Source organism: Lissotriton helveticus, chromosome 4_1 (assembly GCF_964261635.1).
Source record: "Lissotriton helveticus chromosome 4_1, aLisHel1.1, whole genome shotgun sequence".
In the NCBI taxonomy this organism is placed as follows: domain Eukaryota; kingdom Metazoa; phylum Chordata; class Amphibia; order Caudata; family Salamandridae; genus Lissotriton; species Lissotriton helveticus.
In genome coordinates, this window is record NC_136063.1 from 1009233065 (window position 1) to 1009377243 (window position 144179).

A 144179-nucleotide genomic window follows, 5' to 3' on the forward strand; every position below is an offset into this window, starting at 1 on the left:
TAACAGCTTCTAAAGCTTGTACCAGAGTTACACCAATTATGCGTTTCCCCAGAGCCAGTGCTCTTTCTTTTGCTAGAGCAGTCTGAACTGCTCTCCGAATTTTTTCTGTTGAAGTGAAACGCATTTCTGCATTTGTGTACAGGTGTGATTTGTAAGCGATTGGTACAATTTCTCCTCAATTGAAGGTTAATAAGTGTACCTGCATTGACCAGCGATTATTCGGATCGCTAATTGGCATACGTTTACGCTTGTTTGTAAATGTTTGGAGGTGATCATGTCTTCCTGGAGCAAACAAAGAATATTAGTATGTTCTTGTGTCCAATCTCTGGCTGAAAAGTCAGGTTTTATTAAGTCAAAGAAAGGTTTTACCCTTTGTGCGTAATCTAAAATGTATGTCCTGCTGAAATTTAGGAATCCTAGTATTGATTGCAAATTTTGTAAAGATTTTGGAGACTGGCACAGCGCACACTTTTCTAAAAAGTTAGCTGGCAAACTTTTGCCTTCACTTGACAACTCATATCCCAAAAATAGAACATTGAGGTGGGCTATTTTTGATTTATTTTGTAAAGTTTAATTTGTAGCCCTCTCTGGCAATTCCCATTATAATGGTGCTTACCCTAGTCAAGTCCCTCTCTAAGTCGTTGTCTATCAGATAAATATAATCCATATAGGACAACGCTTCTTCATCAAATTTTTGAAGTAACACTGTTACTCTTTCTGAAAATACACCCAGGCTGTTTTTAGACCCTTGTGCTAGGCAACAGAATTGTTGTTCGGACCCCAACACACTGAATGCGGTCAGATACCTGCTTTCAGGAGCAATATTTTGACAGAAAAATCCATTTGAGATATCAAGTGTGGTTTTGTATTTTTTGCGCAGTATGTTATTTATTAATGCTGCACTATGTGCATTTTGGAAAGCAGATACGTTTGTGCATGAGTTTAAATGTCTGTAATCTAGAAATAGATGATATGTATTGTCGGGTTAAGCGACAGGAAACAAAGGATTGTTTATTGGACAGGTACATTTTTCAATGACCCCCTGGTACTCAAGTTGAGCTAAGATCTCCCTGACCTGTTTTTTAGCTTCTTGCTTTATTGGATATTGCCTCTGAGCATTAGGCAAAACTTTTAAAGGGATCATGTGGTAGGTTGAGTTCTCATCCCACCCTCTGTGATTTTTGTACAATGCCGGAGCTTGGGCTACTACCCACTCCTGCATATATGTATGTTTAAGGTGAATGGGAATGTAGTTGGTAAATGCAGGAAAAATGATACTTTCTCCACTGGGGCACTCCATAATGAATGCAGGCAGCAAATCTTGCTCCGCTAACAGGATGCCTTAACCAGATGATAAGTTCTTCCAAAAAAGAGCTTTTACTTTCCTGGGCTTGTCCCCCTCCAACTGGAGTGTTATTTCATATAACTTATGTGGGACACTCAACCTGGTGACTGGTGTTTCCACGGTGATGTAATCTTTCAACTTCGGTGCCACCAGAAATTCCTTCAGGTTCAGGCGAGCTATTGTTACTTCTGATGCACTGTCTAGCATCGTCAGAACCCATTCCTTGTTCAAAAGTTGTGTGCCCAGAATTCTGGGCATGTTTGATTGTCAGACCAGCAACTTTCCTTTTCTTAAATTGAGTTTTTGGATTTTGTTTATCTTCTTTTTTAGAAGTAAAGTCTTGAGCGTGCTGCTTGTCTCTGGACTGTGTGCGCTCCTCTCTATTGTCTGACCGTCCTTCTCTTTCACAGTTTTTCTTCGAGCCCTGAAAGGAACGAGTGGAACGTGTATCAGTATCCTGATACCTGTCAGGTTTCCTAATACTATCCCTATTCCTAAGGTTATACCTCTTTTCAGAGGGCTCCTGTGGAGGAGACCTACCTCGGGATGGAGATCTCTTGTCTTTAGAGTTTTCTTTCTTATTATCCCACTTCTTTTTAGAAGAAGTAGGTGTTTGCTTAGAAGTGTCCTTTTCAGGACTGCCCTGTAGTTGAGGTTTTAAAACTCTTCCCCCAGGGTATCTCTGCCTAATTCTGCATATGCAGTTTCAATTATGTTGGGCAGTTCAGCCTCCTGAATTAACAGGCCGACGTCCCTTAGGCGTCGGCCGATTGCCACTGATGTTGCTTTCCCTTTAATATTAGCAGGTATTATGGCTGATACTTGGTCGTAGTTATTTAATAACTTCATCCCTAAGTTTAGGGCAGGTTCTGCTCCATAGTAATTTTGTATTTGTCTTAATACATCTGGTATTACTGCTAATGAAGGAATACCATGAGTTCTGGTATATATATATATATATATATCTCTTGGTATGTTTTTTCGGCTTAAACACAGAGTATCGTGTTCAGTCTAATCCCATACTATTTACTAGCTGATTTAAGGTCTTTTCTTATTTCCCCTCTTCATCCCCGCCCTGTGTGTTTTTTCTCAGATATACAACAGAAGTCCTTTCCACCTGGCTTTTATGAATATTTTGTCGGTTGAGCACAGTGCATTCACCTGAATATTTGTTGTGCCTCTAATTTCTGAAAACGGTATGGCCGAGCTTTCTGCATAATATCTTGTAGCATGCTGGTGTTTACCACTATAGGGTGTGGAACTATAATACATCCATTTTTGGGATTTCATCTTTTTGCTGGGTGCGCGTGAGCTTTTTCTTTTCTAAATCTTAAAACTCACCTTCCTTATTGAATGTGTTGGAGATTCGGATACTTCCTGATGACTTTATCTAAACATTTTCACACTGTATTATGTAGTGTTTTATTTCCTTTCTGTTGCAGTTTAACTATGCAGCTCATCTCCATTTGCCATGGTGAATACGTTTTGTCTGTGTTAAATATGAATCATGTGGTTTCTCCCCATTAAGTACTTAAGATTGTTATGTTGATCCCCCTGAACCTCACTTTTTCTTTGGATGGGTTAAAATGTTGTGCCTGTTTAAAGTATGTATATTTTCTTCACAGACATCCTGTCCCACTATGCCTCTGTATACTCCCGCCCTGATAAAGGTGAAGCCCCGGCTGGGCCTATACACCGAAACGCCCGTTGGAGTTTTCTACATCTGGGGACCATCTGAGCGATCTGGGGTTCCTCCCTAGTGGATTGTGTTCCATCTATTACTCCCAGATCAATCATTGGCTATAATATATCTGTGGAGTTATGCGTGTTTAGAGTTATATGTATGTTAATATGAAGGTGTTGGCTGGCATGTGGGATTGTTGTGATGATTTGATTGAGTTATTTTTATATTAAATGACTACAATTTTTATATGATGCAATAATATATGCAATAATCATGTACTGAGAAAGTTTGTTGTTCCATGCAATAAAACCTTTATATTTTTGTAACCATGTTGTAAGGTTTGTAGGTGTGGTTCAGGGGTGAATATAAGTATATAAGGACCTATCTCTAGGCCTATACTAGATCATTAAGGGCAGGTTATCTCTGTTCTCTTCCGTTTGGTATCCTGATAACTGTCAGGTTTCCTAATACTATCCCTATTCCTGAGGTTATACATCTTTTCAGAGGGCTCCTGTGGAGGAGACCTACCTCGGGATGGAGATCTCTTCTTTGTCCTTATTTGGAGTATGTCCTTATAAGGCTTGTTCATATGCAATGATGGTGAGACGATGTAGGGAAGTGTAAGATGCTCCCTAGACCTGTATCAGGGTACCGATATGAAATATAGCACCAGATAATGTCACAATTGGGTCCTCCTAGGAATGACACACCCTGTATATGACTAGAAACTAAGTCCCTTCATTGGTGTCACGTTCCCACCCCGACGCCTTACCTGTTTCTCTCACTTGGCATGGTGTCCTCTAATCCGGTCTTGGCATCAACAGCAGTGGCTTGGCGGGATGTGCACCAGTTGCTGGGCTTGCCTCTGCTCTTGCATGTAACATCCTCATTGTGGCACAATTTTGCATGACACATTAGAGGTGCACCGCTTTCCTGGGACTCCTGGCATTCAAGGTGACTACTCTGAGTGCATCAACTGTACAATGGTGTAGCTCCTAAGACCTTCCCAACTCTCAGCATGGACTTTGGCCTTCAGCCAGTGGACCTCTGGAGGTGCGGTTAGTGGACAAATTATTTGGGCTGGTACTACAGGCACTCTCCACCTCACTTATCCTGCAATACTTCTACACTCTGGGCCACTGCCTGGGCTGCTCCCTGTCCTTTACGGTGTACACCTGAAAACCTGGAAAATCCAAGCGGGTCAAGTTGCTTCCTCATGGCCGCGGCTGGAGGTATGATGCTAATTTCTGTAATTTTTTTCATATCCTCTGGATGTGTCCACTTCTTGCTGCCACTGGGCAAGTATAGGGTCTGAACTTTGCCATTACAGCCCCTTTCCAGTTGCCCCTCAAATCACCTTCACAATATTTTGGACCTCATCTCCTACAAGCATAGGTGGGTTGCCGCTGCCCTTGTGGTAGTGAAACTTTGCATCATCTCGCACTGGCTGCAGCAGGAGGTCCCCACTGCTGAAGAATGGCACATAGAACATCACCATATCACCATATCACTATCCATTTATGTATGACGTACAAACTCATCCACAATCTGGATGCCTTTGTGGCAATTTGGGGTCCTTTTCTTAATGCCTGTGACAGAGATCTGTTCCGAGGTGGTTGGTGGCCCCCTCCCCACAGCACCCCTCACATTTTGGCTGCACCTTGCCCTGCTTCCACAGAGCCTGGGTGATGTTTCTCTTGTTCCCAATCCTGCCCTCCAGTGGACATTGCCCCCCTCACTGCTCCCACCCCTCAAGTGTCTCAAAACCTTTTTCCTGTTTTTCTTGTCCCTCGAGACCCATGTGTCTTTCCCCTTCCCCCTTCCCACAAGCTTGTGACCCACTGACCAGTACCCCTCCCTAGCTCTGTGCCACTGGGTGCTGTGCAACTCCGGTCTACTGATTCTGGGGGGGTTCCTACACCTGGTACCAGGCCTAGCCCATTCTTCTGCCCCTTTGGGTGTCCTAAGTGGGCTGCATATCATCACCCCCAGGCTCTGTCTGTCCACAGCCGCTCCCCTCCCCCATGATTAGCTAACATTCTTGGTTTCTTTCCATAATGTTTGATTGCTGCATTACCAGTTTGTGTTTTGTTAAAAAAGAAAAGAAAACCCCAATAAAGAATTGCAATTATATTACTGAATTAGCACCATACCATAGTGTGATTAGGTGTTTGCACATTTTACATTTGGAACAACTTTAGACAGGAGTCTCAAATTGTCTCAAATAGGCATATTAATGTAATTTATAATGACCATACTCATATAAGACTACAACAACAAAAGCCGGTAGAGATGCTGAAAGCCATTTAAAAAGGACAGTGCCATGGTGCATCAGGTTTGAACAGCAGAACATTCGAACTGCTGCTACGCTGGTCATTGTAACTTAGCTCTGCATAAACTGATTAGTAGATAGGTGTGGTGCAACACTCTTTTTTAATGCGTGATTATTGTTTTTAAAAGAAGCTGCTGTACTATATTTTAGTTACCTGATTTGCATACTGCTTTCTCGAGTGCCCCGGCCCACCGCAGCCATGTGGCTGATTGTTGTGGAGGGCGAAGCGAGAGCGAGGACTGGAAACCCTCACTTCCGCTAGCGCGCAAAGAGACGCCATCTTGGATGGCGGTCTAGTTGTTTTGTGCTCCCAGCTCCCGGTACTTAATCGGGAGAGGCACCCCTTTTCACTGTTTGAACAGCAGAACTTTTGAACTGCTGCTACGCTGGTCATTGCAACGTAGCTCTGCATAAACTGATTAGTAGATAGGTGTGGTACAACACACTTTTTTAATGCGTGATTATTGTTTTTAAAAGAAGCTGCTGTACTATATTTTAGTTACCTGATTTGCTGACTGCTTTCTTGAGCGCCCTGGTCCACCGCAGCCTTGTGGCTGATTGTTGTGGAAGGCGAAGCGAGAGCGAGGACCGGAAACCCTCACTTCCAGTAGCGCGCTTTGAGACGCCATCTTGGATGGCGGTCTAGTTGTTTTGCGCACCCAGTACTTAATCGGGAGAGGCATTCCTTTTCACTGTTTGAACAGCAGAACTTTTGAACTGCTGCTACGCTGGTCATTGCAACTTAGCTCTGCATAAACTGATTAGTAGATAGGTGTGTTACAACACTCTTTTTTAATGCGTGATTATTGTTTTTAAAAGAAGCTGCTGTACTATATTTTAGTTACCTGATTTGCTGATTGCTTTCTCGAGCTCCCTGGCCCACCGCAGCCTTGTGGCTGATTGTTGTGGAGGGCGAAGCAAGAGCGAGGAGCGGAAACCCTCACTTCCGGTAGCGCGCATAGAGATGCCATCTTGGATGGCGGTCTAGTTGTTTTGCACTCCCTGTTTCCTACTTAAGTGCATTATGGCACGTGAGCGCAGCGGACGTGCGCAGTGGGCGTGCCGGCAGTGCGCCAAAGGCAAGCCCGTCAGCACCCGTCCGCGCCAGTACATCGCCTCTCGCCAGAAATACTGGCCGAAACTTTCCGGGACTTTGTACCTATTCTTGGGAAGATTTATTAGCTATTAATTCGCTAGTTAACCGGTGCAATAGCTCCCCATTTCACCCATTGAGTGGCCCTATCAGCTGCTCGTGTGGTACGTTTGCATTCCCTATGCCTCTGTCTCCCATCCCCCTCTGCCACTTCTCCCCAGCGTTGGGTAAAAATTCTGCAGCTTAATGTGAGATCATTGGTTAAGCATCATGCCGAGATTTACGACCTCATCATTGATGAAAAGCCGGATGTGTTCTTTCTGACGGAGACATGGCTGAATGAGGATATGGTAGCTGAGCCTAATCTCGCTCTACCTTCGGACTATTCTATCTGCATGATAAACAGAGAGACTAGGGGGGTGGCATTATAGTAGCAAGCCTCAGCCAGGCCTACTAGTGCAAGGGATTCGCCCTTCTCTGCTCAGAGTCCTTAGACCAATAGTAAGAAGTTGGCACAGAAACTGATATAGAAAAGACAGAGTTTATTAAACCTCATGAGGTGGAACTACATTCACACAACACCCTTCGGTATAGTATGAGGTAGCACACTGACTGGAAGGAGCTGGGTCCTTTTATACCCACACTACATCAAACAACTAAAGAGCAACAGAAATACAAAAGATACAGAAGAAACCCAAGCCCTTATAACCCACATCCAATAATCAAGGTGGGGAAACAAGGAAAAGGGGGAGAAATCAGGATGATAAAGTGCAGAACTGTGAGTTGGAAAATGAACCCTCATACAACAAACAAGTAGGCGATCAATATCATCATTGGGTTCTTTTTCTCAGAAAGGCCTATAAAATAGTGCCCAAAAGTAATAATGTGACTAAAAGAAGACACAGCAGTTCCCCAAACCAATTTTAATAGAGGGATAGTCGTCCTTCATTAAAAATTCAGTAAAAAGACGGACACCATATGGAAAAGTCCATTCGAACTATAGTGTCCTAAACACACAACCGTGGTCAACATGTTTCTGCTATCATGAGTATTGTCAACTCAGCATTCATCAGGACCAAAATCTACCCCACTCGGGTGTATGCTCACTAAGGCATACCCCTACTGTGGCAATAGACCAAAAATTATTTCTTTCACAAACTCACGGATCTCCCGTGTCTCGTCTCCTTAAATTTGTTAAGGGTCTTGTATATTCTTTAGAGGTGTATTAAGCTACATGGCTGGTGGCAGGGGCAATCTTCACGCTCGGCATTTTTGCAGCTGGACGACTCCCCGCAAAACAGACCTACGCGATCACTTCTACCACCCGAATACCCACACGGGTTCAAAAGAAGGCGGTAAAAGTACAAGCTGCTGTTCCTGGGCACATACAAGGTCATACAGAAAATGCACAGTCAACAAGTGGGAGGAGCTAACAGTTAGCTAGTTGGGGTAAACACATCCTGACAGGTACATGCTAGGGACAGCTGTATGCTCTTCTGAGCATGTGCAAAGTAGAGGAGACCAAACATATCTTGTCTCTAGGCAGTTTTCAAGAGCAGTTGACAGGAAGGTAGGACAGAGCACATGGCATACAAAATGGCCGACAGAAAGACAAAATGGATTCCGTAAAACGGGCAATATAGGTCGAAAAACTGGATGTCTTCCGCTAATGCTTAACTTAATGATTTGCTAAACTACCACAGACGACCCTTTCAGCATCTGCTGAAGACATCTGTATTTCTGGGGTAATCTGGATCTGCATCCTGTACATTGATATTCATCATATCAGAAATCTCTTTCCTTAACATTTGCTGTTCTTTTGTAACACTTCTCTTGGCAGGTGTGCAAGCAGTAATGCACATAGAGCAAATCATTGGACCACATTGTATACAAGTAGAGCATGTAAATAGTATCACCGGTAGTATACATAGAAAAGTCAGTAGTTTCCAGCACCAAGTAACAAAGAGTGTCCATATCCAGTTTGAAAATGTCCATGTACCAGTCTCTGGGTGAATGTCTTCAGCAATCTTAGGCAGTTTAGAGATTGCGTCATAAACGGAAGGCGAATGGTCAGGTATATAAACACAGCAGCTGCTTCCGATGATGCAGCATGCACCACCACGATCAGCCAAGATCACATCAAGCACCATCCGATTTTGGAGTGCTACAATTCATGCAATTTGCAGTTCTCCTGTAATGTTCCCAAGTGCCATAGCTGTCTGATTGGTGACAGCTTCCACTACACGAGTCAATCGTCTGATCTTTCTACTATTTAATGCAGCACCCACGAAGAAAAACAAACCCAAATTGAAATCAACATATTGTTGCAGGGCCGTGTCTGTCTGGTCAATCTCATCAGTACTTGCTGTCCATTTATATCTATTCCTTGAAATATCATTATACAGTTTCAGGTCAAGATGATATGATGCAGGTGCTAAAAACACAGGAGGTAACAAAAATGATATGTAACATACCCCTGACCATCGAATAGGTAATTGGTAATATCCATTATTACCACACACAAAATAGGTGTTGTGAGACAATGTAAAACTACTATTATTCATGCCCTCAATATTCAATACAGTAATACATTTGCTTCATCCTACTGGAATTCTCCCAACACTGCCAATATATAAATCTGCTTTAGCTCTGGTTACAGAAACCACAAAGGGTCCAATGTTCTTCATATTCCTCACATTTGTGAAGACATATGGTGTTGAAATATAGTCCGGATGGTATTCATCCCATTCCCATGTAGTCCCTTTGGCTTGAGGATAACCGTTTTCATCTTGGTAACATTCTTTATTCAACTGAAAAATTATTCCACCTACTGAAGGCTTTCCATAAGCAAACAAAAGGGCATACCAAGCTTGACGTGAACCATTATGAGAAAACGGTAGAGGAATAAAAGGCGTTCCTCCTTTCTTCTGGTGCGCAGGTATCATCCCACACACCCAAAAATTGGTAGTATTTGCAGCATTATGGGTATGATGCAACATCTGAATTAATGTGTTATTCAGATAGGACTGTCAATGTTTCTGCTCATGATAAGGAAGGGTATAATAGTAGTGCTCCAGTGGAGCTGGAGTAGTTCCAATAAAAAGCTGTCGAGCAGGAACTGCTTTCTCAATTAATCAAGTGGTGATTGCCAAAACCACCAGGGCAACAACAAACCCTACAGCACAAATCATTTTCTTATTCATTTTAATTGACAACGATGCTCGATCTTTCTAAGAACCTGTTAATAACAATCGTTGGAGCTCTTACCCCTTGGGTAGCCGCTGATTTCTTCACCACGGCCAAGACGGGTGTCACTACACTAATGCAGGGCTGATCCTCCCCTTGCCTCATTGGCTCTCAGTTCACAAACCCAGGGCAGTAGCTCAACCAGTCTCGTTCAAAACAGCAGATTCTTTCCTCGGTCTCAAATTATATCGCGGTGTTCCAGGAATCGTGTGGTCCGGGAAGGCTTCCGTAGGCTCGTCAGATGAGATAGCTTGACCCGTCTCCGTTTCCAGAATCTCTCGATGGTCGGTCAGAACAGCAGGTTCCACTAAGGCGGGCGATACATGCTTGCAGTGCGTGGTATGGAGCCAGTTCTTTTTCGTCACTCGAACCGCTGTCCTTGTAGCAAACAGCACCTGCTCCGGACCTCGCCACCTCGGCTCCAAGCTGTTCAATCTGTCAAAGACCTTGACCATCACCTGGTCACCGGGACAGAGATCATGGGCCTCACCTGTAGATCTATCAGGAAGAGCTTCCCGAGACTGTTGATGAATAGAAGTCAAACTGTCAGTTAACTGTGCCAAATATTCATTCAACAGAACACAAGGAACATCATGTATAGGGCGTGGCTTAGGAATTCCCAAAGGTTCATTGGTCTTCCAAATACCACCTCATCCGGTGTGAGACCTGATCGTGAGTGTGGTATTGATGTTATGGACAACAGTGCCAATGGCAATGCATCCGGCCACTTTAGGGACGTAGAAACCACTATTTTCGCGAGCTTCAATTTTAAGGTAGCATTATACCTTTCCACCAATCCTGCTGATTGTGGATGGAAGACTGCATGGAATTTCTGTTTGATTCCTAATCCTTTCATGACATAAGCAACAACTTGCCCAATAAAATGAGATCCGTTGTCAGTCAGTCAAACCACTTTATTCGATTAGATAAAATCATAAAAGTATGCTATACATATACAAAACGTTAAAAATATTTGTTAAAAGTATGTTATACAAAATAAAAACACAGTACATAAGGCATTTAAAAGTCGTTAACAATCAATTCCATGATCAAAACCATTGATCAGTATACCTAAACATTATATTAAGAGGATTGAATTTCTTGTGCAGTCCTCTTAATATAATGTTTAGGTATACTGATCAATGGTTTTGATCATGGAATTGATTGTTAACGACTTTTAAATGCCTTATGTACTGTTTTTTTATTTTGTATAACATACTTTTAACAAATATTTTTAACGTTTTGTATATGTATAGCATACTTTTATGATTTTAACTAATCGAATAAAGTGGTTTGACTGACTGAGATCCGTTGTCACTCCACAAAATTTTACAAACACCATACCTAGGGAAAAACTCTTTCAGAAGCACCTTTGCTGTGGTAAGAGCAGTATTATCCTTTGTAGGGTACGCCTCTATCCATTTACTGAAGGCACATCCAACCACTAGGACATATTTTAGATTATTACAGCGTTCAAGCTGGATGTAATCCATCTGCAGAACTTCAAAAGGTGTGGTTGGTGTAGCAAACCCTCCTATAGGGGTTCGTGTCCCTTTTCCAGGATTGTACTGCCAACAGATCAAACTGGACTGTACCACTCTTTTAGCTGTGCTGGCAATCTCAGGATGTTCAAAAACAATCAGAATCAAGAGGACTGTGTGGATGAATATAAAAATATATGCCTCATTGAACTATACTAGTTCACTCTCTATGAAATGTGAAAAAGTAAAGAAAAAGTCACCAAGAATTCGTGAAGCTCAGAATCGCCTCAGGATAACTGGTATCCCATCAATACACATTCATGTGCCCAGTGTCATCATCTGGGAATCCAAACAGTTCTCCTATTGTCTCTCTTATCAATCAGAGAGGACAAATAAGATGAACCGTATCCTTCTGTGCGATACTTTTCTCCATAAGGAACAACAATATGAATGTGTTTATCAAAGGCAAGGTCAACTCTGAGGTGCAGTACAAATTAATTATGTTGCGTGAAAATGATGTGAGTATTAAAAATAATGAACTAATGAGATTCTATATCTTTCGTGATACAGATATTGTGTCAATCTCTCATAGTTCTCCTCCTAAAAATAACGTGAAAGGTGCAAGGCAGAGTTATTATACCTGTAGCAGTCTACAATGAATTACTGCAAAAGCGGTCGACATGTTTCAGCCTAAGGGGACAACTATCCCCAGCTTTCTTCAGGACCAGAATATTTGTATTGTCATATTGTCACTTCTATCAAAAAGTATATATATACACAAAAAGATCATACATACAGTCTTGCTGTCATGATCGTCAAAACCATCCCATTATGAAAGTATGAAGGGAAGACTCCATCTATAGAAAATAAATAAATAACATATTCTAGTGTACTTTTTCTCATCAAAATATTTCACATTTCAGATAATCATTTATTTAAAAAATGAGTTACATTCTGCTTACCATTACTTATACATGGGTTAGCCTCACCTCACTCGTCACCAGCTCAAGTCAAGTTTCTATGAGGCCCCGCCCTGTAAGAGAGAAATCGCCAATTTTCATTGATTCTGTTTAGAAAAACATTGGTGCAACCAAATTGGTCACTCTTTCTAAATTTGTTTCATTTATATGTATTTAATGGTCCAGAAACCAAAATAAGCAAAGAAGTATCATCTACCCCCAACATCAACAGAACCTATAGACTGTTTAGCATCTGTGGATCGTGCTTGCAAAATTCAAAAGGGAGACACCTTTCCACACGTGTCATTCAAACACGCGTTTGATCATCTCGAAAAAGCGGGATCCAAACGGACACAAGCACTCACCTATCCGTCGGTACCCCGTTGCACAAAGTTGAGCAGGAGTGGAGGTATCGGGACGGACACAGCTCTGTTGTTTTATTCTGATTTACGGCACCATTTCCTATTACGCGCCCATCATGTGCGTCATTCCGTCGCCTTAGCGCTAATGATCATGGGAAATGGAGTTATTTAAGTTGTTATATGATTTTGTTTATCGTGCTTTTGGCGGCTGGGAGTGTGATCTGTTGTAAGCCACTATCTTTACAAAAAGTATTCTCGTATATAGAATGTTATTAATAAGCTTTGAAATTGAAGCAGTATCGAGATCACTCATATACCGACTTGTCCCTAAACCTTACTAAGTAAGTGATGGTGTCATTGATTAATACCTTAGGCAAAGAAGTATCCAGCTTGCTCATAATAAAGCTTGAGGATGCTTTTGAATCAAGTCATGTCTTATATTTGCCTATAGCGAATGAATCAAAAATTACAAAACTTTGTACTCAGCCATGCATACTGGAACTGAACTAGTCATCGCATGGTTCATATATTAGGATTCTATACTGGTCTCCATTACTGTTGATTTATGAGTCGAAATCAAAGACTAACATCAATAGTTTAAGAAAACCCTTTCTCAAGAGGTATTCCCAATAAGGATTGATGGACATATCTTATGGCTACTCCTTGTGACTCAGCAATCAGAATACTGAAGCACTCCCAGTTTTTTGTATTTGCTTTGTATGTACGTAGTGTCACCAATGATTCACTTTCACCAACGTTTTTCAACATTAATCCATGTTTTATTTTCATACTTTATCCAAGTTTCATTGTCACGCCAGGGCCAAGAAATTCATATGAACTTATGCGTATAATTACTTCATGATTGCCCATCTAGGCCTATACATGCGCAATGCTCTAAATCGCGAGTCCTCCACATTATACAAGAATTGCGTCACACCCAATGCATTTCGGTAAAACCTTCGTCAGGGGTATCTATAATGTTAAAATATACATGTATGAATCACTTCTTTTTAAAAAAAAACAAACATCATAATTCAAAAATGCAAATCATTAATGTGCCCAATGTGGCTTTGTGACTTTAACTAAACCCCTTTTATCCCAGCTCCTCGTAAATGTACCACGATGCCCGTGATAATCTTAATGTGACCCCAATAACATGACAAACCCTAATTAATAAAATCTTGTATAATGTGGAGGATCTATGCATTTGTGTTCAGGGTCCTCATCTGGCGTTCCACAGACTGGATGGCCTTCCCCTGCATCCTATGAATCTGGACCATGCTACCCTCCAGCCCACGGAAGACACTGGAACCCTCCACATGTGCTGCAACACTGCTATCTCTGGGCCTGTACGGGCACCCTCTGCACTGGACTGCTGTGTGGCAGTGCTTCCTTCCCCAGCCAAGGTTTGAGTGTCATCCCCCTCCATGTCACCTGGTGATGACTCCATTTGGACTAGTGGGGCAACTACATGCCTCTTTCTCTTTTGTGATGCAGGTGTTGTCAGAGGCAGTGACGCAGGCAGTTCAGGTGAGGACAGTGGCAGAGGGAATCCTGAACGGTCTGGGGACGCCTGCAGATGTGGAGACATTTCAAGGTCTTGGGATGGTGGCAGTGTTGTTGGTGCACCTGTGTCCTCTGTGACATTCTCTGCACTTGTGGCTGCCTCCTGGCTGTCATCCCTCTCTGGTGCCGTGCCTTCCTTCTCCCTGGTACGCCTGCGAGATGTCTCGCCTGTGGACATATAAGCGTACATTAGCTCTGTGCTCCTGCCTCACAGCATCTGCAATTAAATAATTCTCACTGAAACACTGTACCTGCGCTTGATTATGTCTGATATGAATAGCCTAACTTGTTGCTTGCTGTATGACATGGTGTTTCATTTAATGACTACATGTCCCATTAAGCATTGCTCCTGTATAGTGCTACCTCTACTGGACTGGGGTTAACTTTGCCACGTAGGGAAAAGGGAAGGTGATGGGGTGGGGGTGATTGCTGTGCATGCATCTTACCTTTTCTGGTGGCAGCTCTAGCTGAGCTGTCTGCATCTCCCAGTCCACAGACGCTCTCTGACTCAATGGTGGACCCCACCAGCTCCTCAAGCTCCGTCAGGTTGGGTACACGGTTCTTCCCTCCTCCAGTTTTGTTTGCCTCTTTGTGGAGCTCTGCAATGTTTTTCTCAGTTAGGCTCCTCAGGTCATACCACCTCTTTTTCAGGTCATCTATGTCCCTTGGAGTCACTCCTACAGCATTCACCTTTGCTTGTATTTCCAGCCAAATCTTCCTTTTGGCAGATTCAGCCACAGTCAGGGACAGCTTGCCAAACAATTTATGGTGTTCCTTCACCACCTCCTCCACGAGGACCTGCAGCTCCATGGTGCTAAATTTAATTGTCCGCTTCCTCTCTGGCTGTTCCTTTTCACTGGTGCTTGCCATTTTCAAAGTTTGAAAGCACAAACGTGTTCCTGTGGCTCAGGGACTCAGGGACTCAGCTCAGCTCTCACAGCCTCTCCAGAAGCTTCTAATTACTTGCAGCTGCCTGTGTAGCCACTTCTTGGTAGGGAGGGGGAGGGTGGTAGCTCCTGATTGGCTGCCTACTTAAGTTTCACTTTTATTTGCTTTCCGATTCGGCATGAATGGGAAATACCGTATCGGTAAATACCGATTCGGTAAATACCGAATGGCAGATTCCGAATTTTACCGAATCGGTAAAAAATACCTAATTTTTACCTACATTGCATTTACCGATTCTTAAATACCGAATCTGTAAAATTTTGTATTTTAGAGTTAGTAAATTGCAATTACCTACATCTAGCCCTGGGCCTCTTGGCACTTTGTCTCCATGTAAATTGTGTATGATTGGTTTTCCAACATTGGGATATTTGATTCTATTGGGACAAGATAGAGAAATTGAGTTTAGGCTTCCTGAACTCAAGTGAAGATGATTCTTATGTAGTTAGTTTGAAATGCTACTTTTAGAAAGTGGGCTTTTCTTGCTTAACCATCCTTTGTGCCTCTACCATTTGTCTATTCACCATCTGGGTTGGACGTGACAGGAGCTGGGGATGTGCATTCACAGAAGACAGACACAAAGGTGAGTTTGAGGTGTGTCCAGGATGACTCATAGCCAGGATGAATAGACCTGGCTGCATTTCGACTAGTGGAAGGATTTGTTTCTTGTACCTGAATGGACTGTGGTTGCCTTCCACAAAGCTGCCTCCACCTCCTCTAGTGAACTTGACCTGAGCCAAGCAAAACTGGTTAATGTGTACCTGAGGAATTTTGGTTTTACCAAATTCAAAGGAAAATGTGGTATAAATATTGGGCCTCTGACCCCAGAACTTTAGATTACTGATGCACAAAGGAAGCTGCCAGGAAGAAGAGCTGGAAGAACTGCCAGGAAGAGTACTGCCCCATTGCTGTTGTTGCTTTGTTGGGTTGGCCTGCAGTTGTTGCTTCTGTCTTGGGCTGGGAAAGGACTGGACTGTTCTCTCTGCATTCTAAGTATCTCCAAGGGCTTGATGTAGAGCTTGCCTCCTGTTGGAAGTCTCAGGGAAATCAAAGACTTCAACATCGTCTGGTACCAGCTTCTGGAACTGGAGGTTTTAGCTGCCACAGAGGAGAAAAGTAACCAGATGCTGTCAATGACACTGCTGCCAGCTCCATGATCTGAAAGCACCGCAGAAGGCACTGCCTCACTTTCACCGCATCCCTGGTCTCACCAACAATGCCGTCCGATGCTGCCCTTGAGCTGCTGCTTGCACCGTGACCTAGGGCAGCGCACTCCGTACCACCTCACTTCACACCACCGCCCTGGTATCCCCGACGACAGCTTAATGCCATCACCGACAACACTTCTTGCACCATGACATAAGGACACTGCATGTGGAGAACACGGAGCACTGTCCCACTTTGGGGCCCATCGTAAGTTACATGACACACCACCCCATCTGACACTGCAGGCTTGGCCCACCGACTCTAGCGACATCGACTCCAGTTTGTCAACTGACGCCATTGCCTGAACGGCGACCTGTGGGACCTGCACATTGTATGGCCCCATCTCGTACCATATCCTTGGGTCTACCAACAACAGCGGTTCAGCAACGACAATGCCGCTGCCTGTACTGTACTTTGTGAGCACCACATCAAGCACTGCCCGCTTCGCACCGTAGTACTGGTTTCACCAACGCCGACAGACAACCGTCACCAAGCCGCTGCCTGTACTGCGACCTTAAGGCACTGCACGTTGCACCGCACTGTAGCCAGACACCTGCCGACACTGGTGATCCTGACTTCTAAATCCCAGAGTTCAGCCTTCAAAGCTTGTGACTTGATGGGCCCGAGGACTCCTGCACCAACTTCCAGAACTGACGATTACCAAAGTGGCTCCTCCAGAGTTTACTGCAAGATCCGACCCCCTGTATCTCGAAAGGTACTGTTTTATGGGTCTCCCCGACACTGTAGTTTGCCCACGACCCCATAACAGTCGAGAACTAATGGATTTCTTCGTTCCCGATGCCGTGATACCCCCGAGTGGAGCTATCGACTTCAAAAAACTGTATATAAAGCCTATTTTGGCATCATTTATATTTTTGATAACTTTATGTTGGATTTTTACCGTTTTGGTCATATTTTACAAAGGTAAATATTGGATATTTTACTACAACTGGTGTGGTGTCCTTTTGCTGTGATTTCACTGTATTACCGTTTGTTATATGCAAATGATTTACACATTGCCTCTGAGATAAGCCTGACTGCTCGCTCCTGGCTACCAAGGGTATGAGCAGGGGTTATTTTAGTCGTGTAATCCCCTTTTGCTGACAAGATTGGTGAATTCTGCCTGGCTTAGGTGGATACCCCAGCAAACTAGAAAGCCTATTTCTAACATTGGACAAACCTGAGTCGAGGTACTGATTGATGTGGCACATTAGGCATGATAAGGACCTGATCCATATTGCTCCCCCACTTTCGTGGCCCTCGGTATGGAGAAGGGAATATTTAACGTTGACACATAAGATACTAAATGATTTATTAAACCATGGTGTCTTGTCTAAAGTTAAATGGTTGCAATATTTTAAGAATAGTTTTTAATCGGTTGGACAAGCCAATCTTTTTGATGACCCCCTTGCATGCAGAGCTATATTAAGAAGCAAGTTGAAGGGTCTTCTCTTGGCTAAAGAGAAGAATTTAAGGAATTACCTTAATGCTAAAAAAACAATTTATATCTTCTAGTACCTAGACCAAGCATGCAGGACTGCACGTACCTGAACTTTGTGACAAATCTTAAACATAGATTTCTATTAGTCAGGTTTCGTATGAACTTTATTCCACTAATGCTGGGCTATCCCCCTAATACATTTTCTATGGAGGCACTCTCACCTTGCCCTTATGACACTCGCTGATCCCAATGTGGCCTACATTTTTTATTCTTTTGTAGATTTTATCGGGAGGAAAGTAAGAGATATATATTGCCACTCTTGTGCAGAATGAATTTCAGACAGTGTCGCCCAGCTTTATACTTTTTTAAAAACCTATCAGCTCATTTAACGTGCTTTTGTCTGGTTTGCTTATACAATGTGCTCTAAAAAGGAGGAAAATGACGTTGTCATGAAGAAATATTTTGTGCCTGCTTTTAGAGTTTTTATCTGCTTTCTTTTAACTATTCATCTTTTTTATCATGATCTGTATTTTATATCATATCTATGGATATAATGATCAATGTAATGTATTTTATCTTGCATTTATGTAATATAATTGTTATGTCATCGCTCTATTCATTGGCAAAATAAAGTGAAATTGATTGATTGATTGATAAGATTTGGAAAGATCATTTGCAGTGTGCTCCAGTGTATGACGGGGCTAAGCTTCTCTTAACACAGTGAGACATTACAATTCAAACTAAGACTTTCTACCATAGATGAACTGTTTTGAAGAAGGAGTTCTACCAGTCCAATGTAAATCACTTAAACCACTCTGATTCTATGCTAAAAGGAGCAACTGTGTTGTGCATTGCAGATTTTCTGTCCTCTAAGGACAAATTTCAGATAGAGAAAAGAAAATAACTAATTCCTTCTTGAGAAAGCCATCAACCTGTATTAATGCCATTCTTCTCTGTAAGAGGCCCTTCAAATATCCCTGTTTAGGCTATCCTTGATAAAATAAAAAAGCATGCAGACAATTTTAGATTAGTTTTCCTGCATTTGAGGTACACTAAATATTGTGACTCTCCTAGTTATGATTACAGTTGTGCCTATGCCTATTCTGTATGGATATTGCAAGTATGCCCTTACTATAATGTAGAGCTTCAGCAGACACAAAAGTGTCCTCTGAGCCTTAATCATGATAACTCGGTTATTATCAGTATTGATATCACTTCCAAATTTACCACCTTAAACATCAATTCTTCCTCCTCTGAGATTGACAGGCAATATCACTCTCCTGGAAAGAGGCAACAATGCATTGTTCTTGTTATAGGTGCACAGGTGATGTGCTGTAACCAACCAGTATGTAGTATCTGTTAATTTTTGTGAACACCTGTTTATTTTGTCAGACAAGAAGCTTTCCAAACAAAGCCTCTCCTTTGTAAATCCATGTTTTTTTGAAAGAATGGCCCCACCATCTCCACAGTCATAAACCAGTCTTGTATTTTAATTCTGACTAATGCAAAAATCAGTAATCCTGCGATAATTGCTAAATGGATCTTTCTTCCCCTCTCCCACCTGACCGCACTAAGGGCCTCATTATGATTGCGGATAATCCGCATACTCCGGGCCGGCGGAAGCCACCGCCGGCCCGGAGTATGCGGATTATCCGCTGCAGTGACATGGAAGACCCACCGCCAGATCAGGATGGCGGTGGGACTGCGGTTGGACCAGCGGCGGACAGCAGGTCCGTCCGCCGCTGATCCGCGGTGTGAGGAGGGTAATTTGGTGACGGTGTCTGCAAGACACCGTCAGCCAAATTAGGATTTGCACAAACACATGCTTTTCCGCGGCGGCTTTTCCGCCGTGGAAAAGCATGTGGACTTTGGCTTTTGGGGGCCCGTTGCGGGCCCCCAGGGTGTCGGGGGGTGGGGGGTGCACATGGGGGGTACCTATGGTACCCCCCAACATTTACATGCTCAAAGCGGCAGGCACCGCGCGGTGCCTGCCGCTTTGTGCATGTAAATGTAACACATGCAGTTTTAACATTGCGGCGGGTGCTGCTTCAAGCAGCACCCGCCGCAATGTTAAAACATACAGGATGTGACCGCCAGGGTGGCGGTCACATCCTAATTTGCACGGAGGGACCGCCGCTGCCCCTGCGGACGATCCCTCCACCTCTGGGGTGGCGGACGGACGCAAGTCCGTCCGCCATCCTAATCGGCCCCTAAGTGCAAAACAGATTCTCCCAAAAGATACTGATTGCTGAATGTGCTCCTTAACAGATTTTGCATGTACTGTTTGTAATTGTAATCTTGCACTATATGGTAGTGGATTTTCTCACTAGAGAAATCAACTGTTTAGTTTTGTATGTGAAATAATACTTAGGTCTTGATTTATTTGGAATGTGCCACTCTTGTGGCAACAGACTTTTTCCCTGATGCATCAGCATCTTTTTTAATACAATCTAATATAACTCTCAGATTGGGTAGAAATCCATCCCACAGTTTAGAAGCACATCTGGGACCTTCATTGTTGCCAATATTGCAACTGTTAGCTCTGTCATCCACTCTTATATTCTGCTTTTTTATACACATGCAGGCACATGTGTGTACACACCCATCCACACACACATTAACATTTTATCTGTTTTATGATTGGAAATTCAGGATTAGTTTAAGGTGACCTGAAACAAATATTTGGTTCCACAATGTGCTAGCCTAAAGGACTATGTTGAAGCAGTGGCCTACAAAATCTATGATTTGCTGCCTTCTCCTAGCACTGTTGCCACAATTGCTAATTATGAGAACAATCTGTTTTCCTCCGCTGTGGCAACCATTTACTTTGCTTCCCTAGAGTTTTATTGCAATAGAAAAAGCCCTACACCCCACAGATCTTCGTTTAGTATCTGAATGTGTGGGCTTTGGGTCCTCTAACTGGATGAGTAGTGTGCAACAGTTCGCTATCATTGATAATGTTCCGGCAGATGCTACAATTCTTTCCCTAGGCGATTTGACGTAGGTGACCATAGTGGGATCCTTTGTGGAGCAATGCAGGATCACATCATGGAGCTTACTTGTGATGCTCACTGTGTGACAAATCCTACTCACCACACACCTCCACAAAACCGAATAAGAATATTTTCTAGGGTGGAAACATTTAATAGTCAGACCCTCAATTGCCAAAGGACATTGTGATGCACTCTCATGTGCACTGGGGCATGTGCACAAGAATTGCCACAAACTAATGCTAACGTTAGTTAGCAGCAATTTTCTTACCGCCTTGTAGCACTGAAAACTATCACCATGGTACCAATGTATTTACAATACGTCAGTACATGGCAATAGTTTCTCATTGCGGCAGGAATTGTCGACGTTAAGGCCTATGTTGAGGCGATAAAAATCTTGCCGCAAACATGCAAAAAGTGACAGCCAGCCAGTCAGTGGTCAGGAACTGCACACTAATCAGTGTGACTCCACTTTCTTCAGGTTTCACAGGAAAAATAAACTGCAAAACGCCTGCGAAGTTCCCAAAACACAAAAATAAAACATAGAAAAAAGTCCAGAAGACACATTGAGGAAGCTGGACCTAGTAATGCAGAAGAGAACATGCCCCTAATCCCGCAAACAGCGAGGAGGGCCAGCCAGAGACCCAGGGGAAGAGGAAGACCAGGTTCAGCTAGCAGGAAAATGAGATCCTGACTGAGGAGGTGACAGACAAAAACACCAGCTTTTTCTCAGCTCCACAGTATCATTGGCGACCAAAATTGCAATATGGTAGTCCATAGTAGCCAAGATGAATGCTGTAGCAGGGGTCAAGAGCACAGTGACCGACTGCAAGAAGTACTGGCATGATGCTAAGTGCAAGACCAAGCAGAAAGTGTCCAGGAATCGGCAGGCAACACTGCAGACCAGAGGTGGTAGTCCAGCGCCACTGGAGGAGCTGGATGCCTAGAGGAACAGGTGTCTGCGCTCATCTGCGAAGAATCGGTGGTTGGAGTCCAGGGACAGGATAGTGCTGAACATGACCAGCTACATCAGCAACAGGGTAAGTAACAACCAGAGACTGGCTTCACCAATGTCACTCATGTCCTACGAAATATCCCTCAGTGTACACCAACACTGTCTGCATATCTCTTTCCAGACACAATGGTCCCTGGGGGTATAGAGACACATGTCACCTCAGTCATTGAATATATTTAAATACACATAATGGTGGTGTCACTGACTTGGAATTCTGCACATACAAATAATCCAATATAGAGCAAACATAATTTACGTCAGACTACAAAATAAGGGCAATATGAACAAGCAAAGAGGTATATTGACTGGAGATGTGGCAGAGTGTCACATTGACCTCCTAGGGTCAACTCCACATTCCTCCTAATTGGCTACAAAGGGCTGCATCTCATTGACAACAATATGATGCACCCCCGTGAACCACCCTGCTCTGGGGCAAAAGTTAGCAGGCCACCACCAATGCTGGCCACATGCACCATTGTGCAGGGGTGCCTGTGTGGTGTGGATGAATGTGTAAGTGCTGTAAGGTCCCCCTTCACGCACATGTACAATCTTCAGCAGGAGTGGTGTACAAAGTTTGTATTGATGGGCTCCTATTTCAGTTGTGCAATATGTACCCTATTCAACAGAAAAATAATTCCATGCAAAGGGTACATAATTAACTTGTGTAGCTGTGGACATGCAACATGTCCAAAAGTTGGCCAGTACACATTACACCATGTCAAGGAGCCAGGATCATTGTGACTTTTTGATTAGATCATTCACAATACATCATATAAGTGTCTGACCATTGTACCTAAATTACATATTGAATTGAATGTGTCGTGAGTGGTTGTATGACGTTACAATGCATGCTTTTACCCCGCATGCCATTACAATGCAATTATTTACCTCGACTTGCTGAGGGGGTGCGCTGGAGTTTGGAATAGTATAATTTACTATTCCAACGCCAGTCTGTGCAACAGTAGGGAAGGTGTTGGTATTAAATCCAACACCTTACACCCCCTACAGCAAGCCATTTTTGTTGTACTGGCATGCGCGGTGAAAGCATGGGTTCTAATGCATGCGTTGTAATGGTTGTTTACCGGCGTGTGTGCACACAGACACAGCTTAAGTCAAATCACTGTTTTGTGGTGACACAGTTGATTCCATGGGGGCAAACATCATAGGGTGATGGTAGTACATTCTAGTTATTTTACAATAAGATTGTATGTGGGTTTTTATCAATAGTTCATGTCAGAATGCCACATCACTTTGCAAATGATAATCAACAGGTGTGAAATGTTCAGTGGAACAAACTTATCACCATATACAATAGTCTACAATTGAAATTGCCTGCAGCATATCTGGAACCCTTGCACAATCATGCCAGGGCACATGGATGTTTACGATGCTGCGTGATTGGCTCTATGACATGGCTATGACATCACCCACATCATGTCTCTATACTTGCACATAGATAGGATGTTGTGAATCTTATGAGGAGTTGCAACATCAAGTCCGGAAGGGCAAAGCTGTCACATGATGCTGCTGTGCATAACTCTTGACTTGATGCAGCATCATCACACCAGAGGTGAGGTTCATGTGATGCACATCCAAACTGTATACAACTACATACAGGGCCTGTGGAATTGCTTGAATATGTCAACACATACAATCCAAAGCTAGGAGCGACACACTCACCTGTGGCATATGGGTCCATGAATGCATCCACACTGCCTTGTATGATCAAGGGTCTTCCAGCTGCGGAAAGAATATCGAAAGTACAATTAATGTCATTGACATCACATTTTGCAAGACTCACATACATCATTGATGGCTTCATCATATAATTTCATTTACTGTAATAGTCAGGTGCGGTGCCACGTTAAATATATGTTGCAATCTGCTGAGCCTGTCTTACCCACAACACATGTCAATTTCACCCTGGTGGCCTAATGGACCTCCCTGCCACGGTCTAAGTGACATAACATACTAAGACCTTTCCCACAGCTTCATGAATGACGAATTTGTTCTCACACCTCACTAGATGTGACATTTGTAGGTCAAATCTGTTTTTCAACTACGCCCAGGTGTATCACAAGCTTTGACATTTTGGTGACCCACATTGTGTATCTCACAGAGATTGTCAGCCAGTTGATCATGTGAAGTGTACCAATATCAAAGCATGTAGGGGTGGCACAGTATATCATGACAGGTATGCATTTTTGCCATACGGCATTTCCATGATGGGTGCATATACGTTGTGCTCAACCTAATTAGTGTCTTGGGCATTCATCCTCTGATGTGATACGATGTTGGTCCTGTACTTACCACCTGCCTGCCGACGATGAGTCCAAGGTGTTCCATTAGGTCCCGCTCATGGCCAATATAGTCCTGCCACTCGTGCTTCCACTGCTGGAAACTCCTGTCCACACCAAACATGCTAAGCATCTTCTCCCAGATGTGCTCCCATCTCACTTTCTGGACTTTGAGATTGTATCCCTGAAGGATACATCCCCCAGCCTCTACCATCTTGGGCAGGTACAATTTAACAAGGCTGGGGAAGGCCCCTAAGGCCCCCTCCCTCATCCTACCCTCCCTACCCTGACCCAACATCCCCAAACGTAATGTTGACCCCAGGCAAACAAAAAAAAGCCACAATTAGCCCCTAATAATTATGGAAATTTACAAAGGTACCCTAGAGACGTACACCGGACAAAACAATCAGACACTCGCAAAAACACATATGGACAGAGACACAGGACTCAACAAGGACAGTATGGGCAGTACACCACACACAGAACTCACTCCAAAACACCAAGACCAGCAGACACCTTCCAATACCTCCACAACTCACAAAAGACAGTAACAGTGTGGCTGAAGGAGAAAGTAAAAGTGTACTGTACTCCTCCATGGGACAGGATGTAGACAGACATAATTTACTGCCAGTTGGCAGCCCGTTTTCATGGTTTGCAACAAAATTACACACGCCTAGGGGTGAGTGGGAAGATTACATGTGTATATATGGTGTTTTTAGAGTATTTTTCGTACCAGATATGAAAAATATTAGCGCAAATGTGGATTTGCGTTGTTTTTTTTTTAATGCTTATTGATACTTGATCAGGTTATGTACCATTTCATAAGATTTGTCTGGAATAACAGCACAGTATGTATTTGTCTCTTTGGTGTACTTTTGTGTAATTTATCTGTACTTTACGGGTATGAGTGGTCCTGATCTACATGGAGGCACTATTTACTCACATTGGTGTCTGTTCATGACTGGATATGTGTATACGTAGACACATGCCACAGTGTCACACATTAGGGTTGGCATTGGTGGTATGTGTCACTACATGTGAGCCTCTTACATCCTACATTGCTGTGATGTCTGTGCCAGTTCAATGGTCTTGCTACACAAATGTGCTTGACCAACGGGCAGTTACTACTTGACTATGATGTTTGCAAAGCAGCATGCAATGCACAGCTATGACTGCACATTCACATTGGGGTATATGAATAGCTGGAGACACAGAGGGGGAGATTGATGACAGTCTGTGCTACGGCACTCAGGGCTTCATTTTCATAACATATGTCTATGCATTTCATGCTGTGCTATGCATGACATGGTATATGGTCGGTGTGGAATGACCATCTCCATTGTCAACATTACCAAAAATGCTAGCCAAGACGTTACATGGTGTGAGTATGTTCTTGTGCACGCAACATCACAAGATAAGTCCAGTGTGTCAGCAATAAGTTAATATTAGCTGGAATGGTAAATTATGTTATGACTGGACAGATACCATTGTAAGTTAGTTTTGGTGTTGTGTCTGCACATATTAATAGTGCCCTATGGCTACAAGATCTTACAGGGACAGTTCAGATAATGCATAGTTAAATGTGTGTAACAGATAGCATAATGGAGCAGAAACCTCAAAAGAATGCATTGCTCTACATGACCCACTGAGCCATGTACAAGCATGTTGAAGACCCAGATTCACATGTGAACATGTCATTGTTACTTTGAAATGACAAGGCTGCACTTTTCATATCACAGTCTTTGCAACAGCAAAAGTAATGATGCCTGTAAGGACAAGCAGTCCACATGGCCAGAAGATCATGCTGTGCCTTTGTATGACACCCTGGTGTCTAGACACAGATACTGCTGAGTAACAGCAGACCGACAGGGATGAAAATGCCTGCATTGTGCGTGATATGGTGGTCCCATTTTCTTGCCATTCTTACTTGAGCAATGAACCTTACCTGATGACAAGGTTTGTCATGTTATTGTTTTAAACTCACTGACATGCGAAGTATACATAGTGCAACTTGTTGGTGCTGATCATTGAAGGTGCTACTGGTAATGTACAAATGTTAGTGTGCATTGCAAGACACACACCACGAAGACACTGATGTAATAGGATAGACATCCTATCTATTGTGAATGTCCTCTCAACGTCATTAAGCAAGAGTAGGTTGTGCTGTCTGTCACTGTCGAGGATGAGGTCCATCTGCTCTACAAGACTTGTTATGAAGATGACATGTGATTAGGCAAATTAGAGTGTCCACTTTCTTCCCCAGTATCAGTATTTTAAAATGCATAGTTTGCGTATCATGCAGTACCCTGGATTGTATTATCTGTACTCACCAAGGATTATGCTGGCTGAGTCAGTGAGTCAGAGAAAGGGATGTGCATTGACACCTGCTGTAGTATTGATTTATTGGAAATGGTTGGGTGTGAAGCAGAGGAGGGCCAGTGGGTGTATCTGAACATTGTCCGGATAAAAACTGCTTGTACCTAACAGTTTTCCATGTACGATATGGAACATGTGATCTGCTAGCCAATGTTGCCATTCACAAAGCAAACATGTGGTGCAGCCTATCATCAACACATGTTAGGGAGCACTTTCTTTTATGATGGATTTGCCTGGATGATATTGGGACAGATATTTATGTCAGGCATACTTCTGACTGTGGTGGAGTGTCTTGGTGTGCACACTGTACTGTTACATGAATCATACATGGTAGCTGGACAGCTTGCACACCACCACTTCATTATGAGATGTTGTACCTTGCTTGAGAGATGCAACATTGTGTGACATTAACATTTCTTCTTAGAAGCATGTTTGTCTTTGTGTTGAACTGTGCCTGCAGCTGTTTTGCTATATAGGTTGGTGTAGCTGTGCTGATGTGCAAATGTACAAACATCATGCAAATTATATGTGTGAACGTGCAGTCGTAATCCAGATGTAGGTGGTGCACCTTCTGGGGGCTATGATGAATGATTTCCTGACAGTATGACTCCAAACAATGTCCATTCCTGTCGTCATATGTTGCATGTTGTTGGGATGTATTCCCAGTATCACTTCACTAATGTGTATGTATGCTCTCTGATTTGGGTGTATGAACACATAGCTAGAGTTCTTGGAAGAGGCCATGAGGAAAGCTTGTTGTGGTGCATGTGACATAGATAAATCACTGACATCGCCTTGGCAGATAAATGGTCCTACATACACGGTGTTGTGTGCTGCTGTCTAGTAATTTGTCCCATGTCTGGCATTTATGTCATTGTTTGTGCTTACGTGACTATAGCATTGACAGATCATTGTTGTGTTGTAGAATGATACATGCACAGTAAACGTTATATGATGTTATATAGTGCACTAATACCCATGGGTGTCTAGGCGCATGTCATGTGACTATTGATCATTACAATGGCACATGTGTAAGCTTTTGAGATAATTCTCTATTTCATTTGTTGTTTCACTGTGTGTGCTTGGTGTTTGAGGCATTCCCAGAACTGTAATGACACACCATTTATTGAATCTGTACTATCATCATCCTCCACACCCAGAAGTGGATGCAGTACAGATCTGCAATGTATATTTGATACTGTTGTCACTCACCTTTATTCCTGTGCCATTGGATTCACAGATATGTTTGATTGTACATATTATGAAGATTTCTTGCTATGCGGCGGCAGCTACAATGATGCATCAGACATACAATGTTTGTTGTTCTACACTCTTGTATAATCAGACATGTATGTGCTCCCGGGATGACACAACACATACATATTGATTGTCACTGAGGGACCATACACATAGATTTGCTCATATGCCCAATAGGTTGTTACAACCCCAATCTTTGTTTGATAGTTTTCTGTCAACTGCTATATGTGATAGCTGTGTAGCACATTTTTTAGTTACCTTTCACTTGACAGATATATAAACTTTTGAAGGCAAAGAACAAGACTTTTTTGTAGTAATATTTTATTTAAAAAAGTAACATTTGGTTTGTTTGTTTCAAGAAATATGCATGGGATGTGATATTTGTTTATTGTGATTATGTAAAAACAATTCTGATCATTTGAGTGGCTGTGGTGGTCTATCATCTGCCTCTTCTCCCTGGCCATCCGCTGGATTGTCATTCTCCTCTTGGTCTTCATCCAATGGCATGTTTGTGCATACAGAAATATTGTGCAGAATGCATTCTGCCATTATGATCTTGCAAACAAGTTCAAGACTGTACAGAAGTCTGCCCCCGATATATCTAGAGAACAGGTGGTCCTAGGCTTATTCATCGCACACTTAGGTCAAAAGTCATTTATGATTTGTAATACAATTTTGGCATGCAAAAATAAGCACAAGGTACTGAATAGAGTGTTTTCTTTTAAACGTGCACCTTCAACAAAAAGCACCCACTGAATCTTCAAGAAACTATCTGTCTTATTCAAAGTCATAATCAGCAAGTAGACATTTTTACCACGTTATACAGTAGTTGTAGAGAAGTTGCTCCAAAAGGGGGCTGAAGGAGTAGTGCTCAAGTGTGAGAATAGATATAAGTGAAGAAAGGGAGGGGGAAATTCACAGAGGGAAGATAGTTCAATATATAATATTGCAATATTTCCAATCAGAACTGGTTACAGATAGCATCAAAACCAGTTAGTTATGGCCTGCCCTTCATTGATCATTGATATAGTTAATCTTGATCATTTTCAATAAGTGTAGAGAGGTATCATCTGTTCGTTTGGGCGGTATTATGGGGGCATAAGGTAAAGGCCCACTTGGGGTGAATGGCGACGTTTTGACTCGACTAAATGTGTGGGGGGTCTATTTTATCCTCAGCTTGCAGGTCTTCTTCAGGACAGGAGAAGCACAGGAGGCAACCTACTACGGGTACCTGTAGCTTAATGGCCCTGATCGCAGCTCCCGGAGTTGGGTAGTCCGCATCATGATTGCGGTGTAGTAGTAGTTAATCCACATTGAGGGTATTCACAACCCAGTCATAGCCAGCCAATAGTACTGGTTAGGGAAAAGGAATGAATTCCAATCCAAGGGGAACCAATCACTCCCTAATTGAGTCTTGGAAAACTTGATTTAGAGCAGCCTGGGGATCACAGTACTTCGCCATTTAGGGTATCCTACTACTCCTTCACCCCCCTTTCGGAGCAACCTCTCTACAACTACTATATAATGTGGTAATAATATCTACTTGCTGAATATGACTCAGTGAATAAAACAGATAATTTCTTGAAGATTCAGTGAGTGCTTTTTCTTGAAGGTGCACGTTTGTAGTATTAAATAATTTTATTGAAGGAGTGTCACACAATAAGCATACACAAAATGTCAGTGACATTACTTGAAATAGCTGAACCAAAGCAGAACACACTAGATAGACTGCGTCCAAGCAGCAACCGCGAACTGAAAACAGGCAATGTCTAAGTGCGTACCACCCCCTCATTAAAGAAATCAAGGAGAAAAGAAAAAGGGGAACAGAGAAAAGGAAAAACCCCCACCCCCAAACCCTCCTCCCCTTACCCCCTACCCTAACCTCCCCAACCCACCCCTCCCTCTGGTCCTAGTCCACGGAATTTGAGCCAAGTCCTTCCCGCCATCTCTATTCTCCACCTTCCGTCTCAGCGAGACGCAACAGTCTAAGGTACCATGGGCAGGTGACCTCACGAAACTTCGAAGACAATAGGGACAAAAAGGGCTGCCATAGTTCCGCATATTTTGCTCCCTCCCCAGCTGCTGTTAGAGAGAGAGTTTTTCCATGCCAAGCACCATCTATAGACGATGGAGCCATCCATGCAGTGTGGGAACAAGCGCTGTCCACCAGTGAGCTACAATGATCTGCAGTGCTGAGCCCAGCGCAATCACAATCAGGCAACCTCTACGGAAGTGCAGCGGATACATCAGGGGGTTCGGAAGCCCCAAAAGGACGTATGATGGGAGATGGGGAATCTCTGTATCTAAGTGTGCGTCCACCTCATCTAGAACCTGTTTCCAATAGCCCTGAAGGTGTGTACAATCCCAGAGCAAATGCACCTGATTCCCCACCTATCCACAACCCCGCCAACAAAGTTCATCCTTAGTATGATCCATTTCGTGAAGACGTTCAGGGGTGTAGTACCAGTATATTACAATTTGTGTTAGGGTGCCTGTAAGTCCCATATGGTAGGCGGAATGACGCGCTCTATAATAAATACATTCCCATTCTTTGCGAGTAAAAGTCCTGTCCAATTCCCTCTCCCAGCAAGCTCTGCTAGCACTGTAGACATATGCGTATGTATTCAGTAGTATCTTATAAAGGTCAGAGATTCATTTCTTATCTGTCTTACGTGTGATTAACCAATATTCATAGGGAGTAAGCTGTCTGTCAGCCCCGGAGCGAACTTGCTCACTAGGAGTCCAATGTCGTACCTGCATGTAGCGGAGTCTTTCCCTTTCCGACAGCCCAAATGAGAGAAGGGAATCACCCCATCAGCTGCATATAGGTGGTAAAAAAATCGAAATCCTGCTGCCCGCCAGCCCGCGAAGGCCACATCGTCTAACCCCGGGGTAAAGTCCAGATTATCCAAAATAGGGGTAAGCGGGGACGGGAAAGTAGTGAAGTCGTGGCTAATGTTCGTCTTATCCCATACCTCTAAGGGGACCCTGGTGACGTACGAGGTGTACAAATTGGGGGGCCTGTGGTGCTTGCGAAGAAAGGGGACTTCCTGTAAAGGTCTGCCAGCCACAGCCTGGTCTTGAAAAAGCCAGGGCTTTTCAGACTCCCATCTGCTCCATTCCACCAAGAGGCGGAGTTGAGCCGCCTAAAAATATGACAAGTCTGGGAGGCCGATCCCTCCATGTTCTGGATGGAGCATTGCTATTCGAAGTTTAAGGCGCGGCTTTCTCCCATTCCAAATAAATTGGGCCAATTCAGATTGCGTCTGTTTTATCCAACCTTTGGGAGGTCGTAGGGGAATAGTGCGAAACAGATATAAGACCTGCGGAAGGACAGTAATTTTTATTGCTGCAACCCTACCCATCCTGGATAAAGGATAGTGCTTCCACTGCCTCAATTCTTCCCGGATCTTAGCCCGTAAGTGAGCATAATTGATGTCCACCGTGTCTCTCAGGGATGGAGCCAGCCTGATCCCCAAGTAGGGAACCGCCTCAGTCACCCAATGAATGGGAAACTCCTTAGCTAGTAGCTCCCGAGTGCACTTTTCCAGGGATAGATCTAGTGCTACCGATTTGCTCATATTAACCTTAAACCCGGAGATCCGACCGAATGAGTCCAAGTCTGCGATACAGGCCGGTAGAGCGACCGCAGGTTGCGATAACGATATCAAGACATTGTCAGCATACAGGCTAATCGTATGTACGTAGCTCCCCAATTTGATCCCTGTAACATCTGGATTGCACCTTAGCTTCTGCGCTAACGGCTCCAAATAGAGAGCAAAAAGGAGGGGCGATAATGGACATCCCTGCCTCGTTCCTCTCTCTATAGCAAACCGGGGGAAAGTGAAACCGTTAACTCGCACTGTCGCTGTCGGATATTTATAACAGTTCAGTACATGAGTACGAAACTTCGGCCGCATACCTGCCTTCTCAAGGACCCTCGCCAAATGGGGCCAGGAAACCCTATCAAACCCCTTCTCGGCATCGATAGCTAGCATCATATATTCCCCAGCTGTCCGTGTAGCCTTCTCAATAAGATGTAGGGCCCTCTTTGTATTGTCCGAGGTCTGGCGTTCAGGAATAAAGCCAGCCTGATCCGGGTCAATCAGACCCCCAATGTGTGGTCTAAGTCGTGCCGCTAAAATCCCCGTATACAGTTTTAAATCAACGTTGAGAAGTGAGATAGGTCGGTACACCTCGCATCATGTTCGGTCTTTTCCCGACCTCGGGATTACCGCAATTGAGGCCTCCAAGAGATCACTCGGGATCGCACCTGCCTCAGAGAAGGAATTAAAAAGGTGCTCCAGTAAGGGAACAAATTGCGAACAGAACGCTTTATAAAAACTCGCTGGAAACCCGTCAGGCCCGGGTGCTTTTCCCACTTTCAAGCAGGAGATGGCCGCTATGATCTCTTCCGGCCTGATAGCGCTCTCCAGAAGGTCCACCTGATCCCGCAAGAGTGTCGGGAGGGGAATAGAGTCCAAAAAGACCTCCTCCTCCGCATCACCAGTAGGTTCACCGTGTAAAGGTCGGCATAAAAATCCCTAAACGCTTCAGCTATGTCGTGATCTTCAGTGACACGCCTCCCGTCTCTCCTAACTATCTCTTCCACTATCTGCTGCTGACTCGTCTCCCTCAAATTGTGTGCCAGTAATCTCCCACATCTATCTCCACCCGTGTAGAAGGCGTGGCACAAACGCAAGGCTGCAAACTCCACTTTATCCTGGTCTAACGCCACTAATTGTTGCCTTACCACTTTCAACCGCCGCCAAACCCTGGGTGCCCCCGTGCTCTGGTGCATTTGCTCTAGGTCCCTAACCTGCTGAGTAAGGTCATCCCACTTGCGCTGCCTCTCAATATTATCCGCAGCCGAGATAGCTATAAATTCACCTCTAAGGACCGCCTTCAGGGCTGCCCACTGTGTCGCAAGTGTGGTATCTGTGTTGCTATTATGGGAGAGATAGTCTGTGAGGGCGCGCTGGATTAGTGAGATCACGTCTTTCCGGTGCAGTAGTGTCTCTCTAAGACGCCATGTCCCCTGCGCGCACTGGAGAGGGGGAAGAGCAAGGCTAACAGTTACCGGGGCATGGTCTGATAAGGAGGCAACTCCAATCTCCACCTTTGTAGCTAAGGCTTGTGTGGGCAGCGTAGCAAGCAGGTTCTCTTGGCGGGCATATGTTTTGTGCGCATGTGAAAAATATGAGTATTCCCGCTCCTCTGGGTGAAGACTGCGCTAAAGATCCCTAAAGCCTAATTTATGCAGCCTGGCTAGACCCACGCCCGATAGCGCTCCTGCTTATGTGGTACGCTGGCAGGACCTGTCTAGAACATTATCAAAAACCAGGTTAAGGTCTCCCCCTAGCAGTATATGGCGGTCTGATGTAGAAGTGGCCTCTGTAAGCATCGTGTGAAAAAACCTCTCTCGCCCCTCATTTGGTGCGTAAACCGAGCCAATAGAAAAAAGGGTAGAGCCTAAAGAAAATCTGTAGATAAAGAATCGCCCCTTGATCTCTGCCAACTTATCCAAGACCTGACCTTTAAATCTCTGAGACACGAGGATGGCCACCCCTGCTGTCTTGGTGGAACTAGAGGAGAAAAACTGTAGGGGAAACTTCCTAGACCGAAGACGCTGGCAGTCTCTCTGTAAGAGATGCGTCTCCTGCAGGAGGCATTTGTCTGTATAAGTTTGTTCAAAACAGAGAAGCACGGCCCTACGTTTGACTGGATTATTCAGACCCCTCACATTAAGTGTGAGTATTTTCAATTCCGCTACTTGCATCTAGTCACTATCTATTGGGTATCCATTGAAGAATACTGACCAATGAGAGGCCTCACACCCCCCTCCTGCACCAGATCCGCCCATGCGGCGGGCTCGAGTAATCAGAACTTACCTAGGCTCCTGGTGGACTAAGGACCGTTGAATCCCTCTCTTCCCTCCCTGTCCCTCCAAACCCCAAAAAAAGAGAAAAACAATACTTCTGAACAGTGTGTCCATCATCCGTAGATGTGTGGTAATGCAGCAATACGGGTAACTCAAGCAATCCCAACATACCCCCTCCCCCCGCCGGCCATTGCCAGAAAAGAAAGTGTGCACATTATAGGCTATGCAATCTTAAATGTCAGCCACATTGAGTCGAAGCCAACTCTGTCGCCACTATTTCCACCGCAGCCGACTGGCCCTCCTCGATCACTGCCGCAGGGGGTCTTCTCGCCCGTCGCCTCCGCCTCAGCTGACGCCATTGCGGTCTGGAGTCATTTCCATCTGTCGCCCGGTCGGGTTCTTCCTTGCCCTCAGTCGGCATGTCGATGCCCAGAAGCCTGCACGCCTCCGTCAGAGACCTCAGCTGATAGACTTTACTGTCCCATTTAAACACTAGTCGAAACGGGTGACCCCAGATATAGGGGATATTGCGTTGCTGCAGTAGTGCTGTAACTGGCTTGAAGGTCCTGCTCTTCTGCAGAGTGAGGGCGGACAAATCTTGAAACAGGGCAGGTGAGTGGTCTCCGAAGGTAAGGGCATTCAACTGACGTGCCTTTTGAAGGATCTCCTCCTTTGTGTGGAAGTCTTGCACACAGACTAAAATATCTGGAGGTGAAGCAGAAGCCGAGCACGGGGGGCCCACCCGGTGTGCCCTGTCGATACAAAGCTCGGCATCAGAGGGGCGCCCCAGTATGTGATTAAACAGTTCTCGGGCAAAACAGAAGAGATCTTTAGTGTCCTCGGTCACTTTCACGCCTCTAATCCTAATGTTATGACGTCGGGAGCGATTTTCTAAATCCTCCATGTGTGTCTGAAGGTCCACTTGCTGATCGTGTATAGGAAATATTTCCTGCTGTAGTGCCTCCACTTCCGCATCCCAGCCCTCACACTTGCCCTCCACCCGTTCCCCGATGGCATCCGTGTCCCGTCGGACCTCCTTAATCTCCTCCTTGAGTGCCCACTTCAAGGTGTGTATGTCATCTCGTAGGGTGTTAAATAGGGATTCAAGAAAGGATTTAGTGATAGGCTCTGGACCATCCGCCTGGCCCGGGGTGGGGGGACCGGCAGCCATCGCCACAGGGTCAGCCTGTTTCCCTGCCGGAGCTTTAGTAAACAAGTCCTTGATGGTTTTATCCCTCCAACCTCTGGCCGAGGACATTGCCCGCGTCAGGCCCTCCCAAAGATCCGGGTGAAGCAAGGGGCCCCCCTAACACCGAGCGGGCCGTGATATCCGAGCGTAACTTGTCAGTCTCTTCCATCCCAAAGTATATGACACCGGAGGCCGTCTCTGCAGGCCAGGCCAATCCCACCGACACTCGGGACGATTTGCTGTAAAGTGTCAGCGGGCCCCTAACCGGACTCAGGAGGGTGCTCACCAACACACAGTCCTCGCCTACCTCTCCTGGCTCTGCGTAGACTTGTGAGCCCTCGTCCGCTAAGCCCACCACCAGCTAGTTCATCCCGGCTCCGCAGTTCTCCCTCACCTTCGCCCAAGTTACTCTTGCGCGGGGGGACTTGACATACCTATCGACCAGGGAGGTCTGGGAGGCCATAGCTTGGGCCACGAACGGTCACCGGGTTACCTGCTGCCAGTTTGCCTCCTGTTGTTTGCCGCCTCCCGGCCATCGCGGCGAGGCAGCGGTTTCGGGGACTACATCCCCCAGCTTCACTAGCGCCAAGGAGGGCGCGCATCCTGTCCCGCCCCCAGAGGTGCGCATAAGGCCAGCGCGAGCCCCGGGGGAGCGGGGGACTTGACATACCTATCGACCAGGGAGGTCTGGGAGGCCATAGCTTGGGCCACGAACGGTCACCGGGTTACCTGCTGCCAGTTTGCCTCCTGTTGTTTGCCGCCTCCCGGCCATCGCGGCGAGGCGGCGGTTTCGGGGACTACATCCCCCAGCTTCACTAGCGCCAAGGAGGGCGCGCATCCTGTCCCGCCCCCGGAGGTGCGCATAAGGCCAGCGCGAGCCCCGGGGGAGCGGGGGACTTGACATACCTATCGACCAGGGAGGTCTGGGAGGCCATAGCTTGGGCCACGAACGGTCACCGGGTTACCTGCTGCCAGTTTGCCTCCTGTTGTTTGCCGCCTCCCGGCCATCACGGCGAGGCGGCGGTTTTGGGGACTACATCCCCCAGCTTCACTAGCGCCAAGGAGGGCGCGCATCCTGTCCCGCCCCCGGAGGTGCGCATAAGGCCAGCGCGAGCCCCGGGGGAGCGGGGGACTTGACATACCTATCGACCAGGGAGGTCTGGGAGGCCATAGCTTGGGCCACGAACGGTCACCGGGTTACTTGCTGCCAGTTTGCCTCCTGTTGTTTGCCGCCTCCCGGCCATCGCGGCGAGGCGGCGGTTTCGGGGACTACATCCCCCAGCTTCACTAGCGCCAAGGAGGGCGCGCATCCTGTCCCGCCCCCGGAGGTGCGCATAAGGCCAGCGCGAGCCCCGGGGGAGCGGGGGACTTGACATACCTATCGACCAGGGAGGTCTGGGAGGCCATAGCTTGGGCCACGAACGGTCACCGGGTTACCTGCTGCCAGTTTGCCTCCTGTTGTTTGCCGCCTCCCGGCCATCGCGGTGAGGCGGCGGTTTCGGGGACTACATCCCCCATCTTCACTAGCGCCAAGGAGGGCGCGCATCCTGTCCCGCCCCCGGAGGTGCGCATAAGGCCAGCGCGAGCCCCGGGGGAGCGGGGGACTTGACATACCTATCGACCAGGGAGGTCTGGGAGGCCATAGCTTGGGCCACGAACGGTCACCGGGTTACCTGCTGCCAGTTTGCCTCCTGTTGTTTGCCGCCTCCCGGCCATCGCGGCGAGGCGGCGGTTTCGGGGACTACATCCCCCAGCTTCACTAGCGCCAAGGAGGGCGCGCATCCTGTCCCGCCCCCGGAGGTGCGCATAAGGCCAGCGCGAGCCCCGGGGGAGCGGGGGACTTGACATACCTATCGACCAGGGAGGTCTGGGAGGCCATAGCTTGGGCCACGAACGGTCACCGGGTTACTTGCTGCCAGTTTGCCTCCTGTTGTTTGCCGCCTCCCGGCCATCGCGGCGAGGCGGCGGTTTCGGGGACTACATCCCCCAGCTTCACTAGCGCCAAGGAGGGCGCGCATCCTGTCCCGCCCCCGGAGGTGCGCATAAGGCCAGCGCGAGCCCCGGGGGAGCGGGGGACTTGACATACCTATCGACCAGGGAGGTCTGGGAGGCCATAGCTTGGGCCACGAACGGTCACCGGGTTACCTGCTGCCAGTTTGCCTCCTGTTGTTTGCCGCCTCCCGGCCATCGCGGTGAGGCGGCGGTTTCGGGGACTACATCCCCCAGCTTCACTAGCGCCAAGGAGGGCGCGCATCCTGTCCCGCCCCCGGAGGTGCGCATAAGGCCAGCGCGAGCCCCGGGGGAGCGGGGGACTTGACATACCTATCGACCAGGGAGGTCTGGGAGGCCATAGCTTGGGCCACGAACGGTCACCGGGTTACCTGCTGCCAGTTTGCCTCCTGTTGTTTGCCGCCTCCCGGCCATCGTGGCGAGGCGGCGGTTTCAGGGACTACATCCCCCAGCTTCACTAGCGCCAAGAAGGGCGCGCATCCTGTCCCGCCCCCGGAGGTGCGCATAAGGCCAGCGCGAGCCCCGGGGGAGCGGGGGACTTGACATACCTATCGACCAGGGAGGTCTGGGAGGCCATAGCTTGGGCCACGAACGGTCACCGGGTTACCTGCTGCCAGTTTGCCTCCTGTTGTTTGCCGCCTCCCGGCCATCGCGGCGAGGCGGCGGTTTCGGGGACTACATCCCCCAGCTTCACTAGCGCCAAGGAGGGCGCGCATCCTGTCCCGCCCCCGGAGGTGCGCATAAGGCCAGCGCGAGCCCCGGGGGAGCGGGGGACTTGACATACCTATCGACCAGGGAGGTCTGGGAGGCCATAGCTTGGGCCACGAATGGTCACCGGATTACCTGCTGCCAGTTTGCCTCCTGTTGTTTGCCGCCTCCCGGCCATCGCGGCGAGGCGGCGGTTTCGGGGACTACATCCCCCAGCTTCACTAGCGCCAAGGAGGGCGCGCATCCTGTCCCGCCCCCGGAGGTGCGCATAAGGCCAGCGCGAGCCCCGGGGGAGCGGGGGACTTGACATACCGATCGACCAGGGAGGTCTGGGAGGCCATAGCTTGGGCCACGAACGGTCACCGGGTTACCTGCTGCCAGTTTGCCTCCTGTTGTTTGCCGCCTCCCGGCCATCGCGGTGAGACGGCGGTTTCGGGGACTACATCCCCCTGCTTCACTAGCGCCAAGGAGGGCGCGCATCCTGTCCCGCCCCCGGAGGTGCGCATAAGGCCAGCGCGAGCCCCGGGGGAGCGGGGGACTTGACATACCTATCGACCAGGGGGGTCTGGGAGGCCATAGCTTGGGCCACGAACGGTCACCGGGTTACCTGCTGCCAGTTTGCCTCCTGTTGTTTGCCGCCTCCCGGCCATCGCGGCGAGGCGGCGGTTTCGGGGACTACATCCCCCAGCTTCACTAGCGCCAAGGAGGGCGCGCATCCTGTCCCGCCACCGGAGGTGTGCATAAGGCCAGCGCGAGCCCCGGGGGAGCGGGGGACTTGACATACCTATCGACCAGGGAGGTCTGGGAGGCCATAGCTTGGGCCACGAACGGTCACCGGGTTACCTGCTGCCAGTTTGCCTCCTGTTGTTTGCCGCCTCCCGGCCATCGCGGCGAGGCGGCGGTTTCGGGGACTACATCCCCCAGCTTCACTAGCGCCAAGGAGGGCGCGCATCCTGTCCCGCCCCCGGAGGTGCGCATAAGGCCAGCGCGAGCCCCGGGGGAGCGGGGGACTTGCCATACCTATCGACCAGGGAGGTCTGGGAGGCCATAGCTTGGGCCACGAACGGTCACCGGGTTACCTGCTGCCAGTTTGCCTCCTGTTGTTTGCCGCCTCCCGGCCATCACGGCGAGGCGGCGGTTTTGGGGACTACATCCCCCAGCTTCACTAGCGCCAAGGAGGGCGCGCATCCTGTCCCGCCCCCGGAGGTGCGCATAAGGCCAGCGCGAGCCCCGGGGGAGCGGGGGACTTGACATACCTATCGACCAGGGAGGTCTGGGAGGCCATAGCTTGGGCCACGAACGGTCACCGGGTTACTTGCTGCCAGTTTGCCTCCTGTTGTTTGCCGCCTCCCGGCCATTGCGGCGAGGCGGCGGTTTCGGGGACTACATCCCCCAGCTTCACTAGCGCCAAGGAGGGCGCGCATCCTGTCCCGCCCCCGGAGGTGCGCATAAGGCCAGCGCGAGCCCCGGGGGAGCGGGGGACTTGACATACCTATCGACCAGGGAGGTCTGGGAGGCCATAGCTTGGGCCACGAACGGTCACCGGGTTACCTGCTGCCAGTTTGCCTCCTGTTGTTTGCCGCCTCCCGGCCATCGCGGTGAGGCGGCGGTTTCGGGGACTACATCCCCCATCTTCACTAGCGCCAAGGAGGGCGCGCATCCTGTCCCGCCCCCGGAGGTGCGCATAAGGCCAGCGCGAGCCCCGGGGGAGCGGGGGACTTGACATACCTATCGACCAGGGAGGTCTGGGAGGCCATAGCTTGGGCCACGAACGGTCACCGGGTTACCTGCTGCCAGTTTGCCTCCTGTTGTTTGCCGCCTCCCGGCCATCGCGGCGAGGCGGCGGTTTCGGGGACTACATCCCCCAGCTTCACTAGCGCCAAGGAGGGCGCGCATCCTGTCCCGCCCCCGGAGGTGCGCATAAGGCCAGCGCGAGCCCCGGGGGAGCGGGGGACTTGACATACCTATCGACCAGGGAGGTCTGGGAGGCCATAGCTTGGGCCACGAACGGTCACCGGGTTACTTGCTGCCAGTTTGCCTCCTGTTGTTTGCCGCCTCCCGGCCATCGCGGCGAGGCGGCGGTTTCGGGGACTACATCCCCCAGCTTCACTAGCGCCAAGGAGGGCGCGCATCCTGTCCCGCCCCCGGAGGTGCGCATAAGGCCAGCGCGAGCCCCGGGGGAGCGGGGGACTTGACATACCTATCGACCAGGGAGGTCTGGGAGGCCATAGCTTGGGCCACGAACGGTCACCGGGTTACCTGCTGCCAGTTTGCCTCCTGTTGTTTGCCGCCTCCCGGCCATCGCGGTGAGGCGGCGGTTTCGGGGACTACATCCCCCAGCTTCACTAGCGCCAAGGAGGGCGCGCATCCTGTCCCGCCCCCGGAGGTGCGCATAAGGCCAGCGCGAGCCCCGGGGGAGCGGGGGACTTGACATACCTATCGACCAGGGAGGTCTGGGAGGCCATAGCTTGGGCCACGAACGGTCACCGGGTTACCTGCTGCCAGTTTGCCTCCTGTTGTTTGCCGCCTCCCGGCCATCGTGGCGAGGCGGCGGTTTCAGGGACTACATCCCCCAGCTTCACTAGCGCCAAGAAGGGCGCGCATCCTGTCCCGCCCCCGGAGGTGCGCATAAGGCCAGCGCGAGCCCCGGGGGAGCGGGGGACTTGACATACCTATCGACCAGGGAGGTCTGGGAGGCCATAGCTTGGGCCACGAACGGTCACCGGGTTACCTGCTGCCAGTTTGCCTCCTGTTGTTTGCCGCCTCCCGGCCATCGCGGCGAGGCGGCGGTTTCGGGGACTACATCCCCCAGCTTCACTAGCGCCAAGGAGGGCGCGCATCCTGTCCCGCCCCCGGAGGTGCGCATAAGGCCAGCGCGAGCCCCGGGGGAGCGGGGGACTTGACATACCTATCGACCAGGGAGGTCTGGGAGGCCATAGCTTGGGCCACGAATGGTCACCGGATTACCTGCTGCCAGTTTGCCTCCTGTTGTTTGCCGCCTCCCGGCCATCGCGGCGAGGCGGCGGTTTCGGGGACTACATCCCCCAGCTTCACTAGCGCCAAGGAGGGCGCGCATCCTGTCCCGCCCCCGGAGGTGCGCATAAGGCCAGCGCGAGCCCCGGGGGAGCGGGGGACTTGACATACCGATCGACCAGGGAGGTCTGGGAGGCCATAGCTTGGGCCACGAACGGTCACCGGGTTACCTGCTGCCAGTTTGCCTCCTGTTGTTTGCCGCCTCCCGGCCATCGCGGTGAGACGGCGGTTTCGGGGACTACATCCCCCTGCTTCACTAGCGCCAAGGAGGGCGCGCATCCTGTCCCGCCCCCGGAGGTGCGCATAAGGCCAGCGCGAGCCCCGGGGGAGCGGGGGACTTGACATACCTATCAACCAGGGAGGTCTGGGAGGCCATAGCTTGGGCCACGAACGGTCACCGGGTTACCTGCTGCCAGTTTGCCTCCTGTTGTTTGCCGCCTCCCGGCCATCGCGGCGAGGCGGCGGTTTCGGGGACTACATCCCCCAGCTTCACTAGCGCCAAGGAGGGCGCGCATCCTGTCCCGCCACCGGAGGTGTGCATAAGGCCAGCGCGAGCCCCGGGGGAGCGGGGGACTTGACATACCTATCGACCAGGGAGGTCTGGGAGGCCATAGCTTGGGCCACGAACGGTCACCGGGTTACCTGCTGCCAGTTTGCCTCCTGTTGTTTGCCGCCTCGCGGCCATCGCGGCGAGGCGGCGGTTTCGGGGACTACATCCCCCAGCTTCACTAGCGCCAAGGAGGGCGCGCATCCTGTCCCGCCCCCGGAGGTGCGCATAAGGCCAGCACGAGCCCCGGGGGAGCGGGGGACTTGACATACCTATAGACCAGGGAGGTCTGGGAGGCCATAGCTTGGGCCACGAACGGTCACCGGGTTACCTGCTGCCAGTTTGCCTCCTGTTGTTTGCCGCCTCCCGGCCATCGCGGTGAGGCGGCGGTTTCGGGGACTACATCCCCCAGCTTCACTAGCGCCAAGGAGGGCGCGCATCCTTTCCCGCCCCCGGAGGTGCGCATAAGGCCAGCGCGAGCCCCGGGGGAGCGGGGGACTTGACATACCTATCGACCAGGGAGGTCTGGGAGGCCATATCTTGGGCCACGAACGGTCACCGGGTTACCTGCTGCCAGTTTGCCTCCTGTTGTTTGCCGCCTCCCGGCCATCGCGGCGAGGCGGCGGTTTCGGGGACTACATCCCCCAGCTTCACTAGCGCCAAGGAGGGCGCGCATCCTGTCCCGTCCCCGGAGGTGCGCATAAGGCCAGCGCGAGCCCCGGGGGAGCGGGGGACTTGCCATACCTATCAACCAGGGAGGTCTGGGAGGCCATAGCTTGGGCCACGAACGGTCACCGGGTTACCTGCTGCCAGTTTGCCTCCTGTTGTTTGCCGCCTCCCGGCCATTGCGGCGAGGCGGCGGTTTCGGGGACTACATCCCCCAGCTTCCCTAGCGCCAAGGAGGGCGCGCATCCTGTCCCGCCCCCGGAGGTGCGCATAAGGCCAGCGCGAGCCCCGGGGGAGCGGGGCACTTGACATACCTATCGACCAGGGAGGTCTGGTAGGCCATAGCTTGGGCCACGAACGGTCACCGGGTTACCTGCTGCCAGTTTGCCTCCTGTTGTTTGCCGCCTCCCGGCCGGCGAGGCGGCGGTTTCGGGGACTACATCCCCCAGCTTCACTAGCGCCAAGGAGGGCGCGCATCCTGTCCCGCCCCCGGAGGTTCACATAAGGCCAGCGCGAGCCCCGGGGGAGCGGGGGACTTGACATACCTATCGACCAGGGAGGTCTGGGAGGCCATAGCTTGGGCCACGAACGGTCACCGGGTTACCTGCTGCCAGTTTGCCTCCTGTTGTTTGCCGCCTCCCGGCCATCGCGGCGAGGCGGCGGTTTCGGGGACTACATCCCCCAGCTTCACTAGCGCCAAGGAGGGCGCGCATCCTGACCCGCCCCCGGAGGTGCGCATAAGGCCAGCGCGAGCCCCCGCGTCGCGGGATCGCGCGCGGGTCAGCGCCCGGGGCTAAGCCCGGGCAAAGGGCGGGCCCTCTGTGGCCCTCAGAGGACCTGAGGAGGACGGGGCGGGCCACCCCACTTGGCCCCATCAAAAGAGGAGGTACATATACATTTCTCCCTGTTTATTATCGTGTTCTACCTGTCCAGTGTTGTTATCGGGCTTTTGTTGTCCATATACCATGTCTATTTGGGAAGAGCTTAATGCCGTGTGTGGCACAAACTATGCCCCTGATATATCAACTCCCCCTACTGTGGGGAGAGATACTAACCTCATAAACTGTACTACCCAGGATGTACCTTTATCCCCTGGAACAATCTTGTTACAAGCTAAAACAATGTCACGGGTGTCACCCAGCAAAAGGAACAACGAGGAGATTCTATTGATTGTCGATCAAATGTGCGGTTGCTCCTCTTCTTTCCCCGCCAACCCAACTGTTTCAACGCCACTTCATGCGGGGATTACAATAAATGACTCTGTTCTCCCCCTCCAGTCGACCCTATTGGCTCAAATAGAGCGATTGTTAAATGCTGCTCTATCACCTCTGGTCAACAAAATCAAGGATTTGGGAGACAGGTTGACCGGTGTTGAAAATATAGTAAAAAGGATTTACCCAACCTTTGTAAATACTGCTGTTTCCTCACTTTCTACGCTCTATACCAACCCTGACAAACTCGAAAAGCCTAAACCCATTGAACACAGGACACTCATTCCAAGGGGCCGTAATGCCACTTCAAAGCCCACTCGCGCCCCTTTCAAAACTCCTAGGCTCCCTCAAGAAAGAAGGCATCTAATTAATTTACCCCCTGAAGCTGCCCCCTACGTCACTGTTCTTTCGGGGGTCCCTGAACTTAGTCAGGGCACAATTGAAACAAGCGAGGATCTGCTGAATAAAGCCATTTTTTGGCTTAACAACAACAGACCGTTGCCACCTGTCCTAGATGGCGGAATCCTGAGTGTCAGGAGGGTGGGGTGGCTAGGCAGGTCTCCCAAAGACATTCCGGGAGATCTGATATTAATCAGATTTAAACATAGGAACATTGTCCCCCATTTAAGATTTTCTCAGCCAAAACTGGGAGATGGCCATATTTCTACTTGGGACTTATTTGATTTTTACCCTGCCCCCAGAGTATTGAACTATAACACTTGGTGAAAGGGGTCTCTGTCTATTTATGTGTTATTACTCCGCACCAGATTGATTTTAGTTTGCTTCAAATAACTGTTGAGTCCCATACAAATGCATGTAAAAGGAAAAGCTTAGTATGTTTTTAATAATTGTACATGCATGGCCCATTGTAAATATACTGTTCGGTTCCCCTGATTTTTATTTTTAAATTGTATCATTTGTACTGTTGTATGTTTTTATTTTTGCTATGTATACTTGTATGATATTCTTTGAAATATCGAATAAAGCTTATTTGATTTGATACTCTTGCGCCCCTCAACAGCAGGCCGCCTGTCCCAAGATTTCCAACTCTAAGATGGCGGATGGGGCCTTCCACTGTCACCAGGACCCACCAGCTCCGAGGGCCTGCTCACCCCTCCTGTGCCACATGTCCAAAGTCATCAGCCTGGCTCCAAAGGCCGCCCACGGCTCCCACCTACTCTCTGACAAGGCACACCGGAGCAGCTGACCCCAGGCGTCAACCGGGTGCACCCCTCAAAAACTCAACTCACTCCCATTGTGGGCCCCCAGCAGATCCAAGGCCTTCCGGCCCCCCTGAGGCAAGCAAACAGTCCTAACAAGGGGCAGAGTGGTGCAGCACGTCTCCCCCGTCCCCCTCAGCCGACCACAAGAAGACCCACAGGCCACGGTCTAAGGCGCAGGGTGGGTCAACTACCGCTAGCTGCCCGCAACCGATCCCGAAACTGTCCGGGTCCTCTGCAGGCCGCGACCAGCCTCATGCACAGACCGCTTGTCGGGTCGACCTATCGGCCCTCACCACAGCTCCACAGGCAGGTCCCTGGGCCCAAACCACCGCCGCCGGGACTGCCGGGCCGCCGCTCCGCTCCCCTTTCTTGCAGCCGGGGAATGCAAAGAAATAATGGTTGGTCTGCAGTAGCCCCCTTCACCGCTGCAGCCGGGGCCTCGCGTGGGACATGTGAAGACAACATACATATGCATTGATGTACTTGTGCATGAGTTGACCTACACTCTGCATGTATGCATGTTGGGGTAATACACATCAATGTTGCCATGTGTGTTTCTGTTCCCAATCGACACACATTATGATTTCTGATTTTGTGCATCAGATTGCTACACCTCACCATGAGAGATATGTGGATGCACAACATGTGTTGAGAATGTGATTTGGATAGTTTGTATGCTCTTCCTATGCATGCTCCATTCTGCGACAACACAGACTGATGTTTAATCAACTTTGGTTATTATTTGTGAGCAGTTGTTGCTCCCTTCAAGCAGCACTACTTGCAGACCCATGATGCAGGTACACCCTCTGCATGGTGCATGGCTGACTGTGTTTTTGCATGTCATCTAATTGTGCACTATCACAAGTGAGAGCAGGGTGATCAGTCATCTTATTGTACATATGGTACATGTGTTGATTTCAAGATGTATATAGCACAGCAGAAGCATATGTTCTATGTCATGTACTGCATTGATTATTAAAATTTCTGCCTGGGGAGTTCTGCAACATATATATTCCAAGGGTGCCATAGTGGTTTGTGTGGGATTTTCATGGCTACTCCTTTTTTGGAATGTCTTACACATGTCTTGTATATTTTGCATTGTGTGCTTGTGTATATTGTTTGGACCTGGTCCAAGGTATGTCATATTATATTGGGTACATGTGCATTCTCACATATTTGAGCTACATGCGTGTGTACTTGAGGTTTGTGGTGTATTCAGTTTGTACTTACCAACCAGCAGTCAATTTCCATAAGTGCCATTTTCAAACGCTGGTTGATGATTGTTAGACCTGGCACCATTGGCGTGAGTCTCCCTTCCATGTTTGCTGTTGTCGCCTCTGTTTTTGCTGGTATTAGATGCTCTGGGCGCTGTGCCACTGCCATTCAGTGCCACAGCACAAATGCTCCCTGTGTAAATATGCTTGTGAATTGGTGTATCTCTGATTGGCTTATTTGGTTTACATGTTAGTCCCTAGTAGCGTGGCCTGGGTGTGCCCAGGGCTGGTAACCCAAATGCTGCTAGTGGGCCTGCAGCGCTGGTTTGTGCCACCCACAGAAGTAGCTTGTAAAGTGTACCTCAGACCTGCCACTGCAGTGCCTGCACGCAGTCCAGAACTGCCATCTTGGCTGTGAAAGTGGTCACACTTCCCAGCCCCTGACCCTTCCCTTAGCTTCATGTCAGTCACCTCCATGGTAGGTGCACTGTGTGCATAAGGTAGGACATGGCTTGATATGTGTAGCATGTCCTGGTAGTGAATCCCCCTCCATTTTGTTTTTCACTGCTGCAAGGCTACCTGTTCTCCATAGGCTAGAATGGGCAGACTGGCTATTACATCCTATAGTCCTATCTGACTCAGGGAACATGGTAGAAAATCGAATTTATTATGCCTGAGCTCAGAATAATAAAATGCATCTTTTAGTGAAGTTGGTTTTAATATTCTGTGTTTGAAAATACCACTTTTAGAAAGTAGGTATTTTCTTGCCTAAGCATCCAGTGTGCTCTGCTGTTATGTGTATTGGCTGTCTGGATTTAGAGGGGCAAGGCAGGCTGAGCCAGACCTGGGTTGAATAGAGAGATCTGCATTGAGAACAGGGGAGGGGAAGCTCCTTGTCCTGAATAGGGCTGTGCCTGGCAAGGGGAATGCTGGCTCCACCTCCTACTGTGCGTCTGATGGCAGACCCCCTCTTTCTGTAAGGAAGACTGCAGCCTGGTAAACAAAGTGCTCCAAGCCTGAGCAGAACTGGTTCTGGCTGGGTTCAGTGACTTCTGAGAACAAAGACTTAGGGGTTATAAATATCTGTGCCCAAACCCCTACAATTTGTATTGCTCCTGGATGTCAAGAGGAACATCTGTATGTGTTACTGAAGGAATCTGCAGGAGAGGACTGTCCCTGTGCTTGTGTGCTGTTTCTTTGATTGACCTGTAGGAATTCCCCTTGGATTTGGAAGAAGAGGGAAAAGGACTTTTGAGAGACTTTTATTTTTTGCTGAAGCAATTACCCAAGGGCTAGAAGAGAGCTAGCCTCCTGCTGGAGTCACAGGCACACCTGACTCCCCCACCAGCCTCCTGATTCCTCCCAGTGAGGATTTCTATCTGCAGGTGGGGCCCCTGTGAGTTCCAGGGCCTCTAGTTCTACTAAAGAGAAAAGAGAGCTGAAAATCTTCGCTAACGCTGTTTGCGAGCCGCCGCAGCTGAAGAGCGTAAGAAAAATCCATGCGCCGCTGCCGCAAAGCGCTCGCAAACCATAGATCATCTCATCGCCCGCTTTCGGGCCATAAAGTGCTCGCTATCCTCAAAGATCATCACAGCGCACGTTTGCGGGCTTTTCGAACGCTCGCTGACCCCGGATCATCGCAACGCGGACGCCGTTCGTACGCCATTTTCCTCGCATTGCACCCAGATTGTCACTTCCTCACGAAGCGCCATTTTCTTTCATCGCAACAAGATCGCACATGCAACAGGATCAGTGCATCATCCTCCCTCGCGGCAAGGATTCAACGCATCGCTGGCCTAGCGCATGGAAGTCTGTCGCTTTGTCCCGCATGCACCCGCAGCCGGCGCATCATCCTCCCTTGCAGCCAGGATTCAACGCATCGCCGGCCTAGCGTGGGGAAAAAGCATCGCTACAGCTACTTTGCGACCTTTTGTTTGTTTTGCTACGAAATTCAGGTACTTTGTGAGTAAAAGGGTCGCAGAGACCCCTGCTTTGAACTGAACCCCTATTTGAACACTTTGAACTCTTTTTCCATCCTTTCAAGAGTAACCCTACTTGGACTGTGGCCAGCCACTGCCAACTAGATACCCCCATTTCTAACAATGATCGATTGGTAAAAATGTAGGAGCCATGAAACCAATTGGTGTAAGTGAGCTCTACAAATCATCTTAACATTAACATTAACATTAACTTTAACAGTCATGCACACTCCCAGGGAACTTAGCAACAACATTGATGAACAGGCCCAGGTGGTTCACAATTGCCTGAACGTTCTTTGAGTGTGTGCTTTCTGTTCCTGTATATATGCGCAGTGTCCACGGGAGGCACAAGTAGAACATTGGTGCAGTCAATTGCCCCTTGAACAGGCGGAAACCCAGCAATGTCATAGAAGCCTTGCTTGTTGTCAAGTTGTTCCTGTGCAGAGTTGGGGAAGTGTAGATGCTGTGGCATCAGGCTGATAATGGTATCCAAGACATTTGGGAGGAACCTGGAAAAGGATAACTGTGAGATTCCACCCACTCTGGCAGTGGTTGGTTGGAACGTACCATATGCCAACATGTGCAGCACTGCAAGTAGCTTTGTCTGTGGAGGGATGTTTGTGCAGTGTTGTGATGGGTCTGCAGCCTTGGCGCTATCTGTGTGAGTATGCATAAGATGGAGGTCCTTTTCAGCATGTAGTGGACTATCACATCCTCTGGCTGGAGGTCTATCAGAGTGATTCATTGGCGGTAGACCCACTCTCTTCTTTGACGCTACCTCTGTGGTGGTCCTGATAGCGGTGGTGGTGTTGGTCTCCTTGGAGCTCCAAGCTGCAAGAGTAGTACCTCCATGGCATCTTTAGATAAACAAATGAGGGTCTGGGTTAGTCTCTCTTATGTACAGGTGTGTTTGCACCATTCTTTAGATCAGCTTTTTTTCTGGTCTTAAAATGCAGCTGCTAACTGGCCTTGGCAGCAAATTTTTTTAAGCATCCCTGGACCGATAAATCATTATAAATATCACAAAGTAGGGTTAGTTGCAATTTTTACATGGGAACACACACCTTGCATCTCATTTATGTTAAGTCCCGATAACAGACGTGGCAATCCAAAAAAAGCACGTTTACTCAGGAAAACTGCCGATAACTGGGGTTAGCTGCAACTTGTAAATACTACGATAGAAACAAGCTGCGTAGAGTCAAAAAATTTAAGCTATGGGGGCGTTAACTCCTTGTACATAGGCCCCATTGTGCACTACACAAGTGCTAATTAACAAGAGCAGTAATAGTAACATAAGAACAAGAACAATAAGAAAATCAACAAAAATAAGATCTATAATTTAACTTTACTTCACAAGTTAGTGAAAACACTAGTGCCACTCTGAAAAGTTAACATTCCAAATAACGACGGTCAATTAGAAGAGATTAACACTTAACACAGTTGCGTATAATAAAGAGAACCAGGAGTAATGATAAAATAGAGTCGTACTTGATTTGCCATTGAGGCAAATAATGCTCTCACAGGCATTATTGAAATGTTATATTTTTTGCATATGACCGTGTACCTATTCATCATGCACTGCTTTAACATTCTTTAAAATAAACCGTATTTTACATTACAGATTGCCGAGCGTGAACTGTCACCCAGCAGTGTATGTAAAGGAGTGATGGCTGGTAATTTCACGGCATCAGATTTCACTCGAATATTATATGTCAGGGCTCTGCCACCAGCGTATTTTTAATTTATAGTATCTATAAATATACAAATAAATGCATAGAATATACCCCTGATCAGTAACGTGTTGACAGGGTGATAAGGATAATTATACAATTTTATCCTGTCATCGCGTACCTGGTTGCTCCCTCTTAACATTTCAGTCAGCATTTTCAATCCACGTGCGCTCCAGTTTCAAAGAGACAATCTATCTTCACTTTTCATATTTGGGACTTTTCAGAATTACTTGTCATGTGTGATTGGGAGGCAAACGCCTCTCCTCCAACTGTGTAATAACCCATAGTGGTTGTCTGCATAACCAGAGATATAATTAAATGTTAAATTCTTCCAATAGGACGCCTTTCCGCCGAACGGATGCCGCTGTTTCCATTTTTATATGTTGTACATTGTCAGCAAAAACCAAGATAACTTTAGATAGAGAATGTCAACAGTCGTCGCAAAAACATATCAATTCATGTAAATCTTCTTCTGCCATCTTTGTGAAACGGATTTTCGACTTATTTCAAAGCAATTTAACAATTGATTTGTTGAACCATGCAAATAGGTAGCTAAGCTATAGCACATTAAAGCTACATCGATTTTTTTCTAAGAACGAGTAAGATATAGTGTATTAATGGGAATATTCAAATCATAACTTTTCAAATAAAAGAAAAAATATTCCGAATATATTTACCGTAATCATTTACAACAATAAAATGTTAATTTATTTCCCCAAATTAGAAGGAGCGTGAAGATTAAATGAAATGGGGTTGTCATAACTCAAGGTCTGAGAACAATCTGTTCCCAACCGTCCAATACTTGAAACCGTTTACGAGCAAAACACAGTATAAAAATGAGGTGGTCTTTGGAGCAGCATTCCATGTATAGAAATAAAGGTTATTTATAAAACAGCACACAAATATATATTCTGCCAACTTAGATGACTTACCTTGACTTAAAGTATAAAAGAAAAGTATACGCCTTTATCAATGTGCAAATTGTGCAGATGAAATACATTTAAATTCAGAAGACTTTGGGGACTAGTGTTCATAATGTGTCATTGCAGCTGGGACTGAAACTACTCTGAGGAAAAAAAGATTAATGTTTCCTGACCATAAATATTATTGAGGCTTATGAAAACGAAAATTCTGATTTGTGACGAAAGCGATAAATCTGGAAAAGGGTCATGGAGGAATTTACTTGTTCAAATGATCCCGATTGGAAAAGATATTTCGCTAGTGGATTATCCAAGTTTAGTACTTCCACAACAGATCTCTTGTTTTCTCCATCTTTGTCTAACTCTAAATTGGGCCCAATGTTGGTGCATTGTATAGGAGCACAGAGTGTAGGACACTTTAATGGAACTGCACTAAGATCCTAAGGTAGAAATTTCATATTCCTGATTTCACATGAGCCCTTGGGCCCCTTTCCTGGCAACCCATCTGCCACAACCACTATGGTCAATCGGCATTAGCGCTGGTGGCTCCTGTTCCGACAATCATTTTTGATGCCCCCACACCCCATAACCGCCTCCTCAAATTCTCTCACTACCATCGGGCAAAAGTGCCCTTCATCTCTCCAATCATAAGTTATTACTACTGATAGCATCCAGCCCTGAGGTCAGCGCCCCCTCCACACGCCAGCGCCCGGTGCGGCCGCACCAGTCGCACTGCCCAAAAGCCAGCCCTGGGTCAATGTGTCAGAAGGTCAGCCAGAAGGAACATCTGACACCTGCTTTTCCATCCAGGGACTGCAAAGTGAAGATTGGTGGAATAAGCAAGAAAATTCATCAATGGACCCCACGTGCAGAGAGAAATCACTCAGTGCCCAAGGTCCGTTGACTTTAACTTGGGTATTTGTTTCTGAAATACAAAAGCAGTACTGACCCACTTTCGTCATATGGCAGTTGGCTAACGTTACACATTTTGCCAAACGATCCCCATCAACCTGGCAGGGAAGTTTTAATTCATCACGTGGTCCTCTGCTGGGCCGCTGACTTTGTTGGCCTCTGGCCGACTGAGTGGATTGTGAGCCACCGACAATGACTCCATGTCACCCTTGTCTTAGATTGGTAGTCTATGCAATGTAGATGTAAGTTTCTTGTCTAGTAAAGAAGTTTTAACATAAGTTAATCCATCCATCTTCTGATCACATTCTGTTTTTTTGCCATTTTTTTTCAACCAGATCCCAATTATACACAATACGGGGGTTATGTACAGATCTCAACTTTTGAGATGCTCCAGCAGAGATGGAAATGCCCTCTGTAAGGTGTTTTCCTAGTCACTGGTGTGTTATACTACATCAATCTACGACCATAAAATAAAAATGACCCTAAGGTTACATACACACATGCATGCACGCACGACTGACAAAACACTTGCATGCATTACACACCCTGACACACCGACACACACAAACACACACACAGATTTGCATAACAGTTGCCTTAATACGCCAAGCTTTTTCCTGGCATTGAGCCATGCAGAGATGGCCCTTGGTTGGAGAGCGTCCTGGATGAAAAGAAATTTACTGGCCTCGCTGCTGCTGGTGAATAAGGTGAGATGACATGTTGTGCAAAACAACAATGGATTGGGATGCAGCCCAAGAAAGTACCAGTGGTTGAGATTTATTCGAGCACTGCATTCATCATCACTTTTTTGTACACTTTAGTGTGTCGCCCTAAGTGGGACGGGTATGCCCAGATGTGGGTCCTGTGCACACTGTGTCATTGGAACCAAGTTGTACCCAACTGATGAGCTCATAACTAAGGCCGAACCGGTCCTGAGTTGCTTGTGTTCTGGTTCAGAGAGAACCTGTCTTGGCAGTACAGGCTGGACTGTTCCAAAGGCCGGACTGGCCTTACTGGACATTTGGCATTTCCTCAGGAGGCTGGAAGGGTAGGGGCTGGTTTTATTACTGGGACCATTTTTGTAGCAGTAAAGCCGTTTTGAAAGCACCCACTGCAGAGCTCCCAGTTAATCCAGTAATTTTCAGGTATCAATAAAAGTGTTAAGATAACACTGGTGATTAATGTACCTGCTGGAGAGAGAACACCATTCTGTTCAGTAGCAGTTTTGACTCCTCTAAGATAGTGCAGAGGGTTAATATGCCTGCTGTAAAGGATGTGTACCATGCAGACCACAGAACAGTATTTTATGTGCATAGATTAGTGGGTTACTGCTTTTGTCACAGAGAACCTTTTCTTGTTGTGCAGTTAATTAGTTACAATCATAATCTAGCACAGTGAGCTATGAAGTGTCATCAAAGAGCTACATGCAACATACGTGGTACAAGTTATAAAGATATTTTTTTTTAGTCTTTCATTATTCTAATGTTGCTAAAAGGGTTTGTTTGGGTAGAAATATATTCTTATTAGTAAAGCCAACACTAACCACTGTGTTATGTTCTAAATCCTAGGTTTGTGCTTCTTCACACCAAGCACTCTCAAAAAATGCCCACCAGTATGGATGACATGTGAATGCTACACTTTGTATTTCCCTTTGTAACATTTTATTCACACAGACTGATTTACACATGTATTAGTCATCGTCTTTGTATTTGTGCATGATGTAAAGTGCTCCGGCACTCTTCACTGGTATGAGAGTCGCTAAAAAAAGAATGAAAAATGTGTGAGAGAGGCATGATAGTGAGGGATTCGTTGAAGTGCTCCAACAAGGATTTTTGTATCCTGGTGCACTGTAAGGCCATCCTTTACTATGCATTAAAAGCTAATACAATTGATTATATAATAAAAAATGTTTTGTAGAATGTGAGTTTTTTCCCCAAATTTTATTGGGGGAGAATCCCCTCAAATCCTCCTTGTAGTGATCAGACTCATTTGCTGCACTCACTATGCTCTATCGAAGGTTGGTCTGACTTGAGGTTCCGTGGTTTTCGGGACCGGACTCCATTTTGTTTGCGTTGTTCATAACGCCCTTTTGTGTTGCCTTCACGTAGGCCGTGGAGGTAACCGAACGAACAAAGTTGCATGGGCCTCATTGTTCATGTATGCATTAAACAGGCCCTTTTCTGACTTGTGAGTGAACTGCAGGACGCTGACCTCTTCACCTGAAACTGACCCTTCACGAAGCCAATTTCTCTGCCTGATCGTTGTCTGAGATTGCCAATCAATGTTCAGGACCTCGTTAACCTTTAGTTTCCTTGCACATATCTTATCCTAATCAGCATCTGAATTGTTTCTTTCCTTACGACTTTTCATTACATGGGTAGTGCTTTCAATTATGGGTTTGTCCGGCTTGTGGAAATTGAATTTGGGACATTCCTAATAATTAACTTTTGGGTTGGGTGACTGTAAATTGGGTTTTTGTTAATGTGATACTCAGTTAGAAAATGTGTCCTATTGGTCAGAATTTTGCGCAGTGGGTGTACATTTATAATGAGAATATTGTGTATAAAAGGTGATGTCTTGCTCTATGAAATTGAACAGTTTCTTGAGTTGTACACTGTGTTGTATTGCTGAGATTACTGTTACTAGCTGCAGCTAATAAATTTGATCTTTGACGCCACCTAGAAGTATTCCGTGTCTCTGTTTGCCAAGACAGGAGAACCCGAAGACTTTGGGCGTGTCCCTGGCGCCACTGGGTTCTAAAACCAGGTTCTTCAGTCTACATTTGCTAGGGCTACTTTGAGTTGCCAGTCCGGCCATGACTGTTACCATTGGAGAAAGGTCAAGACTGAATAGCATATAGATTGGTCCAAACTGAGATGGAATGGTGCAAAAAATAATGATGGATTGGAATGCTGCCTGAGTAATTAACAGTGGCTGGGATTAATTCCAGCATTCCATACATCACATTTTGTATACTTTTATGTGTTGTCCTAAGTGGGACGGGTATGCCCAGATGTAGGTCCCGTGCATAACTGTGTCACTGAAACCAAGCTGTCCCCGACTAATGAGTCCACAACTAAAGTAAACCCGGTACTGGGTTGCTTGAATTCCAGTTCAGAGATGACCTGACTTAGCCATTCAGGCTGAACTGTTCCCATTGGAGCAGAGTCAAGACTGATTTGCATTTAGCTGGGTCCAAACTGAGATGACATGGTGTGCAAAATAACAATGAATTGGGATGCAACCTGAGTAATTAATTACAAGTGCCTGAGATTAATTCAAACTTTTCATCCATCACTTTTTTGTATACTTTGGTGCATAAAATGAGGCATCAGGGAGCCCCTTTTCACAAGTCAGTCCCTGGCTGGCTTCATCAAAGCCATAGATTTCCTCTGAACACATCTCTGCACCACTCCTAACTCACCTGAATCACACTTAGCTTAGTTCTGTCAGTCTGGAGCCAAGTTGTTTGTTGCGGTGGTGAGGGTAAGGTTGTGTGGCAGCAGGGGATGAATGATAGATGGGAGGGCAAAGAAGGGCAATGAGAGGATGTTAAATGCAGTAATAAAAATATGTTACATATGATTATAACAACTTTAAACTGAATCACTGAAGCCAAGGTAGATAGATGTTGCTGTGTGCAGGACATTAATTGAGAGAGCTCCATGAGTGCCTCTGAAGATTGGCATTCTGGGCCTAGTCCTAGTTTGTCCATGCCAAAAGATGACCTTGGAACCATGTGATAAGGTGCTTAACACACTCACATGAGCGGATTGATTGGTATTAGCACCTTTTACCTTTAAGTGACAATGCTTACAAGGCATGTGCTAATCTCGTTAATCTAATGTTAAGTGTCCTTCAGGTTTTTGCAAAATTCACAAAGAAAACATAATGTTGTAAAAAAGAGTTTAAGGCATTTGAGGTTACGTAGTTTTCGGCCTCGCTTGACTACAGCTGCCATTTTATTGTTTAGTCCCCATTTTATGTTGCCTCACTCAGGCAGCACGGCTAACGCGGTAAAATGGTCTTTCTGACTTTTTCAGCTGCTCCATGTTTTTCCTGTTAAAGAACAACCTTTGTCCTTGTGTGCAATACTGATGTCAGGGTCTGGCCGAGTTCGCAAAGCTGTGTCTAGACTGATTAATCCATGTCTTACTCCACTGTTTGGGTCCCACCATTCTTCTCTACCTTATCTTATTTGACTGGCCTTCACTATTCTCTTCGTGTGTTCTCTTGTTACATAGCCCTTCTTTTGAAGCATTCTACACATGTTTTGCCACCTGCAAATTGAATTACGGGCACTAGTGTTGATTAACCTAAGGGGAGGAGAGCACACGGGGTCTGAAAGAAGGGTGTGTTTTAGACATTCGATAGCTTGTTTTCGAACTATTCCTATTTTTCAGTTCTGTGTATATTGGGAGTTGTCATTGTAAACTTGTGTTGTATAATAGGCTGTGCGCCACGGATTGAAGTGGCAGTCTCTTGAGAACCTACCTGTGTGGTACTTCTTAGATAACTGTGCTTAGCTGCAGCTAATAACACTACTTTTCTACGCCTAACAGAGTGTCTCGTGTCTCTGTCGGTCAAGGCAGGTGAACTCGGAGATTTTAGGCGTACCCTGCGCCGCCTGGCCCATATGGCCAGGTTCTCCAATTGGCGGCCCAACGTGTGGGCGACTTCAGTGGTAGTAGTTTTGCCCGAGAGTCGTGAGGAGCTTCGCAAGAAAATTCCGGAGGATTTCGCGATCCACGTGAGCGACCCCTGCATGTCGAAGTGGACCGAAGGTCTTTTGAAGCGTGGCTGCTCCTTACCGACGGCTGCTGACAACTGCTGCCCTGACTGTCGCCCTGCCTTGGCCCTTTGGTGATGATTGGTATCGCGAGACGTTAGACGGACATCTGTTGGCGTGAGAAAAGCATTTAGTTAAGTATTTGTGGGTAGCGCCCACTCTTTTTGCTTTTTTGTATTTGTTATTCGATTAGCGCGCTAACCGAAGTCAAGGGGTAAGTACGTTTGTGCTGTGACTCTATTGTCTGAAAATCCCTTGACGTTTGTAATGAAGTCCAGTTTGTTACGAAATGCCTGGATTTAGTAAGTTTAAGAAATTTTGTTGTTTTGGTTGCTCTAGGGATTCCCGGCTAGAGGATTCTTGTCCGATTCCTCCAGTTGGAACTCCTACTTACGAGCTGTACTCAAAACATGGTCTGGGTCCTATTGTTTTTAATGAAACATGGATCCGATACACTAAGAAGGACGGTGTTTTACAGTGGCCACAAAATGGGTCCTTTGAGCCAGATGTATTAGATAATTTGGAAACAATTCTATTCAAGAGGAAAGCCCGGCCGGCAATGTTTGACTCTTTTTGCGTATGTCGAAAGTAAGCCAAACAGAAAGAAATTAAGCAAATGAAGAAAGATAAGAAAGAGCAGAGTATGTCAATTCTACAGGCTGCCCAACAATTTAAAAATGACGAAGCTGATCAAGTAATTGAGGTGTCGGAAAGACAACGCCGTATGGCAATAGATAGATGCTATCCTGTGTTACCTACTGTATCAAAGAGTAAACCTCCTGATGACGATTCTTTTATGTCCCATTTGTTGACATTACCTCCACCTTATGTGTTAGGTGCTAATGCACCGCCATTGCAACCTGCTGTTAATCCAGCTGTTTTGGTTCCTGCACAATTGCCTATTCCTGTGATTCCAGCTCCGCCCCCTTTGCCAGCGACATCTGTACCCCAATCTCCTGTTCCTCAGCCTTCTCCATCTGTCGTTTCTTTTGCTACAGATTCTTCTTCTGTTTTACAGAATACGTTGTCCCCTGTTTTAGTGTCAGATTCCCCTGCAGCTCGACGGCGTTTAGTCAACACTGTTTCAGGTCTTTTGTCGCCTTTTCTGGGACCTCTTTTCTTTTCTCCTGCGTCGTCTAGGAGACAATCCCGTAGTCCGTTTCCAGATTTGGAAGAACGGACTAAGTTAGATTCTCTTGCTAGGAATTGGATTATGAGTAGTGTACAGTATAGTGTACGTGATATTTTAGATACTTTCCTGCAATGGAACGCGCCCACACAAAGATACGTATTTAATGTAATGTGCAATACTCTGATTAAAGGATGGGGAGATGAGGATCTAGATTCACCTCCTCAGGATTTATTCGAAATACTGGATCAATTTGATAAAGGACTTATTGTGGGTCCTGCTGTAGAGCATGCTGTTCAGAAGCTTGTTTTTTTTCGATCCGCCTTTTTCACTCAAAATTCTCTTGAACCTGATCCTGCGGTTCGTCGTAAGACGGCACAATATCCTATGCGAGAAGTTCCTCCGATATGGAGAGATGAGGTTCCTCACGCAGGTGCTAATCCAGGTGTTCCTGCTCATTTTCAGCCTATATGGGTACATGACCCTTGGAAAAGGTCGGAAGTACTGGCACTTAAACAGTCTTTACCGGACCCTTGTAAGAATCCTGCTGGGTACTATAGAGCTGTCCCAGACTGTTGACACTTGTATTATGAATTTGGCAGATATTGACTTACTTATGGGAAATGTAGTCCCACAAGCAATATGGACGAAGATTCGTAGGCAAGATCATGCTGCAGCTTTAGGTGGTGATTGGGCTGCCATTACAGCTGCGGATGCAGGACAAGTAGGTGGTGCCAAACCAGATGACTTGATCACGGAATTGCCTGGAAGAATAATAGATTTGATAATGGGATAAGTTAGCGGCGTGTAAGCAAAAGACGGATGAAAGTGTCTCCGATTTCTTTACTCGTTTCGAGGAGATTTTCATCGACCATAGTGGTCAAGACATGAGTACTGAAGGTGGACAGCGATTATTCGTAGACAAATTTGTTTTTAATTTACTTCCGGAATTATCGCATAAATTAAAACAATCGGAGAGTTCTTGGGCTGTATCTTCCACTGCTCAGATATTGGCTACTGCTCAATATTATGAGAATAGGGATAAGGAGGATAAGGAGAAAGCGGAGAAAAAGACTAAAGACTTGAAAACGAAGGTTCTTCTGCAACAGGCTTATCCCCCTCGTTCTGCTCAGCCCCAATATCAACAGCCCCCGCAGTTTCAGAGGTTGTTGCAGAAGCCGGTATCCTCAGTTCCACGAGTTCCATTGGGCGCTAATCAGTGCGCTTACTGTAAGGAAGATGGTCATTTTAAGAATACTTGTCCGATTTTATTACAGCGGTATGGTGGGCCATTAGCACCACGGGGTCGTGGTGATTCTCGGTCCATGTCCAGAGGTAGGGGTCGTGGTGTGTCGACTCAGGAACGACGTCCCTCTCCCCCGCAGGATTCTACAAATTACTTTGATCAGCAGAATTCTCAATCTGCACAATACTACAATGATGACTATTGTATCGATAATGAGAATGTTGATTTTCATACTAGCTAGGACAGCCAAAGGCAAAGTAAGGGAGTCGTATCAGTTCCAGTAGATCAGGAAGTTCCTTATGTTAATGTTGTGGCATTAGGTGTTACAGAACCATTTCTCTTGGATACTGGTGCTATGAGAAGTTCTTTAATGCATTCTAAACTCCCTGGGGCACCTTTGTCTGGCTTAACGAATGTTTCTGTGGGATTCTCTGGCTCCCCAGTTTCAAATCCTATTTCTTGCCCTTTGCCCATTTCCATTGGTCCATACGATTTGGAAGCTTCACTCCTTTTAACAACGGGATGCGGAGAAAATTTATTGGGGTTGGACTTACTGAAACGTCTACATGCTACACTGTATTGTCACCCTCTGGTGTGCATCTCACTTTGGGTGATAAATTGACTTCTCCGATGTATGTATCTAAAGAACAGCTACCACCCGAGTTGCGTTCACTTCCTGCTACACTTTGGGCTACGGGTCCGAATGATGTTGACTTATTGCAAATTCCACCATATGTGATTCTGTTAAAGACAATGTTAAGATGCCACGTGTTCCTCAATATAAAATATCTAGTGATGGTGAGAGAGCTTTGTTGGCTATTGTTCATGATTTGGTTCAGAAGGGTGTGGTTGAAGAGACTAGAGGGAATCTTTGCAATAGCCCTGTTTTGCCTATTCTTATACGTACTGATCCCTCTCAGCCACCTGTGTACCGTTTTGTGATTGATCTTCGAGAGGTCAACAAAGTTGTTGTCCCTCAGTTTCCTGTTGTGCCAGATATAACAGCCTTGCTTACTATGATTCCTGCTTCGGCGGTTTGGTTTTCGGTTATTGATCTTAAGAATGCTTTCTTTAGCATTCCTATTGCTGAGGAAAGTAGGGATCTTTTCGGCTTCTCTCTCGGAGGCCGAAGCTTCCGCTTTAAGCGCGCACCTCAAGGCTATTGTGAAAGTCCTTCAATATACAGTCAAGCTTTGAAATCTCAGCTTGACACCTTTTCTTTGTCCTCAGGTGCTACTCTTATCCAATACGTGGATGATTTGTTGGTGGCTGCTGATTCGGAAAATATCTGTAAAACTGCAACTGTGTCGCTCTTGCGACATTTGTCTGATTTACATCATAAAGTATCATCTTCCAAGTTACAATATTGCCGACAAGAAGTTACCTATTTAGGTCATCTCTTGTCGAAGGAGGGAAGGCGATTGACCCCAGAACGTATTCATGCAATTGCACGGATGCCTGTACCGTCCACACAAAGAGAAGTGCTTGCTTTCTTAGGCATTACCTCTTATTGTAGACAGTGGATTCCAAATTTTTCCCTACTTGCTAAACCTCTGTTGGCACTTACACTTAAAGATACGCACCAGCCTCTTCCTTGGACTGATGAATGTCAAAAGAGTTTTTCAGATTTATGTACTGCCTTGTGTTCTGCTCCTGTGTTGGGTACTCCAAATTACAGTAAACCTTTCACGCTCTATGTCCATTAAAGGGAAGGTTGAGCATTATCAGTCCTGACGCAACAATTCGGCGACAAACGAAGGCCATGTGCCTATTTTTCTGCAACATTAGATCCAGTAGCTAAGGCATTACCTAGTTGCCTCAGAGCAACAGCAGCAGCGGTAATTTCTATTCGTCAATCCGCTGGACTAGTGCTAGATCATACTCTTAATGTTATGGTGCCACATGCAGTAGATACTCTTCTTAACAGGACGAAAACTCAGCACTTAACGAGTGCTTGCTTGTCTGGATATGAGTTGACACTTCTAGCTAGTCATATACACATAAAAAGATGTAATGTTCTGAATCCAGCAACATTGTTGCCTATTCTGGATGCGAACCATGTACAAGATCAGCATGATTGTTTTCTTCGCACTGAAGAAGAAACGAAGGGTCGAATAGATCTAAAAGATACACCACTTGTGGATCCGGATGGGATCCTTTGGGTAGATGGGTCTTGTTTCAAACTTCCTAATGCCGAAACCACAGCTGCTTATGCAGTAACAACTTTGCACACGGTGGTAGAAACTGCGAGTATTTCGCACAATTCAGCGCAAGCTGCAGAATTGATCGCATTGACAAGAGCATGTGTGTTGGCGAAAGGGAAAAGAGTAACTGTTTATACTGACAGTCAGTATGCGTTTGGCGTTGCCCATAGTTTTGGTCGCTTGTGGAGGGAAAGATGATTCTTTACCTCCCACGGCACCAAGATACAGCATGGTCAGTTGGTAACTGACCTTCTTGAATCACCTGCTTTGCCTACTCAAATAGCGATTGTGAAGTGCAGTGCACATAAAAAGATTACTGATGACGTGGGTCGAGGAAATGCATTTGCAGATGAGATAGCGAGGGAAACCGCAAGGAATATTAAAAGTCGCATGTATGTTGCGGGCCCTGCAAGATGGGTCACAGAGGGTGGTATGTGTGAAGACACAGTGGAAAGTGTAAAAGCGATTCAGAAGGAGGCCACCGAGAAAGAATTGAGTACGTGGAGAGAAAGTACGGGAATGTTGGATAGTATGGGATGTTGGACGGAATTGTCAGAGCATCAACGATGGTTGTTACCAGATGCATATGTACTGCCTGTAGTTACTATGGCTCATGGACCAGCCCATATTAATGCAAGGGGTATATGTAAGCTTTTAGCTCCAGTATGGCAGAATGAGGGTATTCCTAAATGGGCGGAAAATGTGGTGAAACATTGCATTGTTTGTTTGATGCACAATCCAGGAAAGGGAACACCAACTCCAGCAGGTCACTTTGCACCCCCTACGTACCCATTCGAGGTACTGCAAATAGACTATATCCATATGGAACGCTTTAACAATCTTAAATACGTCCTGGTGGTGGTTTGTGCCTTTTCCAGATGGATAGAGGCCTACCCCCTAAAGAACAACACTGCCTTGTCCAATGCAAAAATACTTTTGAAAGAATTCTTCCCGAGATTTGGTTTGCCGCGCATTGTCTGGAGTGACAATGGAAGTGAATTTGTAGGTTAAATTATGCAAAAGGTGTGTGTAGGTCTAGGCATTAGGCAGAAATTCCATGCGGCAAACCATCCTCAGTCAGCGGGTCTGGTAGAGTGCTATAATGGCACTCTCAAACTTAAGTTAGCAAAGATTCAGGCCAGCACAGGACTTTCCTGGCCTGATGCCTTGCCTTTGGCACTCCTTTCAACTAGAACGACTGTTCATTCTCGTTTGGGGCTTAGCCCATACGAGATTGTGTTTGGACGCCCAGCTAACGTCTGGGGAGTCCCCAGACCCAAAAAGTACTCAGATATTCCGTACCCACTGTTGGTTGACTATTTGCATGATCTCACCGCTAAATTGCATGTTATTCGTCAACAGGTCCAAAACGCTTTACCGGAGGCCTCCTCAGATCCTGGACACTCCATCCAGCCTGGGGACTGGTTGTGTCTGAAAAACTTCCAGAGGAAAAAGAACTTGGAACCTGGCTGGGGGCTGCCAAGACAAGTATTACTCACAACTCGTACAGCTGTCAAGGTCCTGGGAAACTAAAACTGGATCCATGGTGTGCATTGCAAAAGGGTACCATTGCCTTTACCTTATGACCAGTGGGTCCGAGAAGGTGTTGGTGATAGTGAATGTGAGAAGGTACCCAGCTTCGTACCGTTCAGCAGTGCACACCTGGATTGGACTAGTTCAGAGAAGGAGAACGATGACGTCTTACAGGAAGCTGTACCTGTGCATCTGAGACTTAACACTACAGATCCCGAACATTTATTCAAGTACCAAACAACGCCTGGAAAGAGACGATACAATCTGAGAAAGAGATTGCCTAAAGACAATTAATTTTGGTTTCCTTTAATTCTGTTTATAAAGAAAGTTTTTTTTCCCTTTATCCATCAAGTTGCAGGGTCACGGTAGGAGTCTTGAGCTGTGACCTGAATAGTGACTAGGTCAACAGGACTTGCAGTGTCATAGGACGGCTAACAATCACAGCCAAGTGATTAAGGAAGATTATCGTGAGCAACACCTTTAGAGTAATGGATAGTACAGGGAAAGGAAGTGATATTAAAATGATGAAGAGAGCTCATTATAAGAAATTATTATTTGGTCGTTGTGGCGTAGCACTATGTATTTTAGTGTGTTTATGTAGTTTATTAGCATGCATAGGATGGCTTATTCACGTCCTGCAGTTAGTACCTGTTCCCGTTCCTGTCCCTCTAACTCCCTCTACTACTGTTTCTCCGCATAAATTTTACTCACTCCCAGATCACGAGCAAATGAGAAGAATGGAATATCTTAACAATTCGTTCATTCAATTGTTACACCAGCATCAATTGATAGTAAATGTTACTGATTGTTGGGTTTGTGGTCTCATACCACATAATACACAAAGAGAAATGCCGTATCTAGTCCTCCCCTTTTCATACGAAGGTTCTGCTTGGGCCTATCTGGCTACGTTTTCTAATGCATACCAGAACTTACTTCGATATCCTTCTGGTGGATCCTATAATGGTGGAGTGGATGTCAGTCACAGTTCCTTGATAAAGGGTATTGTGACGATGGCAAAGATTGCTGACATTATCAAGATTCTCAAATACGAGAAGAGAGCATATGATGGGTGGAATATAACTCGTTATACTCTCAGCCTCACTGACAAGCTTAAGCAACAGAGTTCTACACCGATTTGGGTACTACCCCAAAGAGGTCGTTTGTGCTTGCAAATAAATGGCCAGAATACCAAAACTAAGCAAGAGAGGAGTAATTGCTCCCATACTTATGTCTATACTCCTTCTACCCCCGCACCATTAGTGGCATCGCAAGGTACATATTTTATCTGTCATGGCAAAGCTTATACATGGCTTCCCACACACTTCTCGGGAACGTGTTATATAGCTTTTCTCCTTCCCCCCACATATAATGCTCCTGCTGATTATCATAAAAAGAGAGTTGCTAGAGGAGTTGTAGATTTGGAAGATACAACAGGTCAAGAAGGAGGGGATTTTCTGAAAGGGTTTCTTCCCTTTTGGGGTCCGATGGCCAATAGCAAGAATATCAGACAGTTGGTCCGCGTGGTTGATGCTACCATCAATGTGACTTCTGGAGCATTAAACAATTTGACTGCTGAGCTTCAAGCGGATCGACTTATGACTTTACAGAATAGAATGGTTTTAGATATAATTCTTGCAGATAAAGGTGGAGTCTGTAAACTGATTGGATCCAGTTGTTGCATTTATATTAATGACAATGCCCCTACAGTATACCAAGCCATCTCTAAGCTACATGTCATCTCTGAGTCTATTCACCAAGATATTGGAGATTGGTCTGTGATGGGATGGTTTTGGGGACTACTGTCCACTTGGGGATGGAAAGCGCTAACTTTCCTTGGAATGATTTTAGCACTCGTCTTTTCTTGTTGTCTTTGTCTACAGTGCGGTCCAGCCATTTGTGGACTCTGTGGCACGATCTGTGTCTCCAAACCAGTAGCACAGCAGACAGAACACATTAAGATGATGGTGCAACAACATCTCAATGACCTCATGACCATTGATATCGACTCAGACTAACATGGGTTCCTTTGTGCATTGCCTGAGTATGGCAAAAGGAGGGTCTGAGGTTACATAGTTTTCGGCCTCGCTTCACTACAGCTGCCATTTTATTGTTTAGTCGCCTTTTTATGATGCCTCACTCAGGCAGCACGGCTAACGTGGTAAAATGGTCTTTCTGCCTTTTTCAGCTGCTCCATGTTTTTCCCGTTAAAGAACAACCTTTGTCCTTGTGTGCAATACTGATGTCAGGGTCTGGTCGAGTTCGCAAAGCTGTGTCTAGACTGATTAATCCATGTCTTACTCCACTGTTTGGGTCCCACCATTCTTCTCTACCTTATCTTATTTGACTGGCCTTCACTATTCTCTTCGTGTGTTCTCTTGTTACATAGCCCTTCTTTTGAAGCATTCTACACATGTTTTGCCACCTGCAAATTGAATTACGGGCACTAGTGTTGATTAACCTAAGGGGAAGAGAGCACACGGGGTCTGAAAGGAGGGTGTGTTTTAGACATTCGATAGCTTGTTTTCGAACTATTCCTATTTGTCAGTTCTGTGTATATTGGGAGTTGTCATTGTAAACTTGTGTTGTATAATAGGCTGTGCGCCACGGATTGAAGAGGCAGTCTCTTGAGAACCTACCTGTGTGGTACTTCTTAGATAACTGTTCTTAGCTGCAGCTAATAAAACTACTTTTCTACGCCTAACAGAGTGTCTCGTGTCTATGTCGGTCAAGGCAGGTGAACTCTGAGATTTTAGGCGTACCCTGCGCCGCCTGGCCCATAAGGCCAGGTTCTCCACATTCAAGGATAATGTTTGTTTTGCACAACAACATCCATCCACACTCTCTTATACCCACATATTATCTACTCTAACGCAAATCTTTGACATCACAATTATATTATTATTATTATTAAGCTTATAAAGCGCCTGCCTACTCCAACAGAGTGTCCCCCGTGTCCCCCGCTAGGACATCAAAGACCAAGGCCACAAGCCCTACCCCCACTAAGACCCACAGGCCCCCCTAAAATGAGTGAGGGCCTACCACCAGAAAACTAACACCAATCCCCAGGGGAAGATTGAAAGAGCCAGGTTTCCAGTTTTTTACAAAACATTGTCTCCGATGAATAGGTACTCAGTTCCATAGGTAAGTTATTCCAGGCCTTAGCCGGGAGAAAACCAAAGGATCTACCTCCTGACCGTACCTTACGAACCTTAGGCACTGTCAACTTAGCAGTGCCCAAAGACCCCAGATTCAGGGTAGGTCTATAAGCAGTGCGTAGTGGGTGCAGGCACCTCTGCCCTTTCTCATTGAGGATCCTAAGGCAGAAACACAAAGCCTTAAAGGTGACTCTATCCTATACAGGGAGCCAGTGTAGGTCCCTCAAAGCTGCTCCCACCGATGCCCGCCTAGGGATAATCAATATCACCCGGGAGCTGCAATTCTGGACCTTCTGTAAGATGTTCAGATTATTTGGGGTAACCCCCAGAAAGAAGACGTAGTAGTAATCCAGACGGGACATGACAAGGGCCTGTACAATGCTCCTTTTGGCATCTAATGGCAGTACATCCAAGATTTTTTGCAACATTCTCAGAATGCCAAAGGATGTTCTGGCCACAGCTGATATCTGCTCTGTAAACGATAGGGTGTTGTCGAACCAGACTCCCAATCTTTTAACCTAGATTTGGGAGTCAGTGTTGGTCCCAATTCCTCTGGCCACCACAAATGTGACCACATGGAGGGCTATTTACCCACTACAATCACCTCCATCTTTCCTGTATTTAATTGCAAGCAGCTGAACTCCATCCACCTGGCCTGAGAAGAAGCATCGTGCAGTTCTTTAATTGGTATGCCCAACAATATAGTTGCAAGTCTGGTAGGCCCAGGTCACCTTGCAAAAGCTTGCGCCATAACTTTTTCCAAGATAACATGATTGCCTTGCCAGCCCATATGAAAGCAGAGATCCTACCCTGAATTTTACCTAGAAGGCTTTTGTCAAACACCAATGGAATATTATTAAATAGACAGGAAAACTTAGACAGGACGCACATTTTGACCAAATATGTCCGCCCATAGTGTGCAAGAGGGAGACTCTGCCATCTTTACGGAAGTATATTGACTTCCTTAAAGACTAGCAATATTTATTTTGGGCATTTCTTTTAGCTCCTGTGTGATGGTTACTCCTGGGTACCTTATCTCCCTTGATTTCCTTACCTCCTACACTACCAAGTTCCAGGTCACAACTTCGGTCTTGTCATTGTTAACCTCATAGCCAGACATTTTCCTAAAAGCCTGTAATTCGGTAAATAGTTCAGGTAGGGCTTGGTTGACTTTAGATTAAAACACAATCAAATCATCAGCATACAAGGCTAACTTCCTTACAACGCTGTTTACGGTAAAAGAGAGTATTTCTTTATTTTGCCTTAAACTTTGGGCAAGGGGCTCAATATATAAATCAAAGAGAATAGGTGACAGTGGGCATCCTTTTCTTGTGCCATTCCCTATTGGTACATGGGGTGTGAGGTTGCCATTAACTACAACCTGCGCCAGAGGGAATTGATAGATTTTCTTTAGAACATCTCTAAAAGTCTTGTCAAAACCAAAAGCCTTCAATGCTCTACTCGAGTAGTGCCAGTTAACCCAGTCGAAGGCTTTTGCAGCGTCTAGGGTGATGGTCGATAGCAGGGCATTGTGCGTTGTCTATTGAGCCAATGGGAGTCCGGACCAGATCCTTCATCTGCCTACCAGAAAGGAAGCCCTTCTGGTCTTCATGGATTATTGACCCCACGATTTTACATAATCGAGCATTTAATACCCCAGTGAAGATCTTAACACAGTTCATTAGTGATATTGTCCGGTAAGACTGGCATTGCGTTGGATCTTTCCCAGGCTTTAAAATTAGAGTGATAACAGCCTCACTCCATGAGCCTGGTAGAGAGGAGGTACCTTTCAGTATTTCATTGAGCAGCCGAATCCAAATAGGGTGGCCCGCCTCAGCCAATAACATGTAGATCTCATTAGGGATGGAATCCGTACCTGCAGCCTTCCCTTACATAGTTTTATTAAGAGCGGTCAGGATCTCAGTCCCTGATATGTCCTGGTTAAGTAGCATTAGGCTATCTAAACTTAGCCTCAGGAGTTGTTTCCTAGCAAGCCACGGATCCAGGGCGGGCTCATCTTCTACTAAATCCTCCCGGTATAAATCCTGGAAGAATTTAGGTAAAGCCAAACCCACGTCTTCTTTGTCCTCTGCATACTGACAATTTCCCAGTTTAATATTACTGATGTAATTGTTTGACCTATCCATTTTGCTTTTCATTGCCAGTAATTTCCCGCAATTCTCCCTCTGATCAAAATCCCTCATTTTTCTAACTTCCCCCTTTTGAAGCAAGATGCCCTCCATCGTGAGTCTAAATTCCCGCTGTTAGTCTTCAACTCTTCCCGCTAAGCTTTCTTTTTCTGCTACCGAAAAATGCTGGGCCTTTAAGGTTGCTTCAGCTGTTATTAACCGCTCCTCTAACAAAGCATTTTCTCTTTTTTCTGATCTGACCCAGGCCACTAAGGCACCCTTCAAGACCCCTCTTAGCCAAGTCTTAAAAGAATCCCATACTACGTGTACGGGTGCAGAGTCAAAATTTTGATTTAAAAAGGCAGCCATCTCCTCTTTACCTTATCCATAATATCTGATTGCAGGAGTAGCCTTCTATTCAAGGTCCACCTTCTAGGTGGAGGTCTTGAGTGGCGCTCAATTTTTAATCCTATTGCTCCATGGTTGGATAGATGTATGGGTAAATACTCTATTTTACTAACCTTTCCCACTTCGGGGAGCTCCATAAAAAAGTAATCGATCCTTGAGTAATGACCATTCTTCTTACAGAAAAAAGAATGGTCCCTAGCATCACCCTTTTTCTTCCGTTGCTTTGATTATTATGACGACTCCTTTAGAGTAGCATTGTTGGTCAGTGACTATAACCTTGTCTACCCATCTTTGCCTATTAAACAGTACTAGACATTCAGATGGTAATAGGTCCTTCTCCTGGAGCATGAAAATCTTAGCAGGACTGTCCTTCAAATATTGAAGGACCAATCGCTGTCTCCTTTTGACCCATTTACATTCCAACACAATATCTCCAGGCATTCTTCTCCCGAAGAGTTTTCTTTGATTATTATGACGACTCCTTTAGAGTAGCATTGTTGGTCAGTGACTATAACCTTGTCTACCCACCCCAAAGACTAATCTCACACAAACTCTCACCGCAAAGAAAAAGGTATTTTAACTATCTGCTGGCTTATTAATGCCAGAAAACTGTCTACCTCCTATTAAAGGTTATGAAAAGTAAATTTCCCACATCACTTTGAGAAAGGCAGGAAACCTTAACTGCACTGGAGAGCAGATTTCTTTCAAAGGATCAATCCGCTTGCCCATCTCCCACCACCTTCTGTCTTCTGTCACCCGTGAAATATCAGACCTTATTTTGAATGATAGGTCCTGAACCTGAATGGTCTTCTATTTAAGAGCAGCCCCCAGTAGCTTTTTCTTAAGGGAGAATGATTGTATGTACACCAGGATTTTCCTAGGATTCTTCCGGCAGGATTAAGCCTAAAAGGGTCCCGATGCATCCGTTGGAATTTCGCTTCCCAAACTAAAGTGGAGGCAACTTGCAGGAAGGCATTAGTCAGACTATCTATGATAAAAGCTTTAACATTGGCCCCTTCCCCCCTCCTTAATATCACGGATAATGAGGTTATTTCTTCTGTAGTTATTTTCCAGCCTTTCCAACATATCTGATAGGTCCTTCTCTCTCAGTTTAAGTCTGACCACTTCCTGGGTGTTATGCTCCAGGCCCGACCTCAGCTCTAACACTTTATTTTCCAGGTCCTCCATACGCTGTGTTAATGCTGAGAGGTTCTCCTCCAAACTACTGCATGTGTCTTGAATTTTCCTCTGGTTATTTTCTGAGATAGAGAAATGGTCCTTAATTTCTACTGAAAGCTGACTTAACAGCCCTTGCACCGAGTCAAAGCCTGGCGTGTCCTTAGTAGCCTCCTTAGAATGTTTACTTGGTGTTGCATAGTTTCCCACCAACTCAGTAGTCCCACATACTGGGACAGAGTCGCTCATAACCGAGAATCCATTTTTAACTGGTTTAGCCAGATGTAATAGTAAGGCATTTTCTGGCAGGGCTGCTACCTGCTCTGTGGTTTCCATACTACCCTGCGGGTTTAATTTGAAATATGACATAAGTGAAGAGGTCCCTCTTGGGGCCACTGAGGGCGATATCTTTGTCCTCTCTTTTAAAGGGATGACTTTGCCTTGCTTTGCTAGGAGATTTTTATTTTTACTACTACCCTTGGGGGAACTGCAAGTTGTTTGGAACACAGGTCAGGTTGGGGTATGGGCTCCTTGCAAAGGAAAGTGTTAGACCTCAATTTGTACCTTTTACCGAGTGTTGCCTCACTAGTAAATGATAAATCCTGCTTGTGCTGGATTAACAATTCACTCCCTCTGTCGGTATGCTTTTTACTCACAGGAAGCTGAAACATAGGGGCCACATCGTGTTTCTGCCTATCTTCTTTTACTTGGTTTCCTGGTTCAAGGCCCCAAGCTGGCCATCTGCAGAGGAAAGCACCCAACAGCCTCGCTGGAGCCCCTCCAGGAAGCTGCGGGTGCTGACTCTAACACTGTTGACCCTGGTACTGGAGCCAGGATTTCCAGGTCAGAGCAGGGTGCAATGCGCTGCTCGCGATTTGCCGAGAGCAAAGGCAGCTCCAAAAAACACCAGACCCCCACACATGTGCAGAGGGAGAGAATTGGGCACAGCATCAGCAGCAGACAGCCGCAGAACAAAACTCAGGATACGAGGTAAGCACCTGAGCCGTACAATATGCGTTTGGGGCCAGTGGAGTGTGCATCCTCGACCACACCTGGGAATGAAGACCAAGCATGGATAGCAGCTTGGGTAGCAGCTGCCGCAAAAGTGCAAGAAAAAAAACGCGGTGAAGGATGGGAAGATGGGAGAAGCGAGTCAGACGCTAAGTCATCATCCTGGCAGAGTGCGTGGGATTTTACGAATTGTCGGTCGGCGGAGAGAAGCTCCTGGCCAGCTTCCTAGCAGGCCACCATGTTCCTGAACGCCTCCCTTGGTCAACTCCTCCCACGGTCCATGTAAATCTGGTATCCTGACTTTTATTTTGGCCCTGGCATCACACTAACCTAGAGCCCACCCAGAGGCCTTGGCCTATCCCTGAAAATACAAGGTCCAGGCCCCGTTCCTGTGACCCAGAGGGGCTCGCCGAGCATGCCCTGATAGTAGACAGAGGACTAATGTCCCTGTCTTAGGTTTGGTAATCTTATAGTTGACCAGAACTTTTGTCTGTGTCAGTGAGAGTGCGGCCTATTCCCCTCTTGTGTAAAGTTGTGCTGTAAAGTGAAACTCATAGTCTTGCATGGACATCCTGTGTAGGTAGACTCTGTGTAGTATTTTTGTAGTACATGTGTGATAGTTGGATTTTTTGTGTGTATAAGTCTGAATACTGAAGAGAGTGGGATCAATTCTGGATGAATCAGGTTTAGCATAAACCACAATGGAATTTCAGAACAGCTTCCCTGGACAGTGAACGTGTTTTCTCTGCATTAATATGGCTGGAGGTTGGAGATTCAGACAGTGAAATGAGGAGGGAGGAGCGTGGGCTACCTTTAAAAATCCCATAAAGACTTTGTTAGCAAGGGGCTACTGATTAGTTCTTTCTGAGCACTGTGATTTAGGTGATGGTAGAGGTGAAAAGTGTGATTGCAGTTCCTTTCGTTCAAGGTGTAAAATTTGTAGGTCAGGTGTGCCCTTCCACCTATTTGTGATTAGCGCGCTAGGAAGGCTGATGATAGCCAGGTGCATAAACCTCACATTTCATCATCATCAGTTCAACTTTATTCGGCTTCCTAATGAAAACCATAAAAGTTACATTTACACAATTAAACATACACTTTAAAAAGTAAGCATGACAAGTCAGGTTCCGTAAATTCATGGGTAAATAAGAGTATAAAAACCGCTTAAAAACCATTCATAGTAGTACATTATTATCCAAGTCAGTTTCAGTCCAGACTTTTTCTGTATCTTATTGAACATTTTAAGAACCCTAAAATCAACGGTATGCAATCGGGTTTTAACAGTTGCAGGTAAAACAACGCTGGGCATGCCTGTGTAAAATTTAGTTTTTTCATTGTTCCCATATTGTGGGTGTTACAGCGTCATGTGCTTCGAGAAGTGTCTTTTTACACAAATACTGCATCTGGAGAGTAGACAGGGAAGAGTACATGAAAGAGAAACCCTCAAACCAGTTTTTCAATGGATCCATATCCACCGTCTAGAAAATGTGTATAAAAGTGGGATCACAAGTGCCCTACTTTGTTTTAATTCCACGTTCTACATGATCAAGGAGTGAGGGTTCAGCAGTGGACTAGAAGGGCTACTGAAAGGCAGAAAAGTGTTTCTGTATGACATCTGGTGTCCTAGAATAGAGAGGACATCACATGATGTCTGCACTTTTTGGTGGAGCATCTGTGGCTCTGCCAATGCCATGCAAAGTCATTGGCCAAAGTTGGTTTGCAGCCGCCCCGCCATCTGCTTCGGCAAGGGTTGGGCTACAAGTGCTTTGTCTCATGCATTGACCAGAGTTGGACTGAAAATACTTTGCCTTGAACATTGTCCCAGGATTGGAAACAAATGCCTCACTCTGTGCATTAGCCCAGGTTGTAGATCTTCTGATGCCGCCCATAGGATACCGTGATTACCAGAGGCACCGGTCTCCATCATCAGAGCCCACCAAGTGGCATCCATCAGTCAAGGAGTGGTGTGCATAGCAAAGACGCAGGCTTCACCCATCCTCTCTGTGTAATGCCTCAGGGACAGCGCTCGAGTACCACAGACTCCTGTATGCAAGTTGCACAAAGGAGGCGCAATGTACTATGAGGATGTACTTGTTGTGCATTTTGAACTTGTGGAGGATGTAATCTACACTTGAGCCTAAATTATGATCCTGCCGCTGTTTACTTGGGGATTAACACGGTGCGGATGGAGGGAAGCATGATTGGTGGTATCACGCTGCAGTCACAATTTAATCATGTTGTATTTAGTATTGCTGCATGATTAAAAGTATTTTCTCATTCAACCTGGATGGATATTTATTAGGTACTAAAAATACATGTTAAAACGAATATGTAATTGCCCAATACACACAAAATGCATGTTGCCTCACTAATGTATGTATTCACAGTGCCTATGCCCTAGGGCCATGGTTTCCAACACCCTGCCTCTCTCCCACCAAACAGAATGAGAGCAGATATAACACAGCACATCGTCGCAACAGAACTGTTATTGAGCAGACATCTGGGCTTTTGAAATCACGGTTCCACTGCCTGCACATAAATGGGCATGACCTGCAATATGTGTTAGAAATTGCTTTTAAGATGGTATCAACCTGTGCCATATGACTCAACATTGCCTGAAAGAGAGGCCTATACATTGTGGTATCAGAATGAGATTCTGAAGATGAAAAACCCGGATCCCCAGTTCAGCATCCAAAAGAGGAGAGCAGAGCAGTGGAAGAGAGGAGGCGCAGGGACCACATTGCCACACATTACTTTGCAAGGTAAGTCATGGTTAGTCCAACAATTTTAAATACAATGTTTGCGCAATAGTTTGAGTTGTTGAAGTAAACAAACCATTATTTTCGGGTATTTCACTACTGTTTCATAATATTCTACTTTACTGGTTACAGCACCCACCCAACATAAAACAAAATATAAAGGCACTCCAGGATCAGTATCCTTTAATTTTTGCTGTGACTACTTTTAGTATGGAAAATAAACAATTAATGGATGAAATGCTGGACACTGCCAACATTCACAGTCAAAAGGATCTGGGTTTAATCCGTCATTCTTTTGCTCACCACACCACCCCAGTTTGGACCCAGGCGTATGCAAATCAGTCTTGACCCTGTTCCCTGTGGGAACAGTCCAGCCCAAACTGCCAAGCCAGGTCCTCCCTGGACCGAAAACAAGCATCTTGGGACCGGTTTCAGGGCATCATCCTTCATCAGCCAGGCTAGCTTGAATCCAGTGGTGTAGTGAGCACGGGACCCGCGTCCTGTTAAGCCTATCGCTATCTACCTCTGAGCACTGCCGTTCTGGCTACAGGTGCTGGTAAGTTCCAACACGTGTGATCCTGCTTCTTCCCTCCATCCTCACCTCGCCTGTAGAGGGGTCGTGGCCACGTCAATCGGTTCCATTATCATGTGAATGGGCCACCCTCCAGGTTTCCCACTGACAAGGCCGCATCTTTCCTGCCACGGGCGGTGAGCTCACCTCAAGCCCATGCCCGCTCTTATTCCTGGCTCTCCTCACGGGCAGCGCGCACTGTTTAGAATCAACTATATGCTTTTAATTTTGGTGATAAACCATTAAAAACAAGATGTGCAGGTAGAAATACATTACTCCAGGGTAATCTCCACCATTGCCCCAGTGTTATGGGTGGAGGATACATTTGAGGGACCACCTCCAGTTGCCTGGGACCCGTCCTTTGGTGTGAGACCAGAGGTCATACCACCTCTCCCTTATTTCTTCCACCGAGTGCAGTGCCACGCCTACAGCATTTATTTTCTGCCGCATACCCTTCCAGATTTTACGTTTCTGGGTCTCAGGCACAGTCATGGAAGAACAACCAAAGAGCTGCTCATGGTTGTTGCAGCATTCTTTTGTTAGTATCTCCAGTTCTTTTTAAGAGAACTATAGTTTGCGCTTCCTTGCCCCTGCCTCTTTCTCTGTCTGTTGACTGGCCATTCCTATGGTATTTTGCAAAGTTGTTATTTTGTAAGGTTTTAGGGCTCCCCAGGTCCCTTTTAATGTGCAGCAGTTTTCCCCTCCTCACTCTGCCTGCTATCCTGGCTTCTCTTGGGCAGCTCTTCCTGTGGCTGGGGTCATTGCCATGACCCAAGAAGCAGAAAAGGCAGTTTGCTCTCAGCTGTGGCAATTTGTGACTGCATTCACAAATTGTGACCAAATAGTTAATCTCAAATTGTGATTCCCTATTTAGTGCAGTCATTCGTAATTGAGTCACTAAATCCTGCCTCCCTAGCACTGTACATGCCATTTTGCGATTCCCTATTAGCAAATTGCAAATATTCGCAATTTGGAAATCGCTAAATGTTTTTTCGTACATCTGAACCTTAGTCACTTTTCAAAATGTTGCTTTCTGCTTCACCTTCATACACTTGAGACTCTTTTGTTATTGCATCAGTGATAGCTTGCCAGAATGTTCCTGCATCTCAGCTGCCTAGCATACTACACTGTAAGGCAGCTGAACGAGTTCTGCAAGGAGAGGGGGCTGGCTGTGAAGAAAAAGTCCACTAAGCGGGACCTTCAGACACTCCTGTATGCTCATAAGGAAGCACGCTGGTTAACGGCTTCAACAGTGGGCCAGGAGGATGATGACTCTAAGGAAGAATCTCAGGAGGACTACTTTGCAGCTCTAGGACTTGAAAATTCAGAGCTCTGGTTATTCTTTGCCCCATAATTAAAGGCTTAAGGGGGCAATGGCCATTAGAAGGATGAGGAGGAGGAGGAACATGACTTGGCAATGGCTCCTGAGGCGAGGGGAGAGCTCACAAAGATGGAGTCCCTTGCTGTAGCCAGGAAGCAGTTTCTCCTCTCACATCCTGTCTCCTGACAAGTTGAAGGACAGACAGGCTTCGAGGGACCTGAGGCTTCAGCTGGCCCATCTGTCTGCAGAGGAGAGAAAAGCCTAGGCTGAAAGACCCCTGGCTGAGATTGAGAGGGCCTTAGCCAGGAAAAAAGTTGCTATGCAGTCAGAACAAAGAAAGGATGGGAATGAGAGAGCCCCGGAAGAAAGAAAGATCTTGTTGGCTTATGAACTGTGTCTCAAAGAGTTCAACTTGAATGCCAAACAGCTGCTAGATTTCAGTATGAATGGTGACAGTGACAATACAGGGGCATACTTACAAGCCCCTTGTGCCACTGGTATGCCACTTTTTCCAATATTAATAGTGACACACTGGTATTGCAAAGGGCTGTTAATGAGCCCCCACAGTATCCAGTGCTGAAAGAAGGGTCCACATACTCAGAGACTTAGTACCTAACTTTGAGGTGGGGGGGATATAAACAGGTGGTTTGAGGCATATGCAGTCACTATGGAGTTGCAAGGGATCCCTGAGGAGATTTGGGGAGATGGCCTTTGGTGGCACTTACTGAGTGATGGTAGGGATGCCCTACGTGCCCTAGAGAAGGAGGCACGATTAGGTATCCTACAGTGAAGGAGACCCTTGTTGAGAGATATGGATTCTTCCCAGAGGAGTACAGATTGAGGTTCAGGGAGAGTCAGAAACTGTCTCACCACTCCAGGGGGGATTTTTTGGATTACTTGTGTAAGGCACTGGATGTTTGGTTGAAAGGTAGGGAGGTAAAAGCTTTTGAGGGTTTGTACGATGTGATGACGAGAGAGCACATGTTCAGTCGTTGTTTCACAGAACTACGCCAACTCCTGGTTGATTGCAAGCCCTCTGACCCCAGGGATCTTGCAAAGAAAGCAGACCTCTGGGAGAGTACCAGAGCATCTGGGAAGGCATTGGAGAGGGATACTACCGAGGCTAGTTTAGGTTCCCCCCAACAGTGTGAGGGGTATGTATGCAGTGACTCAGACAGGTCCCAGTATAGTGTGGCGGGGAAAGGTTCCTTTGTCCTTTCTAAGCATAGAAGGAGAGGATTTGGTGGCCCTAGTGTTTTGGTGGCCTCAGTGCTTGGATTGCTGGAAGTTGGGGCACAGGCAGGGGGACCTGGTCTGTCCCAAGAGACCATCCCCGATGGGAGTGCCACAGTGTCAGGAGAGCTGAATGGGGCGGACCCCAAGGCCCCCTGACAATTCAGTTGTCTGGGAGTACCGCTTACAAGCAGATGGGACGGGTGCCCAGCTGGAGGGGCAGGGTGAGGGAGGACTCACCCTTGTCCTCTGTTCACCCCTAGGGTACAGACCCTAGGCTGGAAGGCCAGTCTCAGGATCCACCACTGAACTGATGGCAGGTAGAGTGGAAGAAGGGCACAAGCCACCTGGGCCTACTGCCCCCTACTCTGAGAAATCTTAGAGAGCCCTGGACGGCCTGGCTCTTGTCCCTAGCAGCTGTCTATGTCCTCTCTGTGTTACTGTCCTTATGGGCAAAAGTTTTCCTTGGTTTGGGGACAAAAGTTTGATCCAAGGGTCGGAGTGGACCACATCACTTACTTGGCCATGGTGGTAATGTTTGCCTACTCTGATGCATTTGTGAGCAAGTTAAGGTTAGGAGCTGCACAAATGGGGTCCAAAGGTGAGTAGAAGGATTCACCATTAGCCAGCTCAGTTGCTCAGGAGGGTATAGACAGAGGGATCCAACTGAATTCAGAGAGGCGTAGGACTGACAGGTGGCCTTCGTCCTTGTTCTATTGAGTAAGTAGAGAAGCCCATCAAGGTATTCATTAGTCTATACAGGCTTTTGGCTGGATAGGGGTCATGTTGGACTTGGCCTTTTCTGCAGGGTCATCCCCCAGACATTTTGCCTTCACTCCTCCATTTTTGCTGAATTGATTTTTGTTGGCCTTACGACTCTGTGCACTTTACTCTTGCTAATGAGTGTTAAAGTGTTTGTGCTTTCTGCTCAAAACATTGACTTATACCCAATTGGCATATTTAATTTACTTTTAAGTCCCTAGTAAAGATTACTGCATGTGCCCAGGGCCTGTAAAATAGATACCACTAGTGGGTCTGCAGCACTGACTGTGCCCCCCACTCAAGTAGCCCTTTAAATATGTCTCAGGCTGCCATTGCACAGCCTGTGTGTCAGTTTTAGCATCACATGTTCACCTGGCGAAATAATCCTTTCGCCAGGCTCAAACCTTCCTTTCTAATACATATAAGTCACCTCTAAGGTAGGCCCTGGATAGCCCCGGGGGCAGGGTGCAGTTTATTTAAAAAGTTGGACACATGCTTTTAATGTTTACATGTCCTGTTATCGAAAGATACTTACATTTGTTTTTCACTACTTCAAGGCCTATCTCTCCCATAGGATAACATTCGGGTTGCCTCATTACATTTTATAAGTGTAATTTCGAAATGGAAACAGATGCCTGGATCATGTTTGGTGTCTCTGTGAACCTAATTTAAAGTCCTAATTTATGGTAAACTCGAAACAAAACTTGAGAAGGCAAAACTTTGGCAGGGCAACTTTGGGACTGTATCCGACCCGCGCTCCATCAGGGTCAGCCTGCACTAAGTTTTGTCTTTGACTTGGTTCAGTGCGACCAGATGTCTGTGGTTGGCACTTTTCTGCTTTTAGGTACTATATTGCAGGTTTTTTTTTTTATTCATAACTCAGGTCCTACTGATTATATGTTTGTTGACTTGGACTTGTTTTATTTAATAAATCAAGCTCGATTTCTTTAACCTAGTGTGGTATCTCTTTTGTGTTTTCACTGATTTATGGTTTGAGTTGTTGCACAAATACATTACACATTGCCCCTAGGTTAAGCCTGGTTGCTGTGTGCCAAGCTACCAGGCAGTGAGCATAAGTTAATTTGAGGTTTGCTGGTGCTTTACCCTGATGAGGATTGTGGTTGCTGCTTGACCAGTACTCAAACCTCAGTCAACCAGTAAACCAATTTCTAACAATGTTCTTTAGATATCCAGTGCTGTGAAGCAAATATGCGTTAATCCACTATTGTATGCTATATTGTCCTGAACAATTTTCCTTCATTGTAATTGCACCTATTTTGATGATTGTGTGAGCAAATGCACAAAGCAAGATGTGGAAACCATGGCAAGACCATTCTCAGGACTATATACTTTATGTAGAATGGCCAACCCCACTTTATAAGGAAATCCAACTGATCAGTGATGAGTATATGTGAGAAATGGGGGTCTCTAGTTGGCAGAGGTAGGTACATTTTTCTAAATAGGGGCCCTTGCTTCTAGTCACGTTAAGGGAGATACACTTCTAAAATAACCCCTGCTCACCCCCTTGGTAGCTTGGCATGAACAGACAGTCGTATCTCAGAGGCAGTGTGTAAAGTATTTGTGAACACATACAGTAATACAGTGAAAACACTACAAATGGACACCACACCAGTTTAGAAAAATAAGTAATCTTTATCTAAACCAAAAAAAGACCAAACAACAAAAATCCACAAAACAGTTATCAAGATATCACTTTCAAAAGGTAGAAACAGTTCTGTCAATAGCAAACTATGGATGCAACACTTTCAACACAAAGTACCTTGGATGCGTCACAGTCACAAACAAAAACAGCCACATGGAAGGTGATGCGTCGGTTCCTTATGCCCAGGGAAGGTGATGCATCGGTTCTTAATTTCTGGGGAGGTGATGCGTCGGTTCCTTACTGCTACGCAGGGGAGGTGATGCGTCAGTTCCTTACTGAAGAGGAGGTGATGCATCGGTTTCTTACTGTGCGGGGAGGTGATGTGTCAGTTTCTTACTGCGGCCCGGAGTTCTTGTAAACTGGGTGCCGCAGTGCGATGTGTTGCACACTGGAGGTGAGGCGTCGCTTTGCGAGGCTTCGTATTGTCCGGCGTCAGTGCTGGGGGCTGCGCGGCGAGGCTTTGCGTCCCCAGGTGGGACTCTGCGCAGCTTCCCGTCACCCGGCGTCGGTTCCGAGAGGCTTTGCACGGTTTTGCGATGCTTCACACCGGTTCCTCCTCAGTTTCTCCAGCTCTTCTCCTTGGCAAAGTTCCTCTTGATTCCCAGAAATGATCTAAAATTCTGGGGTTTGGGCCCCTCTTTTTATACACAAAAATCCTTTGTTCTCTGAAGGCAGAAAGTGTCTGTACCCACCCAAAACCAGTTCTGTCCTCACTGGTGCAGCTTCCTGGCAGGAGGTGGAGACAGCATTGTTGAAGGCAGACCAGGCCCTCCCCGTACTCTAAATGCAGCACAGGTCTATTCAGCCCAGCCCTGACTCATCAGGCTCTCTGTAGCCACTGTCCCTCTCCAGCCCCTGTCATACTGAAGCCAGACAGGCAATACACAAACCTAGTAGAGGCACACTGGATGGTTGAGTAAGAAAATACCTACTTTCTAAAAGTGATATTTTCAAACACAGAATGTAACAAGCATTTACAAAGCAATAGGTCTCGGGTTAATTAAGTTTGAGCTATTGGCATTGCTAAATATTGCAACACCAACTGCAACAAAAGTCTATAAATTGTAGGCCAAAAAAATGTGTATTTATTTTTGTAGAAATGGTGGCATGCTGCGCTTTAGATGAATGGGCTACTCCCACCCCGACATTGTTCTTGTTTTTTTCCTCAAGTTGAAGCCCACTAATGCTTGTATGTCAGTGGAGCGAAAGGGGGAGGTGGGGGGGGCTAATTTGTTACTGAAAACCACTAGAGAAACCGAGCTGGGTACTGTGAAAGCCAGAACCAGTTCTCAGACAATGATCACAGACATGGTTAGTTAAGTTCTATGTGGGTCTGCAGACAGTAAAACAGTGCTTAATTTGTGCAGGTGCCCGTGGTGAGCACCAGCGCTAATTTTGGGGATCAGGACTTCTTGAACATGGTTGCTTGTCTGGTTCCACCTGTGCCTGGACGTGATCTACACTTTCACAGCGCCATTCTCATCCACAAAGTCCTGTGAATCTGGAGTTAGCTGCACAGCTAAATGAAACCTTAACTCCGAGTGGCCAAAGAGAAATCTGGCATTCTGCGCTCTTTGAAAGATGAGGTGGCCTGCAGTCTTGGCTCACGCCCATTGATTCTGGATTAATCACGTGCTAGCCCGTTCCTAAAAACGTGTAATTGGTAAGGTTCTCGCAATGCTTTGGGCTGAAGTTCGCTTCATATAAAACTGCAAAAAAACAAACATGATTGCAGGCTTTGCATAATTGAATTTCCTTTGAGTGTTCCTGGGACAGGCATAGTTTGTGTAACAACAAAAAAAACAAGCTGTGCGAGAAAAAAAAACGCCAGCGAGTGGTGAAAGTCTTCAGCCGGTTGCTAAAGTCATACATCTCCCAGTACTGGTGCAGTATTTCAATCTTCGCAGGGGAGCAGAGGCGGGAGATTACTGGGGTACAGAAGGCAAGAGGGGGAAACAAAAGGCAGCAGAATGGGGCAAAAACAAGAACAGGACAACAGAGGCACAAATTAAGCAGAAGCAGCAGGAAACATAACTAGTCTTCCACACATCCGGCATGCACACTATTACGTTCTTTGATTTGCTTTATTCTCCTGAAAATGAACGCTCTCTGCAATTGCGTAGGAAAGATATGATACTTTCCGACGGATAAAGGGTTCCTGAGAAGAGGGCATCCTTCCAGCCTTTTGGTAGTGGGGCACAGCAGCAACCTTCCTCTCTCTTATCCCTGAAGCCTAGCGGGGGGAGCTCTCTCCAGCCCCTCGTCTGCATCTACTCCCCGGATAGGCGTGGGGGCTCCAGCAGGACGGAACAGGGACCGGGTCTGAGAAAAGAATGTGCGCTGGAGTGAAAAACAAGCTCACGCGCCACTTCCAGACCTGATATTACCATAACCATTGCCTGCAGCTTACTGTACTGATGTGATTTCTTGTACTGATGCACCTTCCTACAATGTACTCATGTTTTATGGTAACGGTAATTGTTTTTATGTTTGTTGATAAAACTATGTAAAGTAAAATAATTTTAAAAAAACTGTAAACACAAATACATGAAGTTCTCTCACACGCCTTGCAAGATACTCGTGCAGCGTGACTTTACAAGCTCAAAACAGGCTTGATTTGAAAATGTAGGCTACTTTTTTCAGCTATGTGGTTCTCTAATAGGTGCTCAGTCCTATTTTTTGTCCCAGTCTGACCCTGCTGTACACCATTCCTCATCTTCATGTGACTCATTTTATCAACCTCAGATAGGTGAAGGGCTGCGTCTATTCCACTAGAACCGTAACCAGTGACAGGCTACAAGCAAGGCTTTGTAGCAGATGCATTAACCAGCTAAGCTGCCTTGTCATCCATTGAAGTATGATGTTTTTTTTTACACGTTTTGTGTTCAGTAGGCCTGTTTTCATAATATGCCTGGTTTGAATTCCTCATGGCGCTTGTTGCCAGGGTTGTATACGTTTGTAACCCATTAGTAGATTATGCTACCTCAATGGTATTCTGTTACTCGGCCTCAAAGATGAAGCATTGATCCGGACCTGTGATGTGCAGATATACGAGGCGAACGCATATGCACTGACCCCACTACTGCCAGCCACTGCAGACTAGTCAGGCACAACTCTGAGTTATGTTGTCAATTTGCTTTATAGCACAGCAGAGGCACCACCAGGCCAACTGGGCCCTCCACCACTGCTGTGCCAGCCGAGTAAAGCCATGAACCGCATCCTGATGTGGAGCCCAGTGAGGAGAGCTGCTCCTGGGTCACAGCCGAGAGCCCACGGCTAGAGGCGCATACCCTGACCAGCGGAGACTATGAACAGCTTTCCTCGCACACAGAGTGAAGAGCCAAGAGGGCTCACCTGGGGGTCTTATTTGTAAGATGTCCCAGCAAAGATGGGCCGGCGTGGACGAGTGGAGAGAGAGCTGCCGACTAGCGCGTGCATCTGTAAGGTGTTTTGGGATGGGGTTGAGTCAATCACGTGCCCGACAGACTGGATGTTCAGGAAGCATTTAGAAGAGGTAGTGAGTTCAGCACAGCAGGCAGGGAGAGAAGGCTCAACATGCAGTGTGCACGAGCTCATCAGATAGTGAGTGGCCATTCAGAATGCAGTGAGTAGGCGATCAGGCAGTGAGCGGGAGCTAAAGAAGCCATGAGCTCACGCTTATTAGGCAGGTCGTGTAGTGCGTGGGTGCTTAGGAGGCAGAGTGGCCGTTCAGCAAGCAGCGCTGAGGTGGGCTGTCAGCAAGCAGGGAGAAGGACCATGCACAGGCAAGAAACTTAGCAGTCAGTGAGTGGACTACTCCCCGGATAGGCGTGGGGGCTCCAGCAGGACGGAACAGGGACCAGGTCTGAGAAAGGAATGCGCGCTGGAGTGAAAATACAAGCTCACGCGCCGCGCGCCTCTCTGCAGACTCCCCCTGCATTCCAGAGAGGCGCGCAACGCGATCCGGGCTGCATTAACTGCTGTGGAGACAAGACCTGGCCGCGCGCACAACGTTATCCTATGGGAAAACGCTGCGTGCGGCCAGGTCTTGTCTCCCTTCGGCGTTCTCAGACTGCTGAGACGCCGACAATAGTTCTCTGGCGAGAACGCGCTTTCAGCGCGTTACTAGCCGAGACCTAAAAATCACCCTCACTAAAAGATGCATTTTAACATTCTGAGTTCAGGTGTACTAAACAGTATTTTTCTACCTTGTTCCCAGGGGTTGTTATGTTTATAAGATGTTATAAACAAACTTCCTATTCTGTCCTATAGTAAAAGGTAGCCTTGAAATAGTGAAAATCAAAATTGGCATTAATTCACTATCAGGACATGTCCCACACACACCAGGGCATGTCCTACCTTTCACATACACTGCACCCTGCCCCCATATAAGAAAAGGGAAGGTTAGGGACTGGCAAGTGTGTGCACTTGCAAAGTCGACATGGCAGTCCCAGACTGCACACAGGCTCTGCAATGGCAGGCCAGAGTTACATTTTATAGAATGTTTCTGTGGGTGGCACAATCAGTGCTGCAGCCCACTAGCAGCATTTGATTTACAGGCCCCGGGCACACACAGTGCACTGTACTAGGGTCTGGCTAGTAAATCAAATATGCCAATCACGGAATCACTAATCCATAACAACAATTTACAAAGGGAGCACTTGCACTTTGGCAATGAACAGGAGTGGCAAGGTGCCCAAAATACCTAGACAAGCAAAACGGAGTCCAACACACAGCAAACACACCAGAGGCAAGGGCAAAAATGCAGGGTAGACCCACTCAAATGGTGCCAGGTCTAACCGTATAGTGGTAGTGGTCATTTCTCAATGCCATCAGAGTAAACTTAGCGAGAAGTTAATAAATGTCTCCAAAGCCTCTGAGATAAGCCAGCAATAAATATCCACGTTTGAGGGTTTCAAAATGCGAACGGATACAGCAGTAGCAAACATACAGTGAGCCATGTGTTTGCTGCAGCTGTGTCCAATGGAATGGAGTTAAAGATCTGTTCCTGTTGCAGGCACTAGGCACAGACTTACAGGTGGGGTAGTGTTTTTATCAGGATAAGCAATGGAAGGCTAATTGATAGGAATTTTGAGGACCCCAGCAAATTTCAGAGCTTTCTGCCACAGAAATGTGAGAACAATATTTGATTGCAGGCCCAGTTTGAGGCATGCATTGGATTATGGGTAAGACAATAGCATGGGATCCACAAGGCATGTAATGTCTGTGTTGGGTAGCTTTTCACTGCGTGGTCGCCGAGTATGTGTCTAAATACCACATCTACCCCACTGTCAAATCAGGCAGTTTTTTACTGCAAATGTTGATGTCCACATTGTGTTTTGAAGCCTTACTAGTTGTGGGTACTAGACCTACATACACAAACAGGATACCATTTTTATTGTGAGACATGTGGGAATGCTGGAACGTAGGAAACTAGATGATCCCTACAGATTCTGGAACTATCCATCACAGAAATGTGAAGAAAATGTGTGCTTTAGCCAAAATTTGAGAAATGCACTGTTCAGTGTAAAAAAAACCTTATGAGATACTTGCAAATCTCACATCCCTGTACTTCCTCAGATACATCATTTTCAGAAATGTCTGGGTTTGGTAAGTTTCCCTGGGTTACAGCTTGGTTACAGCTGAGTGAGGGCCCAAAGTCTGTATCTACCCACATTGCATGAAAGTGCTGATTTTGCTGGGTGAATTGCAATGTCTCCAGGATGCCTTTTGTGGTATTTTGTGTCACAGGCACTAGGCACATCCATGCAAGTGAGGTACATTTTCTGATCAGAAGATGTGTGGGAACACAGAGTAGTAGAACATGTGTTATTACCAATTAAATTTCACTGTGTTTATGGGTTCCAAATGTAAGCAAATATGCTAGAAAGAAGATTTGTTGCACTATGCCCTGTGAATCACATGATAGTTGGGGTAATCACAAATTCACAGGTGTACAGATCACTGTCTCTAAACTCAGTGTATTGTGTACATTTCAGAAAAGCATAGGTTTCCTTCATACCCATTTAATTCATTATATTTTACTGTATAAATTGCCATTTAGTCAGTACAAGCTGGAAAGTTATGAAAATGTGCAGATCAGTTGTCAGCTCTGGTCAGTGGCGGCTCCTCCGCTAAGGCAGAGGAGCGTCACCCCACTGCGTTGCAGCAGTGAAGGAAAGGAAATAAAATGATAATACTGTGATGTTATTATCATTTTATTTTTTCCTGCTGTGGCTGCATGATGGGATGCGTTGGTGGGGTTGCTCTGCTCACAGAGCAGGGTGGAGGAGGAGCAGTTGGCACACTGAAGTGCGCACAATGCTTTGGCCAGCCTTCTCTTGCCGGTCAAACTGTCAAGTGCACTCAACATGTTTTCCACACCGGCTGCTTTGCAGCCTGTGTGGAGAGCATGCCCAGGCCCCCACTTCCCATCTGAGTGCCGAATAACAGCACTCAGACCAATCACAACACTGCATTGCAGCACTGTGATTGGTTAAGGGAACAAATCACAATGCTGTATTGGAGCGTTGTGATTGGTTCAGGGGAGCCTGGCTATTTTCTGTTCGGCTGACAGAGGAGAGACGACATGGAACAGACAGATATTTATTTTTACACTCCCTTACCCCCTCTCGCCCGCCTTACCACCCCAGATTTATGCCGGCTGCAACTGGCTATGGGTATCGCGAGTTTTAGGAGAATTTACAAACCCTATATATCCCCATAACCAGAAGTTTCTATCAGACAAAACTGTTTCATTTATGCAATTTTTAGGAAAAAAAGACACACTTTCTTACATGGCAATTTTTTCCCCTTTTCCTCCCAAAAAACAAAGTTTAGCTATATTTTGACTATTTTCTCAGTTGCCACCAGGGAATCTACAAACGCTGGAATATTTGAATCTCCAAGGTGTTGGAATAAATGGTCACAAATGTGGCATGGGTACCCTTCGTTGAAAAAAAGCAATGAAGATTTAAACATGACTTATCCCAAAAATAAAAAAGGCTCAGCACCAATGGGGAATGAAATAATAGCTCAGATTGGGTCACTGGGGCACAAAGGATAATTTAATGCATTTCGCACCCAAAGTATCATTAGTGTTAAGCTAAATTGTGACTTTATAAGGCTCCTAACTCATTCTGCAGCGGAACACAAAAGACTTTGCTCCCTATGTGCTGAAACTAGACATCAGCAAAATGTATTGAAATTTGCAAGGACAGGTGGTGAAAAGCTGATGTCCAGTCAGCGGAGGTGGCCTGCAAAATAATGGTGATTCTACTTCAGCTTAAATCTCTGAAAATACCCCTCTGTACCTGTCAATTAAATTATTCTTAAAATTTCAGGGGAGGATTATATCATTTTCTTTGGAGGTAAATATCTTTAAGTAAGATGATGAAGGTTCAGACCCCCCAGGCAAAAGGATGTGAGTGCAACCACTACTCCCTGTTTCCCTGTCTGCTGGCCTACTTGCCAATACCAACCAAATGCCTGTCGCCTTTCTCTCGGCTAGTAACTTTGCGCTTTAGAGAGATTATTTTAACCCAAAACAACACCGGTTCTGCCCAATAGCAACCAGGGAAGGGCCGCAGAGGTAATCACTCTCGGCCACGTTAAGGCCTAAATAATGCCCAGCTAGATTCTCCCGGTCAGCAATCATAGAGCCTCCTGGTAAATCTTGTGCTCTACCAACTCATCCCCCATTCCACCAATTAGGCCTGGTACACCGCAGCATTAACCCAAGGCTACACTGCGCCCCACATCCTTCATTGCTACCTGGAGTCTTGCTGTTGTGTTTACCTCCACTCCGTGATGTCATCCACCGTTTTGGGGGCACCAGCGCCCGCACCGACACACAATGCCATCTTAAGGTAATGCAGGAGGTCCCGCTCAGATTGACCTGCACCCCCAACAACGCCACTGTGTTGGCTCCATGTGCCCCTGTTAAACCTGTCCAAAACAAATAATTGATGGACATTGGAATGCTGGAAAATGCAAATATTCACCTCCAGTCACAAGGATTTGGGTTTAATCCATCATTCTTTTGCTCACCACAACACCGCAGTTTGGACCCAGCCATTTGCAAATCAGTCTTGACCCTGTTCCTTTTGGGGACAGTCCAGCCCGAACTGCCAAGCTAGGTACCTACTGGACTGGAAACAAGCATCCTGGGACCGGTTTCAGAGCATCACCCTTCATCAGCCAGGCTAGCTTGAATCCATTGGTGCAGTGAGCATGGGACCGAGGTCCTGTTAAGCCTGTCGTCATCTACTTCTGAGCACTGTTGTTCTAGCTACAGGTGCTGGTAAGTTCCAACACGTGTGATCCTGCTTCTTCCGTCCATCATCGCCTCGCCAGTAGAGGGGTCGTGGCCACGTCCAATCGGCTCCCTGATCACATGAAAGGGCCACCCTACAGGTTGCCCGCTGACACATCCGCATCTTTCCTGTCGCGGGCGCTAAGCTCGCCTCAAGCCGCTGCCCGCTCTTATTCCTGGCTCTCCTCACAGGCAGCGTGCTCAGCATACACTGCTGCCAGCTCCTCACTGCCTCACGAGAAACACCCTGGAATCATATGCAACGCGCTCCACCTATGCCTAGCATATGTTCTCGCCCTGCAAGGCCTCTCCTGCGTCGCCCTTCGGTAGTCAGGGTAGACCAAGCGGTACGGGCAGCTATGGTAGTTCACAACGGTTGGCGGCAAGGTCCCACGACGATCGACAGCAAGATCCCCTCAACAGCAAAGGCACATATGAAAGGAATCATAGCCCTTGTTTGCTACCACAATACATATAGTGATGCCGGTCAAGAGCTCTTGATGCTTCCTGCACTTGCTTCCCAGCAACGCAGTCCAACGACGACCAACATGGAGAGGGCAAGGTATGCCCAGGGTGTTGCACTGTGCCCTTTTAATTCTCCTCTGCCACTGTGTGCTTCCTTCCGATTAGGGTGTTTGAACCATGCCACCCAATCGCCTGCTACCAATTCGCAGGTTTGCTGTGATTTTCGCTGGCTTACAGCCTTCTGTCTCCTGGCAGTCCTGCCCTCGGGAGGGGTTCATTGCGGGACCTTATTGGTCCAGCTTCACCTTCCCGTCCTGGCCACGGCTTGTTGTAATGTAGTAGCATTGGTAGTAGCGGCTGATTCATAGGGGCGCCGGGGCAGCGCCCCATTAGGCAATCACGAAAAGAAACTGCTCACTGAATTGGGCAGCAAAGCAAGAATGTAAGCAGACGAATTGACAGCTTTGACAATTCATCTGTTTACATTTCCGGCCTGTGTTGGCAGCTGCTTCACAGGTGAAAGTGCGCATGAGTCAATAAACATACAGCGCACGCAGGCGAGAGCAGCAGGAGTTCAGAACTGGACTCCGACTACGCATCTGCGAGAAAACCACTTTTTTATTTCCGCTCCCCACTCCATGCACAATACATTAGGTATGCTGTGCATGCCTAGTGTAGTGCAGCAGTCTGAAGATGGGATCCGGCTCGGGCGGTGACGTACAGTTGCCCAATGCCCTGTCACATGCCAGGATACAGCCTAGTAGCCACCCCCAGTCGCATCCATTCTTCTGATTTGCCAGTCATCTTCAAGCAAAAGAGCGGGAGAAGTTAGTTCCACTGACGTCTTGTGAGAGGAGCCGTGATGCGACGCGGTACCGGAGCGGGAGATGCCTGGTAAGTTTATTTGTTTTTATTCAATCATTAAATTAAACACATCCTCCCTTACTCACTTTAGTAAACAAGACCATTGCTGGAGACTCTTTGGAGCCGGATCTTCGTAATTAATTGCATGCTGTCTTTGAATGGGCCATATGCAGCGCAGACTACGTTGTGGTTTCAGGGTCTGATCACAGCTATCCCTAATACCAAGGAAGGACAAGCTTCAGGGTGGGGATGTGAGTCACAGAGCTGTGTCCTGCAGAAGACCCTTAGAGATTCTATCCGTGCCATTCACATTCACAGGAATAGCCACAAGAGAATCATGCTGTTGTGATACAAATGCCAGGTTCACACTTCCCCTGTAAATGAGTGAAACTGGGCATTGGATCGTATATTTGTATATAGTATTTCATACCTACTTGTAGCTGTTAAAGCATTTAGGAAAACTATTTACTATCCAATAAAATTGGTACTCGTTTTGCCGCCTATAGAAAAATCGAAGGCTGAATGAACCCTGGTCGGGCTGGTACCTGCTTTCAGGTACAGTCAATAGGTCTTCCTTGGACCTTGTCTTATGTAGCTGGGTTCCTCTCCCAGCCTTAGGGTGCATGTATATGTGCCTATTTATGGAGCACGCAAAGCTCAGGGCGGGGACGAGACAGTGGCTGTGCCAGAGTCAGGAATAAGCAGTTTAAGAATTTGCACATAGTTGTAGGGAGAGGCAGGGTGAGTCATTGGTCGTCCACACAGGTGTTGAAGTTGTCAACCCTTGTATATGGAATATGGATTTGATACTTCATGAAGACTTGGGTCATTGCACCCTTCCTGAACTGCAGGAGGGATGATGCACGCCTGTTGTGTGGTGGCTTATTATTCCACACTCAGGACTAATATATTGAGAAATTTCCTTTTGGGTTCGTCTTTTCTGCAGCCCTTCAGTCACAGTAGTATTGCAGGATGAATGTGTGAATACGTGATGCACTTGGCCGCTTTAGTTTTGGTGCAGCCAAGCGCAGAGATACTGCTCTGGGAGTGAGTTGTGCGCTATATCAAGATCAATAACATAACATAGCAACTTTTATAATGCATCAATTCCTTTTCTAGGGCTGCAAGATTGCCTAACAATGGATGCCTTATAGCAACGCAAATGAATGGACGGACGAATTATATGAAAGAATTATAATACTAGTAGTAGTATTAGTGCAAGCAGTAGTAAAACTACTGCTGCTAGCAAAAAAAAGAGTACTACACATAGCAGCAAGTCCCCGAGTGGTGCTAGGAGCTGGAGTAGTGGTACAAGCAGTAGTATTACTAGCTTCTTGCTGGCGTACCCAGAATCTTAGAGTAATGATTAGAACTCGAATCGCAGGAGCGTCCAAAGCCTGTGCTTTTTTCTACAAATTTATTTACTTCCTTTTTGAATTTTCTCCAAACTCTTGGCTGTCAATTATTTTGTTCACAAGCACCTACACTTCTGTAATTTACTGTCTGTCTAAGGTGATCCTGTTCATTTTTAAAATCAGACAAAAGGGGCATTGTAGACATATTAGAGTTCCCTTCCTTTTATTCTATAGAACATACCAACTTTTGTGGCTTTAGAATGGAACAAAAGACAGGGCTGTGACTGCTTGTGCTTAGTCTGTGAATCTTCACATTTAGACGCCAGTGGGCACCCACTGAATCCCTTCTCGAAGCCAGGACCCGCTGCATAGGCAATTTCCCCAAATAAACTAAGATAATGCACAAGCAAGTATACGGTACACTAATTATCAAGTATTTTATTAAATTCACTAGCAAAAATCGAAATTTTTATTTTAACAGGAAGATTGGAGCATTCACAAATTTATTTTTATTTCTAAAGGACAAAGCAACATCCTACTCCTGTTCTAGACTCAAGTATATCACTTTCTTTTTCCATTTTAATGCACTCTGTCTTTGTGTTGGTGCATTCCAGTGCTTCACTTGAGGCCACTAATCGTCCATACTAGATCCCATTAGATGAACTTACGGGACTCCTGAGAACCAAGATAAATCACCTTAATTTTTAGCCCCAAATTCCAATTCCTTCACATTTACAGAACATTCCAGTTTTCAATTTTGCTTTTTATGTATATTTAATAAATTAATCTGCTAATAATATTAAATTATGTAAACAGTCACGGACATCCTGAGTAGGTGTCATGGACCCCCCAGGTGTCTGTAGACCCCAAGTAAAGAATCAGTGGCTATAGTGATATATCAAAGTATCAATATCGACAAGGTACCTTCTTTGAAGGTGAAACTTTACACTCTACAAATGCCATTTAGATGAAAGAGCTGCAGATAGTATTACCAACAATAATGGTGTGAGTAAAACCAGCAGTGCTAGTAGTTGTAGTGACAGTATGAGCACAATTACCAAGACCGCATTGGCTTTTGTACAGATGAAGGCCCGCTGTGATGCCAAGTGAGCAGAAACATGTCTGTTGAGCGACATATGACATGGGATGCCAATAAGAAGATGGATATATTTATATATATATATATATATATTGAAAAGGACAGAGGCTGAAAACGTGCAGCACTTCGGGGATAGTGTCACACTCTCAAATTTGCTTGGAAATGCACCATTTGCCTACTCTTTTTACTAGCTACAGTGAAGTATGACAATTCTTTTATGCCTCACCAGTTTCAAATGTCACCAGCCGCCACTGAGCACTGTGAGTTACAACATGAACTTCAGACAGCCAAAACTATATTCAGAAACATGGATAAGCATCCACTGGTTTATTGTTTCTGAGCTGTGTTGTGCGCAGCTCAAATTCCAACTCGCTGTACTGCCGAATTAGAACATACTCTATCTAACATGCGTGCGTTTGCTAAAAACGAGCGCGCAGATCCTTTTTGCTCTTGTACAGGCCATACTATGTAAATGATTCAGGCCATAGTCTTCCTTCATTTTCATGATTGGATAGGGTGTGCAGGCGTCCCGATTTTTTTTACCAGATCTCAGCAAATTTGACTTATGTTTCGGTTTTTAGAGAATGTCGACTAAAAGCAGTGGAAGGCATGTTTGTTTATGTGCTTCCAAAGCAGGACTAGATAGCAGTTTAGTTATCAGCTAAAATATTGGGTTTAAAAATTGCATTTACATTTTATTTCCTTAGTACATCGTTGCCTGTGTTTCTATGTTAATAAGGGCTGTCCTCCTCCTTGGATGATGTAAAATTGTAGTCCTTTTTTTTTCGCGACATGTCCTGTTTTTCTTTTTCTTTGACATTGCGGGCACCATATAACTGGTGCTCATAGGAGATTTTTGGCAAATGACTTGAATTTGGAGGACCGTTGGGAGCTACAGTTTTCTATTCCAGGAATTAAAGATATTAAAAAGATAAAAAGCCATGAGTTGCTAAGTTGTGCTTGCAACAACTCATTTTAACCAATGCTTTAACAGTTAACATTTTTACCAAAAAAAAAATCGTCCACTTCTGAGAAAGGAAACTGGAGACAGCAGAACATTGTGATTTACAGTGCAGAAGCAGGTCTGACTATTCCTCAACGACTTCTCAACTCACAGTAAAATAGATACATCATGTCCATGAACTTTAAGAAAAGGCTCCCCTTTCCAAAAACAACAGCACAGGTATTTAACCTGTAGCTCGTCAACTCCTCCAGTCAAATCTGATATTCTTCATTCGGGAGTGAGAGCCGAGAAGAGTAAATGGCCGTGGTATGTGTGTTTTTTGTATCCAAAAAGCAAGGTAGCTACATATTTTAGTTGATTAATGGGATGAGTTCACGTGAAGGTTACAGATAGGTTTCATCTAGATTTAGTCTATGAGTTTTTCAGAAGCACTATCAGCAAGGTTTTGCTAATATGGAAACAGTTGAATTGTCAGAGGTATTCTATTTGCGTTCATTGATGCTGTGACTGAATCGCTTTTATTAGACAATGCATTAATATTATTCACAAATGTGTATATTATTTGTTATTATAGTAAGGGTCCTGTCTGCCTACGGTGACCTCCCAGACCTTTTCCTTTTAAATTCCCTCCTTTTATGCCTTCACTGAGCCCTCACTGCGTCTCACATAAAGTACATATCATTAATCAGTCTGGTATACACGCGCATAGATTCCTTCTGCACCATACATTTCGTTGTATAATATTAAAATCTGTAATTTTCATAAAAGTCTTTTGGAGCTGATATTAGATGTTTCAGAATTTCAGATGACTGTCTGTTATGGTTATCTTCAGTCACTGCTTTCGGTATAACTTAAAAAAAACATATATAAAAGTATTTACAGAACAGAAACCTGCAGCTTATGAGAGGGAAAGTTGTGCAGAATAAGAGCAGATGCATATAACTACAGCTACAACAGCACAACATCCTACCCTTTTACCTGACCCCTTGACTCCTCTATGCTCCTTATCTCGCCCTCTATGCTCATTTATGTTTCTAGAAACTGATGTAACTTGTATCTGATGTAACTTTGTAACAATGTGGAACCTCATGTAAAGCGCTCTGATACCTCCGGGTCTAGCCAGCGCTATATAAAACTCCTCAAATAAATAAAATAAGAAGAGATGAAGAGATCAATGTATTAGTGGGTGCTCCTTGAAAAAAAGGGGAAATAATCCTGTGAGAGACTGAAGCCTTTCTGTAGGGCACAAAAAGTTTTGAGGCGTAGCTGAAGAATGTTTTGTTAGATGCTATCACCCTACAGGTCTCGATGATTTTCAGTATCAATCAGGATTTATTGATGCTTTCCTATGCAGCTCCAGTTCTGCCGAGCTTTTCCTGGAGTCTGTCAGCTTGATGGAAGTGCATTGCCTTGTGGGTGGCAATCCTTTGTAACAAGTATTATCTGTTGACTCCGGGACCTCAGAAAGCAGATACGACTGCGAGGCCTCTGCATAGGCGCACAGCTCAATTTTATGCCCTGGCTTTCAGTGGTAATAGGGTAAAACAGTCAAGTGTTTCTCTTGGAGGGTAATGTGGGTCACAAACATCAGAGTCAATGGACACATTAACAACGAGCAGGCAATAGAAAGTCCAGTCACTGTTATTACCGTAGGAAAAGTACAGGGCTTTTATTTACTTAAGGTTAAACAGATCAGTAAAATGCTTTGCAATACATTGTGCTACAACCAAATGTGGGGTAAATCTGATTTCTTTAATGTTTCATTTTCTCTCTAGTAGTCACAGGGAAAGTAAACATTTTGTTCAGTTATATGCCTCCTAGGGGCAATGAATAGTCTGTCTAATCTGGTCATAGAGCTCGGCTTTAGCTTTTGAAACTGAGGGGCATATTACCAACAACTAGCGATAATTATCGCTATGTTGGTTTAGCGGCGATATTTTTCTCGCAGAGCTGCGGCGATTTTTATCGCATAGGAGCCTTGATATTATCAAGGTATATCTACTAAGCGATAAAAATCGGCGAAATGCATGAATATCGCTGAAAAGTCAGCGATATTCACGCATTACCGAGCTAATGCTCTTAGCCATGTTATCCACCTACCATTGGATAACATGGCTAAGAACTACTCAGGGGCAGGTATTAGCTTTTGGAGATATTCGCGCTTAGCGCGAATATCTCCAAAAGTTGGTAATAGGAGATAGCGATGTTAGCGACTGTTTCCAGTCGCTAACATCTTGGCACGCCCACTTTGCATGTCATTAGTGATAAATATCACTGACATGCAAAGCGGGGCCCAAGATGGTCGCTATCTCCTTGTAGCTGTCGCTAACTGGTGTTAGCGACAGCTAGGTAATAGGGAGATAATTTTATCTCCGCTTTCTTGGCTTTTAAAGCCAAAAAAGCGGAGATAAACCCCCTTGATAATATGCCCCTTAGGGTCATATTTATGAGAGGCTGCACCATGCAAAGTGGAACATGCGTGACACAAGCCTCTAAGCCCGGTTTACGAAGCCACGCAAAGCCACAGTGTGTCGCTTTGAATGGCTTCATAAATCTGGAGTAATGCAACGCAGAGCAAATCTTTGCGTTGCTTTATTGTGCCCCAGGGAGGCGTTCCATGGGCATTGCAGTGCATGTTTTTGTTATACATTCCCAGATTTACCAAACCTGTTAATGGACCAATAAGATACACCTCACCAGGTGAGGCGTAACAAGGAGAAATACTTTTATTTCTCCTCGTTTTTTCCTCTTTCTCTGTGTATTGAAGCACACATAGAAAGAGGAAAATGCCTCTATTGATTGTTTTTGGGAAGGAAATTGCCACTTCCTGCACAGAAACAACCCTGCCTACAAACAGGCAGTTTTACACTATGGTTTAAGGGTGCCTGCATTTGTGCTATTCTGCTGACATGGTGCCAGTGCAGGGGAAAGGACAGGAATGAGCCATATTGCTCAAATACAGTGCCTTCCTGCTCTTTCTCAGTGAGGCGGGACAGTGCCGCAAGGAGACTTGCGGCACTGCCCTGCACCACTATTCCCATAAATATGCCCCTCAGGGTCAGATTTTGTCTGGTGGATGGGTACGCCATCACAAGCATAATGTATATCCCGTCCACTCTATTAGAAGACCCAAAAGACATAATGCATGCGGGATAAGGCAGATTAGATAGCCGTCAAGTTTGTGATGGATTAACTTGTTTGCCCATCTCTAAATCAGAGCCTTAGTTCTACTTGATTAGAGGAAATAGATACAACATCAGAAGGAACTTGGCAGTGGAGATTTAGCCCAAGCAGCTTTTTGTTAGAGAGCCAATTTGAGGCAGATGTCAGAGTCTGGCAGCTTCGCAGCAGAGGATGAGGAACCCATTGACAGTGATGCTTTGCAGGCCCTAGGAAACAAACTGTCATAGTCTGCTATTCTAAACAAGCATTTGCAATGCAATAGGTCTTGCATTTACGAGAGTTTGAGCTTTTGGCATTGTAAATGACAATGCCTTTTATTTATGAGTTGTTTTTAAAACAGATAAATAATAGGCTTTGTCATTTACAATGCCAATAGCTTAAACTCTCATAAATGCAAGACCTATTGCATTGCAAATGCGTTTGGACAGTGCTATAAAAATGTAAAACATTGTGTTAGGAGAGAGCGTGTCCTGCCTGTAAAAGCTTTTGGAAAAAATAGTGCTAGAGGCTGTAATTAAAACCTACTGACAACACTCTTAACAGGGCATGTCGCTATGGGAGGTTACAAAATGATACAAGGCAGTACTAAGGAGGGACTAAGCCTATTGGCCAATGAACAGCCACAGTTTACAGTGGACAATGACACAAACCACAGAAAAATGCAGTTGGAGACTGAGTGGAGGTTCAAGTCTCTACCTGAATACAACTTGCCTCGCAGAGCAGCACATGCGCTGACCAGGCTCGACCTAACCACCCTTTAGATCACTGAAATACATTTTCTCACTGTTTCCCATATTGGGGCTGCTCCCCAGTGGTGAAACAGATGGTGCAGTAGAAAAAATCCTTCGTAACGCCCCAGTTTATAAAAAAGATTAAAAGATTGCTAGGCCACAAAAAATATGTTTGTAGCAAATTCTGCGCTGACGGGTAAGATCTCTCCTAACTTTGTTAGAAAAATTGTGTATCCACCAATATGGAGCCCTTACAAGAATGTAGTGAGTGAGGAGGGTTGGGGTATGATCCAGAAGTGGTGTGTGCTGTGGGTTAGTCAAGGTAAGGGAGGCATGTGCTCAATAGGGAAGCTTGGTACACACAAGGCCAAGTCCAGGGGCAAGTTTTCAGATAGAATTGGTTGTAACTAATTGCTACTTTGATGAAAGTTGAATTTTCCCTTTACAGGACAAAGGGCAAGTGAGTTTGGGGGTGTTCATCAGTGCACCCTCAGGTCAATCTGTTTTGTATTCAGTCAAGCAATTTCCAATGTAATAGCTGGCAAGTAATAATAAAAGTAGCATTTGAGCTAGTTTTGTGGTATTAGCAGACACTACAAGTCACACCAAACCACTTTAGAGACAAGGTATTATGTACATGACAATGATTCGGTTAATTTCAGTTTGGCCAAATTGAGTGATTCTGGTAAAATCTCTTTGGAACTGATTTACAAAGCATGTGCAAATCACAGAGAAACATTGTAAATTCTGTATACAGAGCTCATTCACAAAGCCAGTTTTCTCCACACGGGTTACACTCATGCAGACATTTAGCAGGGCAGAGATTTTCCGCATTCACTAGTGGCAGGCAGAGGAGTAGTTATGGGACTCCTCAGAGGAGTATCAGGTGAATTGTGAGGAAATGGCATGCAAATAAGGTAAACACCCACACACTTCATTGTTGTGTATTCACATACGTGTGTAATGCATTTCTCTACACTTCCAAACTCTGATGTAATGAGTAGTACTGGAAATTGCGCAGTAGTGCCAATTTTTCCTAGATTGTGTGTGTGTGGGGGGAGGGAGAAAAGACTTTGCATGGTAAACCATTTTCCATAAAATGAAAACCAGGGGATTTTGGATCTACTATGTCTTTAACTGAACAGTATACATAAGGATTGCTAGCAATGAAGAAACTCTGGGAATCTAGGGTTAGGAAAAGCAGGCATGCACCAGAAGTTAAATATTGGAATGCCTTCATTCGCCTGATCTGAAGTCAGGAGCTCCACAAGATCGTATCATGTTGTGCGGCTACAATACCCAGTGGGTGTACGCTCATGGGCCATGAACATGGGATTTATTCACCAAAATGCCTGGGTAGCGGAGGTGACATAATGCACGCAGACTTTACTCTAAGTGATATAATTCGGTTGTCTGTAGTCCCCTTCTCCCCCTTTTCTGGTTTCAACACCTCTTTGTTACAGGGACTGACCACCAGTAGAGCAAGAAGTGGTAACTGCAGAAAGTAGCAACGACTTTTTAATCCCTTTTTATTTTTTGTTCCTTCATGACCCATGAGACCATGGGGCATAATATCAAGGGGGTTTATCTCCACTTTTTTGGCTTTAAAAGCCAAGAAAGCGGAGATAAAATTATCTCCCTATTACCTAGCTGTCGCTAACACCAGTTAGCGACAGCTAGTAGGAGAAAGCGACCATCTTGGGCCCCGCTTTGCATGTCAGTGATATTTATCACTAATGACATGCAAAGTGGGCGTGCCAAGATGTTAGCGACTGGAAACAGTCGCTAACATCGCTATCTCCTATTACCAACTTTTGGAGATATTCGCGCTAAGCGTGAATATCTCCAAAAGCTTACACCTGCCCCTGAGCAGTTCTTAGCCATGTTATCCAATGGTAGGTGGATAACATGGCTAAGAGCATTCGCTCGGTAATGCATGAATATCGCTGACTTTTCAGCGATATTCATGCATTTCGGCCGATTTTTATCGCTTAGCAGATATACCTTGATAATAGCAAGGTTCCTAGGCGATAAAAATCGCCACAGCTCGGCGATAAAAATATCGCCGCTAAACCAACATAGCGATAATTATCGCTAGTTGTTGGTAATATACCCCCAAGTGTGACAACGGCAGAGCTAGAAGGACCAAAAGGAAAGTCAGGGTTGGTCTAAGTTACCTCTGAATACCAATAACTGATCTCTTAATATTTTATGCAAATAAGAATCCTCTCCTGAAGCCAGCTTAGTTGTACACATACCAGGAAAAAAAATCAAAATCCATTTTTGTACTGTTCAGAAAAGGCATCATAAGCGTAATCCCTAGGCCTTGTAGCAGAGCTTCATGTTCTCAGGGCTCAATTCCCGGAAGTAAAAGTACTTTTAGAAAAGTAAAAACTTGTAGATGTATGGATACTACTGTAGTTAGGATTTCAAAACATACGCTGTTCCCAAAAATCACATGAACAATTATGTCAACACACTCCCTTACTGCAGTGCAATTCGGGGAATGTGTTGGCTTGTACTTGAACATACGAACGTTGTACTACCACATATAACTTCACATTTGCAGATCGTATGTACCATCGAATGCATCATTTATTTTTTTTAACAATTTTATTGGCATTTCTAAAATTTTCCATTGCAGAAGAGCATGTACATTCACACTACTCTGTGAATGGAAATCGTGTCCCCCAAGGAGCACGCATATATATTACAGCAACGTGGCACAACAAATCTATTAAAGGCTACGGGCCATATTATCAAGGAAGCTGCGGTAGTTTATCGCCGCTTTACCCGCAGGAAACTGCCGATAGAGCGGCGATAATGGCCTTGATAATATGCGATTCGAATTTCAATCGAAGCCCAGGTTAGATGTTCACACATCTAACCTGGGCATCGATTGAAATTCGAATCGCATATTATCAAGGCCATTATCGCCGCTCTATCGGCAGTTTCCTGCCGTTAAAGTGGTGATAAACTACCGCAGCTCCTTGATAGTATGGTCCTACGTGTCTAGGTGCTCATGATAGGTAGGATCTCAGAAACAACAATAAACAAGCATTTAAATGCAATTGCGGCACTCGTGCTTTAGCTGTAAACATCTTAAGCTAAAGTACGGGGGCCCTGATTGCTTCAAAAGTAAGGAAATAGAAAAACACTTTTTTCTATTTCTTTACTTTTGAAGCAATCTAGGCTCCGCGCTTTAGCTTACGATTTTTACAGCCACAGCCCTAGTGCCGCGATTGTAACCAAAGTAAAAAAAGATAAAAAATTGGCTGCCGCATGCCTTTTTTTTATTCTCCTTATTTACTTTGGATACAATTGGCGCACATGCACTTTAACTGTAAATATATTAAGCTAAAGCGAAGTGCCACCATTGGTTCAAAAGTACAGAAATTTTAATACATTAGTTTTCTATTTCTTTACTTTTAAAGCAATCACAGCAATGGTGCTTTAGCTTTAGATGTTTACAGTTAAAGCACGAGTGCAGCAATTTTACCCAAAGTAAATAAACAGACAAAAAAAATATTGGCAAAGGAATATGCGAGACCTATGGCATTGGAAAGAAGTGGCCGCCATTGACCCGGCTGCTTCAAAAGAGAAAGCGTGTATGGCACTCTGAATGTGAGCAAAGCACGTCCAATTACTAGGCTAGGCTAGGCTAGGAATGAATGAGGGGACTTCACTGAGGTTGTGAGGAGGATTTGACCTCTCTGTGTATTGTTAACCTCCTGGAAAGGGACCACCATTACCCCAATCCTCAGCGCCTGGAGGAACTGCACTGAGAACCAGGCTAAGAAGGGGATGGACTGTCCTGTACCATTGTACTTTTAGAGTGCCCTAGCCATCCGTAGCATGGAAAGATAATCCCTGAGGGTCTCAACAAGACAAGGAAAAGGGTGTAAAATTTAATTTTCCTAGAGCCACAGTTTGTGTTCTATCTCTAAGGAAAGAGGTGAATAACTCCATTACTGTATCCTTCATTCCTATTTCCTCTAGGCAGTGGATGGGAGTTGCATGGTCTACTGTATAGAAGGCAAACGATAAGTCTAAAACAATCATGACTGCTGAACCTCCATTATCCACTGCCTATTTCACCTCTTTAAGTTGCTTTGACCAGTGCAGTTTCTGTGCTATTTCCTGGTCTAAAGCCGAACTGAGTGGTTTCTAGGAGCTGGTTATCCTGAATGTATTTGGATAACTCAGTATTCATAATCTTTTCACAGATTTTAGCGGGGAGAGGCAAGCATGCAATTGGGCGGTAATTCGAGGTATCAGTAAAACTCAGATTGGATTTTTTTAAGAGAGGCAGGATGGAGGCCTGTTTCCAGACAGAAGGAAAAGTGCCTGTGGAGAACATAGTATTTAACATGTTTGATAAATTCTGTGCAATAATGTCTGTAGCCAATTTCAATATCTTTATCAGACAGGGGTCATAAGGGGAGCCAGATTTACTTTGCAGAAGCATTGAGCTCACTTGTTCTGGTGTGCTAGCAGAAACATTAAGAAACGAGCGGTCACCCTGTTTACTCGGATTGAATTGTTCTGAAAGTTGCGGGTTGTGGATATCTAAAGCTTTAAAAATGCCATTGACATTTCCTTTAAATCCATTTGTCAAGGCATTGCAAATTGTTTGGCTATGAGGAGAGTTTTTATTATTGGAAGTAGTAGTAAGTTTCCCAACAACCTGAAATAATTCCTTGGAAGAGTTGGAGGCATTAACTATTAATTGTGTATAATAGTAGCATTATTTCCTTGATGATTAGATTTTTATATTTAGCGAGTGCACTCTTGTATGCCTGTCTCTCGTGCTCATCATACTTTCTCCTCCAGATCCTTTCTTGCTTTCTACCGGGTTTTTGTTCGAGCATCAAAGCTTCAGTGAATCACAGAGCCATAGGCTCCTTTCTATGAGAGCACTGATTTTTTTGTGAAAGCTAGATCCCTGAAAGTATCCAATAACCAATTAGTATAGCTGATAGCAGCGTATTGGGCCTCAAATGATATAGGAGGTAGATATTCCGCTAAAGTCTGAGCTAAGATGGCAGGATTGAGTTTACTCCAATCCTTATACATAATGGACACCGACAATTTGGCCAGATAAGAGTGACCTCTGGGACTTACTGTGGTAAACGAAATAACAAAGTGATCGGACCAAACAACAGGAGCTATATTATGAATTTTCAGGGAAGGATTGTTGGTAAAGAGGCCATCAACCGTGTTTCCAACTAAATGAGTTGCCTCCTTGACAATCTGCTTGAGACCTAAAGATTAAGTAATATCAAGCAGATTGGCTGTATTCTTACCCTCAGATGCTTCCAAATGGAAGTTAAAGTCTTCTAAAATGGTAAAATGCGTAGTAAGGAGGCTATTCTCTGCTAGCAGTTGGAAGAATGGGAGCAATACACTTCACTAGTCCCTTGATGATGATATAAGAGAATTCCAGAGAACAATACTTGGCTTTCTTTGACAAGTTTGAACATAATTGCCTCGCAATCTTCATTGCTCACATCATTGCAGATAGCTGTAAATTCACTGCGATATATGAAGGCCAAGCCACCACCCCTTTTAAATGGTCTATAAAGCCTAAAAAGAGCGTAATCCTTGAGAACCACGACTGCAAAGTTGGGGCTGCTAGAATAATCTCCCCATGATTCAGTAATGAAAAAACTGTCCAGGCATAGCATTTCTATAAGATCTGCGTTTTCAATGTTATGTTTGTGAAGAGACCGGGCATTGACTAAGGCTCATTTAAACCTGTTTGGGCCGTATGTGTTAATAATCTTTCCTGTGGGGAGTATAGGGGAAGTCGAGTTCGCAAATGGCCTAATTGTCGGGTTTAGATATTGGCCGTTACATGCTGGGCAGGTATACACTGTGTGCTCAAAAATAGTTAGTGGGTCCAGGAGTACACAGTTATTGTCTAGTAGAGGGCGAAGGACAGGAGTTCCTTACCTAAAAATATATTTTTTTAAAATATGTTTTTATTGTATTTTCATACGTTATATACCATAGTCAAATGAGTAATCTATGCGTTGTTTTCCTCTGTTGGGCGGTTGGTTCCAAGTCCCCTTGGGCTAACAGTTCAGTCTGTACTTGGTCTGTGCTCAAAGAATCAGGGGTCTTGGCTCTGGGCTCGGTCCAGGTGCAGACGTGCTTGCGTTCGGTGCACCAGCGGTGCGCCTGCTGCGCGCATCCGCTCAGCGGACGCAAGCATAGCATGTTAAAATACACTCGAAGAAGAGGGGGCGTATCCGCCAAAGCAAAGACGCCGAAAGCAAAAAGAGCGGGCGAATTAAAAAGGGACTTCTAATTGGGGCCCAGCACCCCTGCGTCAGCTCCAGGCTCCCCTGAAGGTTCTGCTACTGGGAAAGGAAAGAGTAGTAAAATAAATAGTGAGAAACAGAAACATACAATTATTAAAAACGGGCTGGTTAGCACAGCGTGCCCGTATTGTCAGGGAGCCAGGCACCTCCCAAGTGTACAAGGAAATAAAACCAAGATGCACGTTCTAGCCTGCTCCTAAATGTGCAATTATAGAAGGAAATCATTAATGTTTTAACTGGAAGACAATATCCTATGATGAAAGTTATGTGCACTTTGTTCTGCACTTTATATGTATTAACATGTTATGTATGGTAACAGTCTGTTCATTACTTATTGTTTTCACTTAATGAATTAATTAATGTAACTGTGGAGAGGCAACCTCTGTACGCCTATTGCCCTGACAAGTGTTGATTCTTTGTTTGCTGATCAACCTGTCTCAAATGTATTTGCTGGACGAGCGGTGGAGGGAACGAAAGGGCTCACAGGGGGGGGGTGAAATGATGGATCGCTGTCTCTATGGGACTGAGTTGTTACATGGCAGTGTATTGTTATTTTTATTCCCTTTATGCTTTGCCATTCTCACGCTTCTAACACCAAAACTGAACTGTAAAACAAAATATAAAAACCTGTTTTTAACCTCTTTGTTACACTATCGAAGCTGGATTGCTATATTTTTCATGTGTGCTTTTATGATCAGATTTGTGAACAAAATAAAGGATGTACGTTGTTACAACGCATGCTTTTACTACGCATGCCTTTAAAACGCAGGTTTTTCAAGGCAAGTCGTTACAACGACTTGCTTTGGGGGGTGCTGGATAGTGAATAGTTTAATTTACTATTCCAACTCCAGTCCCCGTGGATAGTAGGGAAGGTGTTGGATAGTAAATTAAACTATTACCTATCCTAGAGCGCCCCCCAGCGCAATACGTTGTAATGACTTGCGTTGAAAAACCTGCGTTGTAAAGGCACTACATGGTAAAAGTTGTATCGTAAAGGATGTTTCCCCAAAATAAAGCTTATGATTGATTGATTAAGTGAGGATATTAGGAGGCAAACCTGGACCTAAGTGACATATTGGGGTCCTCTTTAGATATGGCCCTGGATGGAGTGAGGCCACAGTGATCCAAAAATCAGAATGGAGGAGCGGACAGGAAACTGAGGGGAAGCAGTGGTTGAGGGAAATATTTTGAAAGTGAGGCAGAATGGGAGGACAGCTATGTAATTAGCTCAGCGATTAAGATAGCTGTGGATCTAGGAGGAACACAGGAGATGTTGACAGCAGATGGTGGCAGGATTGATTAGCAAGTTAATATTATTGCTAACACATGCAGCAATCTGAAGTAATTCGTTTGTTGCTAGTAAGGAATATTTAGTCTTCCAACCTTCTGAGATTGGTAATCTGAACACCAATAACATGGAACAATATTAAGATCTGTTGTGTGTACTGCAGAAAGAATAGTATAGCGCATTTTCAAAAGGTATTAACACGGTAGCAAAGATGAAGAAAATGAAAAAAGAAAGAAAACAAACTAAAGTAACGTAAGAAGGAGGGTAGGCAGAGATGATGAGGAATCCAAAAGGTAGTATATTCTTCAGATTAAAATAGGCGTCTTAGGTTACACAAATAGGTTACAAGGTAGTAGAAGTCGAAGCCCCACCAGGAGCAGCATCCCAGCCACTGAGCCCACACTCTCGAACTGACATTTCACTCAACCAGACACCACATGAACATTCTATGACATCACTCATCCAGGCTGAGCAGCAAGGCACAGAATACAAATTAATAAATACACAACAACAAGAACAGGTTACCACACGTCTCCCACCTTTAAGAAGACAATAACAGCCAACACTTAAAGTAATGACACAGGAGGAAAATAAGGGTACACACACACACAAAACATACCCACACTCTTCATTCAGCAAGTAGAAATAATTTGCCCAAAAAGGAGCAACACAAAAGTCCAAGAAAACAAAAGTGCCGTAAAGATACACTCAAACCAGGGGCGGCCTTAGGCATGCGCAAGCTGTGCACCTGCACAGGGCCGCCAAACCCCAGGGGCTGCCACGCCAAAATATATCCTTAATATAATAATCCTCTGAGGAGGGATACATATTTGCGTGGCGGCCCCTGGCAGGGATTTGGCGGCCTCCGGCTCTGTTCCACTTCCAAACACCCTAACCCCCTCTTCACTTGCCTCCGCACCTGCTTTCCTCCGGGGCCCCCTACCTACGCTCCCTGCCCAGGCCGCCATGAGCCTAGAGCCGCCCCTGCTCAAAAACTCTCCCTTCAGCAAATGGAAATAAACATGCTCCAAGGATGCAACATAAATGTCCTAAAAAGAAAGGTGTAGGGGAATCCCCCATACTAAGAAATCACTCAGGGAGAACTAGGGTGCAGAACCCCCACCCCCACAAGATGTAGCCATACCACGGTTTGGGCGCTAACATTTGGGGTACCAAAATGCTCTGTCAAGGGGGGCGGAGCTTGCCAAGACTCAAGATGGCGGGGAGTAAATGAGCTCTGATGACCGCCCAATCAATTCGGCAGGAATCTGTTTTAATTCCAGTTCAAAAACGCTGAGACCGCACCTCAAGTGATCTCTGTGGTTGCGGGATCACAAAAAGGTAACGCTACCCAAGATCGAGCCAGGGAGGGACCTGTGAGCCTGAATGTGTATTGGCTTGGAGCGGCCCTGGGGTGTGTCCTGCGAGAGAGCTACTGTGTGAGGCCGGGAGATCGTGACCACGGCCCTTGTGAAGGTGCAGAAGAACAGCCACTTCATATACCAGCCCCCATCAGAGGAAGCCCCCCGCATGGTGGTGGGGGACACAGCACGGCACAGCAGCAAAGAGCTTCGTGGGAGAGCAGAGACCCACCTACTCGCGATCTTGAGGGCATGGTGCTGTGTGATCAATCCTTTAGGCACGGGGCATGAAGCAGGAGAGCGGCTAAGACTAGTGAGGGCCCCCTGGATTCTAATTGCCAGTGTTAAGCCTCTGAAAGATCAAACTCAAGGGAGGCTTGCAGAGCGCAATCTGTAAAATAGCGCTGGAGTGGTGCGACATCGAGAGCATAGAGGCACCTTCCTTAGATTGTTGTGGTGGGCACGAAGGACCTGGCACCAAAAAGCAGATCCTGGCAGCCCTGAGGGCCGTGGTACAGCACGAAAACAGTGAAATTAAGGAGCGTAGCAGTCCCGGAGAGCGAAAGGCCACCAACTACAGCTTTCAGAGGCAATAGGGGTAGCACAATTCGAAGCGCATTGTTGGATCCCAGAAAATGTAGGCTGCCCGATCTACTGGGTTGCAGCACTGAGGCAATAAGCGGGAATGAGCCCCACAACGGTGGTGCACGGACTGATAAATGGTGGGCCTGCCCCGATAGAAAAACACCTAAAACAGTTGGGGAAAGGCATACTGGCACCGTGCTGTGGACTGTAAAGGGCAGAACAGATTCTGTAGTGGCAATGGAGTGACACCCCTCTCGGATATATATGGCCTAACGCACAAAGATTTTAGTGAGAGCTGCAAAGTGCACACGCCGCTCCATATCAGACGAGACAGAGAACGAGAGCGGCATACGTGAGGGTGCCTCCGTGCATATTACTTGAGAGGTAACCCCAAAGAGACCTTGTCGCACAAGATGGGGAATATGGCTAGGGCGCAATCCACATAAATTTCAAAAAGTGAAAAACGACAGGCATGCGAGAAGAAGATACAGATCCTACTGTTGTGGAGCTTCTAACACCAAAACTGAACTGTAAAACAAAATATAAAAACCTGTTTTTAACCTCTTTGTTACACTATCGAAGCTGGATTGCTATATTTTTCATGTGTGCTTTTATGATCAGATTTGTGAACAAAATAAAGGATGTACGTTGTTACAACGCATGCTTTTACTACGCATGCCTTTAAAACGCAGGTTTTTCAAGGCAAGTCGTTACAACGACTTGCTTTGGGGGGTGCTGGATAGTGAATAGTTTAATTTACTATTCCAACTCCAGTCCCCGTGGATAGTAGGGAAGGTGTTGGATAGTAAATTAAACTATTACCTATCCTAGAGCGCCCCCCAGCGCAATACGTTGTAATGACTTGCGTTGAAAAACCTGCGTTGTAAAGGCACTACATGGTAAAAGTTGTATCGTAAAGGATGTTTCCCCAAAATAAAGCTTATGATTGATTGATTAAGTGAGGATATTAGGAGGCAAACCTGGACCTAAGTGACATATTGGGGTCCTCTTTAGATATGGCCCTGGATGGAGTGAGGCCACAGTGATCCAGAAATCAGAATGGAGGAGCGGACAGGAAACTGAGGGGAAGCAGTGGTTGAGGGAAATATTTTGAAAGTGAGGCAGAATGGGAGGACAGCTATGTAATTAGCTCAGCGATTAAGATAGCTGTGGATCTAGGAGGAACACAGGAGATGTTGACAGCAGATGGTGGCAGGATTGATTAGCAAGTTAATATTATTGCTAACACATGCAGCAATCTGAAGTAATTCGTTTGTTGCTAGTAAGGAATATTTAGTCTTCCAACCTTCTGAGATTGGTAATCTGAACACCAATAACATGGAACAATATTAAGATCTGTTGTGTGTACTGCAGAAAGAATAGTATAGCGCATTTTCAAAAGGTATTAACACGGTAGCAAAGATGAAGAAAATGAAAAAAGAAAGAAAACAAACTAAAGTAACGTAAGAAGGAGGGTAGGCAGAGATGATGAGGAATCCAAAAGGTAGTATATTCTTCAGATTAAAATAGGCGTCTTAGGTTACACAAATAGGTTACAAGGTAGTAGAAGTCGAAGCCCCACCAGGAGCAGCATCCCAGCCACTGAGCCCACACTCTCGAACTGACATTTCACTCAACCAGACACCACATGAACATTCTATGACATCACTCATCCAGGCTGAGCAGCAAGGCACAGAATACAAATTAATAAATACACAACAACAAGAACAGGTTACCACACGTCTCCCACCTTTAAGAAGACAATAACAGCCAACACTTAAAGTAATGACACAGGAGGAAAATAAGGGTACACACACACACAAAACATACCCACACTCTTCATTCAGCAAGTAGAAATAATTTGCCCAAAAAGGAGCAACACAAAAGTCCAAGAAAACAAAAGTGCCGTAAAGATACACTCAAACCAGGGGCGGCCTTAGGCATGCGCAAGCTGTGCACCTGCACAGGGCCGCCAAACCCCAGGGGCTGCCACGCCAAAATATATCCTTAATATAATAATCCTCTGAGGAGGGATACATATTTGCGTGGCGGCCCCTGGCAGGGATTTGGCGGCCTCCGGCTCTGTTCCACTTCCAAACACCCTAACCCCCTCTTCACTTGCCTCCGCACCTGCTTTCCTCCGGGGCCCCCTACCTACGCTCCCTGCCCAGGCCGCCATGAGCCTAGAGCCGCCCCTGCTCAAAAACTCTCCCTTCAGCAAATGGAAATAAACATGCTCCAAGGATGCAACATAAATGTCCTAAAAAGAAAGGTGTAGGGGAATCCCCCATACTAAGAAATCACTCAGGGAGAACTAGGGTGCAGAACCCCCACCCCCACAAGATGTAGCCATACCACGGTTTGGGCGCTAACATTTGGGGTACCAAAATGCTCTGTCAAGGGGGGCGGAGCTTGCCAAGACTCAAGATGGCGGGGAGTAAATGAGCTCTGATGACCGCCCAATCAATTCGGCAGGAATCTGTTTTAATTCCAGTTCAAAAACGCTGAGACCGCACCTCAAGTGATCTCTGTGGTTGCGGGATCACAAAAAGGTAACGCTACTGTAAGCAAGGAACTGTAGCATTTGAATCAGCTGAGGACTTTAAGAAAATACTGGCAGCAATGCAACAGAGCCTCACCTCCATAGTTAGGAAAATAGATGTGCTGGCATACCGGATGGATCGCGTGTCAGAGAGAGTGGATAAACATGCTGAGAGATTGGATATGGTGGAGCATAGAGCTCCAGAAGTGGAGGACCTGCAGACAGGAGCTGGGGCCACGCATACCCAGATGGGGAAGGCTATCACAGCGCTGAGGGATAAGGCCGAAGATTTAGAAGCATGCTACAGGTGGAATAATGTGACAATTTCGGGCCTGCCTGAAACTACAGTGACAGGGAACATGGAGTTGTTATTAGAATAGTTGGTAGTGACCATTTTGGGCCATGAAACATTATCAACAGTATTCGTGCTGGAGCGTGTGCATAGTTCTTTGACCCCCAGGCTGACCCCAGGAGCCCCACTGAGGCTAGTAGTGGAAAGGCTATTGAACTACCAGGACAGAGATTCTGCCCTTCGAAAAGCAAGGAAGTTACATGTCCTGAAATAAGAAGGATCTGAGCTTGCCTTGTTCCCTGATTTTACACTGCTGGTCCAAGAGGCGCAGAGGCAGTTTGCGCCCGTGATACGGAAACTTTGCGAACTGAATATGGAATACTCCATGCTATATCCTGCTAGATTGCTCGTTACGTTGGACGGTAAGAGTAAAATATATAACGACCGGCAGATACTGCAATAGGACCTTAAAAAGTGCAATAAGCAGAAGCTGAAGAAAATAGCTCAGAAGACAGTGGAAAACGCAGCAGACACACAAGGGGACTCTGAATGAGAAGGGCGGTAAGAATGTTAAGCCTCAGGAATAGACTTTGTTGAATTGTAAAAGACATTACTACACAAAGGAGTGCAGCTATACAGTGATACGCCTCACTGGATAGTATTGAAACAAATATGGCAATGTGTATTATGTCACTGTAAAAAAGTAGGAGATGATAGATGCAGAAGAGACACATGTGGGGGGCGGTTTCAAGGTGCCTGAATGAAGTTACAGAAGTAACTGGAATGTGTGACAAGATGGGTGAAATAGGTCATAGGGAGACGTTTGGTTGACAGCATCCACCGTCCTTGAGTGTAATTCACAATGGGTGTCATGTTTGGAATTGGGAGGGGGGTTAACAAATTGAAGTTATGCCAAGCCAGTGGGAGCTGGCTATGGTGTGGGAGGGGGAGGGATTATGGTACAAAGTTTATCAGAAAGCAAAATTTGTAATGTTTATTTGCAGTCCGTAAGGGAAGACACAAAAAGCGAACGTCAAGCATGGGGGCAGAAAAGTAGATTATGGCTAACTCTAAAAGCACCAATCCCCATAAACAGGTTACGTTTCTGACATGGAACATCAGAGGTCTTAATGACCACAGAAAAATATGTAAAATAGTTGCATATTTAGAGCGGCACAGTATAGATGTGGCTATACTTCAGGAGCCATATCTCCCACAGGGAATTAATGTGTTAACTTCCAGAGCAATGAGAGGGTTGTACATAGCATCTGGTTTCATGATATATGCAAGAGGGGTGTTGGTGTGGGCAGGCAGAAACCCTGGGCTGAAGTTGCAAGAAATCAAAACCGATAAGCCTGGTAGGTTCGCCATAGCTAGATACTACAAAGAGAATTTTAACATACTGCTGGTTGGAGTATACGGACCGAATCACGATGACCCCCAATTTGACCACACTCTGCACGCTAAAATAGCACCATACTTGCAAATACATTAATTATGGGGGGAGGATTTCAATTGCAAGCAAGATCCAGATTTAGACTGATCCAAAGGGCCCTTGAGATGACCCTAGAAAGCAGCCGGAACAATAGCGGCTATAGCGGAAGCAGAAAATGTATTTGATGTCTGGAGAAAAAAAGCACCCAGGTCTAGGGACTACACTCACAAATACTCAGTGCACTACACCCACACCACAATAGATTATTGGCATGCTTCGCGGGTGGTTATGGCTAGCGTTATTGATTCCGGAACTGCCGAAATGGAAAACACTCACATACTTAATCCAGGCTACTTACCCGCAACGAGGTGTCAAAGCGATATAGGCTCTAAACAAAGTTACACATGTAGCTTCCCTATCAAAATGCAGATGGAATGGCACACTGATTTAGATACGGAACTTACTGAAGCTCAATGGGTCAGGTCTTATGCCAATACTAAGACTATATCACAAAACGGAGACGCAAATTAATACATCATAAGTATCTACAGAGGATATATTATACACCGGCCAAACTACATAAATAAGGCTTTCTAGACAATTATAGGTGTCAGAGGTGAAAGATGGCAAATGCAGGATTCATACACCTGGCGTGGGAATGCCCAGGAATACGGGTTTTCTCGAAAGAGGTATATGATATACTAATGCAGATGCTTGCAATCCCTATCCCAGAGTCACTGCCAGTAGCACTGCTGGGGTATGATAAAAATGATTCATAAAGGGGGTGGTGATGGATAGAGTATCTGAATTAAGCAGAACACTCCTACCCAGTCAAAAGATCAGGGCTTGATCCATCACCGTTTTTTAGCTCACTGCACCATCCCAGCTCAGAACCTGGCTACATGCAAATTAGTCTGTCCCTGGCCCAGTGCATCATGGAAACAGGGCAGACCAAACTACCAAGCCAATTCTTTACTGGAAAGGAAACAAGCTTCCGGGGACCGGTTTCTGGCATTACAGCCGTCTTCGGCCCGGCTTGCTTGAATCCTGATGGTGCAGTGAGCAAGGGACTCACATCTGAGCATACCCTTCCACACTTGTGGTGGCCAAAATGATTAATAAAGGGGGTGGTGATGGACAGAGTATCTGAATTAAGCAGAACACTCCTACCCAGTCAAAAGATCAGAGCTTGATCCATCACCGTTTTTTAGCTCACTGCACCATCCCAGCTCAGAACCTGGCTACATGCAAATTAGTCTGACCCTGGCCCAGTGCATCATGGGAACAGGGCAGACCAAACTACCAAGCCAATTCTTTACTGGAAAGGAAACAAGCTTCCGGGGACCGGTTTCTGTCATTACAGCCGTCTTCGGCCCGGCTTGCTTGAATCCTGATGGTGCAGTGAGCAAGGGACTCACATCTGAGCATACCCTTCCACACTTGTGGTGGCCAAAATGATTCATAAAGGGGGTGGTGATGGACAGAGTATCTGAATTAAGCAGAACACTCCTACCCAGTCAAAAGATCAGGGCTTGATCATCACCGTTTTTTAGCACACTGCACCATCCCAGCTCAGAACCTGGCTACATGCAAATTAGTCTGACCCTGGTCCAGTGCATCATGGGAACAGGGCACACCACCCCTTTTCTGAATCGTTTTGGCCACTATAGGAGTGGCAGGGTATGCTCAGACATGAGGCCCTTGCTCACTGCACCATCAGGATACAAGCAAGCCGGGCCAAAGACGGCTGCAATGCCAGAAACCGGTCCCCGGAAGCTTGTTTCCTTTCCAGTAAAGAATTGGCTTGGTAGTTTGGTCTGCCCTGTTCCCATGATGCACTGGGCCAGGGACAGACTAATTTGCATGTAGCCAGGTTCTGAACTGGGATGGTGCAGTGAGCTAAAAAACGGTGATGGATCAAGCCCATATCTTTTGACTGGGTATGAGTGTTCTGTTTAACTCAGATGCTCTGTCCATCACCACCCCCTTTTCTGAATCGTTTTGGCCACTATAGGAGTGGCAGGGTATGCTCAGACATGAGTCCCTTGCTCACTGCACCATCAGGATTCAAGCAAGCCGGGCCGAAGACGGCTGCAATGCCAGAAACCGGTCCCCGGAAGCTTGTTTCCTTTCCAGTAAAGAATTGGCTTGGTAGTTTGGTCTGCCCTGTTCCCATGATGCACTGGGCCAAGGACAGACTAATTTGCATGTAGCCAGGTTCTGAACTGGGATGGTGCAGTGAGCTAAAAAACGGTGATGGATCAAGCCCTGATCTTTTGACTGGTGTGGTTCTGAAGATTCTGGACTCATGTAATAATTCTGGACTAGAGAATTATACTTCGTCAAAACATGACGAATTTGGTATCAAAAGACCGAGAATGACGAGTACACTATGTACAAGCATTTTCAGTATATTCAAGTGACGATTTCACCTCGAAATCGTCATTATCGTTCTGAACCCTCGGCTTCCATTTTGTGTATGGCAGCCATTTTGTGTGTTGCCCTTTACATAGGCCTTAATCCAGCTAGATTCGATCCCAGAAGGACACGTACACCTTAATCGACTTTCCTATGACCTGTGCAAGTTGGAACCATTGCCCCAGGCCGAACCTGTTAGGTCAGTTCCTCTGAAGTGGCCGAACAAGATAACATCAAGGCTCCACAAGCCATAAAACCTCCTTATCGCACACACACCCTGCTGAATCTTGCTCACATCTTTCCTCTCACTTGCTTTATGATGGGGAGGTGCCCGTTTTTATTGGAGGTCCACTGATATCTGATGGAACTACCGGACCTTGCCGGGTAATTTATTTTGGGCTGAATGAAGTGAAATATGGACATGTCATCATGGCTCTGCTTTTCCTTTGTAACAAGAAAATGTTAATAGGATATTGTAAATTCCAGAATGTTTGCCTGAAGCTGAATATTTTGTATAAAAAGAGAAGCTTGGTTTTGTGAATTCGAGCAGTCTCCTGAGAATATACTTCCCGTGTGTTGTACTTCTAGGACACTTGTTACCTTGGATGCAGCCAATAAAATCGATCCTTGACTTCACCTAGAAGACTCTGAGTTTCTGTGGTCTGAATCAGGAAGGACTCGAGGTCTCTGGGTGTACCCTGACACCGCTGGGTTACCGGTTCTGTGCCGGTTCTTAAAAAACCCAGTACCTCAGCTGGCGCCCAATGTGGGGCCCGATTCCAGTGGTACCAGCCCAGCCAGAGGTTCGTGAGGAGCTTCGTGTGAAAATTCCGGAGGACGGCCAATCACCTCATCGACCCCTGCATGTCGACGTGGTCCGAAGGTCTTTGCTGCGAGGTTCCCCACTTCCCGACGGCTACGAAGATCTGCTGCCCTGGCTATCGCCCTGATTTGGACCCTTGAAGTTTGGTAGAGCGAAACACTAAGACGAGTCTTCTGGTGACGTCATTGATATCTCAGTTAAGTATAAGTGGAGCGTCTCCCAGTCCTTAGTTGGTTCTTAGTTTTGGGTATCCTTTGGGATAATTTTTGGAGCTTGCAAGCGCGAAAGCCGAAGGACTCGTGTATTCACGAGAAATATCGTAATCGATAATCCTTTGAAGTTTGGAGCTAGACTAGAGAGCGAAGATGCCTGGTCTTAGACTTGGAAATTTGTTTTGTCTGGGTTGTAATAATAGGGACTCCCGATTGGAGGACTCATGTCCGGTTCCTCCGGTTGGAACTCCAACTTACGAGCTATATGTGAAGCATGGGGTAGGCCCCATCACATATAATGAAGTGTGGATTAAATACACCAGAAAAGACGGTGTTTTAAAATGGCCCCAATATAGTAGCTTTGATACCGAAATCCTAGATAACCTCGAAGTAAAACTCTTTAAAAAGAAAGCCCGGCCGGCGATGTTTGACTCTTTCCGCCTATGGCGTAAGGAGGCCAAACAAAGGAAATTAAATTAGCAAAGAAAAATAAGAGAGAAGGAGGAATGTCGATAGTGCAAGCTGCTATGCAGTTTAAAGACAATGAAGAAGAACAGATGAGTGAGCAGTTGCACAGGCAACGTAAAATGGTAATAGATAGATGCTACCCGGTTTTGCCGCCTCTTCAACAAGATGCAGCAAAAAACCTTGAAAAAGATCCGTTATTGGCACATTTATTAAATTCACCACCTCCCTATGCGCAAAATGCTACAGCACCCCCGCATCCTTTAGTTGCGCAACCTGTGATTGCTGTGCCTCCTGTTCCTCCACAGCACCCACCAGCTGTTCTTCAGCTGGCTCCTACTTCTTCGGTGCAGCCTTCTCCAGGCCCACCGACCACATCTGCTTCACCTGTACTTTCTACGATTTTGCCTAGTGTACTTTCTACTCCTAATGTTCCCTATCTGACTTTGCCTAGTGCACCTTCTATTTCTCCTGATGCTTCCTCTGCTATTGTCTCTGCTCCTGCCTTATCTCACCCTGTTTTTGCACCCGTTCTCCCATCAGTTTCTCCTTCAGTTCGACAGAGAATGGCCAACACTGTTACTAATATTTTCACACCTCTTTTCGGGTCCCCTAAAACGACCCCTAACATGGGACGAAGACAGTTGCGACGTCAACTGCCTGACTATCAAGAGAGAGACTCACTGAATCGTTTAGCGCATAAATGGGTTATGGACACTGTAAAGTATGATGTAGAGTCTGTCATGGAGGTCTTCCGTCAATGGGAAGCACCGACACAGAGATATGTTTTTGAACAAATGTGTGTTTTTCTCTGTGAAGATTTGGAAGACAATGATCTGGAATATAACCCGCAAGAGTTGTGTCGTGTGCGGTTCAACTTCGCAGAGGGCATGATTGTAGGTCGCGATGTCAAGAGAGCAGTTGAGATATTGTTGTCATATCGGAGTAAGGGGGCCCCTTCTCAGTCGCTATTTGAGCAAGGTAGGAAAAAGGCGCGACAGTACCCCATGAGAGATGTTCCTCCACAATGGAGATAGGGTAACACAACTGTTGACCCACCTATTCTGCCACATTTCCAGCGTGTGTGGGTACATGTCCCATGGAGGCGAGCTGAAGTTTTAGCCCTTAAACAGACATTACCTGATCCCCGTAAAAATCCTGCAGGGTATTACAAAGAGTTGTCACAGACTGCTGGGTCATGTATCATGAATTTGGCCGATATCGACATGTTATTTGGGAATGTTGTTCCACAGCCTTTATGGGGTAAAATTCGTCATACAGATCATGATCAGGAGTTAGGTGACTCATGGGCTAATATTGCTGCTGCAGATGCCCCACAAGTTGGTGGCGCTAAACCTGAGCCTTTAGTAGCTGAACTGCCTGGTAAAATAATCGATTACATGAAAACAATATAGCCTACAATGCGTGTAAATTGGGACAAGTTGTCTGCATGTAAGCAGAAGAAAGATGAAACCGTATCAGATTTCTTCACCAGGTTTGAAGAAACATTTGTCGACCACAGTGGTCAGGATATGAGCACAGAGGGTGGTCAGCGTTTGTTTGTCGACAAATTCGTGCACAATCTGCTTCCAGAGTTGTGTAAAAAGCTAAAAGATTCGGAGAGTTCTTGGGCAGTTTCATCTTCAGCACAGATATTGGCTACTGCACAATATTACGAAAATAGAGACAAAGACGAAAAAGATAGAGCAGAAAAGAAAACCAAAGAACTGAAAATGAAGGTTTTGTTGCAGCAAGCATATCCGCCACGTGGTGGTGGTGGTCAGAATAATGGTGGTCAGAATAACTATCAAAATAATTTTCAGCAGCCTCAACAGTATCAGAGGAACTCGCAAAGAGTCGAGTATACTCAACCCCGTATCCCTGTAGGCCCCAACCAGTGTTCGTATTGCAAGGAAGAGGGTCATTTCAAGTATAGTTGCCCTATTTTGCTACAGCGTGCAAATGGTGCTTCTGGTGGAAGAGGCCGTGGTATTCAGCAAGCACCTAGAGGTAGAGGACGTGGAAACGTCCCCCAAAACGCACGTCCCCTTCCACCTCAAAATTCTATGAATAGGTTCGATCAGCAGAATAACGCAGCTGGTAGGACAGCTCAGTACTATGCGGATGATTACTATACAGAAGATGAGCATTGGGAAGGTAATGATTGCTAGGACAGTCATAGACAAAGAGAGGGAGTTGTTTCAGTTCCAGTAGATCAGAATGGACCATATGTTGAGGTGATTACATCAGGTGTGTCAGAACCTTTTCTGTTGGATACTGGTGCTACAAAGAGTTCTATTATGCACTCCAAACTCCCTGGCGCACCTTTGTCTGGCGAAATGAATGTTTCTGTAGGTTTTTCTGGCGCCCCGGTTAGGAACCCAATTTCTGGCCCTTTGTCTCTTTCTGTTGGTCCTTGTGAATTCGAAGCACCCCTTATTCTGACAACAGGTTGTGGTGAAAACTTGTTAGGATTAGACCTGTTAAAAAGGTTGTATGCGACTTTGTACTGTTCTCCTTCTGGAGTACGACTTACACTGGGTAAGAAAGTGGTTTCTCCAATGTATTTGTCAAGGGACAACCTTCCAACCAAATTGTCATCTCTCCCTGATATTCTTTGGGCCACTGGTCCTAATGATGTGGGTCTTTTAGAAATACCACCATATGTTGTAACATTGAAAGCCAATGTTAAAATGCCACGAATTCCCCAATACAACATCTCGAGTGAAGGTGAAAAGGCTTTGCTAGCGATCGTTTACGATCTAATTGAAAAAGATGTCATTGAAGAAACAAGAGGCAACATTTGCAATAGTCCTGTTCTGCCTGTTTTAAAGCGAATTGATCCCTCTCAGCCACCTGTGTACAGATTTGTGATCGATCTCAGAGAGGTAAATAAAATAGTGGTGCCACAATTTCCAGTTGTCCCCGACATTACTGCTTTATTGACTATGATTCCAGCTTCTGCCACCTGGTTTTCGGTGATCGATCTGAAGAATGCTTTCTTCAGCATCCCGATAGCTGAGGAGAGCAGGGATATTTTTTCCTTTAGTTTAGGAGGACGCAGCTTCCGCTTTAAACGCGCTCCTCAGGGCTACTGTGAAAGTCCGTCAATATACAGTCAAGCTCTAAAAACACAGCTTGATACAATTGTTTTTCCTGAAGGTGCTGCCCTTATTCAGTATGTGGATGATTTGCTCGTTGCTGCGGACACTGAGGAAATCTGTAAAAAAGCCACATTGTCATTGTTGCGTCATCTGTGTGATTTGCATCACAAGGTGTCACTTTCCAAACTGCAATATTGCCGACAAGAAGTGACCTACTTAGGTCACCTCTTATCGAAGGAGGGAAGGAAACTGACCCCAGAAAGAATTCAGGCAATATCAAAATTAAGTGTGCCGAGAACACAGAGAGAAGTGCGTGCTTTCTTGGGCATTACATCGTACTGTAGACAGTGGATTCCGAATTTTTCGTTATTAGCCAAACCTTTGGTGGCATTAACGTGTAAAAATACACCCAATCCCATTCCTTGGTCTGAAGAGTGTCAGAACAGTTTTTCCGAATTGCGCACAGCATTATGTTCGGCTCCTGTGTTAGGTACCCCCAACTACAGTAAGCCTTTCACATTATATGTCCACGAGAAAGAGGGTTGTGCATTGTCAGTGTTGACTCAGTTGTTTGGAGGCAGGCAGCGTCCATGTGCCTATTTCTCGTCGACTTTGGATCTGGTAGCTAGAGCATTGCCAAGTTGTTTAAGAGCCACAGCGGCAGCAGCTGTTTCTATTCGACAGTCTGCTGGTCTAGTAATGAATAATACACTAGTCGTGATGGTCCCACATGCAGTAGACACGTTGTTAAATAGAACCAAGACACAGCACTTAACTAGTGCTCGATTGTCAGGTTACGAATTAACATTATTAGCGAGTCATGTGCACATAAAAAGGTGCAATACCTTAAACCTAGCCACATTGTTGCCAATTGTAGAGGAATCAGGTGCTTCAGAACAGCATGATTGTTTTCTTAGAACGGAAGAAGAGACGAAAGGAAGAGTTGATCTTTATGATACTCCTCTTGCTGAATGTGATGGTACATTATGGGTGGATGGTTCATGCTTCAAGCTCCCGAATGGTGACACGACTGCAGCATATGCTGTCACGACTTTGCATACAATTGTTGAGGCTGCACGTGTCCCACATAATTCAGCACAAGCAGCAGAATTGATTGCACTCACGAGAGCATGTGTGTTGTAGAAAGGGATGAAAGTGACCATCTACACTGATAGTCAGTATGCATTTGGAGTGGCTCATAGTTTTGGACGATTGTGGAGAGAACGTGGGTTCCTGACTTCGCATGGAGCTAAGATTCAGCATGGTCAGTTGGTGAATGAGCTTCTCGAATCACTGACCTTGCCTCTGCAAATGGCGATTGTGAAATGTAGTGCTCACAAGAAGGTGACTGATGATGTTGGTCGTGGAAATGCATTTGCTGATGAGATCGCGAAAGAAACGGCAAGGAATGTGATTAGCCGAATGTATGTTGCAGGTCCTGCAAGATGGGTTGGTGATGTTGGAATGTGTGAAGACACGATAGGGAGTGTGAAGTCCATTCAAGCTGAGGCCACAGAGAAAGAGTTGAGCACGTGGAGAGAAAGTACGGTTAAAATGGATGCAAATGGTTGTTGGGTTGATTTGTCAGAGCATCAGAGATGGTTGTTACCCGATGCATATGTGCTGGCAGTGGTGACAATGGCTCATGGAATGGCTCACATCAGCGTGAAAGGGATTTGCAAGTTGTTGGCTCCAGTATGGCAGAATTCAGGGATTCCCAAGTGTGCAGAGAATGTCGTCAAGAATTGCATGGTGTGTCTGAAACACAATCCTGGTAGGGGAACCCCAACTCCAGCTGGTCATTTTGCACCTCCTACGTATCCGTTCAAGGTTTTGCAGCTAGATATCATTCACATGGAGAGGTGCAACAATTTAAAATACGTACTCGTTGTTGTTTGTGCCTTCTCAAGATGGGTGGAGGCCTATCCCCTAAAAGACAACACTGCCTTATCAACAGCGAAAGCCCTTGTGAAAGAGTTCTTCCCCAGGTTCGGAATGCCTAGAATGGTCTGGAGTGACAATGGAAGTGAATTCGTGGGCCGAGTGATGAAAAGAGTGTGCGAAGGGCTAGGCATTCAACAGAGGTTCCACGCTGCAAATCACCCCCAATCAGCTAGATTAGTAGAATGTTACAATGGCACGCGTAAGTTAAAACTGGCCAAAATCCAAGCGAGCACGGGTCTTAAATGGCCTGATGCTCTACCCCTAGCACTCCTGTCCACCAGAATGACTGTGCATTCACGAGTGAAACTTAGCCCTCACGAAATAGTTTTTGGCCGGCCAGCCAACATAGTGCCTAGACCCACCAAATTCAGCGAACTTGAACACCCTGTTTTGCTTGATTATCTGTATGAATTGATGGCTAAATTGCGTGTTTTGCATCAACAGGTTCACGACACCCTGCCTCCGGTCTCTGAGACACCAGGCCACGCCATTGACCCTGGATCCTGGGTGTTGGTCAAGAACTTCCAGAGAACAAAGAACGACCAGCCCAGGTGGACCGGACCGCACCTCGTCCTTCTTTCCACAAGATCAGCCGTTCGCGTGGAGGGGAAGGCGAACTGGATCCACGGGATCCACTGCAAGCGGATCCCCCTGCCTCTGCCATATGACCAGTGGGTCCAGAAGGGTGGCGCTGACTCAGAAACGGACACCTTGCCACGCTTCCTACCTTTCAGTGATGCACATATAAAAGGAACACTGACTGAACAAGAGAGTGACAGTATTTTGCAACCAGCTGTATCACCGTCAATTCCCTTGGACACTACAGAACCTGAAAAACTTTTGTAACCAGCTGTAACACCATCAAAGCGATTGAACACTACAGAGCCTGAACTCTTGTTTCAGGATCACACCATACCAGGAAAACAACGGTACAATTTGAGGCCGAGACCTATGGACAAATAAAGTAATTTTTTTCCTTCCAGGTACTATTTTTTAAGTGCAGCTCTCCCATCTGAAGAAAACTTGCTTATTTTTGTTTTTCGAACCACCATCCGGGTTCCGCTGCTAGGGCCGCGATTGCTTAAAGTCTTTTGAGTGCAACTGACGTCGTTAGGTCGGCAGTTCTGGTTGGTCTAAGGGAGTTGCCCTGGACTGACGGAAGCATTCCTTAGCAGAATCAACCTCCCGTCGCGGGCAGCACTTTAGAGAGGATGGAGTTTTCCGAGATGGAGAGACCTGCCAAGGAAATGAACTTTAGAACAAGGATCTGCAATATCATGACAAAGAAAAGTTTTTTAATATTGTGCATTTTTATGCTATTCAGTATAATGATATTTTTAATAAGTTATGTTTTGTTCTCTTTTCAAGTAACATTTACACCCACTTCATCGCCTATACCTCCCCCTTCTACTGTTTCCCCACATTCTTTTCAACCTCTTCCTGAACACGAATCAGCTAGGAGATTAGAGTTCATTAATAACTCCTTTGTTCAGCTCCTACACCAACACCAACTGGTAATGAACACAACTAACTGCTGGGTGTGTGGCCTTATGCCTCACACAACGGATAAAGGTATCCCTTATCTGGTCCTGCCTTTCAGCCACAATGGTTCTGTGTGGGCATACAGAACAAAGTTCATATATGCACATGAAATCTACCCCCTACGTTCTGTAACAGACAATCCTAGAAAAAGTGCTCTAGTCAAGGGTATAGTAGACATGATTAAGGAAGGTATTTCTTATGAGACTATCCAGAGAGATGAGACACTAGTATACATAGGATGGAACATGACTGGATATGGAGCAGCTCTGAGTGAGAAACAGCAAGCTAAAATATCTTCCCCGATTTGGATTGTACCCCATCAGGGTCATCTGTGTCTGCAGGGTAATGGCACGAATCCCAGAGCTCAGTTAGGGAAGAGTATCTGCACTAAAACGTATGTTTTTGCAGCCCAGACTTTCCCTCCGTTTTTAGCAGCTAAGGGTACCTATTTCATCTGCCATGATAGAGCCTATACATGGTTGCCCCCTGACTTCTCGGGCTCATGTCTTGTTTCGTTCCTGTTGCCTCCCACCTACACAGCAGCGGCAGATTACCACAAGACGAGGATAGTTAGAGGTGCCTTGAGTCAAGAAGACACTGCAGGACAAGAATTTGGGGACTTCGTAAAGGGTTTTCTGCCGTTCTGGGGACCAATGGCTAACAGCAGGAACATAAGGCAATTGACAAGGGTGGTTGAGTCCACCGTGATGGAAACTGCTGGTGCCCTTAGTAACTTGACTGCTGAGCTCCAGTCGGATCGACTTATGACCCTTCAGAACCGGGTCGCTTTAGATGTCATACTTGCAGACAGAGGTGGGGTATGCAGATGGATCCAATCGAGTTGCTGTGTTTTCATCCCTGATAACGCTCCAATAGTGTACCAGGCCATCTCTAAACTGCACAAGATTTCCGAATCTATTCATGTGGATAAAGGAGATTGGTCATTAATGGGATGGTTCTGGGAACTGATATCTGCCTGGGGATGGAAAATTCTGATGGTCATTGGGATGGTCTTAGCCATTCTTTTCCTGTTCTGTCTGTGCGTACAGTGTGCTCCTGCAATATGTGGCCTCTGTGTTACATCATGTGTAAGGAAGCCTGCATCAAGAGACGAGCTAAGTACTAGAATGATGTTACAGCAACATCTCAATGACTTTAGGAATATAGATCTGGACTCAGATTAGCATGAGGATAGATTAATTGCCTATGTAAGGGCAAAAGGAGGGTTTGTGGTTCTGAAGATTCTGGACTCGTGTAATAATTCTGGACTCGAGAATTATACTTCGTCGAAACATGACGAATTTGGTATCAAAAGACCGAGAATGACGAGTACACTATGTACAAGCATTTTCAGTATATTCAAGTGACGATTTCACCTCGAAATCGTCATTATCGTTCTGAACCCTCGGCTTCCATTTTGTGTATGGCAGCCATTTTGTGTGTTGCCCTTTACATAGGCCTTAATCCAGCTAGATTCGATCCCAGAAGGACACGTACACCTTAATCAACTTTCCTATGACCTGTGCAAGTTGGAACCATTGCCCCAGGCCGAACCTGTTAGGTCAGTTCCTCTCCAGTGGCCGAACAAGATAACATCAAGGCTCCACAAGCCATAAAACCTCCTTATCGCACACACACCCTGCCGAATCTTGCTCACATCTTTCCTCTCACTTGCTTTATGATGGGGAGGTGCCCGTTTTTATTGGGGTCCACTGATATCTGATGGAACTACCGGACCTTGCCGGGTAATTTATTTTGGGCTGAATGAAGTGAAATATGGACATGTCATCATGACTCTGCTTTTCCTTTGTAACAAGAAAATGTTAATAGGATATTGTAAATTCCAGAATGTTTGCCTGAAGCTGAATATTTTGTATAAAAGGAAAAGCGTGGTTTTGTGAATTCGAGCAGTGTCCTGAGAATATACTTCCGGTGTGTTGTACTTCTAGGACACTTGTTACCTTGGTTGCAGCCAATAAAATCGATCCTGACTTCACCTAGACGACTCTGAGTTTCTGTGGTCTGAATCAGGAAGGACTCGAGGTCTCTGGGTGTACCCTGACACCGCTGGGTTACCGGTTCTGTGCCGGTTCTTAAAAACCCAGTACCTCACTGGGTATGAGTGTTCTGTTTAACTCAGATGCTCTGTCCATCACCACCCCCTTTTCTGAATCGGGGTATGATAAAGACATACCGAAAGTGGGGCGTAGATTGGCGGCTATCTGTCTAATGTTGACAAAACGGAGAATCTCAATGAGATGGGTGCGAGGCCCACTGCCGAAAGTAACGGACTTGCTTTCTGACTTAGCACACTGCTCCATATACTCTGATAATTATAATGCCCTCATCCCAGAAAGAAGCCAGCCAAAGGACTTATGGTGCCCATACAGGGAATATATGATCAAAAAGGAGACGGAAGAAGAGGACTCAGTAGATCCGGGTGCAACAGGATTAAATGATGTAGAAGAGCGTACGGCCAATGTACCTGTGAGTGGCTAAAGAATTTGAGCATGCTGTTATAATGTGAAAAATGCTAAAGAAACAATTGATGGACAGATTGCTGGACAACGCAAACATTCACCCCCAGTCACAAGGATCTGGGTTAAATCCAGCATTCTTTTGCTCACCACACCACCCCAGTTTGGACCCAGCCATGTGCAAATCAGTCTTGACCCTGTTCCTCATGGAAACAGTCCAGCCCGAAATGCCAAGCCAAGTCCTCCCTGGATCGGAATCAAGCATCATGGGAACGGTTTCATTGCATCACCCTTCATCAGCCAGGCTAGCTTGAATCCAGTGGTGAAGTGAGCAAGGGACCCACATCTGGGCATACCCTTCCTACTTAGGGCGACACATGCAAAAGAAACAATTGATGGACCGAATGCTGGACAATGCAAACATTCAACCCAGTCACAAGGATCTGGGTTAAATCCATCATTCTTTAGCTCACCACACCACCCCAGTTTGGACCCAGCCCAAATCAGTCTTGACCCTGTTTCTTGTGGGAACAGTCCAGCCCGAACGGCCAAGTCAGGTACTCCCTGGACCAGAAACAAGCATCCTGGGACCGGTTTCAGGGCATCACCCTTCATCAGCCAGGCTAGCTTGAATCCAGTGGTGTAGTGAGCAAGGGACCCATGTCTGGGCATACTCTTCCCACTTAGGGCGACACATGCAAAAGAAACAATAGAAAGGACTGAATGGTGGACAATGCAAACAGTCACCCCCAGTCACAAGAATCTGGATGAAATCCATCATTTAAAAAAATATCTTTTTTTTTTACCGAGTTTTATATCGCGCAAACTTGACCCAGTATAGGGTATCCAAGCGCTTTACATCGCTTCAGTTGTGTTACATTCTTTTACTCAACACACCACCCCAGTTTAGACCCAGCCATATGCAAATCAGTCTTGACCCTGTTCCTCGTGGGAACAGTCCAGCCAGAACAGCCAATCCAGGTCCTCCCTGGACCGGAATCAAGCATCCTGGGACCGGTGTCTGGGCATCACCATTCATCAGCCAGGCTGGCTTGAATCAAGTGGTGTAGGGAGTATAGGACCCACATCTGGGCATACCCTTCCCACAGGGTTCCGGGTTTAATCCATCATTCTTTTGCTCACCACACCACCCCAGTCCCACTGGAGTCAAGCTTTCCTGGTTGATGAGGGGTGAAACCCCGAAACCGGTCCTAGGATGCTTGTTTCTGGTTCAGGGAGGGCCTGGCAGTTCACGCTAAACTGTTCCCATTGGGCACAGGGTCAAGACTGATTTGCATATGGCTGGGAACAAACTGGAATGGCATGGTGAGCAAAAAAACAATGGATTTAGGCCCAGATCTCTGTACTGGAATGAATGTATGACATTGTTCAGCATTCTGTCGATCAATTGTTCTTTTTGCATATATAATGTGAAAAGTTCACACTGTACAAACCGTAAAGACCAGGACACAGAAGACAGGGTGTTGGGTGATAATTGGAATCAGGTTGTATAACTCTGTCCACAGTGCATGTGCTACTATGTGTGTGCTTCTGAACTGTATTGACACGATGAATGGATATTGTACTGCTTGTCTGAATGTTAAAGGAAAAAGCATTAAATAAAGTAAAAAAAAAAAAGAAAAATGCTCCCTCAATATGGTTTGAGCAATACTGGGCAAACAAAAATGCCTACCACCAGGTAACATACATAAAGGTTGGGGGCTTAAAATGCCTCATCATGAATGGTTTGCTCTCAAATCATGCCCACCACCAGTGCATCTCAGTAAAGGTCTAAAATATCGTTACTACCATACAACTCAAAAATGGTTTGAGCTCAACATCACGCTTACCCCTTACAATCAAAGTAAAGATTGGAGTCGCGATATGCCCATCACAAAAGGTTTGAGCTCAACAACCTGCTCATCCCCCTAAAATCCAAGTGAAGCTAAAAATTCAAGGGAGAATAGTTTAGGATGCAAACAATCAGTAATCCCAGCACTTGTAAATGTACATATAATTTGAAGATAAGTCCAAAATCCCATCACACGTAAATGTAAATGTAAAATGGTCTGAGCACAATAATCGCCAATCATCAAAACAATCAAGCAAAGTATGAGATCACAATGTGCCCCATCAAAATGACATGAGAGCCACCTCACATCCCCAAACCATTCAAACACAAAGTAAACGAGAGATGAGTAACAAGCACACAACTCAAACACCTGCAAGCGTAAGTATAGTTTAAAGCTATGTTCATGAGATATTTGCACAACTCAGGCCTCTTTTAATGTAGTAAGGTACCCATAGAAGTATATCAGGAAGTGAGTAGGATCCTACAAACACAGGGAGCATTCAAAAAACATTCAAATGCATGCAGGAAAAATACAGCAAATAAAACTTCAGCAAGTTCAGAACTGAACAAATACTAGCATACCATAATCTGCCACTCAAAACACTAGCATAATGAAATCACAGCTGTGCACATCAGCAACAGAGGTCTGTAAGCTACAGCCAACAACAATTTGCAGCACACATAGATGATCACCACCAAGTTCAAGAATTGCAAGAATGCCAGGCGACGTAGCTTCCATAATGCAAAGGAACTAAAGGGTAAATGGTCCCAGCAATCATCCACCAGCACACTGATAGCTGCCCACTACCAGCTCACCATTTAGCAGACAGTAGAATCACAAGTCCCCTCAAATGCTGTCAAACAGTTATTGAGATGCACAAGAGTGTGCTGGCAGTTGAGCTGGATTACTACCAAAATGTACATTCTAGCCATGCAGCAGCTTGAAAACACAAGCAAAAAGTTGTGTTCACAGCAGAATTCTACGGAACAACTACCAAATAACTGAAATGGCCACTAGTGCACCGTAATACATGATTTTCTTCAGTAGGTGGAGGTTGATAAGGTTTCCCTTCCATGACATCATACTCCTCGAGTACAACCCCTCACGCCAGATAGGATGAGTAGTCCTCGACCTCGAGCTCAGGATTTCGCGATTACTTCAAATGTCGCACCAAGGTGAGGAAAAATTTCAGCAAAAGGCACGAGCTACAAACACGCTTTGCCTTCAGTAGAGAATAACAGTTTTAAAAGGCTCACTCCAGTACTTACTGTAGTGCTTTATGAAAATGACAACAGTACTCATGGCCAAAAAATCCCTTAATCGATTTCAACAAGAACATTGTAGTAAATGCACAAGCACAAAGTTGAGCAGGATTTCCTCAAGTATTGTAGGCAGCAAGCAGGTAGAACGTCAAAGTAACCCACAACTCACAAGTTAGAGTAGAATAGACAGCTCATTGTGCATGTAGAAATGTGCTCTTCAAGTCCAGGATCAACCACACTTGGTCCTAAATATAGAGGTGACGGCCTCATTTAAATAATGCTGCAGCTCACTGGTTGTAGAGGCAGGAGGGCTATTGTCAACTCCTCACCAGAGCGTCCCAGACTGGAAGGAGCGCCGGGGTAGGATCCTGAATTAAGTGTCTGCCTCCTCCAGTACTGGTGCCACATGCTCTCAACTCCAGGTGGGTTGAGCTAGATCTACTAGGGCCACTTTTTAGGATGCTGTATAGGTGGTCACACATTAACCATAATGAGGCCATGACCACCACCAGAAAGTGTAGGTAGATCAATTTTTATTTATTGGTCCAGTAGAATTGCCATCACTTGATTTAAGGCAAGAAACATGTCGGCCTTTTTCAACAGCACACGTGGCAGTGGCCACATCTCATTAAAATAGTTCTGAGTGGACCACTGTTCCCTGTTTTAGCCCACACAACACTTAATCATCACCTACACCCACTCTTATACCAAGAGCCCTCACACGCACTGCACCCGACGGCTTGAAAAAAGATCTCGCCAAGAAGGCCCCTTCCAGGGCGTCTGATCGGGTTTTGCACCGCCGACCCAAGTAGGAGCAGGCCCGATGATGAAGCAAGACACCCGCTTGTTGGGTGTGTGAGGGTCTTTTTCTGCATAGGAGGAATTCCTTCTTCCTGATCTGAGATTTCGTCTCACGTTGGGGTTCATTATCCTCCCCTGACTGATCAAGCCTCCACTGCTCTTTCCCTCAGGAACTTCATACTGTATTTGTTACACAAAACTCCTCACCAGTACCATCAAGACGGTTCAAAACAATCAAATTCTGGAACCAATTTTAAATAAGCTGCCCATGACTACAGGCTCAGTTAAAATCAGTATAGTCAGTACAAGTTCTCACTGGAACCAAAACAATATTAGCTCAGAAACACCTGTTCAAATGCCCTTGGATGATCCTGTGTGATGCAAACAGACACTGGTGGGTCTACCAGGCACTCTTCCAATTAGCAGGCATAAAAAGATTTTCTTAGAAATACTCTTATCGTCTCTCCTCCCTTGTTGCAGCAATCAAGACTCCTCTTAAGTTTCAGTAGCGGCCTTTTCTCCACAGTAGATCCGTTTTCCTCTCATCACCAGTGAAGTAATGTAAGAAGGAGGGTAGGCAGAGATGATGGTGAATCCAAAAGGTAGTTTAATCTTCATGTTAAAGTAAGCATCTTTGGTTACAGGAATTGTAGTTGACAAGGTAGTAGAGGTAGTATTCCCAATGGGAGCAGCATCCCAGCTGCTCAGCCTACATACTCCAACTGACATTTCACTCAACCAGACACAACATGAACATACTATGACATCACTCACACTGGCTGAGCAGCAGGGCACATAATACAAATAAATAAATACACATCAACAAGAACAGGTTAAAACACACACCAGGTAGGACTTGGTAGGCAACATCTATAACACGCAATACAGAAATAGCAATCTGAAAAAGATATGAGAAATTTCTGTGACACTAGTGTTGTTAAATACCAACGTGCATATTAGAACCCAGAAAAAATATTATTTAAATGATTTGTATTTAGGTTTTCTATAGTAAATCACTACAGGACCAGAAGAGACAAAACAACTTTAGCCACCAGCATTAACTGAGCATGGAGTTCTGCGAAGTGATGAGATTTTCTGAGGAGCATAGGAAGGGAATCACTTAAAATACATGTAATGCATTTGAAGTAGTTTAGAAATGTTCATGGCTACAGTATGTAAAATACAGAATTTTTATCAACATTTGATAAATAAATTGTTTATTCCGCTTCACATAACAAATCGATAATACAGTTTTCCTAAAATACTATTTTGTGTTTTTGTATATTTTTTATTGATCTTACAACTCAATGCAAACAATCAGTTGAGAATATAAAAGATGTAGTAATGTTACCTTTCTTATTCCATAAATTTCACATTACTTTTAAAGATAATAGCACCTTAAGAACCTATATATTGACCAGAAAGTCTCTGATAGCATTACAGTTACAATAGTAGTGGGGCAAAGGAAAACGAAAGCGGGAATACAAAAAAATGAAGAATAGTGGATAAATAAATAAATAAATATGCATATTTCTGCTACAATTTGTATCCATGTAAATCCATGTAAATCAGCGATTGGTGCCTACCTCCAGTGTGGGTGTTTCCGTAAGCAGCCTCGCCAGAGAGCGGGCAGGTCCCCGCATCCATTGTTGGAATGCCCAGTGAGAGCCCAGAGGGGCCCGTGTCCTTGCCCTGAGTGGTGCCCTTTTTCAAAGGGGCCCCTGATGGCAGCAGGCCGCTGCAACGCTTTGCCCATTATTTTAGGGCCTGTGTGGTTCCACATTTTGGGGGCAAGTGTATTCTCTCCATTTGCGCATAATTAGTGCAGGAGCCCGTGTGCCCCAGGGGACCTAGTTGTTCCCAGAGCCTAGATGGCTCCAACGCATGGCTGATGATTGCTATAGCCAAATAGCTCCAACGTGGGGCATATTTGTTTAAGGGCCAGTGAGAGCCCATGCCTCATTTGGTTATTTGCAGCTGCCCAGCAAGTAGTGGGCAGCTGCACCGTTTAGGCCTTGCGTTATTTTAGGGGGGCCTGTCTTGGACTCAGAAGTGAGATGCACTCCTTCACCCTTATCTTGTCCTGCACAGCTGCGCAGCACTTAGTGCCAGCTGCAACGTTTACGTTTTGTACAGTGGCGCTCCCTTGACCTTCTCTTCCCATGCAGCAGCCCTGACTTTGTGGACATAGGGGGTCTATTACATTTATAGGGCGCCAGGCCCTATTGTGATTTATGTGTTAATATGATTTTGGTGCTAGGAAATGTATTGTGTTGTTTGTGTATGTTGTGTGTAGTATGTTCTACGTGCCCAATTTGATACCTCTAAATATGGTTTATGATTATGAGGTGGTTGTTTTACCTACTTTGGGTTTTTGTTAGTGAGATTATACTTCACTGTGTGATTTATACCCCTAAGTATGATTTATACTAGGTAGTTAGGGTCTAATGTATTTTGTACAGAGACTGATGCAAAGTACAGTGATTACCAGTGTTCACTGGTTGTACGTTTTATGACCTCTTTTACTTTTACCAAGTTCACCTTGTGATGGTTCTGACAGTGGTCCACGTGTCCCTGTCAGGTATACATTTGTCAGTCAAACATCTTTATTTCGGTTAATAAAAACCATAAAAGCAATGCAATACAAAATTAATTATATACACATTATATACACATTAAAATGTGTACAGAAATAAGATATACACATGACTGCAGTTCAAAACAATCTAAAAACAGTTAAAATCTTTGATGCAAAGAGAAAGGGCCGAAATCTGTATCATGGATATAAAGGCCCAACCCTATTTTCAAACAATCCTCATTAAGTTCTGTGTCCTCCTGATAGTGAATTCTTTTGGGTGAGTCTAATTTATTTATACGCACTGCCGCTACCAAAAAACTGGCTACACTGTAGGTAACCTGCATAGAGTCAAGCATTTGTAAATGTAGGAGGGCAGGCCTCACCTGGACGAATTTTAATTCCTTCAGAACCGGGTATAACATTTTTTTTTTATGGGCCACCAGATAGTGCTCGCAAAACATCACTAAGTGAAGCGTGTCCTGTGTAGAAAAACTATCACAGGTGCAGGGTGGAGTATCTTCAGGGGTCCACCACTTCAGATAGGTACCAAGTGTGAGGTGGATGAGGTTGAACCTGAATCTGACTAAAAGGTAACGATGGTAGGAGTTAGTCACGTAATTCAGATAAGGTTCCATGACTGGGGAGATCACAAGTTGATAGATTGATCTCACCGTAGGCTTCCTAAGTTCAACCTCCTCCCTTTCTGACTCAAGTAAATTGAGGAAATTGCGCTTAATCCACCCTACATCCTCATTCCTGAGACCCTGTGGTGATAGATACATTTCCGGACGCCCCAGCCTCACGCATGCCGCTCTAACATACGCAAGCCAGGGTATTCTATCCACTCTATCCAGGGCCATACAGCCCTTGAGTATTAGGTGGTTAAGCGTGATCTCCTCATTTAGCCAGGTTTTAACCCATCGTAATAAAGGGGCCATTTTTAAGTGATCCGAAATATACCCCACGCCTACTTCACAGTGGACGGAATATGTAGGGGATGATTGAGGGAGTGACAGAAGGGAACGTATTAACTTATTTTCTATAATTTGGATCCCTGTTGTTGGAACATAGCCCCAAATATCGGCCCCATATGAGGCAATTGCTATGTACTTTGATTTATAGATGCGGATCATAGCCTCCATGGGTCTTGCACCCAATCTTTTTGAAAAATTAATGAGGGCTGTGGTAGATCTTGCAACCACATTACCCTTAAGTTTCAACTGGGGGCCCCAGTTCCCTCTTTCGTCAAATATAACACCTAAGTAACAAAAGAAGGGTACCCTTGAGATTGGCGTTCCATTGCATCTAAAGGTTTTGATCTTCACGGTTTTCCTGCGTAAACCAGCCACCATTACGTGGGATTTCGAGGTGTTGATTTTTAAATCTAAGGCCTCCATAAAGGAGCCAAAATGATCTAACAATCTTTGTAATCCAGTACCAGTTCGGGCAAGTAGGACGGCGTCGTCCGCGTACAGGAGGACCGGTATAGCCGACCCTCACATACGCGGGACGTCCAGGGTGGCCAGGTCTAGGGATTTACCCAAAGAATTAATGTAGAGCGTAAAAAGGAGAGGGGCCAGAATGCAACCTTGTCTGCCCCTCTTCTTGACCTAAATTGCTCACTACATCTGCCCTCCCTTGTTACCCTAACAGAACCCGACAAGTTTTGGTGAAGATCATTTAGAAAATTAACCAAACCCATATCCCGCAAAATAAACCATAATTTAGAACGATTAACCAAATCAAATGCAGAAGAAAGATCCATAAAACCTAAATATAGAAGCCCCTCCTTCACCACTGTGTACTTGCTAATAATAAAATGAAGGTTTAGGCATTGATCCATGGTCCCCCTGTGTGCCCTAAAACCATACTGGAGATCAGAAAGGACCCCACTCCCCTCAAGACAATCTCCCAGTCTCTGTAAAATGACTCTGCCTAAGATCTTTACGGCAGAGTCCAACAGGGAGATTGGCCTGTAGCAAGCGGGGTCCCCCCTGTTCCCCTTCTTAAAAATTAGAACAATAATGGAGGTTGACCAAGAGGATGGGGAGCCTGCGGTGGGTATTGCATTGAAAACATTGGTTAGAATTTTGGACCAGAATTGTGGGTACAAGATATAAAGATCTGCAGGGACCCCATCAGGGCCAGGGGCCTTATGTTTGCTTGTATCTTTGATCGCCTTTTCCACTTCAGAGGTGTTAAACTTAATGGACATATTGTTTCGAGGTGCAACTGAGTCTGGGGGAGTTGAAACCCCTAGCTCGATGTCATAGAAGTTTCTGAAGTGATTAAGCCAACTCTCATCTTCAATTACACAGTCCATGTCTGATTTCCCCTCCTCTGTGAAAAACGACTGGTTGTTAATAGCCCAAAATTTGTTGCTGTCTCTCAACACATCTGCAGATTGTAAATGATCCCAGGCTTCTTCCTTAATTTGGTTCTTGCGATTTGCAAGTGCCAGTTTGTATTCCTTACGAAGGTTCGCCACAATTAGCCTATCCCTGGGTCTAAATTTTAGCGCTTTAAGTAGGGCACTATGGGCGAGTGAGCACTTTTTGTCAAACCATTTATACACCTTCTCGCAATGTGAGCCATTCCTAGAAACCTTTAGTGTTTGGAAATCCGTGAGCATATCTTTACATAGGCATCCACAACATCAGCCCCTGATGCAGTGGAGTCTAAGCAGACAGCCATGTTGTCCTCGGTTTCCTGTGCAAGTGTTTTAAAAAAGGTTTCTGGAATGATCTTCTCCCACTTTACCCTCCTGCCCTGCTCCCCAGTTGACAAGTCTCTTGAGGCCACCACGCTTGAGTTCCTTCCGTTCAAAAAACTCTCAAGATCCATAGCCAATAAAACGGGGTTGTGGTCACTAAAAATTGCGGTCACTCCCCTGTACTCCTGCGTTTTGGCTAGCACGCCAGGGGAAACAAAAATATAGTCGATAACTGTGTTTGCGTCCCTCCCAATAAATGTAGGCACTCTAGTCTCGTCATTACCTAAGCCTGGTTCAAATAAGTTTGAGTTGGCAAGGAGACTCTCAAGGGCATCACCCTCCTTACTATGTTCAAAATGGGGGATCCCCTCCACAGGTGATCCTCCGTGTCCATCATTGTAACAGTCCACCTCGCAAGGGTGAATATTAAAATCTCCCATGATAACCATCTCTGGGACAGAAGTGCGATCATGTTTGTAGACTGACAGAAAATCTGCCAGGGCAATCAAATGCTCATTCTCAGATGAGCCCGCCCTGGAATTATAAAAATTAATAATAGAAATTTTTGTTGGTCCGAAATGGTTCATTCAATTATTAATGAGTTCAGGGGAGTAGAATCTACTTTTTTTAAAACCCCAACCAAGTTAAGTGAGAACAGTGTAAGCAAGCCCCCTTTAGCTCTTCCTCTCAGCCCCGGTACTGCTGGGGTTGAGAAACTGAGAAAGCCATCTAATGAAAAACTGGGTGATGTATCCCACGTCTCTTGAAAGGCCAAAATATCATACTGCTTAACGAAGCCCTGCCAAAAAGGGTCAGAAGTTTTTGCGCTTAGTCCAGCCACATTCCAAGTAAGAATTTTGCAACATGGTCTCTGTATGCTAGGTAGCCCTTTGTCATCACCTGGAGCGTCTAGGAGTCAATCATTCGTCTCCATTGAGGTCAGAGGGGAAAAACGGTTAGTGAGACTAATAGCAGATGTGCCTAAACTATCCTGTGATACATAGTCAACTATGCTAAGGGGATCACTTCCCACCCTGCATGGGGGCTCTCGGGCAGGTCTTTGTTGTATCATCTTAAAATGCTGCTGGTAAGATGGGTATGTGGTAGCTGGAAAAGTTCCCGCTTTATGTAACACAGGAATTTTCCCCAGCGGGCATATTATCCCCCCCGGAGGATAGAAGTGACCCAGAGGGAGAGGTCTGATGCCATGATTTGACACAGCGGAGGCATCCCAGAATAGTCGGTGTGCACTATCATAACTGTTGAAATTCACTACTAGGCAATCCCCTGGCATGGTTTTGGGAAGGTGCCCCACCCAGCTCACCCTTCTTGCTGCAATGACCGTACGTGTGATGTCTGTACCTCCAGAGCTAAACTCTGCACAGAATTCCTTGGCCAGGTTCATCAGATCTTTATTTGTCTCACTGTAGCCTGTCCTCAGTGGAGTAATCCCTGTAAAGACGGCCACCAAAGGGACCGCCTCTTGGGGGAGGTGCAAACATTTCAAACTATGAGAAGGATCACTAGGGACATGATTGATGGAATTGTTTCCCCCTTTTGTATTTTTGGGCCCCTCCCCTGTACCCTCTTTAGCTCCGGTACTCCCACTCGAACTTCCCGTATGCTTAGTTGAGATATTACTGTATGTATGACTGGGGATAACGGGTGAGGGATTAACCACCTTATCATTCTGCTTAGTGAATTGTTTGAGAAGGATGTCAATTTTTTTACACTTAGCCAGTAAGCCCGCTACACATTCATTTAATGTATCCACTATGTCCTTTGCTACAGCTTTCAAAGCTGGTTCCAGTCTTTTTATAAATAGTTCTTCCACCAGGTCCCCCACATTGTCCCTTGAGGTAGCAACTTGATGGGTACATTTCCCATGAGTGAGTTTCCTTCTGGCGCCCTTTACTTGAGATCTTCGTCTTCGTACTATCGTAGGTAGTGAAGCTTGTGGGTTATCAGTTGTTTGGGTGGGGTTAAAAGAAGGTGGGAGAGTTAGAGATGCAGACTGCGGAGGAGCAGGCAGGGGTGTTTTGATGGTGATGATAGTGGGTTCTAGTGGTATGTGCTGTACTGGATCGGAAATAGGACCATTGTCTATAACAGAGGTGTCGCTGATGGATTGCAAACCAAGTTCTTTTTCAGCATGGGCGATTTCCTTCGTTAAGTCCCCCACCGCGGAAGTTAAATATGATATTATAGATTCTGATTTGCGTGGGATCTTGGCGACCTTACCTTCTTGCTCGCCTCGACATGTCTGCTTCCTTTTACCCTTATCAAATAGAAGGGGGGTGGCCCGACCCGACCACTGATGGCCACAGATGGCCTGCCCTCTGCCTGGGCTCAGCCCGGCGCCGCCCGCGCGCGTCCGCGACGCGGAGGGAGCGTCCGTTGTTTAAGCGCCTCCGGGCGCGTTGCAGGGCGGAAGTGGGCGGTGCAGTGTTGATGCCTGGGAGCTGTAGTCTCCCCCTGCAGCGGCCGTTCTGCGGTGTTGGAGATGGCGGCAGGGAGACCAACAGCGTGTGCAGCCCAGGGAATATGTCCAGCAGGTAAGGGTGTTCTCCGCTAGCTGCCCCGTGAAGAAATGTCCCCTGCTCCACCGAGGGAGCGTCCGTTGTTTAAGCGCCTCCGGGCGCGTTGCAGGGCGGAAGTGGGCGGTGCAGTGTTGATGCCTGGGAGCTGTAGTCTCCCCCTGCAGCGGCCGTTCTGCGGTGTTGGAGACGGCGGCAGGGAGACCAACAGAGTGTGCAGCCCAGGGAATATGTCCAGCAGGTAAGGGTGTTCTCCGCTAGATGCCCCGTGAAGAAATGGCCCCCCAAGGTATACATAATCCCTTGTAAATATTGCCCCGTGCCACTTGGCACAATGTACATAATGTGATTATTATTCTAATGTGTTTTGAGAATATAAAGGCTATTTTTGATATAACCTTGTGTGGAGTTCCTTTTGCAGTGTGCCTGGGATGTTGTTGCTGTTGTGTGCGTGCGCAAATCCTTTACACATTGCCACTGGGATAAGCCTGACTGCTCGTGCCATGCTACCAAGGGGGTGAGCAGGGGTTATCTTTAGAGTGTAATTCCCTTGCCCTAACTAGAGTGGCGGTCTCTGCCTGGCTTTGGCCCAAGCCTCCGCCGACCAGAGATCCCATTTCTAACACCTGCCTGCTTAATTTTCTCTGAAAAATAGTTTTTTTTTTTCTCCATGATCATCTTTTCATATTTGCTCAGCGATTGTTAATATACCGGTTTCTCAGCTTCCATATAAGTTTTTCTCCAGCGCCTCTCTGCTTATCTGCAGAGTCGCTTCTGGATACGCAGTGAGTCACAGAACCAGGATTCTGATTTCTTTGACCGTTTGCTAGTAAATGTTTTTTCTGGGGCTAGGAATTTACTGCAGTTTCTAACCAATTAGTGAAACTGTTGGTGGCTGGGGTAACTTCGGGCATTAGGATCGGTTTAGAGGCAGCTAGTGTTAATTGCATCTGTTGTGGACAGATTTCCTTCCAGTTTCTCCCTTTAAAAGTCCTGAGGGCAGAATGAGGAGGAGTAAGATGGTGGGAAGAGGTAAGTACAAACCGAATGGCCATATGATCAGACCATCGGATTGGCAAAATCTTCTGCACTTTCAATTGCAGATTCGATGTGAATATCCCATCTAGACTGTGCCCGGCCTCATGAGTTGGGTGCTTGACCAGTTGTTCCATCGAGACACTGGCCATCAACTTTAGAAGCAAGATTGTATATTGGTCACTTATTTTATATATTCTAGGTGGTAGTTGAAGTCGCCTAGGATAGAAAAGTCCTGAAATTCAACACTAGAGTCGATAATGTGACCTATTATCTCTACAAACTTGTTTTTTGCCCCTGGAAGTCTATACAGCAATGTGCAGTTAAATATAAAGGGGCAGATTTATGAAGGCCTTGCGCCGCCGGTGCGTCACTTTATTTGACGCAACGGCGGCGCAAATAACGCGCCCTATTTACAACGTGACGCATCTAGGAGATGCGTCACGTTGTAAAGCCCTGCGCCATAAAGAGGCGTTTCTGCGCAGGGGGGGGGGGGGCGTTCCTGCGCAGGAACGTCTCCTAAAAGTGTCTGAGTGAAATCTATGAGATTTCACTCAGTCACTTTCAGGACAATGCTGCGTCAAAACCCTGCGCCTGCTTGAAGCAGGCGTAGGTCTTGACGCAGCATTGTGCAGATGGGGCACCCCCGAGCCTTGCTGGAGCTGCGTCGCGCTTGCGACGCAGCTCCAGCAATGCGCCACCCTTACGGCACAGATGCGTCACGCATCTGTGCCGTTTTTGCCCCATGGTGCGCCGCATTGTAAATGCGGCGCACCATGGGTGGCGGAGCAGCGGCGCAGGATGACTGGCGCATCGCATTAAACAAAGATGTTTGCGGGTATGAGTCCTGTTGTGTGCTTGAGCAGCATTTTATTTTAGTAAAAAGAAAATCCATGAAACATAAAGGGCACTTCTTAGGCTCTTTGAAAGGATCAAGTTGTGGGCAGGAGTCTTTCAGCTGGGGGTTAAGATTAAACAAAGTATCTCTTGTGTACTTTAGACTAGGACCCAATATCAGTGAAGAAGGAACAGGGGTGGTGGCCCTGGGCCCAGTCCAGGCACGGACGGGCGCAGATGGGCTTGCCTTTGGCACGCCGGCGCCGCTCGTCCGCTCTGGCGTGCTGCTTAAATAGCAGGAAGTTGGGTGTCTCTTGCACGCATCAGCTATTCCCAACCTGGAAGCGCTAGCAAGTATGTCCAGTCCCTTAGGCCTCCACAACAAACGGCACAAGCTGCGGTGGAATGGGGCAGGGAAGGCAGGTCAAAACAACTGCCACAATCACCCAGGCTGACAGAACGGTACTGAAGCGCCAGTAAGTTATGAGGCAATAAATCCAAAAAGTCTATTAAAATCCTAACTTCATGAAGTAAAAGTAAAAATACAATGCCAATCTCAGTAAGGATTTCTTTTAAATGATAGCAGCAACGGAAAGATAGGTAACACAGACCAACCGCTGATGCACATGAAAATCCTCTTATGAAATCAAAACCTTTAGTGTTTGCATTCTTGTGCTGATTTTCACACAAGTATACAAAAACTCTTACTCTAATGGCTTACTGAATTCTCACAAAATATCATACTACCCGAAACTTAATTTCCTAAAAAAAATCTGTTTGCGCAATTGAATTATCTTTTTTTCAAACGTAGGTCACCAAATACCATAGCTTTTTACTGTTCATACTGTACTGTTTCTTTTATCATTAGAAAAACAGCTGCTACATTTTTGAGATTTTATTTTCATTCTGCTTTTCACTTCGAAGTTGTGTGATACATTATTTGGTAACCCCAACTGATATATTTCTCTCACAAAATGCTTGGCCAAATGTAATCCTTCGTTATTAGGAATGATTCATCTTCTTTACTCTTACAAGACATGCTAAAACCAAAACATACCTATTTTCTTGTTATCTATGAGCGGATGCTTTATATATCTCAGTGATTTGTGAAGCTTTTTGTAGCATGTGCAAAACTGGATACAGCTTCATCCAATCTCTTGAAAAATTGTGCAGGGACGTATAGAGCACTAGAGAGGAAAATATATAAAATATTAAAAAGGATAATCATCTGCACCATGCTCTGATTAATGAATGTAGCAACCAGTCCTATTTCTCATGAAGGTCAACACAGTTTTAAAGACAGGGGCCTTAGATACCTGCCACAATTCTTTGTATATCTGCCTTTACTAAGGCACCATGATATTCAGATTTATGATTTTGCCTAATTTTGGACGAGCTAATGCATGCATTTTTTCCACATTAAATTTATTCCCAGATCGTAAACTAAATATTTTTTCCATTTCTTGGATACCTAACTATACAGTGATTGGCTTGTTTGTGGCGATGCTAATGCAGGCTTGCAGGAAAGTGATTACAATTTCTCATCCGAATAATCTTTATAGTTGACTTCGAGGACAGGGGACTCAGCATTAATAAAACAATCCAACTTCTGTGTAGCCTATTTGACCACACAATGAGGACCAAGTAATTAAAGTAAAGTGGGTTTATTGCAAGTTAATAACCAATCCTATATATACGCAAATCAATAACATAGTATAAAGGTAGAGAATTACAGCTGGCAAACTGAAACCTTAAATTACATTCAGATTCAATAGCATAAGACATGCAATGAACGCAGTCACAGCAATACAGATATTGAAAAATAGAACTTGGTGTACCTTAAAGAAACTCCGATCCTTCTCACTAAACATGAATAGATTCTAAAGTCATCTAACCCAAGTTCTGAATGTAAAACACAAATGAGTCATTAGGAAAGGTCTCAGAGGAATTGAGAAGTAAGGGAAGGTGTTAGCATAGGGTAATCTCCAGTAGAAGTATTTTATAAAATGAAAATAGGGATGTAGCATAAAGGTAAGCACTTGCAAGGAAACAGAGAGGTCTGTACCCCTCAGAGTCAAAAGGGATCTGAGCTGAATTATAAGAGTGAGGCTAATCAAAACCAAAATATTTCAAGAACAGTCATATCTTTCTCCACGTCACCTGAAACCCAATTGTTTTACCTCCCCACAGTAGATATCAGCAACATCCTTCAGATTTCCCATTCCTGCAAACGTGGACAGTCACTTCATCCTTGAGCAACTACTCGTTCCTGATACGGGGTGAAAAGGAGGCTTCTTCTGCCATTAATTCTTCATGTCCTTGCCAAGATTTCTCTTCTCAGGCCTCAATATCAACAATACAAATGAAGGCCTTTTGTCGAACTAACTTTAGTTAAGTATTTCAGTGTGCATTTTGAATATGTGATTTTTTATGCTCATGTAACTTCAGAATACATGCAAACATGAATAAATGGGTTTATGATTACATATGCAATGTGTCAATAAATAGAATATAACTTGAAACAGAAACGTAAATGTGAATGACATGTCTCCACAGTTAAACAAAAATGTAACCAACACATGGGTATGAGTCTCTAGTTTCTACAGCGAATACATATCAATAATGCATTTAAATGTTTACTTTCATGTCAAAAAAGTCAAAGTACACAACGTATATAGTGTCAGGTGCACGTGAACAGGGTGTGCAACTTAAATTGCGCTGCTCTAAACCCCACTCTTATGCTGAATTTATCCGCCACAATTAACATATCAATCAGATGGGCCAATCAAAACCTCATGGGTTTCATAAATTTTCGTCTGGACTCCTCGAGATTTTTCACGTCATCATAGTATCTACACTAACTCTAATCTAATTCTAAATTCTCCTTTTTTTCTCTTAATTCCCGACCCTACTTGTATACTCCTATACCTCTTAAACATCACAACCCAGAAATATTGCACAAAGTGTAATTATTCCAAGGGGTTTCAAAATGGAACCCAATATTCCAATCCCTACATTTTCACACCAGCTGCCTACTGCAGCAAATCCATCTCCAATTGCTTCCCAAGTGCCTGTAGCTTCTAACTCCTTGAAATCTTCCTTCAGATCAGTAATATGCTCTTCCTTCAGATCAGTAATATGCTTGGAAGCTACAGGCACTGGGAAGCAATTGGAAATGGATTTGAACCCGTGGATCAATTCCTTCAACAAGAATGTGTCTACGGTAAGACTATCATTTCTCCTGGCTGGAAAAGCTTCAACCCAATGTGAGAAGATGCACCCAGCCACCAGGACACATCTCGACCCACTGCATAAAGGCATTTCAATAAAGTCCAACTGCATCCTGTTGAATGGACCACCTGATCTTCCGATGTTGCACTGTGTCATTGCAGTTAGTGTTGACACACAACACATCTGGAACACAACCCTTCAGCCATCAATCTGAATCTAGGGTTAAACCATGTCTCTCAAAACAGTCTGACCATGGCATCCCTCCCTAAATGAGCAGGACCATGATAATGTCTAATCATTGGTCAACAGACTATCTGGCAACACAGGTCTTCCAGCTGCTGAAACCCAAATGTCATCATCTCTTTTGACAACCTGATCTGACAGAACCTTGATGTTCTGCATCTTATACTTTTTCTTGTAACCTGTTAACTACCTCCAATGTATCTGTGGTTGTTAATAAAAGATTGTTATTGGTCTCATCTGCAGTCTCCTTGGAATATTCACCATTAAATTTCCAAACCCCATGGGCACAGTATTATGCAAATTCTTCAGTTTATCTGTTGTTGACTGTCACATAGTCATCTCCACTACGGTGTGCACGACATTGCACCTCAATTTAGGCAGGCACCTGCAATGCCTCAAGTAACCTCATTACATTCAACCCATTAAGGATGGGGGCCCGCAAAGAAGTCACAATCTCCTCCGAGACCATAACTGTCCAAAATCACGAACAATACCAAAGCCATACTGACTGTCAGTGAAAACCATCACTTTCAGCTGTTGAGAAACACAGCACACCCTAGTAAGAGCAATCAATTGAGACACTTTTGCAGATAACACTCCTCAAAGCCAGGAAGCTTAGACTACATCTGAGACTGTGCAGACTGCATATGAAGCTCTCAGGTTTCCTTCATTGTCTCACAGGCAGGATCCATCAACCAACAATATGAAATCAGACAGTGGATTATCTTGTATATCTGGTCTTGGCTTGGTGCACAGTTAAGTGACAATGAGACAGACATGCTCTCCTTCCTCTTCCTCGCCCTCAACTTCAGGTAGAGGCGAAATGTAGCAGGGTTCATTGTAGCACATCTTTGCAAACTAACATTTTCAGCTGCCAGTATTACCTGCTTTTTTCTGACCAAGCAGCTGTTAGTCACGTGTTAAGTAAGGGTCAACACTATTTCAACTGAATGAGGCATGATCACAGTAATGGTATGACCCATCACAATACTTTCACATTGTTCTATGCTGACACCAACTTCTGCAGCAGCTTTAAGGCATGCAGGCAGCCCTGCAGCTACATTGTCGAGTTTAGCAAAAAATAGGCCACTGGCCTCTGGGCACTTCCATGCCACTGTACAAGCACTGAGAGAGTACAGCCCTCCCTCTGACTGCGGAAGAGAGCAAAGGCTTTTTTATAATTGTGCATTCCTAGTGCCAGGTCACCACAGAGACTTTCTCTAAACTATAGGAAGGTAATCAAACAATCATTATTCCAGGGAAACGATTCAGGCACATCCTTGTGTGTCAGCCGCTGTTAAGGCTTGGCCATTACGGAAAACCTAGGTATCCACTGATGACAGTGACACACCATTCTCAAAAAATCTGACTTACCTCTGAGTGGTTGGCAGATTCATTTTCAGAATTGCCGAGATTCTTTCTTGCACATCCTCCTTGCTCCCTTCTCAATGTGAGGTCTTAGATACAAGACTTCTTTTTGACAATACTGTAACTTACTCAGGGAAACATTATGTACGCTCTTAGCCAAGTGGTTCAACAGTGCAATGGTGTCTTGTTTCAAGCTTCCTGTGTTTTAGAGGCAATCAGTAGATAGTTGATGTACTGCACTAAATCTGAATAACGGGGCATAATTTAGGACTCTAGGTTCTTTTTGATGATCACATTAAACATCGACACACTCTCCATATAGCCCTGTGGGACTTGACATCATGCCGAAACATGGTTATTGACCAACAAACGAAGAGGTACTGGCTGTTCTCATGCAAAGGGATGGAGAAGAAGGACTGACACCAATTGATGAGAGTGAACCACTCAGACTCACATGGAATTTGAAACAAAATCACAGCTGGATTCGGTATAGTGGGACACTTCAACTATGCTAGGCTTCTGTAGGCCCATAATGGGTGAATTACAGGGATTCCCAATTATTTTATTAAAAATGCCTTGATGTATCATTGACTCAATCAGTGGAGAAATACCAGTAATTGTTTCTGGGGTCGGATTATATTGTGGGGTTCTTGGGCACTCAGCATTGGGTGTTACTTTTATGCGGACAGACTCAACTATCATAAGAATTATGTCCTTTTACTGAAAAATCCCAGACTTCAGGCTTCACCATATCCTTAAGATATATTGCCTTGTCATTATTTGTTATCAAAGGGTACAATCCAATGGTTGTCCCTTGACTCACCAATTACATTGTGACATCCTTATCATGGGTTTGAAATTCCTCAGTTTGGAGAGGGTGGATACTGGCCCAAAAATGTTAATTCCTTAAAGTTGTTCATGAGTAGAGCTCCATACCTTCCCCAGAGTGCATGTACGTGTGTGTGCGTGTATGTGTTTATGTAGCGGGTTTCTGTGTGTGTATGTCTCTGTATGCGGGTGTATGTGTGATTGTTTGTCTCAGAGTGTTTGTGAAGCATAGATGAAAATACAGTGTATTTAGGTACCCCTGGCTTGGGCTCTGCCACATATGTGTCGTCCCTAACTGTTGATTTGCCATGACATACACCTTAGGTAAAGAAATAGTTGCCCTTCCTCTTCCCTGTATGTTCTCTGCTACTCACTCCTTTACTCTATCTTGCTCACTGACAATGCCCTTGTATCCAATGTGTTTGTCTTCTTCTAACAAAAGAATACATTGAAAAACTATCATTTTTGCTCATTTCAAGTGTTCATATCAGTTTTATGTAAGTCAGTAAGTGCCCTTGTAGGAAACATCAGAATGTTAATACTGTGGAAAAGGCCAATATCTCTACAATACCTGAACACTGAACCAGTGCTTGATGCCGAGCCCCATACTCTCTGATTAGATCTAGCAGAAGAGGAGTGAAGCAGAGCAAGAATTACCTATTTTGAGGAATGTCTGCTACAACTATTGGACCAAGGATTTGACAACATTTATGGCTGTTAGTTTCTAAGAGACCAAACTCAAATGATACAAATGTTTTTTTTCTGGTCCTGGGACAGCAGAGAACACGTTGCACTATCCTTTTCGGATTTAGGACTGCTAACTGGACGCCATGCCTTGAGAAAGCCCTCGGACAACTGGCCATCGGGCGAAACACATGTCGGCTGTTTTTCTTGTGTGATTTCACTAATGGAACAAATTATTAAAAACTACACATTCTGTCAACAAAAGAATGTGAGTTTTGGAAATTATTATTCATCTCACTGCATTTGATAAAAAGGCACAGACCTCCACCCACAGCTCAAGTTATCCTCTTTCCAATGGCTCTTGGGTGTTGCCATTCATGGGGTGCGTGTCAGCGTCAATATTGGGTCCTTACCACTGTAGCGTGAAGCCTAGACTCATCCACCCATCTCAGCAACCTCAAATTATAACAAGATGGACTTGAACTCAATCATATCCTCAAAAGTTTTCTAGAGCTGAACCATTCCAAGCTGCTATTTGAGAATTCCTCTGAGCACAGCATAGACGAATGTCATCAGGAACTGGACGATACACTGCCTTCCCTCAGTTGTCTGGACCAGACTTCAAGGCAGAGAAGATTGTGTTGCTGAGCACTGGAGAAGAGAAGGAGATGTACTGTTCAGAGAGAATACAACCTGCATTAACAATTCAAACAAGTAAGGCCAATTAAATGTAGGACAGGGAATGCAGCAAAGGTCGGAGACCCATGACACTGTTCAACAGGCTCAAAAAGACCTCATCCTCATTTGCCTAGGAATTGGCTTAAAATCTCATTTATGCTTGCCTTCCTTGGGTAAGAGTCACATTATAGTGCCTTCTAGCTTGGCTCCCCAACCCCTGGAAAGATACCATTTGCGAGATGTGGAACCATTTGGGTGCCTTTCAAAATGAGGACTCACTGAAGCTTCAGTGATTCTGGTACTTATTCTCTTGGGTATACATAATTCCTAACCCCCCCCCCAGTATTACAAGTAGAGAGTGAAATGTCTTTGCATAGGTGAGGTTTATATATTTTAGATCCGAGATGATGGAACTATTGCAGATCTCGTAATTCCGATGGGGATGGCAGCTCCTGTTATTGGTCGAGTATGGAGGGTGATTGTGTGGTGGTGAGCTTTAGATCCCCTAGATTGGTTAATAATATTTTGAGGCAGGCGGGATCAGCAATTATTCATCACGACTATGTAAATTTGTTCCGCTGCGGTTTTTTTACCCCCTCAGAAATTTGGTGCCATTGGTGAGGGTCAGGCCAGTCGGGAAACAGTTCCCCATATCGATTTAATTACAACAAGCAATAGATACGAGGTCCTGAGCTCGCTGGATACTAACGACTGACTTACGGATGGAAATACCAGGGCATGGGGAAGGGCGTGTCCAGGCGATGCAAATAGAGGGGGCTTATTAGAGGAAATTGGGCCGCAAAGCTTGTTGGCACAGCTAACCATCTCCAGTAGGGGTAGGGGTGCAGACATAATAGAGACCAGGACCAAAGCTACTGAACCTTTTATAGGCGAAAATGGGTTGGAAACTGGTCATGTGGAAATCCTGGAAAGTATTGGGTCTAGTGGGGGAACAGGGGAAGCTCAAGAACTAGTAAGAGTTATCTCCTGGAACATAGCAGGTTTGGCAGCCAAATTTAACAACACTGAGTGGCGCAACTATATTAGTGACTACCATATAATCAGTTTCCAGGAGACATGGGTGGTTGATAATAGTACCTTTCATATTCAGGGTTACAAATGTTTCTTCGTCCCGGCACAAAAATCCAGATCGGGGAGAGCAATGGGAGGATTATCTATATGTGTAGATCTGATCCTTCAGGGCACTTGGTCCAATACGGACTGGAGTTCGTACGCAATTCAAGCCGTACGATTCAAGGGGGAGGGGTTAAGGTTGACCATGTTTATTGTTTACAACAATGGGGCGGGGGAAAACTATAGCACACTCGTAGGGGAACTGGATGACAGACTGGGTCAGGAAACTAAAGCTAGGAAGGCGGCACATGTATCTGCTATACTGGTCATGGGAGACCTTAATTGCCACCTATGCCCGGCTCTAGTTCCAATAGATGCTGAATGGCCTCATTGCCCCGTAGAGAATGGGCCGCATATTTGTTCATACGCCGGAAGGTCTGGCCTTTAGTAAACTCCTTCATACCCATGATTTAGAGCACACTATTAATATGATGGTTGTGCAGAGGGATGGCAGTCTACCACCGACATTTAAGGGCAGAGGGTGCTCCTCATTTATTGATTATATCCTAGTCTCTAGACTTTTAAAAAATAGAATCTCTAGTGTAGGGATAGAATGGAGCACTTTTAGTGACCACAACCCCCTTGTATTAGAGTTGCTTTACTTGGTTGGCCCCAGAATGAGACAGCATGGTACAACCATTGAGAAGGTAACGGACCAGGGTAGGCCACTGAGGTGGGCCAAAATAGACGGGGAAACTTTCTATAAATCCTTGATGGACTCT